The 138,170-nt window shown below is 45.3% G+C and overlaps 4 protein-coding genes across 4 annotated transcripts; 3 read left to right on the forward strand and 1 right to left on the reverse strand.

Moving 5' to 3' along the window:
• The first annotated feature begins 55,085 nt into the window (after positions 1 to 55,085).
• On the forward strand, positions 55,086 to 73,664 carry LOC140370515 (RNA polymerase II elongation factor ELL-like). The gene is made up of 12 exons (XM_072457684.1): positions 55,086 to 55,353; positions 58,647 to 58,691; positions 58,790 to 58,911; positions 60,505 to 60,665; positions 65,109 to 65,401; positions 66,964 to 67,088; positions 67,835 to 68,282; positions 68,353 to 68,425; positions 69,010 to 69,073; positions 71,188 to 71,359; positions 71,450 to 71,494; positions 71,930 to 73,664. The coding sequence occupies exons 1-12, from the start codon at positions 55,225 to 55,227 to the stop codon at positions 72,056 to 72,058; spliced, it is 1,806 nt and encodes a 601-aa protein (XP_072313785.1). The 5' UTR covers positions 55,086 to 55,224; the 3' UTR covers positions 72,059 to 73,664.
• Positions 73,665 to 74,171: 507 nt separating this feature from the next.
• On the forward strand, positions 74,172 to 83,908 carry d2hgdh (D-2-hydroxyglutarate dehydrogenase). Its single transcript, XM_072457147.1, has 10 exons — positions 74,172 to 74,309; positions 75,277 to 75,614; positions 76,003 to 76,060; positions 76,458 to 76,597; positions 77,524 to 77,717; positions 78,899 to 79,067; positions 80,105 to 80,248; positions 80,319 to 80,461; positions 80,768 to 80,933; positions 82,685 to 83,908. Exons 2-10 carry the CDS (start codon positions 75,296 to 75,298, stop codon positions 82,966 to 82,968), a joined length of 1,617 nt encoding a protein of 538 aa, XP_072313248.1. The 5' UTR covers positions 74,172 to 74,309; positions 75,277 to 75,295; the 3' UTR covers positions 82,969 to 83,908.
• Positions 83,909 to 84,049: 141 nt separating this feature from the next.
• On the reverse strand, positions 84,050 to 93,249 carry acvr1l (activin A receptor, type 1 like). The gene is made up of 10 exons (XM_072457148.1): positions 93,128 to 93,249; positions 91,562 to 91,641; positions 90,181 to 90,429; positions 89,071 to 89,282; positions 88,475 to 88,574; positions 88,244 to 88,390; positions 87,225 to 87,500; positions 86,289 to 86,486; positions 85,747 to 85,877; positions 84,050 to 84,865 (listed from the first exon to the last, which is right to left on the reverse strand). The coding sequence occupies exons 2-10, from the start codon at positions 91,629 to 91,631 to the stop codon at positions 84,734 to 84,736; spliced, it is 1,515 nt and encodes a 504-aa protein (XP_072313249.1). The 5' UTR covers positions 91,632 to 91,641; positions 93,128 to 93,249; the 3' UTR covers positions 84,050 to 84,733.
• Positions 93,250 to 94,273: 1,024 nt separating this feature from the next.
• On the forward strand, positions 94,274 to 113,249 carry otomp (otolith matrix protein). Its single transcript, XM_072457695.1, has 9 exons — positions 94,274 to 94,450; positions 99,602 to 99,738; positions 101,995 to 102,097; positions 103,587 to 103,772; positions 104,901 to 105,075; positions 107,197 to 107,264; positions 111,197 to 111,381; positions 111,967 to 112,138; positions 112,900 to 113,249. The coding sequence occupies exons 1-9, from the start codon at positions 94,366 to 94,368 to the stop codon at positions 112,908 to 112,910; spliced, it is 1,122 nt and encodes a 373-aa protein (XP_072313796.1). The 5' UTR covers positions 94,274 to 94,365; the 3' UTR covers positions 112,911 to 113,249.
• The last annotated feature ends 24,921 nt before the right edge of the window (positions 113,250 to 138,170 follow it).

The raw sequence follows: 138,170 nt of genomic DNA on the forward strand, positions 1-138,170 counted from the left end.
TTCTCAACTGTTGTGATATTAAGGGCATTGTGAACATAGCATTTCCATTATGTTTTTATGTTTATCTTAAAACATAGTCAGACCCTTTTTTAGTCAGTTGCGTGGCATTTTTGAGCACAACTTTTTAAAGTGCTAGAGGGGAAGGTGAAAACAAACTTTCTGTGCACTCAAGCCTCGAATGCAGAACAATACAGGATTACTGAAATGTGCATGAATCAATCCAAATACAGCTCTGAGCGAGTCAAGGAGGAGGAAACTCTGTTAGAACGTGCTTAAAGTGTCATTAAAGTTGATTTGACATAATGTGCCCTTTGGTGATTCAGTTGTACTCTAATGCCAGCTCTTGTCCTGCTGTCCTCTCCTCACGTGTCCCCCCCAAACCTGCAGGAGCCCATCACCCTTGGCTTCAGTGAGGCCCTCACAGGCCCTTTACTGGAGGAGGGGTGGAGCATGGGCCGGGGAGGAGTAAGGAGGGGTAAGGAGGGGTAAGGAGGGGTAAGGAGGGGTAAGGAGGGGTAAGGAGGGGTGAGGAGGGGTAAGGAGGGGTAAGGAGGGGTAAGGAGGGGTAAGGAGGGGTAAGGAGGGGTAAGGAGGGGTAAGGAGGGGTGAGGAGGGGTGAGGAGGGGTGAGGAGGGGTAAGGAGGGGTAAGGAGGGGTAAGGAGGGGTAAGGAGGGGTAAGGAGGAGTAAGGAGGGGTAAGGAGGGGTAAGGAGGGGTAAGGAGGGGTAAGGAGGAGTAAGGAGGAGTAAGGAGGGGTAAGGAGGGGTAAGGAGGAGTAAGGAGGAGTAAGGAGGGGTAAGGAGGGGTAAGGAGGAGTAAGGAGGGGTAAGGAGGGGTAAGGAGGGGTAAGGAGGAGTAAGGAGGAGTAAGGAGGGGTAAGGAGGAGTAAGGAGGGGTAAGGAGGGGTAAGGAGGGGTAAGGAGGAGTAAGGAGGGGTAAGGAGGAGTAAGGAGGGGTAAGGAGGGGTAAGGAGGAGTAAGGAGGGGTAAGGAGGGGTAAGGAGGGGTAAGGAGGGGTAAGGAGGGGTAAGGAGGGGTAAGGAGGGGTAAGGAGGGGTAAGGAGGAGTAAGGAGGGGTAAGGAGGGGTAAGGAGGGGTAAGGAGGAGTAAGGAGGAGTAAGGAGGGGTAAGGAGGGGTAAGGAGGAGTAAGGAGGGGTAAGGAGGGGTAAGGAGGGGTAAGGAGGAGTAAGGAGGAGTAAGGAGGGGTAAGGAGGGGTAAGGAGGGGTAAGCAGTGACTGGGATAGGCCTGGATCATGTTCCTCCGTGCTGGGGAAGTCATCTCTCTGCGTTCTGTCCCTCTTCTGAGTTTGGAGGAGTCGGGTCAGGTTGGGAAAAGCAGACCACAGTTTAGGAATCCCTCTGTGCCTGGGGATGTGAGCTCTTCTGCCACCTGCTGGGAGAAAAGAAGATGGAGGGGGAAATATGAATACCCTAATGTGGTGATACAAAAGTAATTAGAGCTGTAACATCAAAATATAACATGGAAATGAAGAAATGCTGAAAATGTTCATGTGCGATTCAAAAGTCTGATCGCTATCTGATTTTTTGAGTTATAAGGTTATAAAAATGACATGTAAACAGCAAAATGATCCGATTTCTTTCTGATCACGGTCCCTCAGATCAGATTTTGCACTGTGCATGTCGTTTAAACAATCTTAAAGGTCCATAAATCAGATCATAATCAGATTTAGGTGCACATGGGAATGTAGCCATTAAGATCTGATCTGATTTCAGTGTAAAATATGCAAAACTAATGTGGCAAAGACAAAAATGAAGGAAAGTTAAAAGACTGAAGATTGAGATATTTTAAAAATGATCGTACTTTGTCTTCTAAATACAAGTTACTCTAAAAATCCACTGTTTGACTGATTTACTAGATTATCTGATAGTTACAAGAGAAATCATTAAAACAATAGGCTATAATCAAACGTTATGAATAAACAACAGCTCCAAATAATGACTCTGATGAGATGAAAAGTATTGGGCAAAATAAATTTTAATTTAAATTGACCTCCTTTTTATTAAGGTTCTGACTTTGAGACCTTAATACCAAAAGTATAGTCACATTTACAGTGGTATATAGTATTTCATACCCTTTTACGCTTAGGCTGGTTGAGTAATCATTGCAACGGCCTTTTTATTTTCTCTTGAGTACATTTAATGTGTCAGTCCTCTGTCTAACACTGCACATGTACATCACCAGAACTAGAATAATAATCCAATAATTAGATCTGATATTGGATGTGAGAAATCTGATCTTCAATGGCTTTTTGGAGTAACTGTTGTATTTCAGAATAACTTCATTTTACATAATTTTGTGAAAAATCATAGAGAAATCAGATTACTCGCACCGATTACAAGATTACAAGACATTTCAATCATCTCATAACTCCAGAAATCAGATCACATTTGGGTGTACATCCAAAAATACCGTGTTCTGAATATTAGCAGGAAACCGCAAAGGCTTTTAGTACGTTTCGAGTGAAGAGGGAACTATTTGTCCCAATTCATGACCATCAGTTCTTGTATTTCACCCAAAGATGGAGCACAGGCTGTTCCACATTCTTCTCAGTCTGAATACCTCCGGCCAGTGAATCTTCTCGTATTTGGACACAGCAGAGCGCAGGCTTCTGAGACCACCTACCAGACAAAAATAAACAGAAATTCTAATGGGTACAAGCTCATTTCTTTAGAATATGTCCCGTCTCTTTGGTTGTGGACGGAACAAACAAGACACATATAGAAATAAACGAACTAAAGTCAACATAAAGTCAAACAAGGCCAGGAAAGAAGACTTAAAAACAGAAAGTGACTCAATCTGGTGCAGAGTTTTGCAAAAGAAAACGAGGTCGGACAGATATTGAGAGGCGAGGTCGAGGAGAGATTTAAAAAACAAATCAAATCGATGTGAAAAGAAACCCGGAGCCAGTGCAAAGATTTTAAATTCGGGTCAAGCTGCAGCAGCATTTTGGACAAGGGATCAGACAAAGAACTCTCTTTTAAGGCTGACTTGCAAGATTTGTTTTAAAAATGTAAGATAAAGCTGGTTTTATTTGATCATATCTTGCTTCACTCCTCAACGCCTGGTGTCTGTGACCTTTTTTTTACCTTATGATGATGTTCTTTATGTTAATGCAACTGAAAAATGCCCTCAATCAAACAGGTCGTGGTCTGTTTACCCATCACAGTGTTTGTCGGACAGATTTGGGGAAGCGAGCGTTCGGGTTAAGCTGCTCCCACAGCTCGGAACATGTTTGAAACTGTACTGAAACTTTCTGAGCTGGTTTCTTGGAAGGGTTTTTGCGCTATTTTATAAAAGAGGAGCAATATCCTATGTTTGTCTGTGCTTTTAAAGGTAGTCCTGTTTTAATTACTCACTTTAATTTCAGTGCAAATGTGAGCTGCCAAAGTCTAAATATTACTATGCTATTTTATCCATATAATTGATGATTTAAAGGGAAAAAATGCCACAATAATTAAAAATTTTTATGAAATGCTTAAATTTCATCCAATGGGTTTTGAATTGTTCCATTCTAACATTTTAAATCACATTTACGAGTCGATCACATATAACATTTCCAGCAGCCACTTAAACACAAATCATCACGTCCAGTGGTTCTCAAACTTTTTACAACGACAATAAGATTTGGCCTTCTGAGTCCCACCAGATCTAAACCAGGTCTATAACAGGACTATTTGGACTATTTGAGGGCTAAATTGGGGCTAAACCAGGTTCTTATTAGGAGAACACCATTGCCACAGCAGTTTGAACTAAGAATTGACCCAAAGAAGAGCAAAAATGTAGAAATAAATGTACTAAAAACACAAGAACTGAAGAGGTGTCCACGTACCACCTAAAGGACCATGTACCACAGCTTGAGAAACACTGATCTAGTCTATGTATTTTGTCTTGACTAAAGCTAATTCCGATCTTGATTGATCTTGACTTTTAACGTGTTTAATACCAAAATAAAAATGAATGTCTTTTTTTGTCATCTAAATGCCTGAGTGTGACCGTGAGTGTGGGTGGCTGTGCTTACATATACAGAGTACTCAAGATATACTTATACTCTACTGCTGTGTTTCCCAACCAGGAGTACGATGTGTTTCAGGTTTTAAAAGAAGGTAAAATATTGTATAATTTGAATAAAACGTGTTATTTTCATGTAAATTTGGCATCTGGATGATTTTGGATATGAACATAATGATGGTAATAATGTGTTGTAGTGTGTTCTCTTCGTTACAGTGATGAAGCTGTGACATCAAACATCCACCGCACAAAGACTGCACTGAACTGAAGACACTTGAATTCAGGTTTTCTCGTCTTCATCGAGAAGCCACAAAACACACGTTTGAAGACAGTGAAGTAAACATTTTAAAGGGAGATGAGATGCTTTTTGTAAAGAAATAAACCTCTTCTTTGAATATGAATGATACAAACGCCCCTCAGTCTACAACAGCCTCATGAAACCTTGGACTGAATCAAACCAGTCGAATGTTAATAAGGTACAAAGAGAATGAAACTGTCAGACTTGTAAACAAGGACAGGGCGGGGTTCAGTTATCATAACTCCTCCCTTTAGGCGGGACTAATCTAAATTTAGGAGAGGATAAATGCTGCAGATTGAAAATGACTTTCGGATGGAAGTTCAGATGAAACGTCCTTTGTTGACCTTTGAAAGCTTTTCTACCATGGATGGACCACGCCTGGACAAATGAGGGACGACGTCCACTTCATTAAACAATTGTACTTCCAATAAAACTTATATTACTCTGTTACCGTATAGTGTATTAACACTGTATATTTCAGTTGGATGCCACTTAGGTTGTTTTATTCTTTAGTCATTGTTTGGTACTCTAAGTAGATTAGTCGTTGTAATCCCTCATTCATCCAGAGTGTTCCACAAAGCTTCAGTTGTATCATCTGGACTCTGACGTTTCACCTCTTTATCCAAGAGTCATTCTCAATCTGAGGATCGAGTCTGGAACTCGAATATTTATCCTTCTCTGAATAAGCCCCGCCCCAAGTGTATTTCATGAAATGATCAGAATGAGTCGGGCTAAAGGAGGACCACATTATGATGTCACACTAGAACAATAACACACTTACTTTGTTTGGCAACAGGCGGTCGATGACCTTGAGCACTTTGGTCGCTGTGTCATCCTCACCAGACTCTTACGTGTCATCCTCACCAGACCCTTACACGTCATCCTCACCAGACCCTTACATGTCATCCTCACCAGACTCTTACATGTCATCCTCACCAGACTCTTACATGTCATCCTCACCAGACTCTTACATGTCATCCTCACCAGACTCTTACACGTCATCCTCACCAGACCCTTACATGTCATCCTCACCAGACTCTTACATGTCATCCTCACCAGACTCTTACACGTCATCCTCACCGTGGTGTAGACTCTTACATGTCATCCTCACCAGACTCTTACACGTCATCCTCACCAGACCCTTACATGTCATCCTCACCAGACCCTTACATGTCATCCTCACCAGACTCTTACATGTCATCCTCACCAGACTCTTACATGTCATCCTCACCAGATTCTTACATGTCATCCTCACCGTGGTGTAGACTCTTAGATGTCATCCTCACCAGACTCTTACATGTCATCCTCACCAGATTCTTATGTCATCCTCACCAGACTCTTACATGTCATCCTCACCAGACTCTTACATGTCATCCTCACCAGATTCTTACATGTCATCCTCACCGTGGTGTAGACTCTTAGATGTCATCCTCACCAGACTCTTACATGTCATCCTCACCAGATTCTTATGTCATCCTCACCAGACTCTTACATGTCATCCTCACCAGACTCTTACATGTCATCCTCACCAGATTCTTACATGTCATCCTCACCGTGGTGTAGACTCTTAGATGTCATCCTCACCAGACTCTTACATGTCATCCTCACCAGATTCTTATGTCATCCTCACCAGACTCTTACATGTCATCCTCACCAGACTCTTACATGTCATCATCACCAGATTCTTATGTCATCCTCACCAGACTCTTACATGTCATCCTCACCAGACTCTTACATGTCATCCTCACCGTGGTGTAGACTCTTACATGTCATCCTCACCAGACTCTTACATGTCATCCTCACCAGACCCTTACATGTCATCCTCACCAGACTCTTACATGTCATCCTCACCAGACCCTTACATGTCATCCTCACCAGACATCCTCACCAGACTCTTACATGTCATTTACCTGCGTTGCACCAATGAAATTTCCCCATGTGGGACATAAGAAGGAATATCTTATCTTATCCTCACCAGACTCTTACATGTCATCCTCACCAGACCCTTACATGTCATCCTCACCAGACTCTTACATGTCATCCTCACCAGACTCTTACATGTCATCCTCACCAGACCCTTACACGTCATCCTCACCAGACCCTTACATGTCATCCTCACCAGACCCTTACATGTCATCCTCACCAGACTCTTACATGTCATCCTCACCAGACTCTTACATGTCATCCTCACCAGACTCTTACATGTCATCCTCACCAGACTCTTACACGTCATCCTCACCAGACCCTTACATGTCATCCTCACCAGACTCTTACATGTCATCCTCACCAGACTCTTACACGTCATCCTCACCAGACCCTTACACGTCATCCTCACCAGACCCTTATATGTCATCCTCACCAGACTCTTACATGTCATCCTCACCAGACTCTTACACGTCATCCTCACCAGACTCTTACATTTCATCCTCACCAGACCCTTACATGTCATCCTCACCAGACTCTTACATGTCATCCTCACCAGACATCCTCACCAGACTCTTATATGTCATCCTCACCAGACCCTTACACATCATCCTCACCAGACCCTTACATGTCATCTTCACCAGACTCTTACATGTCATCCTCACCAGACTCTTACATGTCATCCTCACCACACTCTTACACGTCATCCTCACCAGACCCTTACATGTCATCCTCACCAGACTCTTACATGTCATCCTCACCAGACTCTTACATGTCATCCTCACCAGACTGTTACACGTCATCCTCACCAGACCCTTACATGTCATCCTTACCAGACTCTTACATGTCATCCTCACCAGACTCTTACACGTCATCCTCACCAGACCCTTACATGTCATCCTCACCAGACCCTTACATGTCATACTCACCAGACTCTTACATGTCATCCTCACCAGACTCTTACACGTCATCCTCACCAGACTCTTACATTTCATCCTCACCAGACCCTTACATGTCATCCTCACCAGACTCTTACATGTCATCCTCACCAGACATCCTCACCAGACTCTTATATGTCATCCTCACCAGACCCTTACACATCATCCTCACCAGACCCTTACATGTCATCTTCACCAGACTCTTACATGTCATCCTCACCAGACTCTTACATGTCATCCTCACCACACTCTTACACGTCATCCTCACCAGACCCTTACATGTCATCCTCACCAGACTCTTACATGTCATCCTCACCAGACTCTTACATGTCATCCTCACCAGACTGTTACACGTCATCCTCACCAGACCCTTACATGTCATCCTTACCAGACTCTTACATGTCATCCTCACCAGACTCTTACACGTCATCCTCACCAGACCCTTACATGTCATCCTCACCAGACCCTTACATGTCATACTCACCAGACTCTTACATGTCATCCTCACCAGACTCTTACACGTCATCCTCACCAGACTCTTACACGTCATCCTCACCAGACTCTTACACGCCTCCCTTTAGGCGGGACTAATCTAAATTTAGGAGAGGATAAATGCTGCAGATTGAAAATGACTTTCGGATGGAAGTTCAGATGAAACGTCCTTTGTTGACCTTTGAAAGCTTTTCTACCATGGATGGACCACGCCTGGACAAATGAGGGACGACGTCCACTTCATTAAACAATTGTACTTCCAATAAAACTTATATTACTCTGTTACCGTATAGTGTATTAACACTGTATATTTCAGTTGGATGCCACTTAGGTTGTTTTATTCTTTAGTCATTGTTTGGTACTCTAAGTAGATTAGTCGTTGTAATCCCTCATTCATCCAGAGTGTTCCACAAAGCTTCAGTTGTATCATCTGGACTCTGACGTTTCACCTCTTTATCCAAGAGTCATTCTCAATCTGAGGATCGAGTCTGGAACTCGAATATTTATCCTTCTCTGAATAAGCCCCGCCCCAAGTGTATTTCATGAAATGATCAGAATGAGTCGGGCTAAAGGAGGACCACATTATGATGTCACACTAGAACAATAACACACTTACTTTGTTTGGCAACAGGCGGTCGATGACCTTGAGCACTTTGGTCGCTGTGTCATCCTCACCAGACTCTTACGTGTCATCCTCACCAGACCCTTACACGTCATCCTCACCAGACCCTTACATGTCATCCTCACCAGACTCTTACATGTCATCCTCACCAGACTCTTACATGTCATCCTCACCAGACTCTTACATGTCATCCTCACCAGACTCTTACACGTCATCCTCACCAGACCCTTACATGTCATCCTCACCAGACTCTTACATGTCATCCTCACCAGACTCTTACACGTCATCCTCACCGTGGTGTAGACTCTTACATGTCATCCTCACCAGACTCTTACACGTCATCCTCACCAGACCCTTACATGTCATCCTCACCAGACCCTTACATGTCATCCTCACCAGACTCTTACATGTCATCCTCACCAGACTCTTACATGTCATCCTCACCAGATTCTTACATGTCATCCTCACCGTGGTGTAGACTCTTAGATGTCATCCTCACCAGACTCTTACATGTCATCCTCACCAGATTCTTATGTCATCCTCACCAGACTCTTACATGTCATCCTCACCAGACTCTTACATGTCATCCTCACCAGATTCTTACATGTCATCCTCACCGTGGTGTAGACTCTTAGATGTCATCCTCACCAGACTCTTACATGTCATCCTCACCAGATTCTTATGTCATCCTCACCAGACTCTTACATGTCATCCTCACCAGACTCTTACATGTCATCCTCACCAGATTCTTACATGTCATCCTCACCGTGGTGTAGACTCTTAGATGTCATCCTCACCAGACTCTTACATGTCATCCTCACCAGATTCTTATGTCATCCTCACCAGACTCTTACATGTCATCCTCACCAGACTCTTACATGTCATCATCACCAGATTCTTATGTCATCCTCACCAGACTCTTACATGTCATCCTCACCAGACTCTTACATGTCATCCTCACCGTGGTGTAGACTCTTACATGTCATCCTCACCAGACTCTTACATGTCATCCTCACCAGACCCTTACATGTCATCCTCACCAGACTCTTACATGTCATCCTCACCAGACCCTTACATGTCATCCTCACCAGACATCCTCACCAGACTCTTACATGTCATTTACCTGCGTTGCACCAATGAAATTTCCCCATGTGGGACATAAGAAGGAATATCTTATCTTATCCTCACCAGACTCTTACATGTCATCCTCACCAGACCCTTACATGTCATCCTCACCAGACTCTTACATGTCATCCTCACCAGACTCTTACATGTCATCCTCACCAGACCCTTACACGTCATCCTCACCAGACCCTTACATGTCATCCTCACCAGACCCTTACATGTCATCCTCACCAGACTCTTACATGTCATCCTCACCAGACTCTTACATGTCATCCTCACCAGACTCTTACATGTCATCCTCACCAGACTCTTACACGTCATCCTCACCAGACCCTTACATGTCATCCTCACCAGACTCTTACATGTCATCCTCACCAGACTCTTACACGTCATCCTCACCAGACCCTTACACGTCATCCTCACCAGACCCTTATATGTCATCCTCACCAGACTCTTACATGTCATCCTCACCAGACTCTTACACGTCATCCTCACCAGACTCTTACATTTCATCCTCACCAGACCCTTACATGTCATCCTCACCAGACTCTTACATGTCATCCTCACCAGACATCCTCACCAGACTCTTATATGTCATCCTCACCAGACCCTTACACATCATCCTCACCAGACCCTTACATGTCATCTTCACCAGACTCTTACATGTCATCCTCACCAGACTCTTACATGTCATCCTCACCACACTCTTACACGTCATCCTCACCAGACCCTTACATGTCATCCTCACCAGACTCTTACATGTCATCCTCACCAGACTCTTACATGTCATCCTCACCAGACTGTTACACGTCATCCTCACCAGACCCTTACATGTCATCCTTACCAGACTCTTACATGTCATCCTCACCAGACTCTTACACGTCATCCTCACCAGACCCTTACATGTCATCCTCACCAGACCCTTACATGTCATACTCACCAGACTCTTACATGTCATCCTCACCAGACTCTTACACGTCATCCTCACCAGACTCTTACACGTCATCCTCACCAGACTCTTACACGCCTCCCTTTAGGCGGGACTAATCTAAATTTAGGAGAGGATAAATGCTGCAGATTGAAAATGACTTTCGGATGGAAGTTCAGATGAAACGTCCTTTGTTGACCTTTGAAAGCTTTTCTACCATGGATGGACCACGCCTGGACAAATGAGGGACGACGTCCACTTCATTAAACAATTGTACTTCCAATAAAACTTATATTACTCTGTTACCGTATAGTGTATTAACACTGTATATTTCAGTTGGATGCCACTTAGGTTGTTTTATTCTTTAGTCATTGTTTGGTACTCTAAGTAGATTAGTCGTTGTAATCCCTCATTCATCCAGAGTGTTCCACAAAGCTTCAGTTGTATCATCTGGACTCTGACGTTTCACCTCTTTATCCAAGAGTCATTCTCAATCTGAGGATCGAGTCTGGAACTCGAATATTTATCCTTCTCTGAATAAGCCCCGCCCCAAGTGTATTTCATGAAATGATCAGAATGAGTCGGGCTAAAGGAGGACCACATTATGATGTCACACTAGAACAATAACACACTTACTTTGTTTGGCAACAGGCGGTCGATGACCTTGAGCACTTTGGTCGCTGTGTCATCCTCACCAGACTCTTACGTGTCATCCTCACCAGACCCTTACACGTCATCCTCACCAGACCCTTACATGTCATCCTCACCAGACTCTTACATGTCATCCTCACCAGACTCTTACATGTCATCCTCACCAGACTCTTACATGTCATCCTCACCAGACTCTTACACGTCATCCTCACCAGACCCTTACATGTCATCCTCACCAGACTCTTACATGTCATCCTCACCAGACTCTTACACGTCATCCTCACCGTGGTGTAGACTCTTACATGTCATCCTCACCAGACTCTTACACGTCATCCTCACCAGACCCTTACATGTCATCCTCACCAGACCCTTACATGTCATCCTCACCAGACTCTTACATGTCATCCTCACCAGACTCTTACATGTCATCCTCACCAGATTCTTACATGTCATCCTCACCGTGGTGTAGACTCTTAGATGTCATCCTCACCAGACTCTTACATGTCATCCTCACCAGATTCTTATGTCATCCTCACCAGACTCTTACATGTCATCCTCACCAGACTCTTACATGTCATCCTCACCAGATTCTTACATGTCATCCTCACCGTGGTGTAGACTCTTAGATGTCATCCTCACCAGACTCTTACATGTCATCCTCACCAGATTCTTATGTCATCCTCACCAGACTCTTACATGTCATCCTCACCAGACTCTTACATGTCATCCTCACCAGATTCTTACATGTCATCCTCACCGTGGTGTAGACTCTTAGATGTCATCCTCACCAGACTCTTACATGTCATCCTCACCAGATTCTTATGTCATCCTCACCAGACTCTTACATGTCATCCTCACCAGACTCTTACATGTCATCATCACCAGATTCTTATGTCATCCTCACCAGACTCTTACATGTCATCCTCACCAGACTCTTACATGTCATCCTCACCGTGGTGTAGACTCTTACATGTCATCCTCACCAGACTCTTACATGTCATCCTCACCAGACCCTTACATGTCATCCTCACCAGACTCTTACATGTCATCCTCACCAGACCCTTACATGTCATCCTCACCAGACATCCTCACCAGACTCTTACATGTCATTTACCTGCGTTGCACCAATGAAATTTCCCCATGTGGGACATAAGAAGGAATATCTTATCTTATCCTCACCAGACTCTTACATGTCATCCTCACCAGACCCTTACATGTCATCCTCACCAGACTCTTACATGTCATCCTCACCAGACTCTTACATGTCATCCTCACCAGACCCTTACACGTCATCCTCACCAGACCCTTACATGTCATCCTCACCAGACCCTTACATGTCATCCTCACCAGACTCTTACATGTCATCCTCACCAGACTCTTACATGTCATCCTCACCAGACTCTTACATGTCATCCTCACCAGACTCTTACACGTCATCCTCACCAGACCCTTACATGTCATCCTCACCAGACTCTTACATGTCATCCTCACCAGACTCTTACACGTCATCCTCACCAGACCCTTACACGTCATCCTCACCAGACCCTTATATGTCATCCTCACCAGACTCTTACATGTCATCCTCACCAGACTCTTACACGTCATCCTCACCAGACTCTTACATTTCATCCTCACCAGACCCTTACATGTCATCCTCACCAGACTCTTACATGTCATCCTCACCAGACATCCTCACCAGACTCTTATATGTCATCCTCACCAGACCCTTACACATCATCCTCACCAGACCCTTACATGTCATCTTCACCAGACTCTTACATGTCATCCTCACCAGACTCTTACATGTCATCCTCACCACACTCTTACACGTCATCCTCACCAGACCCTTACATGTCATCCTCACCAGACTCTTACATGTCATCCTCACCAGACTCTTACATGTCATCCTCACCAGACTGTTACACGTCATCCTCACCAGACCCTTACATGTCATCCTTACCAGACTCTTACATGTCATCCTCACCAGACTCTTACACGTCATCCTCACCAGACCCTTACATGTCATCCTCACCAGACCCTTACATGTCATACTCACCAGACTCTTACATGTCATCCTCACCAGACTCTTACACGTCATCCTCACCAGACTCTTACACGTCATCCTCACCAGACTCTTACACGTCATCCTCACCAGACCCTTACATGTCATCCTCACCAGACCCTTACATGTCATCCTCACCAGACTCTTACATGTCATCCTCACCAGACCCTTATATGTCATCCTCACCAGACTCTTACATGTCATCCTCACCAGACTCTTACATGTCATCCTCACCAGATTCTTACATGTCATCCTCACCGTGGTGTAGACTCTTAGATGTCATCCTCACCAGACTCTTACATGTCATCCTCACCAGATTCTTATGTCATCCTCACCAGACTCTTACATGTCATCCTCACCAGACTCTTACATGTCATCCTCACCAGATTCTTATGTCATCCTCACCAGACTCTTACATGTCATCCTCACCAGACTCTTACTTGCAGCAGTCCTCTCAGGTCAGCCCCTCCCTCCACCATCAGGCCGACCGGGCGCAGTTTACCCGAGGTCGCTGCACTAACCTGGGGGTGGTGGTCTGACAGGTGGTGGTCTGACAGGTGGTGGTCTGACAGGTGGTGGTCTGACAGGTGGCAGTCTGACAGGTGGCGGTTTGACAGGTGGCGGTTTGACAGGTGCCCCATGGCTCTGGAGAAACTTGCTGGTTTCGGTGTCTAACTCGTGTCTCAAATGGTCAGTGCGTACTGCGTGTTTATGCTAATGTGTTTGGACTTGTAAATGTCACAAACTGCAGGCTGCGTTCTACAGAGAGTGCAGCGTGATGGAAGTACAGGTCATACAGGCTCCTCTAAAGGCTCCTCTACAGGCTCCTCTAAAGGCTCCTCTACAGGCTCCTCTACAGGCTCCTCTACAGGCTCCTCTAAAGGCTCCTCTACAGGCTCCTCTACAGGCTCCTCTACAGGCTCCTCTACAGGCTCCTCTAAAGGCTCCTCTACAGGCTCCTCTACAGGCTCCTCTACAGGCTCCTCTACAGGCTCCTCTAAAGGCTCCTCTATAGGCTCCTCTACAGGCTCCTCTAAAGGCTCCTCTACAGGCTCCTCTACAGGCTCCTCTACAGGCTCCTCTACAGGCTCCTCTAAAGGCTCCTCTACAGGCTCCTCTACAGGCTCCTCTAAAGGCTCCTCTACAGACTCCTCTACAGGCTCCACTACAGGCTCCTCTAAAGGCTCCTCTACAGGCTCCTCTACAGGCTCCTCTACAGGCTCCTCTACAGGCTCCTACAGGCTCCTCTAAAGGCTCCTCTACAGGCTCCTCTAAAGGCTCCTCTACAGGCTCCTCTAAAGGCTCCTCTACAGGCTCCTCTACAGGCTCCTACAGGCTCCTCTAAAGGCTCCTCTACAGGCTCCTCTAAAGGCTCCTCTACAGGCTCCTCTACAGGCTCCTCTAAAGGCTCCTCTACAGGCTCCTCTACAGGCTCCTACAAGCTCCTCTACAGGCTCCTCTAAAGGCTCCTCTACAGGCTCCTCTACAGGCTCCTACAGGCTCCTCTAAAGGCTCCTCTACAGGCTCCTCTACAGGCTCCTACAAGCTCCTCTACAGGCTCCTCTACAGGCTCCTCTACAGGCTCCTCTACAGGCTCCTCTAAAGGCTCCTCTAAAGGCTCCTCTACAGGCTCCTCTACAGGCTCCTCTAAAGGCTCCTCTACAGGCTCCTCTACAGGCTCCTACAAGCTCCTCTACAGGCTCCTCTAAAGGCTCCTCTAAAGGCTCCTCTACAGGCTCCTCTAAAGGCTCCTCTACAGGCTCCTCTAAAGGCTCCTCTACAGGCTCCTCTAAAGGCTCCTCTACAGGCTCCTCTAAAGGCTCCTCTAAAGGCTCCCCTACAGGCTCCTCTACAGGCTCCTCTAAAGGCTCCTCTACAGGCTCCTCTAAAGGCTCCTCTAAAGGCTCCTCTACAGGCTCCTCTACAGGCTCCTCTACAGGCTCCTACAGGCTCCTCTACAGGCTCCTCTACAGGCTCCTCTAAATGCTCCTCTAAAGGCTCCTCTAAAGGTTCCTCTACAGGCTCCTCTACAGGCTCCTCTAAAGGCTCCTCTAAAGGCTCCTCTACAGGCTCCTCTACAGGCTCCTCTAAAGGCTCCTCTACAGGCTCCTCTAAAGGCTCCTCTACAGGCTCCTCTAAAGGCTCCTCTAAAGGCTCCTCTACAGGCTCCTCTACAGGCTCCTACAGGCTCCCCTACAGGCTCCTCTACAGGCTCCTCTAAAGGCTCCTCTACAGGCTCCTCTAAAGGCTCCTCTAAAGGCTCCTCTACAGGCTCCTCTACAGGCTCCTCTACAGGCTCCTCTACAGGCTCTTACAGGCTCCTCTACAGGCTCCTCTACAGGCTCCTCTAAAGGCTCCTCTAAAGGCTCCTCTAAAGGTTCCTCTACAGGCTCCTCTACAGGCTCCTCTAAAGGCTCCTCTAAAGGCTCCTCTAAAGGCTCCTCTACAGGCTCCTCTACAGGCTCCTCTAAAGGCTCCTCTACAGGCTCCTCTACAGGCTCCTCTACAGGCTCCTCTAAAGGCTCCTCTAAAGGCTCCTCTACAGGCTCCTCTACAGGCTCCTCTAAAGGCTCCTCTACAGGCTCCTCTACAGGTTCCTCTACAGGCTCCTCTAAAGGCTCCTCTAAAGGCTCCTCTACAGGCTCCTCTACAGGCTCCTCTAAAGGCTCCTCTAAAGGCTCCTCTAAAGGCTCCTCTACAGGCTCCTCTAAAGGCTCCTCTACAGGCTCCTCTACAGGCTCCTCTAAAGGCTCCTCTAAAGGCTCCTCTATAGGCTCCTCTAAAGGCTCCTCTACAGGCTCCTCTAAAGGCTCCTCTACAGGCTCCTACAGGCTCCTCTAAAGGCTCCTCTACAGGCTCCTCTACAGGCTCCTCTACAGGCTCCTCTAAAGGCTCCTCTACAGGCTCCTACAGGCTCCTCTACAGGCTCCTCTAAAGGCTCCTCTACAGGCTCCTCTACAGGCTCCTCTAAAGGCTCCTCTACAGGCTCCTCTACAGGCTCCTCTACAGGCTCCTCTAAAGGCTCCTCTACAGGCTCCTCTACAGGCTCCTCTAAAGGCTCCTCTACAGGCTGCTCTACAGGCTCCTCTACAGGCTCCTCTACAGGCTCCTCTGAAGGCTCCTCTACAGGCTCCTCTACAGGCTCCTCTAAAGGCTCCTCTAAAGGCTCCTCTACAAGCTCCTCTACAGGCTTCTACAGGCTCCTCTACAGGCTCCTCTAAAGGCTCCTCTACAGGCTCCTCTACAGGCTCCTCTAAAGGCTCCTCTACAGGCTCCTCTACAGGCTCCTCTACAGGCTCCTCTAAAGGCTCCTCTACAGGCTCCTACAGGCTCCTCTACAGGCTCCTCTACAGGCTCCTCTACAGGCTCCTCTACAGGCTCCTACAGACTCCTCTAAAGGCTCCTCTACAGGCTCCTCTACAGGCTCCTCTAAAGGCTCCTCTACAGGCTCCTCTAAAGGCTCCTCTAAAGGCTCCTCTACAGGCTCCTACAGGCTCCTCTACAGGCTCCTCTACAGGCTCCTCTAAAGGTTCCTCTAAAGGCTCCTCTACAGGCTCCTCTAAAGGCTCCTCTAAAGGCTCCTCTAAAGGCTCCTCTACAGGCTCCTCTACAGGCTCCTACAGGTTCCTCTACAGGCTCCTCTACAGGCTCCTCTAAAGGCTCCTCTAAAGGCTCCTCTACAGGCTCCTCGAAAGGCTCCTCGAAAGGCTCCTCTAAAGGCTCCTCTAAAGGCTCCTCTGAAGGCTCCTCTACAGGCTCCTCTACAGGCTCCTACAGGCTCCTCTACAGGCTCCTCTAAAGGCTCCTCTAAAGGCTCCTCTACAGGCTCCTCTAAAGGCTCCTCTACAGGCTCCTCTACAGGCTCCTCTAAAGGCTCCTCTAAAGGCTCCTCTACAGGCTCCTCTAAAGGCTCCTCTACAGGCTCCTACAGGCTCCTCTAAAGGCTCCTCTACAGGCTCCTCTACAGGCTCCTCTACAGGCTCCTCTAAAGGCTCCTCTAAAGGCTCCTCTAAAGGCTCCTCTACAGGCTCCTCTACAGGCTCCTACAGGCTCCTCTACAGGCTCCTCTAAAGGCTCCTCTACAGGCTCCTCTACAGGCTCCTCTAAAGGCTCCTCTACAGGCTCCTCTACAGGCTCCTCTACAGGCTCCTCTAAAGGCTCCTCTACAGGCTCCTCTACAGGCTCCTCTAAAGGCTCCTCTACAGGCTGCTCTACAGGCTCCTCTACAGGCTCCTCTACAGGCTCCTCTGAAGGCTCCTCTACAGGCTCCTCTACAGGCTCCTCTAAAGGCTCCTCTAAAGGCTCCTCTAAAGGTTCCTCTACAGGCTCCTCTACAGGCTCCTCTAAAGGCTCCTCTAAAGGCTCCTCTAAAGGCTCCTCTACAGGCTCCTCTACAGGCTCCTCTAAAGGCTCCTCTACAGGCTCCTCTAAAGGCTCCTCTAAAGGCTCCTCTAAAGGCTCCTCTACAGGCTACTCTACAGGCTCCTCTAAAGGCTCCTCTACAGGCTCCTCTAAAGGTTCCTCTACAGGCTCCTCTAAAGGCTCCTCTAAAGGCTCCTCTACAGGCTCCTCTACAGGCTCCTCTAAAGGCTCCACTAAAGGCTCCTCTACAGGCTCCTCTAAAGGCTCCTCTACAGGCTCCTCTACAGGCTCCTCTAAAGGCTCCTCTAAAGGCTCCTCTAAAGGCTCCTCTATAGGCTCCTCTAAAGGCTCCTCTACAGGCTCCTCTAAAGGCTCCTCTACAGGCTCCTACAGGCTCCTCTAAAGGCTCCTCTACAGGCTCCTCTACAGGCTCCTCTACAGGCTCCTCTAAAGGCTCCTCTAAAGGCTCCTCTAAAGGCTCCTCTACAGGCTCCTCTACAGGCTCCTACAGGCTCCTCTACAGGCTCCTCTAAAGGCTCCTCTACAGGCTCCTCTACAGGCTCCTCTAAAGGCTCCTCTACAGGCTCCTCTACAGGCTCCTCTAAAGGCTCCTCTACAGGCTCCTCTAAAGGCTCCTCTACAGGCTCCTACAGGCTCCTCTACAGGCTCCTCTACAGACTCCTCTACAGGCTCCTACAGACTCCTCTAAAGGCTCCTCTACAGGCTCCTCTACAGGCTCCTCTAAAGGCTCCTCTACAGGCTCCTCTAAAGGCTCCTCTAAAGGCTCCTCTACAGGCTCCTACAGGCTCCTCTACAGGCTCCTCTACAGGCTCCTCTAAAGGTTCCTCTAAAGGCTCCTCTACAGGCTCCTCTACAGGCTCCTCTAAAGGCTCCTCTAAAGGCTCCTCTAAAGGCTCCTCTACAGGCTCCTCTACAGGCTCCTACAGGTTCCTCTACAGGCTCCTCTACAGGCTCCTCTAAAGGCTCCTCTAAAGGCTCCTCTACAGGCTCCTCGAAAGGCTCCTCGAAAGGCTCCTCTAAAGGCTCCTCTAAAGGCTCCTCTGAAGGCTCCTCTACAGGCTCCTCTACAGGCTCCTACAGGCTCCTCTACAGGCTCCTCTAAAGGCTCCTCTAAAGGCTCCTCTACAGGCTCCTCTAAAGGCTCCTCTACAGGCTCCTCTACAGGCTCCTCTAAAGGCTCCTCTAAAGGCTCCTCTACAGGCTCCTCGAAAGGCTCCTCTACAGGCTCCTCTAAAGGCTCCTCTACAGGCTCCTCTACAGGCTCCTACAGGCTCCTCTACAGGCTCCTCTAAAGGCTCCTCTAAAGGTTCCTCTAAAGGCTCCTCTACAGGCTCCTCTAAAGGCTCCTCTACAGGCTCCTCTACAGGCTCCTACAGGCTCCTCTACAGGCTCCTCTAAAGGCTCCTCTACAGGCTCCTCTAAAGGCTCCTCTACAGGCTCCTCTACAGGCTCCTACAGGCTCCTCTAAAGGCTCCTCTACAGGCTCCTCTACAGGCTCCTCTACAGGCTCCTATAAAGGCTCCTCTAAAGGCTCCTCTACAGGCTCCTCTACAGGCTCCTACAGGCTCCTCTAAAGGCTCCTACAGGCTCCTCTACAGGCTCCTCTACAGGCTCAACTACAGGCTCCTACAGGCTCCTCTACAGGCTCCTCTACAGGCTCCTCTACAGGCTCCTACAGGCTCCTCTACAGGCTCCTCTAAAGGCTCCTACAGGCTCCTCTACAGGCTCCTCTACAGGCTCCTCTACAGGCTCCTACAGGCTCCTCTAAAGGCTCCTCTACAGGCTCCTCTACAGGCTCCTCTACAGGCTCCTCTAAAGGCTCCTCTACAGGCTCCTCTACAGGCTCCTACAGGCTCCTCTACAGGCTCCTCTACAGGCTCCTCTACAGGCTCCTACAGGCTCCTCTAAAGGCTCCTCTACAGGCTCCTCTACAGGCTCCTCTACAGGCTCCTCTACAGGCTCCTCTACAGGCTCCTCTACAGGCTCCTCTAAAGGCTCCTCTACAGGCTCCTACAGGCTCCTCTAAAGGCTCCTCTACAGGCTCCTCTACAGGCTCCTCTACAGGCTCCTCTACAGGCTCCTCTACAGGCTCCTACAGGCTCCTCTAAAGGCTACTCTACAGGCTCCTCTACAGGCTCCTCTAAAGGCTCCTCTACAGGCTCCTCTAAAGGCTCCTCTAAAGGCTCCTCTACATGCTCCTCTAAAGGCTCCTCTACAGGCTCCTCTAAAGGCTCCTCTAAAGGCTCCTACAGGCTTCTCTACAGGCTCCTCTACAGGCTCCTCTAAAGGCTCCTCTACAGGCTCCTCTACAGGCTCCTCTAAAGGCTCCTCTAAAGGCTCCTCTACAGGCTCCTCTAAAGGCTCCTCTAAAGGCTCCTCTAAAGGCTCCTCTACAGGCTCCTCTACAGGCTCCTCTAAAGGCTCCTCTACAGGCTCCTCTACAGGCTCCTCTAAAGGCTCCTCTACAGGCTCCTCTAAAGGCTCCTCTACAGGCTCCTCTACAGGCTCCTCTACAGGCTCCTCTAAAGGCTCCTCTACAGGCTCCTACAGGCTCCTCTACAGGCTCCTCTACAGGCTCCTCTAAAGGCTCCTCTACAGGCTCCTCTACAGGCTCCTCTAAAGGCTCCTCTAAAGGCTCCTCTAAAGGCTCCTCTACAGGCTCCTCTACAGGCTCCTCTACAGGCTCCTCTAAAGGCTCTTCTACAGGCTCCTCTACAGGCTCCTCTACAGGCTCCTCTGCAGGCTCCTCTACAGGTTCCTCTACAGGCTCCTACAGGCTCCTCTACAGGCTCCTCTACAGGCTCCTCTACAGGCTCCTCTAAAGGCTCCTCTACAGGCTCCTCTACAGGCTCCTCTACAGGCTCCTCTACAGGCTCCTCTAAAGGCTCCTCTAAAGGCTCCTCTAAAGGCTCCTCTACAGGCTCCTCTACAGGCTCCTCTAAAGGCTCCTCTAAAGGCTCCTCTACAGGCTCCTCTACAGGCTCCTCTACAGGCTCCTCTAAAGGCTCCTCTACAGGCTCCTCTAAAGGCTCCTCTACAGGCTCCTCTACAGGCTCCTCTACAGGCTCCTCTAAAGGCTCCTCTACAGGCTCCTACAGGCTCCTCTACAGGCTCCTCTAAAGGCTCCTCTACAGGCTCCTACAGGCTCTTACAGGCTCCTCTACAGGCTCCTCTACAGGCTCCTCTAAAGGCTCCTCTAAAGGCTCCTCTACAGGCTCCTCTACAGGCTCCTACAGGTTCCTCTACAGGCTCCTCTACAGGCTCCTCTAAAGGCTCCTCTAAAGGCTCCTCTACAGGCTCCTCTACAGGCTCCTCTAAAGGCTCCTCTAAAGGCTCCTCTACAGGCTCCTCGAAAGGCTCCTCGAAAGGCTCCTCTAAAGGCTCCTCTACAGGCTCCTCTACAGGCTCCTCTAAAGGTTCCTCTAAAGGCTCCTCTACAGGCTCCTCTACAGGCTCCTCTAAAGGCTCCTCTAAAGGCTCCTCTAAAGGCTCCTCTACAGGCTCCTCTAAAGGCTCCTCTAAAGGCTCCTCTACAGGCTCCTCTACAGGCTCCTCTAAAGGCTCCTCTAAAGGCTCCTCGAAAGGCTCCTCGAAAGGCTCCTCGAAAGGCTCCTCTAAAGGCTCCTCTACAGGCTCCTCTACAGGCTCCTATAAAGGCTCCTCTAAAGGCTCCTCTACAGGCTCCTCTACAGGCTCCTACAGGCTCCTCTAAAGGCTCCTACAGGCTCCTCTACAGGCTCCTCTACAGGCTCAACTACAGGCTCCTACAGGCTCCTCTACAGGCTCCTCTACAGGCTCCTCTACAGGCTCCTACAGGCTCCTCTACAGGCTCCTCTAAAGGCTCCTACAGGCTCCTCTACAGGCTCCTCTACAGGCTCCTCTACAGGCTCCTACAGGCTCCTCTAAAGGCTCCTCTACAGGCTCCTCTACAGGCTCCTCTACAGGCTCCTCTAAAGGCTCCTCTACAGGCTCCTCTACAGGCTCCTACAGGCTCCTCTACAGGCTCCTCTACAGGCTCCTCTACAGGCTCCTACAGGCTCCTCTAAAGGCTCCTCTACAGGCTCCTCTACAGGCTCCTCTACAGGCTCCTCTAAAGGCTCCTCTACAGGCTCCTACAGGCTCCTCTACAGGCTCCTCTACAGGCTCCTCTACAGGCTCCTACAGGCTCCTCTAAAGGCTACTCTACAGGCTCCTCTACAGGCTCCTCTAAAGGCTCCTCTACAGGCTCCTCTAAAGGCTCCTCTAAAGGCTCCTCTACATGCTCCTCTAAAGGCTCCTCTACAGGGTCCTCTAAAGGCTCCTCTAAAGGCTCCTACAGGCTTCTCTACAGGCTCCTCTACAGGCTCCTCTAAAGGCTCCTCTACAAGCTCCTCTACAGGCTCCTCTAAAGGCTCCTCTAAAGGCTCCTCTACAGGCTCCTCTAAAGGCTCCTCTAAAGGCTCCTCTAAAGGCTCCTCTACAGGCTCCTCTACAGGCTCCTCTAAAGGCTCCTCTACAGGCTCCTCTACAGGCTCCTCTAAAGGCTCCTCTACAGGCTCCTCTAAAGGCTCCTCTACAGGCTCCTCTACAGGCTCCTCTACAGGCTCCTCTAAAGGCTCCTCTACAGGCTCCTACAGGCTCCTCTACAGGCTCCTCTACAGGCTCCTCTAAAGGCTCCTCTACAGGCTCCTCTACAGGCTCCTCTAAAGGCTCCTCTAAAGGCTCCTCTAAAGGCTCCTCTACAGGCTCCTCTACAGGCTCCTACAGGTTCCTCTACAGGCTCCTCTACAGGCTCCTCTAAAGGCTCCTCTAAAGGCTCCTCTACAGGCTCCTCTACAGGCTCCTCTACAGGCTCCTCTCCAGGCTCCTCTAAAGGCTCCTCTACAGGCTCCTCTACAGGCTCCTCTACAGGCTCCTCTAAAGGCTCCTCTAAAGGCTCCTCTACAGGCTCCTCTACAGGCTCCTCTACAGGCTCCTCTAAAGGCTCTTCTACAGGCTCCTCTACAGGCTCCTCTACAGGCTCCTCTGCAGGCTCCTCTACAGGTTCCTCTACAGGCTCCTACAGGCTCCTCTACAGGCTCCTCTACAGGCTCCTCTACAGGCTCCTCTAAAGGCTCCTCTACAGGCTCCTCTACAGGCTCCTCTACAGGCTCCTCTACAGGCTCCTCTAAAGGCTCCTCTACATGCTCCTCTACATGCTCCTCTACAGGCTCCTCTAAAGGCTCCTCTAAAGGCTCCTCTAAAGGCTCCTCTACAGGCTCCTCTACAGGCTCCTCTAAAGGCTCCTCTAAGGCTCCTCTACAGGCTCCTCTACAGGCTCCTCTACAGGCTCCTCGAAAGGCTCCTCTAAAGGCTCCTCTACAGGCTCCTCTAAAGGCTCCTCTACAGGCTCCTCTACAGGCTCCTCTACAGGCTCCTCTAAAGGCTCCTCTACAGGCTCCTACAGGCTCCTCTACAAGCTCCTCTACAGGCTCCTCTAAAGGTTCCTCTAAAGGCTCCTCTACAGGCTCCTCTACAGGCTCCTCTAAAGGCTCCTCTAAAGGCTCCTCTACAGGCTCCTCTACAGGCTCCTACAGGTTCCTCTACAGGCTCCTCTACAGGCTCCTCTAAAGGCTCCTCTAAAGGCTCCTCTACAGGTTCCTCTACAGGCTCCTCTACAGGCTCCTCTAAAGGCTCATCTAAAGGCTCCTCTACAGGCTCCTCTACAGGCTCCTCGAAAGGCTCCTCTAAAGGCTCCTCTACAGGCTCCTCTAAAGGCTCCTCTACAGGCTCCTCTACAGGCTCCTCTAAAGGCTCCTCTACAGGCTCCTCTAAATGCTCCTCTACAGGCTCCTCTAAAGGCTCCTCTACAGGCTCCTCTACAGGCTCCTACAGGCTCCTCTAAAGGCTCCTCTACAGGCTCCTCTAAAGGCTCCTCTACAGGCTCCTCTACAGGCTCCTATAAAGGCTCCTCTACAGGCTCCTCTACAGGCTCCTACAAGCTCCTCTACAGGCTCCTCTAAATGCTCCTCTACAGGCTCCTCTAAAGGCTCCTCTAAAGGCTCCTCTACAGGCTCCTCTAAAGGCTCCTCTACAGGCTCCTCTAAAGGCTCCTCTACAGGCTCCTCTAAAGGCTCCTCTACAGGCTCCTCTACAGGCTCCTACAGGCTCCCCTACAGGCTCCTCTACAGGCTCCTCTAAAGGCTCCTCTACAGGCTCCTACAGGCTCCTCTACAGGCTCCTCTAAAGGCTCCTCTACAGGCTCCTCTAAAGGCTCCTCTACAGGCTCCTCTACAGGCTCCTCTAAAGGCTCCTCTAAAGGCTCCTCTAAAGGTTCCTCTACAGGCTCCCCTACAGGCTCCTCTACAGGCTCCTCTAAAGGCTCCTCTACAGGCTCCTCTAAAGGCTCCTCTAAAGGCTCCTCTAAAGGCTCCTCTAAAGGTTCCTCTACAGGCTCCTCTACAGGCTCATCTAAAGGCTCCTCTAAAGGCTCCTCTAAAGGCTCCTCTACAGGCTCCTCTACAGGCTCCTCTAAAGGCTCCTCTACAGGCTCCTCTAAAGGCTCCTCTACAGGCTCCTCTAAAGGCTCCTCTAAAGGCTCCTCTACAGGCTCCTCTACAGGCTCCTACAGGCTCCCCTACAGGCTCCTCTACAGGCTCCTCTAAAGGCTCCTCTACAGGCTCCTCTAAAGGCTCCTCTAAAGGCTCCTCTACAGGCTCCTCTACAGGCTCCTCTACAGGCTCCTCTACAGGCTCTTACAGGCTCCTCTACAGGCTCCTCTACAGGCTCCTCTAAAGGCTCCTCTAAAGGTTCCTCTACAGGCTCCTCTACAGGCTCCTCTAAAGGCTCCTCTAAAGGCTCCTCTAAAGGCTCCTCTACAGGCTCCTCTACAGGCTCCTCTAAAGGCTCCTCTACAGGCTCCTCTACAGGCTCCTCTAAAGGCTCCTCTAAAGGCTCCTCTAAAGGCTCCTCTACAGGCTCCTCTAAAGGTTCCTCTACAGGCTCCTCTAAAGGCTCCTCTAAAGGCTCCTCTACAGGCTCCTCTACAGGCTCCTCTAAAGGCTCCTCTAAAGGCTCCTCTAAAGGCTCCTCTGCAGGCTCCTCTAAAGGCTCCTCTACAGGCTCCTCTAAAGGCTCCTCTAAAGGCTCCTCTAAAGGCTCCTCTACAGGCTCCTCTACAGGCTCCTACAGGCTCCTCTACAGGCTCCTCTAAAGGCTCCTCTAAAGGCTCCTCTACAGGCTCCTCTAAAGGCTCCTCTACAGGCTCCTCTACAGGCTCCTCTAAAGGCTCCTCTAAAGGCTCCTCTACAGGCTCCTCGAAAGGCTCCTCTACAGGCTCCTCTAAAGGCTCCTCTACAGGCTCCTCTACAGGCTCCTCTACAGGCTCCTCTAAAGGCTCCTCTAAAGGCTCCTCTAAAGGCTCCTCTACAGGCTCCTCTACAGGCTCCTCTAAAGGCTCCTCTACAGGCTCCTCTACAGGCTCCTCTAAAGGCTCCTCTAAAGGCTCCTCTAAAGGCTCCTCTACAGGCTCCTCTAAAGGTTCCTCTACAGGCTCCTCTAAAGGCTCCTCTAAAGGCTCCTCTACAGGCTCCTCTACAGGCTCCTCTACAGGCTCCTCTACAGGCTCTTACAGGCTCCTCTACAGGCTCCTCTACAGGCTCCTCTAAAGGCTCCTCTAAAGGTTCCTCTACAGGCTCCTCTACAGGCTCCTCTAAAGGCTCCTCTAAAGGCTCCTCTAAAGGCTCCTCTACAGGCTCCTCTACAGGCTCCTCTAAAGGCTCCTCTACAGGCTCCTCTACAGGCTCCTCTAAAGGCTCCTCTAAAGGCTCCTCTAAAGGCTCCTCTACAGGCTCCTCTAAAGGTTCCTCTACAGGCTCCTCTAAAGGCTCCTCTAAAGGCTCCTCTACAGGCTCCTCTACAGGCTCCTCTAAAGGCTCCTCTAAAGGCTCCTCTAAAGGCTCCTCTGCAGGCTCCTCTAAAGGCTCCTCTACAGGCTCCTCTAAAGGCTCCTCTAAAGGCTCCTCTAAAGGCTCCTCTACAGGCTCCTCTACAGGCTCCTACAGGCTCCTCTACAGGCTCCTCTAAAGGCTCCTCTAAAGGCTCCTCTACAGGCTCCTCTAAAGGCTCCTCTACAGGCTCCTCTACAGGCTCCTCTAAAGGCTCCTCTAAAGGCTCCTCTACAGGCTCCTCGAAAGGCTCCTCTACAGGCTCCTCTAAAGGCTCCTCTACAGGCTCCTCTACAGGCTCCTCTACAGGCTCCTCTAAAGGCTCCTCTAAAGGCTCCTCTAAAGGCTCCTCTACAGGCTCCTCTACAGGCTCCTCTAAAGGCTCCTCTACAGGCTCCTCTACAGGCTCCTCTAAAGGCTCCTCTAAAGGCTCCTCTAAAGGCTCCTCTACAGGCTCCTCTAAAGGTTCCTCTACAGGCTCCTCTAAAGGCTCCTCTAAAGGCTCCTCTACAGGCTCCTCTACAGGCTCCTCTAAAGGCTCCTCTAAAGGCTCCTCTAAAGGCTCCTCTGCAGGCTCCTCTAAAGGCTCCTCTACAGGCTCCTCTACAGGCTCCTCTAAAGGCTCCTCTAAAGGCTCCTCTAAAGGCTCCTCTATAGGCTCCTCTAAAGGCTCCTCTACAGGCTCCTCTAAAGGCTCCTCTACAGGCTCCTACAGGCTCCTCTAAAGGCTCCTCTACAGGCTCCTCTACAGGCTCCTCTACAGGCTCCTCTAAAGGCTCCTCTAAAGGCTCCTCTAAAGGCTCCTCTACAGGCTCCTCTAAAGGCTCCTCTACAGGCTCCTCTACAGGCTCCTCTACAGGCTCCTCTACAGGCTCCTACAGGCTCCTCTACAGGCTCCTCTAAAGGCTCCTCTACAGGCTCCTCTACAGGCTCCTCTAAAGGCTCCTCTACAGGCTCCTCTACAGGCTCCTCTACAGGCTCCTCTAAAGGCTCCTCTACAGGCTCCTCTACAGGCTCCTCTAAAGGCTCCTCTACAGGCTCCTCTACAGGCTCCTCTACAGGCTCCTCTACAGGCTCCTCTAAAGGCTCCTCTACAGGCTCCTCTACAGGCTCCTCTAAAGGCTCCTCTAAAGGCTCCTCTACAAGCTCCTCTACAGGCTTCTACAGGCTCCTCTACAGGCTCCTCTAAAGGCTCCTCTACAGGCTCCTCTACAGGCTCCTCTAAAGGCTCCTCTACAAGCTCCTCTACAGGCTCCTCTACAGGCTCCTCTAAAGGCTCCTCTACAGGCTCCTACAGGCTCCTCTACAGGCTCCTCTACAGGCTCCTCTACAGGCTCCTCTACAGGCTCCTACAGACTCCTCTAAAGGCTCCTCTACAGGCTCCTCTACAGGCTCCTCTAAAGGCTCCTCTACAGGCTCCTCTAAAGGCTCCTCTAAAGGCTCCTCTACAGGCTCCTACAGGCTCCTCTACAGGCTCCTCTACAGGCTCCTCTAAAGGTTCCTCTAAAGGCTCCTCTACAGGCTCCTCTACAGGCTCCTCTAAAGGCTCCTCTAAAGGCTCCTCTAAAGGCTCCTCTACAGGCTCCTCTACAGGCTCCTACAGGTTCCTCTACAGGCTCCTCTACAGGCTCCTCTAAAGGCTCCTCTAAAGGCTCCTCTACAGGCTCCTCTACAGGCTCCTCGAAAGGCTCCTCTAAAGGCTCCTCTAAAGGCTCCTCTAAAGGCTCCTCTACAGGCTCCTCTACAGGCTCCTACAGGCTCCTCTACAGGCTCCTCTAAAGGCTCCTCTAAAGGCTCCTCTACAGGCTCCTCTAAAGGCTCCTCTACAGGCTCCTCTACAGGCTCCTCTAAAGGCTCCTCTAAAGGCTCCTCTACAGGCTCCTCGAAAGGCTCCTCTACAGGCTCCTCTAAAGGCTCCTCTACAGGCTCCTCTACAGGCTCCTCTAAAGGCTCCTCTACAGGCTCCTCTAAAGGCTCCTCTACAGGCTCCTCTACAGGCTCCTCTACAGGCTCCTCTAAAGGCTCCTCTACAGGCTCCTACAGGCTCCTCTACAGGCTCCTCTACAGGCTCCTCTAAAGGCTCCTCTACAGGCTCCTCTACAGGCTCCTCTAAAGGCTCCTCTAAAGGCTCCTCTAAAGGCTCCTCTACAGGCTCCTCTACAGGCTCCTCTACAGGCTCCTCTAAAGGCTCTTCTACAGGCTCCTCTACAGGCTCCTCTACAGGCTCCTCTGCAGGCTCCTCTACAGGTTCCTCTACAGGCTCCTACAGGCTCCTCTACAGGCTCCTCTACAGGCTCCTCTACAGGCTCCTCTAAAGGCTCCTCTACAGGCTCCTCTACAGGCTCCTCTACAGGCTCCTCTACAGGCTCCTCTAAAGGCTCCTCTAAAGGCTCCTCTAAAGGCTCCTCTACAGGCTCCTCTACAGGCTCCTCTAAAGGCTCCTCTAAAGGCTCCTCTACAGGCTCCTCTACAGGCTCCTCTACAGGCTCCTCTAAAGGCTCCTCTACAGGCTCCTCTAAAGGCTCCTCTACAGGCTCCTCTACAGGCTCCTACAGGCTCCTCTAAAGGCTACTCTACAGGCTCCTCTACAGGCTCCTCTAAAGGCTCCTCTACAGGCTCCTCTAAAGGCTCCTCTAAAGGCTCCTCTACATGCTCCTCTAAAGGCTCCTCTACAGGGTCCTCTAAAGGCTCCTCTAAAGGCTCCTACAGGCTTCTCTACAGGCTCCTCTACAGGCTCCTCTAAAGGCTCCTCTACAAGCTCCTCTACAGGCTCCTCTAAAGGCTCCTCTAAAGGCTCCTCTACAGGCTCCTCTAAAGGCTCCTCTAAAGGCTCCTCTAAAGGCTCCTCTACAGGCTCCTCTACAGGCTCCTCTAAAGGCTCCTCTACAGGCTCCTCTACAGGCTCCTCTAAAGGCTCCTCTACAGGCTCCTCTAAAGGCTCCTCTACAGGCTCCTCTACAGGCTCCTCTACAGGCTCCTCTAAAGGCTCCTCTACAGGCTCCTACAGGCTCCTCTACAGGCTCCTCTACAGGCTCCTCTAAAGGCTCCTCTACAGGCTCCTCTACAGGCTCCTCTAAAGGCTCCTCTAAAGGCTCCTCTAAAGGCTCCTCTACAGGCTCCTCTACAGGCTCCTACAGGTTCCTCTACAGGCTCCTCTACAGGCTCCTCTAAAGGCTCCTCTAAAGGCTCCTCTACAGGCTCCTCTACAGGCTCCTCTACAGGCTCCTCTCCAGGCTCCTCTAAAGGCTCCTCTACAGGCTCCTCTACAGGCTCCTCTACAGGCTCCTCTAAAGGCTCCTCTAAAGGCTCCTCTACAGGCTCCTCTACAGGCTCCTCTACAGGCTCCTCTAAAGGCTCTTCTACAGGCTCCTCTACAGGCTCCTCTACAGGCTCCTCTGCAGGCTCCTCTACAGGTTCCTCTACAGGCTCCTACAGGCTCCTCTACAGGCTCCTCTACAGGCTCCTCTACAGGCTCCTCTAAAGGCTCCTCTACAGGCTCCTCTACAGGCTCCTCTACAGGCTCCTCTACAGGCTCCTCTAAAGGCTCCTCTACATGCTCCTCTACATGCTCCTCTACAGGCTCCTCTAAAGGCTCCTCTAAAGGCTCCTCTAAAGGCTCCTCTACAGGCTCCTCTACAGGCTCCTCTAAAGGCTCCTCTAAAGGCTCCTCTACAGGCTCCTCTACAGGCTCCTCTACAGGCTCCTCGAAAGGCTCCTCTAAAGGCTCCTCTACAGGCTCCTCTAAAGGCTCCTCTACAGGCTCCTCTACAGGCTCCTCTACAGGCTCCTCTAAAGGCTCCTCTACAGGCTCCTACAGGCTCCTCTACAAGCTCCTCTACAGGCTCCTCTAAAGGTTCCTCTAAAGGCTCCTCTACAGGCTCCTCTACAGGCTCCTCTAAAGGCTCCTCTACAGGCTCCTCTACAGGCTCCTACAGGTTCCTCTACAGGCTCCTCTACAGGCTCCTCTAAAGGCTCCTCTAAAGGCTCCTCTACAGGCTCCTCTACAGGCTCCTCTAAAGGCTCCTCTAAAGGCTCCTCTACAGGCTCCTCGAAAGGCTCCTCGAAAGGCTCCTCTAAAGGCTCCTCTACAGGCTCCTCTAAAGGCTCCTCTACAGGCTCCTCTACAGGCTCCTCTACAGGCTCCTCTAAAGGCTCCTCTACAGGCTCCTACAGGCTCCTCTACAGGCTCCTCTACAGGCTCCTCTACAGGCTCCTCTAAAGGTTCCTCTAAAGGCTCCTCTACAGGCTCCTCTACAGGCTCCTCTAAAGGCTCCTCTAAAGGCTCCTCTAAAGGCTCCTCTACAGGCTCCTCTACAGGCTCCTACAGGTTCCTCTACAGGCTCCTCTACAGGCTCCTCTAAAGGCTCATCTAAAGGCTCCTCTACAGGCTCCTCTACAGGCTCCTCGAAAGGCTCCTCTAAAGGCTCCTCTACAGGCTCCTCTAAAGGCTCCTCTACAGGCTCCTACAGGCTCCTCTAAAGGCTCCTCTACAGGCTCCTCTAAATGCTCCTCTACAGGCTCCTCTAAAGGCTCCTCTACAGGCTCCTCTACAGGCTCCTCTACAGGCTCCTCTAAAAGCTCCTCTACAGGCTCCTCTACAGGCTCCTCTACAGGCTCCTCTAAAGGCTCCTCTGCAGGCTCCTCTACAGGCTCCTCTACAGGCTCCTACAGGCTCCTCTACAGGCTCATCTACAGGCTCCTCTAAAGGCTCCTCTAAAGGCTCCTCTACAGGCTCCTCTACAGGCTCCTCTAAAGGCTCCTCTACAGGCTCCTCTACAGGCTCCTCTACAGGCTCCTCTAAAAGCTCCTCTACAGGCTCCTCTACAGGCTCCTCTACAGGCTCCTCTAAAGGCTCCTCTACAGGCTCCTCTACAGGCTCCTCTAAAGGCTCCTCTACAGGCTCCTCTACAGGCTCCTCTACAGGCTCCTCTAAAGGCTCCTCTACAGGCTCCTCTACAGGCTCCTCTACAGGCTCCTCTACAGGCTCCTCTAAAGGCTCCTCTACAGGCTCCTCTACAGGCTCCTCTACAGGCTCCTCTACAGGCTCCTACAGGTTCCTCTACAGGCTCCTCTACAGGCTCCTCTAAAGGCTCCTCTAAAGGCTCCTCTACAGGCTCCTCTACAGGCTCCTCGAAAGGCTCCTCTAAAGGCTCCTCTACAGGCTCCTCTAAAGGCTCCTCTACAGGCTCCTCTACAGGCTCCTCTACAGGCTCCTCTAAAGGCTCCTCTACAGGCTTCTACAGGCTCCTCTACAGGCTCCTCTAAAGGTTCCTCTAAAGGCTCCTCTACAGGCTCCTCTACAGGCTCCTCTAAAGGCTCCTATAAAGGCTCCTCTAAAGGCTCCTCTACAGGCTCCTCTACAGGCTCCTACAGGTTCCTCTACAGGCTCCTCTACAGGCTCCTCTAAAGGCTCCTCTAAAGGCTCCTCTACAGGCTCCTCTACAGGCTCCTCTACAGGCTCCTCTAAAGGCTCCTCTACAGGCTCCTCTAAAGGCTCCTCTACAGGCTCCTCTACAGGCTCCTACAGGCTCCTCTACAGGCTCCTCTAAAGGCTCCTCTAAAGGCTCCTCTAAAGGCTCCTCTACAGGCTCCTCTAAAGGCTCCTCTACAGGCTCCTCTACAGGCTCCTCTAAAGGCTCCTCTACAGGCTCCTCTAAAGGCTCCTCTACAGGCTCCTCTACAGGCTCCTACAGGCTCCTCTACAGGCTCCTCTAAAGGCTCCTCTAAAGGCTCCTCTACAGGCTCCTCTACAGGCTCCTCTACAGGCTCCTCTGCAGGCTCCTCTAAAGGTTCCTCTACAGGCTCCTCTACAGGCTCCTCTACAGGCTCCTCTACAGGCTCCTCTACAGGCTCCTCTAAAGGCTCCTCTACAGGCCCCTCTACAGGCTCCTCTACAGGCTCCTACAGGCTCCTCTACAGGCTCCTCTAAAGGCTCCTCTACAGGCTCCTCTACAGGCTCCTCTACAGGCTCCTCTACAGGCTCCTCTACATGCTCCTCTACAGGCTCCTCTAAAGGCTCCTCTACAGGCTCCTCTAAAGGCTCCTCTAAAGGCTCCTCTACAGGCTCCTCTAAAGGCTCCTCTACAGGCTCCTCTAAAGGCTCCTCTAAAGGCTCCTACAGGCTCCTCTACAGGCTCCTCTACAGGCTCCTCTAAAGGCTCCTCTACAGGCTCCTCTACAGGCTCCTCTAAAGGCTCCTCTAAAGGCTCCTCTACAGGCTGCTCTACAGGCTCCTCTACAGGCTCCTCTACAGGCTCCTCTACAGGCTCCTCTAAAGGCTCCTCTACAGGCTCCTCTAAAGGCTCCTCTACAGGCTCCTCTACAGGCTCCTCTACAGGCTCCTCTACAGGCTCCTCTAAAGGCTCCTCTACAGGCTCCTACAGGCTCCTCTACAGGCTCCTCTACAGGCTCCTCTAAAGGTTCCTCTAAAGGCTCCTCTACAGGCTCCTCTACAGGCTCCTCTAAAGGCTCCTCTAAAGGCTCCTCTAAAGGCTCCTCTACAGGCTCCTCTACAGGCTCCTACAGGTTCCTCTACAGGCTCCTCTACAGGCTCCTCTAAAGGCTCCTCTAAAGGCTCCTCTACAGGCTCCTCTACAGGCTCCTCGAAAGGCTCCTCTAAAGGCTCCTCTACAGGCTCCTCTAAAGGCTCCTCTACAGGCTCCTCTACAGGCTCCTCTACAGGCTCCTCTAAAGGCTCCTCTACAGGCTCCTCTACAGGCTCCTACAGGCTCCTCTAAAGGCTCCTCTAAAGGCTCCTACAGGCTCCTCTACAGGCTCCTCTACAGGCTCCTCTAAAGGCTCCTCTACAGGCTCCTCTACAGGCTCCTCTAAAGGCTCCTCTAAAGGCTCCTCTACAGGCTGCTCTACAGGCTCCTCTACAGGCTCCTCTACAGGCTCCTCTACAGGCTCCTCTAAAGGCTCCTCTACAGGCTCCTCTAAAGGCTCCTCTACAGGCTCCTCTACAGGCTCCTCTACAGGCTCCTCTACAGGCTCCTCTAAAGGCTCCTCTACAGGCTCCTACAGGCTCCTCTACAGGCTCCTCTACAGGCTCCTCTAAAGGTTCCTCTAAAGGCTCCTCTACAGGCTCCTCTACAGGCTCCTCTAAAGGCTCCTCTAAAGGCTCCTCTAAAGGCTCCTCTACAGGCTCCTCTACAGGCTCCTACAGGTTCCTCTACAGGCTCCTCTACAGGCTCCTCTAAAGGCTCCTCTAAAGGCTCCTCTACAGGCTCCTCTACAGGCTCCTCGAAAGGCTCCTCTAAAGGCTCCTCTACAGGCTCCTCTAAAGGCTCCTCTACAGGCTCCTCTACAGGCTCCTCTACAGGCTCCTCTAAAGGCTCCTCTACAGGCTCCTCTACAGGCTCCTACAGGCTCCTCTACAGGCTCCTCTACAGGCTCCTCTACAGGCTCCTCTGCAGGCTCCTCTACAGGTTCCTCTACAGGCTCCTACAGGCTCCTCTACAGGCTCCTCTACAGGCTCCTCTACAGGCTCCTCTACAGGCTCCTCTACAGGCTCCTCTACAGGCTCCTACAGGCTCCTCTACAGGCTCCTCTAAAGGCTCCTCTACAGGCTCCTCTACAGGCTCCTCTACAGGCTCCTCTAAAGGCTCCTCTACAGGCTCCTCTACAGGCTCCTCTACAGGCTCCTCTAAAGGCTCCTCTGCAGGCTCCTCTACAGGCTCCTCTACAGGCTCCTACAGGCTCCTCTACAGGCTCCTCTACAGGCTCCTCTACAGGCTCCTCTAAAGGCTCCTCTAAAGGCTCCTCTACAGGCTCCTCTACAGGCTCCTCTAAAGGCTCCTCTACAGGCTCCTCTACAGGCTCCTCTACAGGCTCCTCTAAAAGCTCCTCTACAGGCTCCTCTACAGGCTCCTCTACAGGCTCCTCTAAAGGCTCCTCTACAGGCTCCTCTACAGGCTCCTCTACAGGCTCCTCTAAAGGCTCCTCTACAGGCTCCTCTACAGGCTCCTCTAAAGGCTCCTCTAAAGGCTCCTCTACAGGCTCCTCTACAGGCTCCTCGAAAGGCTCCTCTAAAGGCTCCTCTACAGGCTCCTCTAAAGGCTCCTCTACAGGCTCCTCTACAGGCTCCTCTACAGGCTCCTCTAAAGGCTCCTCTACAGGCTTCTACAGGCTCCTCTACAGGCTCCTCTAAAGGTTCCTCTAAAGGCTCCTCTACAGGCTCCTCTACAGGCTCCTCTAAAGGCTCCTATAAAGGCTCCTCTAAAGGCTCCTCTACAGGCTCCTCTACAGGCTCCTACAGGTTCCTCTACAGGCTCCTCTACAGGCTCCTCTAAAGGCTCCTCTAAAGGCTCCTCTACAGGCTCCTCTACAGGCTCCTCTACAGGCTCCTCTAAAGGCTCCTCTACAGGCTCCTCTAAAGGCTCCTCTACAGGCTCCTCTACAGGCTCCTACAGGCTCCTCTACAGGCTCCTCTAAAGGCTCCTCTAAAGGCTCCTCTAAAGGCTCCTCTACAGGCTCCTCTAAAGGCTCCTCTACAGGCTCCTCTACAGGCTCCTCTAAAGGCTCCTCTACAGGCTCCTCTAAAGGCTCCTCTACAGGCTCCTCTACAGGCTCCTACAGGCTCCTCTACAGGCTCCTCTAAAGGCTCCTCTAAAGGCTCCTCTACAGGCTCCTCTACAGGCTCCTCTACAGGCTCCTCTGCAGGCTCCTCTAAAGGTTCCTCTACAGGCTCCTCTACAGGCTCCTCTACAGGCTCCTCTACAGGCTCCTCTACAGGCTCCTCTAAAGGCTCCTCTACAGGCCCCTCTACAGGCTCCTCTACAGGCTCCTACAGGCTCCTCTACAGGCTCCTCTAAAGGCTCCTCTACAGGCTCCTCTACAGGCTCCTCTACAGGCTCCTCTACAGGCTCCTCTACATGCTCCTCTACAGGCTCCTCTAAAGGCTCCTCTACAGGCTCCTCTAAAGGCTCCTCTAAAGGCTCCTCTACAGGCTCCTCTAAAGGCTCCTCTACAGGCTCCTCTAAAGGCTCCTCTAAAGGCTCCTACAGGCTCCTCTACAGGCTCCTCTACAGGCTCCTCTAAAGGCTCCTCTACAGGCTCCTCTACAGGCTCCTCTAAAGGCTCCTCTAAAGGCTCCTCTACAGGCTGCTCTACAGGCTCCTCTACAGGCTCCTCTACAGGCTCCTCTACAGGCTCCTCTAAAGGCTCCTCTACAGGCTCCTCTAAAGGCTCCTCTACAGGCTCCTCTACAGGCTCCTCTACAGGCTCCTCTACAGGCTCCTCTAAAGGCTCCTCTACAGGCTCCTACAGGCTCCTCTACAGGCTCCTCTACAGGCTCCTCTAAAGGTTCCTCTAAAGGCTCCTCTACAGGCTCCTCTACAGGCTCCTCTAAAGGCTCCTCTAAAGGCTCCTCTAAAGGCTCCTCTACAGGCTCCTCTACAGGCTCCTACAGGTTCCTCTACAGGCTCCTCTACAGGCTCCTCTAAAGGCTCCTCTAAAGGCTCCTCTACAGGCTCCTCTACAGGCTCCTCGAAAGGCTCCTCTAAAGGCTCCTCTACAGGCTCCTCTAAAGGCTCCTCTACAGGCTCCTCTACAGGCTCCTCTACAGGCTCCTCTAAAGGCTCCTCTACAGGCTCCTCTACAGGCTCCTACAGGCTCCTCTACAGGCTCCTCTACAGGCTCCTCTACAGGCTCCTCTGCAGGCTCCTCTACAGGTTCCTCTACAGGCTCCTCTACAGGCTCCTCTACAGGCTCCTCTACAGGCTCCTCTACAGGCTCCTCTACAGGCTCCTCTACAGGCTCCTACAGGCTCCTCTACAGGCTCCTCTAAAGGCTCCTCTACAGGCTCCTCTACAGGCTCCTCTACAGGCTCCTCTAAAGGCTCCTCTACAGGCTCCTCTACAGGCTCCTCTACAGGCTCCTCTAAAGGCTCCTCTGCAGGCTCCTCTACAGGCTCCTCTACAGGCTCCTACAGGCTCCTCTACAGGCTCCTCTACAGGCTCCTCTACAGGCTCCTCTAAAGGCTCCTCTAAAGGCTCCTCTACAGGCTCCTCTACAGGCTCCTCTAAAGGCTCCTCTACAGGCTCCTCTACAGGCTCCTCTACAGGCTCCTCTAAAAGCTCCTCTACAGGCTCCTCTACAGGCTCCTCTACAGGCTCCTCTAAAGGCTCCTCTACAGGCTCCTCTACAGGCTCCTCTACAGGCTCCTCTAAAGGCTCCTCTACAGGCTCCTCTACAGGCTCCTCTACAGGCTCCTCTAAAGGCTCCTCTACAGGCTCCTCTAAAGGCTCCTCTACAGGCTCCTCTACAGGCTCCTCTACAGGCTCCTCTAAAGGCTCCTCTACAGGCTCCTCTACAGGCTCCTACAGGCTCCTCTACAGGCTCCTCTACAGGCTCCTCTACAGGCTCCTCTGCAGGCTCCTCTACAGGTTCCTCTACAGGCTCCTACAGGCTCCTCTACAGGCTCCTCTACAGGCTCCTCTACAGGCTCCTCTACAGGCTCCTACAGACTCCTCTAAAGGCTCCTCTACAGGCTCCTCTACAGGCTCCTCTACAGGCTCCTCTACAGGCTCCTCTAAAGGCTCCTCTACAGGCTCCTCTACAGGCTCCTCTACAGGCTCCTCTACAGGCTCCTACAGGCTCCTCTACAGGCTCCTCTACAGGCTCCTCTACAGGCTCCTCTAAAGGCTCCTCTAAAGGCTCCTCTACAGGCTCCTCTACAGGCTCCTCTAAAGGCTCCTCTACAGGCTCCTCTACAGGCTCCTCTACAGGCTCCTCTAAAAGCTCCTCTACAGGCTCCTCTACAGGCTCCTCTACAGGCTCCTCTAAAGGCTCCTCTACAGGCTCCTCTACAGGCTCCTCTACAGGCTCCTCTACAGGCTCCTCTACAGGCTCCTCTACAGGCTCCTCTACAGGCTCCTCTACAGGCTCCTCTACAGGCTCCTACAGGCTCCTCTACAGGCTCCTCTACAGGCTCCTCTACAGGCTCCTCTAAAGGCTCCTCTAAAGGCTCCTCTACAGGCTCCTCTACAGGCTCCTCTAAAGGCTCCTCTACAGGCTCCTCTACAGGCTCCTCTACAGGCTCCTCTAAAAGCTCCTCTACAGGCTCCTCTACAGGCTCCTCTACAGGCTCCTCTAAAGGCTCCTCTACAGGCTCCTCTACAGGCTCCTACAGGCTCCTCTACAGGCTCCTCTACAGGCTCCTCTACAGGCTCCTCTAAAGGCTCCTCTACAGGCTCCTCTACAGGCTCCTCTACAGGCTCCTCTAAAGGCTCCTCTACAGGCTCCTCTAAAGGCTCCTCTACAGGCTCCTCTACAGGCTCCTCTACAGGCTCCTCTAAAGGCTCCTCTACATGCTCCTCTACATGCTCCTCTACAGGCTCCTGTAAAGGCTCCTCTAAAGGCTCCTCTACAGGCTCCTCTACAGGCTCCTCTACAGGCTCCTCTGCAGGCTCCTCTAAAGGTTCCTCTACAGGCTCCTACAGGCTCCTCTACAGGCTCCTCTACAGGCTCCTCTACAGGCTCCTCTACAGGCTCCTCTAAAGGCTCCTCTACAGGCCCCTCTACAGGCTCCTCTACAGGCTCCTACAGGCTCCTCTACAGGCTCCTCTAAAGGCTCCTCTACAGGCTCCTCTACAGGCTCCTCTACAGGCTCCTCTACAGGCTCCTCTACATGCTCCTCTACAGGCTCCTCTAAAGGCTCCTCTACAGGCTCCTCTAAAGGCTCCTCTAAAGGCTCCTCTACAGGCTCCTCTAAAGGCTCCTCTACAGGCTCCTCTAAAGGCTCCTCTAAAGGCTCCTACAGGCTCCTCTACAGGCTCCTCTACAGGCTCCTCTAAAGGCTCCTCTACAGGCTCCTCTACAGGCTCCTCTAAAGGCTCCTCTAAAGGCTCCTCTACAGGCTGCTCTACAGGCTCCTCTACAGGCTCCTCTACAGGCTCCTCTACAGGCTCCTCTAAAGGCTCCTCTACAGGCTCCTCTAAAGGCTCCTCTACAGGCTCCTCTACAGGCTCCTCTACAGGCTCCTCTACAGGCTCCTCTAAAGGCTCCTCTACAGGCTCCTACAGGCTCCTCTACAGGCTCCTCTACAGGCTCCTCTAAAGGTTCCTCTAAAGGCTCCTCTACAGGCTCCTCTACAGGCTCCTCTAAAGGCTCCTCTAAAGGCTCCTCTAAAGGCTCCTCTACAGGCTCCTCTACAGGCTCCTACAGGTTCCTCTAGAGGCTCCTCTACAGGCTCCTCTAAAGGCTCCTCTAAAGGCTCCTCTACAGGCTCCTCTACAGGCTCCTCGAAAGGCTCCTCTAAAGGCTCCTCTACAGGCTCCTCTACAGGCTCCTCTACAGGCTCCTCTACAGGCTCCTACAGGCTCCTCTACAGGCTCCTCTAAAGGCTCCTCTAAAGGCTCCTCTACAGGCTCCTCTAAAGGCTCCTCTACAGGCTCCTCTACAGGCTCCTCTACAGGCTCCTCTAAAGGCTCCTCTACAGGCTCCTCTACAGGCTCCTACAGGCTCCTCTACAGGCTCCTCTACAGGCTCCTCTACAGGCTCCTCTGCAGGCTCCTCTACAGGCTCCTCTACAGGCTCCTCTAAAGGCTCCTCTACAGGCTCCTCTAAAGGCTCCTCTACAGGCTCCTCTACAGGCTCCTCTACAGGCTCCTCTACAGGCTCCTCTAAAGGCTCCTCTACAGGCTCCTCTACAGGCTCCTCTAAAGGCTCCTCTACAGGCTCCTCTACAGGCTCCTCTACAGGCTCCTCTACAGGCTCCTCTACAGGCTCCTCTAAAGGCTCCTCTGCAGGCTCCTCTACAGGCTCCTCTACAGGCTCCTACAGGCTCCTCTACAGGCTCCTCTACAGGCTCCTCTACAGGCTCCTCTAAAGGCTCCTCTAAAGGCTCCTCTACAGGCTCCTCTACAGGCTCCTCTAAAGGCTCCTCTACAGGCTCCTCTACAGGCTCCTCTACAGGCTCCTCTAAAAGCTCCTCTACAGGCTCCTCTACAGGCTCCTCTACAGGCTCCTCTAAAGGCTCCTCTACAGGCTCCTCTACAGGCTCCTCTACAGGCTCCTCTAAAGGCTCCTCTACAGGCTCCTCTACAGGCTCCTCTACAGGCTCCTCTAAAGGCTCCTCTACAGGCTCCTCTAAAGGCTCCTCTACAGGCTCCTCTACAGGCTCCTCTACAGGCTCCTCTAAAGGCTCCTCTACATGCTCCTCTACATGCTCCTCTACAGGCTCCTCTAAAGGCTCCTCTAAAGGCTCCTCTACAGGCTCCTCTAAAGGCTCCTCTAAAGGCTCCTCTACAGGCTCCTCTACAGGCTCCTCTAAAGGCTCCTCTAAAGGCTCCTCTACAGGCTCCTCTACAGGCTCCTCTACAGACTCCTCTAAAGGCTCCTCTACAGGCTCCTCTACAGGCTCCTCTAAAGGCTCCTCTACAGGCTCCTCTACAGGCTCCTACAGGCTCCTCTACAGGCTCCTCTACAGGCTCCTCTACAGGCTCCTCTAAAGGCTCCTCTACAGGCTCCTCTACAGGCTCCTCTAAAGGCTCCTCTACAGGCCCCTCTACAGGCTCCTCTACAGGCTCCTCTAAAGGCTCCTCTGCAGGCTCCTCTACAGGCTCCTCTACAGGCTCCTACAGGCTCCTCTACAGGCTCCTCTACAGGCTCCTCTACAGGCTCCTCTAAAGGCTCCTCTACAGGCTCCTCTACAGGCTCCTCTACAGGCTCCTCTACAGGCTCCTACAGGCTCCTACAGGCTCCTCTACAGGCTCCTCTACAGGCTCCTCTAAAGGCTCCTCTACAGGCTCCTCAACAGGCTCCTCTACAGGCTCCTCTACAGGCTCCTCTAAAGGCTCCTCTTACAGGCTCCTCTACAGGCTCCTCTACAGGCTCCTCTAAAGGCTCCTCTACAGGCTCCTCTACAGGCTCCTCTACAGGCTCCTCTACAGGCTCATCTACAGGCTCCTCTACAGGCTCCTCTACAGGCTCCTCTAAAGGCTCCTCTACAGGCTCCTCTACAGGCTCTTCTACAGGCTCCTCTAAAGGCTCCTCTACAGGCTCCTCTAAAGGCTCCTCTACAGGCTCCTCTAAAGGCTCCTCTACAGGCTCCTCTAAAGACTCCTCTACAGGCTCCTCTACAGGCTCCTCTAAAGGCTCCTCTACAGGCTCCTCTACAGGCTCCTCTACAGGCTCCTCTACAGGCTCCTCTAAAGGCTCCTCTACAGGCTCCTCTAAAGGCTCCTCTACAGGCTCCTCTAAAGACTCCTCTACAGGCTCCTCTACAGGCTCCTCTAAAGGCTCCTCTACAGGCTCCTCTACAGGCTCCTCTACAGGCTCCTCTACAGGCTCCTCTAAAGGCTCCTCTACAGGCTCCTCTACAGGCTCCTCTACAGGCTCCTCTAAAGGCTCCTCTACAGGCTCCTCTAAAGGCTCCTCTACAGGCTCCTCTACAGGCTCCTCTACAGGCTCCTCTAAAGGCTCCTCTACATGCTCCTCTACATGCTCCTCTACAGGCTCCTCTAAAGGCTCCTCTAAAGGCTCCTCTACAGGCTCCTCTAAAGGCTCCTCTAAAGGCTCCTCTACAGGCTCCTCTACAGGCTCCTCTAAAGGCTCCTCTAAAGGCTCCTCTACAGGCTCCTCTACAGGCTCCTCTACAGACTCCTCTAAAGGCTCCTCTACAGGCTCCTCTACAGGCTCCTCTAAAGGCTCCTCTACAGGCTCCTCTACAGGCTCCTACAGGCTCCTCTACAGGCTCCTCTACAGGCTCCTCTACAGGCTCCTCTAAAGGCTCCTCTACAGGCTCCTCTACAGGCTCCTCTAAAGGCTCCTCTACAGGCTCCTCTACAGGCTCCTCTACAGGCTCCTCTAAAGGCTCCTCTGCAGGCTCCTCTACAGGCTCCTCTACAGGCTCCTACAGGCTCCTCTACAGGCTCCTCTAAAGGCTCCTCTACAGGCTCCTCTACAGGCTCCTACAGGCTCCTCTACAGGCTCCTCTACAGGCTCCTACAGGCTCCTCTACAGGCTCCTCTAAAGGCTCCTCTAAAGGCTCCTCTACAGGCTCCTCTACAGGCTCCTCTAAAGGCTCCTCTACAGGCTCCTCTACAGGCTCCTCTACAGGCTCCTCTAAAAGCTCCTCTACAGGCTCCTCTACAGGCTCCTCTACAGGCTCCTCTAAAGGCTCCTCTACAGGCTCCTCTACAGGCTCCTCTAAAGGCTCCTCTACAGGCTCCTCTACAGGCTCCTCTACAGGCTCCTCTAAAGGCTCCTCTACAGGCTCCTCTACAGGCTCCTCTACAGGCTCCTCTACAGGCTCCTCTAAAGGCTCCTCTACAGGCTCCTCTACAGGCTCCTCTACAGGCTCCTCTAAAGGCTCCTCTACAGGCTCCTCTACAGGCTCCTCTACAGGCTCCTCTACAGGCTCCTACAGGCTCCTACAGGCTCCTCTACAGGCTCCTCTACAGGCTCCTCTAAAGGCTCCTCTACAGGCTCCTCAACAGGCTCCTCTACAGGCTCCTCTACAGGCTCCTCTAAAGGCTCCTCTTACAGGCTCCTCTACAGGCTCCTCTACAGGCTCCTCTAAAGGCTCCTCTACAGGCTCCTCTACAGGCTCCTCTACAGGCTCCTCTACAGGCTCATCTACAGGCTCCTCTACAGGCTCCTCTACAGGCTCCTCTAAAGGCTCCTCTACAGGCTCCTCTACAGGCTCTTCTACAGGCTCCTCTAAAGGCTCCTCTACAGGCTCCTCTAAAGGCTCCTCTACAGGCTCCTCTAAAGGCTCCTCTACAGGCTCCTCTACAGGCTCCTCTACAGGCTCCTCTAAAGGCTCCTCTACAGGCTCCTCTACAGGCTCCTCTACAGGCTCCTCTAAAGGCTCCTCTAAAGACTCCTCTACAGGCTCCTCTACAGGCTCCTCTAAAGGCTCCTCTACAGGCTCCTCTACAGGCTCCTCTACAGGCTCCTCTACAGGCTCCTCTAAAGGCTCCTCTACAGGCTCCTCTAAAGGCTCCTCTACAGGCTCCTCTAAAGACTCCTCTACAGGCTCCTCTACAGGCTCCTCTAAAGGCTCCTCTACAGGCTCCTCTACAGGCTCCTCTACAGGCTCCTCTACAGGCTCCTCTAAAGGCTCCTCTACAGGCTCCTCTCTGCACTCAAATATAGCACGTACAAACCTCAGACTCTCCTGAACAAAAACTCACACACTTTCTCTGAATCAATGTGCGTTAATTTAATGCAATGGTGAAATGCAACAATAAAAAAGTCATCAGTGGTCACATTTACAAGTCGTTTTTGATCATTTTGTTTATTATTATGTTCTGGAGTAAATTAGGATGTGAGGTCCAACTTAAAGATATCAAACAATTGAAAAAGCTGGTTTTGATCATAGTTTTAATAAGTGCCCAGAAGCATCTTTTGATCATCTTTGAGTTTTGATATTATTTTAAGAGCTCTGCACATTGACAGCAACATATTGATTTAGTCTTAGTTAAAAAAAAAAAAACGTTATGATGTTATTACATTATGATTAACATGATGTTGTTGATGATATAATTTGGTGTTTAGGTTCTGGACATGATTATCCAATCAGAGAGCAGAATGAGGCTTACATGAGTCTCTCATGTGAGGATCCACTTTCAGTGGGCGGTTCATGACCTCACCTGGTTCCTCCAGCTCTGGTTTCTCCTTCATGTAACAACATGTTTCCTCTGGAGCCAGGACTTTTCTGAAAAAGAGATTTCAAATCTCAGTTGAACTTTAATAAATAGTGTGCAAATAAATGTCAAAATCCAGTGTATTTAAAATGTGTCCTCTCTCTGATCTGAATGACCACTACCTAAAACCAAGCACTTGCACCAGTCTTGAATCAGTGCAAGTTCAGCCTCTGCAGGTTTAAGGCTCTGGACACAGGTTTAAGGCTCTGGACACAGGGTTAAGGCTCTGGACACAAGGTTAAGGCTCTGGACATGCAGGGTTAAGGATTTGGACACATGGTTAAGGCTCTGGACACATATTTAAGGCTCTGGACACAGGGTTAAGGCTTTGGACACAAGGTTAAGGCTCTGGACACAAGTTTAAGGCTCTGGACACAGGGTTAAGGCTTTGGACACAAGGTTAAGGCTCTGGACACAAGTTTAAGGCTCTGGACACAGGTTTAAGGCTCTGGACACAGGGTTAAGGCTCTGGACACGCAGGGTTAAGGCTCTGGACACAGGTTTAAGGCTCTGGACTCAGGGTTATGGCTCTGGACACAGGTTTAAGGCTCTGGACACAGGTTAAGGCTCTGGACACAGGGTTAAGGCTCTGGACACAAGGTTAAGGCTCTGGACACGCAGGGTTAAGGCTCTAGACATGCAGGGTTAAGGCTCTGGACACAGGTTTAAGGCTCTGGACTCAGGGTTATGGCTCTGGACACAGGTTTAAGGCTCTGGACACAGGTTAAGGCTCTGGACACAGGGTTAAGGCTCTGGACACAAGGTTAAGGCTCTGGACATGCAGGGTTAAGGCTCTGGACATGCAGGGTTAAGGCTCTGGACACAGGTTTAAGGCTCTGGACTCAGGGTTATGGCTCTGGACACAGGTTTAAGGATCTGAACACAGGTTTAAGGCTCTGGACACAGGGTTAAGGCTCTGGACACGCAGGGTTAAGGCTCTGGACACAGGTTAAGGCTCTGGACAAAGGGTTAAGGCTCTGGACACAGGTTTAAGGCTCTGGACTCAGGGTTATGGCTCTGGACACAGGGTTAAGGCTCTGGACACTGGTTTAAGGCTCTGGACACAGGTTTAAGGCTCTGGACACAGGTTTAAGGCTCTGGACACAGGTTAAGGCTCTGGACACAGGGTTAAGGCTCTGGACACAAGGTTAAGGCTCTGGACACGCAGGGTTAAGGCTCTGGACATGCAGGGTTAAGGCTCTGGACACAGGTTTAAGGCTCTGGACACATGGTTAAGGCTCTGGACACAGGGTTAAGGCTCTGGACACAGGTTAAGGCTCTGGACACAGGGTTAAGGCTCTGGACACAGGTTTAAGGCTCTGGACTCAGGGTTATGGCTCTGGACACAGGGTTAAGGCTCTGGACACTGGTTTAAGGCTCTGGACACAGGTTTAAGGCTCTGGACACAGGGTTAAGGCTCTGGACACGCAGGGTTAAGGCTCTGGACACCGGTTAAGGCTCTGGACACAGGGTTAAGGCTCTGGACACAAGGTTAAGGCTCTGGACACGCAGGGTTAAGGCTCTGGACATGCAGGGTTAAGGCTCTGGACACAGGTTCAAGGCTCTGGACACAGGTTTAAGGCTCAGGACACAGGGTTAAGGCTCTGGACACAGGTTTAAGGCTCTGGACACAGGTTTAAGGCTCTGGACACAGGTTAAGGCTCTGGAAACAGGATTAGACTCTGGACACAGGGGTAAGGCTCTTGACACAGGGTTAAGGCTCTGGGCACAGGTTTAAGGCTCTGGACACATGGTTAAGGCTCTGGACACATGGTTAAGGCTCTGGACACAGGGTTAAGGCTCTGGACACAGGGTTAAGGCTCTGGACACAGGGTTAAGGATCTGGACACAGGTTTAAGGCTCTGGACACAGGGTTAAGGCTCTGGACACATGGTTAAGGCTCTGGACACAGGTTTAAGGCTCTGGACACAGGGTTAAGGCTCTGGACACAGGTTTATGGCTCTGGACACAGGATTAGGCTCTTGACACAGGGTTAAGGCTCTGGACACAGGGTTAAGGCTCTGGACACAGGTTTAAGGCTCTGGACACAGGGTTAAGGCTTTGGACACATGGTTAAGGCTCTGGACACATGGTTAAGAATCTGAACACAGGGTTAAGGCTCTGGACACAGGTTTAAGGCTCTGAACACAGGTTTAAGGCTCTGGACACAGGTTTAAGTCTCTGGACACAGGGTTAAGGCTCTGGACACAGGTTTAAGGCTCTGGACACAGGGTTAAGGCTCTGAACACAGGGTTAAGGCTCTGGACACAGGTTAAGGCTCTGGACACAGGGTTAAGGCTCTGGACACGCAGGGTTAAGGCTCTGGACACAGGTTTAAGGCTCTGGACTCAGGGTTATGGCTCTGGACACAGGTTTAAGGCTCTGGACACAGGTTAAGGCTCTGGACACAGGGTTAAGGCTCTGGACACAAGGTTAAGGCTCTGGACACGCAGGGTTAAGGCTCTGGACATGCAGGGTTAAGGCTCTGGACACAGGTTTAAGGCTCTGGACTCAGGGTTATGGCTCTGGACACAGGTTTAAGGATCTGGACACAGGTTTAAGGCTCTGGACACAGGGTTAAGGCTCTGGACACAAGGTTAAGGCTCTGGACACGCAGGGTTAAGGCTCTGGACATGCAGGGTTAAGGCTCTGGACACAGGTTTAAGGCTCTGGACTCAGGGTTATGGCTCTGGACACAGGTTTAAGGATCTGGACACAGGTTTAAGGCTCTGGACACAGGGTTAAGGCTCTGGACACGCAGGGTTAAGGCTCTGGACACAGGTTAAGGCTCTGGACACAGGGTTAAGGCTCTGGACACAGGTTTAAGGCTCTGGACTCAGGGTTAGGGCTCTGGTCACAGGGTTAAGGCTCTGGACACTGGTTTAAGGCTCTGGACACAGGTTTAAGGCTCTGGACACAGGTTTAAGGCTCTGGACACAGGTTAAGGCTCTGGACAAAGGGTTAAGGCTCTGGACACAAGGTTAAGGCTCTGGACACGCAGGGTTAAGGCTCTGGACATGCAGGGTTAAGGCTCTGGACACAGGTTTAAGGCTCTGGACACAGGGTTAAGGCTCTGGACACAAGGTTAAGGCTCTGGACACGCAGGGTTAAGGCTCTGGACATGCAGGGTTAAGGCTCTGGACACAGGTTTAAGGCTCTGGACACATGGTTAAGGCTCTGGACACAGGTTAAGGCTCTGGACACAGGGTTAAGGCTCTGGACTCAGGGTTATGGCTCTGGACACAGGGTTAAGGCTCTGGACACTGGTTTAAGGCTCTGGACACAGGTTTAAGGCTCTGGACACAGGGTTAAGGCTCTGGACACGCAGGGTTAAGGCTCTGGACACAAGGTTAAGGCTCTGGACACAGGGTTAAGGCTCTGGACACAAGGTTAAGGCTCTGGACACGCAGGGTTAACGCTCTGGACATGCAGGGTTAAGGCTCTGGACACAGGTTTAAGGCTCTGGACACAAGTTTAAGGCTCTGGACACAGGGTTAAGGCTCTGGACACAGGTTTAAGGCTCTGGACACAGGTTTAAGGCTCTGGACACAGGTTAAGGCTCTGGAAACAGGATTAGGCTCTGGACACAGGGGTAAGGCTCTTGACACAGGGTTAAGGCTCTGGGCACAGGTTTAAGGCTCTGGACACATGGTTAAGGCTCTGGACACATGGTTAAGGCTCTGGACACAGGGTTAAGGCTCTGGACACAGGGTTAAGGCTCTGGACACAGGTTTAAGGCTCTGGACACAGGGTTAAGGCTCTGGACACATGGTTAAGGCTCTGAACACAGGTTTAAGGCTCTGGACACAGGGTTAAGGCTCTGGACACAGGTGTATGGCTCTGGACACAGGATTAGGCTCTGGACACAGGGTTAAGGCTCTGGACACAGGGTTAAGGCTCTGGACACAGGTTTAAGGCTCTGGACACAGGGTTAAGGCTCTGGACACATGGTTAAGGCTCTGAACACAGAGTTAAGGCTCTGGACACAGGTTTAAGGCTCTGAACACAGGTTTAAGGCTCTGGACACAGGTTTAAGGCTCTGGACACAGGTTTAAGGCTCTGGACACAGGGTAAAGGCTCTGGACACAGGTTTAAGGCTCTGGACACAGGGTTAAGGCTCTGATCACAGGGTTAAGGCTCTGGACACAGGTTAAGGCTCTGGACACAGGGTTAAGGCTCTGGACACGCAGGGTTAAGGCTCTGGACACAGGTTTAAGGCTCTGGACACAAGGTTAAGGCTCTGGACACGCAGGGTTAAGGCTCTGGACATGCAGGGTTAAGGCTCTGGACACAGGTTTAAGGCTCTGGACTCAGGGTTATGGCTCTGGACACAGGTTTAAGGATCTGGACACAGGTTTAAGGCTCTGGACACAGGGTTAAGGCTCTGGACACAAGGTTAAGGCTCTGGACACGCAGGGTTAAGGCTCTGGACATGCAGGGTTAAGGCTCTGGACACAGGTTTAAGGCTCTGGACTCAGGGTTATGGCTCTGGACACAGGTTTAAGGATCTGGACACAGGTTTAAGGCTCTGGACACAGGGTTAAGGCTCTGGACACGCAGGGTTAAGGCTCTGGACACAGGTTAAGGCTCTGGACACAGGGTTAAGGCTCTGGACACAGGTTTAAGGCTCTGGACTCAGGGTTAGGGCTCTGGTCACAGGGTTAAGGCTCTGGACACTGGTTTAAGGCTCTGGACACAGGTTTAAGGCTCTGGACACAGGTTTAAGGCTCTGGACACAGGTTAAGGCTCTGGACACAGGGTTAAGGCTCTGGACACAAGGTTAAGGCTCTGGACACGCAGGGTTAAGGCTCTGGACATGCAGGGTTAAGGCTCTGGACACAGGTTTAAGGCTCTGGACACAGGGTTAAGGCTCTGGACACAAGGTTAAGGCTCTGGACACGCAGGGTTAAGGCTCTGGACATGCAGGGTTAAGGCTCTGGACACAGGTTTAAGGCTCTGAACACATGGTTAAGGCTCTGGACACAGGTTAAGGCTCTGGACACAGGGTTAAGGCTCTGGACTCAGGGTTATGGCTCTGGACACAGGGTTAAGGCTCTGGACACTGGTTTAAGGCTCTGGACACAGGTTTAAGGCTCTGGACACAGGGTTAAGGCTCTGGACACGCAGGGTTAAGGCTCTGGACACAAGGTTAAGGCTCTGGACACAGGGTTAAGGCTCTGGACACAAGGTTAAGGCTCTGGACACGCAGGGTTAACGCTCTGGACATGCAGGGTTAAGGCTCTGGACACAGGTTTAAGGCTCTGGACACAAGTTTAAGGCTCTGGACACAGGGTTAAGGCTCTGGACACAGGTTTAAGGCTCTGGACACAGGTTTAAGGCTCTGGACACAGGTTAAGGCTCTGGAAACAGGATTAGGCTCTGGACACAGGGGTAAGGCTCTTGACACAGGGTTAAGGCTCTGGGCACAGGTTTAAGGCTCTGGACACATGGTTAAGGCTCTGGACACATGGTTAAGGCTCTGGACACAGGGTTAAGGCTCTGGACACAGGGTTAAGGCTCTGGACACAGGTTTAAGGCTCTGGACACAGGGTTAAGGCTCTGGACACATGGTTAAGGCTCTGAACACAGGTTTAAGGCTCTGGACACAGGGTTAAGGCTCTGGACACAGGTGTATGGCTCTGGACACAGGATTAGGCTCTGGACACAGGGTTAAGGCTCTGGACACAGGGTTAAGGCTCTGGACACAGGTTTAAGGCTCTGGACACAGGGTTAAGGCTCTGGACACATGGTTAAGGCTCTGAACACAGAGTTAAGGCTCTGGACACAGGTTTAAGGCTCTGAACACAGGTTTAAGGCTCTGGACACAGGTTTAAGGCTCTGGACACAGGTTTAAGGCTCTGGACACAGGGTAAAGGCTCTGGACACAGGTTTAAGGCTCTGGACACAGGGTTAAGGCTCTGATCACAGGGTTAAGGCTCTGGACACAGGTTAAGGCTCTGGACACAGGGTTAAGGCTCTGGACACGCAGGGTTAAGGCTCTGGACACAGGTTTAAGGCTCTGGACTCAGGTTTATGGCTCTGGACACAGGTTTAAGGCTCTGGACACAGATTAAGGCTCCGGACACAGGGTTAAGGCTCTGGACACAAGGTTAAGGCTCTGGACACGCAGGGTTAAGGCTCTGGACATGCAGGGTTAAGGCTCTGGACACAGGTTTAAGGCTCTGGACTCAGGGTTATGGCTCTGGACACAGGTTTATGGATCTGGACACAGGTTTAAGGCTCTGGACACAGGGTTAAGGCTCTGGACACAAGGTTAAGGCTCTGGACACAGGGTTAAGGCTCTGGACACAAGGTTAAGGCTCTGGACACGCAGGGTTAAGGCTCATGACATGCAGGGTTAAGGCTCTGGACACAGGTTTAAGGCTCTGGACACAGGGTTAAGGCTCTGGACACAAGGTTAAGGCTCTGGACACGCAGGGTTAAGGCTCTGGACATGCAGGGTTAAGGCTCTGGACACAGGTTTAAGGCTCTGGACACATGGTTAAGGCTCTGGACACAGGTTAAGGCTCTGGACACAGGGTTAAGGCTCTGGACTCAGGGTTATGGCTCTGAACACAGGGTTAAGGCTCTGGACACTGGTTTAAGGTTCTGGACACAGGTTTAAGGCTCTGGACACAGGGTTAAGGCTCTGGACACGCAGGGTTAAGGCTCTGGACACAAGGTTAAGGCTCTGGACACAGGGTTAAGGCTCTGGACACATGGTTAAGGCTCTGGACACGCAGGGTTAACGCTCTGGACATGCAGGGTTAAGGCTCTGGACACAGGTTTAAGGCTCTGGACACAGGTTTAAGGCTCTGGACACAGGTTTAAGGCTCTGGACACAGGTTTAAGGCTCTGGACACAGGTTTAAGGCTCTGGACACAGGTTAAGGCTCTGGAAACAGGATTAGGCTCTGGACACAGGGGTAAGGCTCTTGACACAGGGTTAAGGCTCTGGGCACAGGTTTAAGGCTCTGGACACATGGTTAAGGCTCTGGACACATGGTTAAGGCTCTGGACACAGGGTTAAGGCTCTGGACACAGGGTTAAGGCTCTGGACACAGGTTTAAGGCTCTGGACACAGGGTTAAGGCTCTGGACACATGGTTAAGGCTCTGAACACAGGTTTAAGGCTCTGGACACAGGGTTAAGGCTCTGGACACATGGTTAAGGCTCTGGACACAGGGTTAAGGCTCTGGACACAGGGTTAAGGCTCTGGACACAGGTTTAAGGCTCTGGACACAGGGTTAAGGCTCTGGACACATGGTTAAGGCTCTGAAAACAGGTTTAAGGCTCTGGACACAGGGTTAAGGCTCTGGACACAGGTGTATGGCTCTGGACACAGGATTAGGCTCTGGACACAGGGTTAAGGCTCTGGACACAGGGTTAAGGCTCTGGACACAGGTTTAAGGCTCTGGACACAGGGTTAAGGCTCTGATCACAGGGTTAAGGCTCTGGACACAGGTTAAGGCTCTGGACACAGGGTTAAGGCTCTGGACACGCAGGGTTAAGGCTCTGGACACAGGTTTAAGGCTCTGGACTCAGGTTTATGGCTCTGGACACAGGTTTAAGGCTCTGGACACAGATTAAGGCTCCGGACACAGGGTTAAGGCTCTGGACACAAGGTTAAGGCTCTGGACACGCAGGGTTAAGGCTCTGGACATGCAGGGTTAAGGCTCTGGACACAGGTTTAAGGCTCTGGACTCAGGGTTATGGCTCTGGACACAGGTTTATGGATCTGGACACAGGTTTAAGGCTCTGGACACAGGGTTAAGGCTCTGGACACAAGGTTAAGGCTCTGGACACAGGGTTAAGGCTCTGGACACAAGGTTAAGGCTCTGGACACGCAGGGTTAAGGCTCTGGACATGCAGGGTTAAGGCTCTGGACACAGGTTTAAGGCTCTGGACACAGGGTTAAGGCTCTGGACACAAGGTTAAGGCTCTGGACACGCAGGGTTAAGGCTCTGGACATGCAGGGTTAAGGCTCTGGACACAGGTTTAAGGCTCTGGACACATGGTTAAGGCTCTGGACACAGGTTAAGGCTCTGGACACAGGGTTAAGGCTCTGGACTCAGGGTTATGGCTCTGAACACAGGGTTAAGGCTCTGGACACTGGTTTAAGGTTCTGGACACAGGTTTAAGGCTCTGGACACAGGGTTAAGGCTCTGGACACGCAGGGTTAAGGCTCTGGACACAAGGTTAAGGCTCTGGACACAGGGTTAAGGCTCTGGACACAAGGTTAAGGCTCTGGACACGCAGGGTTAACGCTCTGGACATGCAGGGTTAAGGCTCTGGACACAGGTTTAAGGCTCTGGACACAAGTTTAAGGCTCTGGACACAGGGTTAAGGCTCTGGACACAGGTTTAAGGCTCTGGACACAGGTTTAAGGCTCTGGACACAGGTTAAGGCTCTGGAAACAGGATTAGGCTCTGGACACAGGGGTAAGGCTCTTGACACAGGGTTAAGGCTCTGGGCACAGGTTTAAGGCTCTGGACACATGGTTAAGGCTCTGGACACATGGTTAAGGCTCTGGACACAGGGTTAAGGCTCTGGACACAGGGTTAAGGCTCTGGACACAGGTTTAAGGCTCTGGACACAGGGTTAAGGCTCTGGACACATGGTTAAGGCTCTGAACACAGGTTTAAGGCTCTGGACACAGGGTTAAGGCTCTGGACACAGGTGTATGGCTCTGGACACAGGATTAGGCTCTGGACACAGGGTTAAGGCTCTGGACACAGGTTTAAGGCTCTGGACACAGGGTTAAGGCTCTGGACACATGGTTAAGGCTCTGAACACAGAGTTAAGGCTCTGGACACAGGTTTAAGGCTCTGAACACAGGTTTAAGGCTCTGGACACAGGTTTAAGGCTCTGGACACAGGTTTAAGGCTCTGGACACAGGGTAAAGGCTCTGGACACAGGTTTAAGGCTCTGGACACAGGGTTAAGGCTCTGATCACAGGGTTAAGGCTCTGGACACAGGTTAAGGCTCTGGACACAGGGTTAAGGCTCTGGACACGCAGGGTTAAGGCTCTGGACACAGGTTTAAGGCTCTGGACTCAGGTTTATGGCTCTGGACACAGGTTTAAGGCTCTGGACACAGATTAAGGCTCCGGACACAGGGTTAAGGCTCTGGACACAAGGTTAAGGCTCTGGACACGCAGGGTTAAGGCTCTGGACATGCAGGGTTAAGGCTCTGGACACAGGTTTAAGGCTCTGGACTCAGGGTTATGGCTCTGGACACAGGTTTATGGATCTGGACACAGGTTTAAGGCTCTGGACACAGGGTTAAGGCTCTGGACACAAGGTTAAGGCTCTGGACACGCAGGGTTAAGGCTCTGGACATGCAGGGTTAAGGCTCTGGACACAGGTTTAAGGCTCTGGACTCAGGGTTATGGCTCTGGACACAGGTTTAAGGATCTGGACACAGGTTTAAGGCTCTGGACACAGGGTTAAGGCTCTGGACACGCAGGGTTAAGGCTCTGGACACAGGTTAAGGCTCTGGACACAGGGTTAAGGCTCTGGACACGCAGGGTTAACGCTCTGGACATGCAGGGTTAAGGCTCTGGTCACAGGGTTAAGGCTCTGGACACTGGTTTAAGGCTCTGGACACAGGTTTAAGGCTCTGGACACAGGTTAAGGCTTTGGACACAGGGTTAAGGCTCTGGACACAAGGTTAAGGCTCTGGACACGCAGGGTTAAGGCTCTGGACATGCAGGGTTAAGGCTCTGGACACAGGTTTAAGGCTCTGGACACATGGTTAAGGCTCTGGACACAGGGTTAAGGCTCTGGACACAGGTTAAGGCTCTGGACACAGGGTTAAGGCTCTGGACACAGGGTTAAGGCTCTGGACTCAGGGTTATGGCTCTGGACACAGGGTTAAGGCTCTGGACACTGGTTTAAGGCTCTGGACACAGGTTTAAGGCTCTGGACACAGGGTTAAGGCTCTGGACACGCAGGGTTAAGGCTCTGGACACCGGTTAAGGCTCTGGACACAGGGTTAAGGCTCTGGACAAAAGGTTAAGGCTCTGGACACGCAGGGTTAAGGCTCTGGACATGCAGGGTTAAGGCTCTGGACACAGGTTTAAGGCTCTGGACACAAGTTTAAGGCTCTGGACACAGGGTTAAGGCTCTGGACACACGTTAAGGCTCTGGACACAGGTTTAGGCTCTGGACACAGGTTTAAGGCTCTGGACACATGGTTAAGGCTCTGGACACAGGGTTAAGGCTCTGGACACAGGTTTAAGGCTCTGGACACAGGGTTAAGGCTCTGGACACAGGTTTAAGGCTCTGGACACAGGGTTAAGGCTCTGGGCACAGGGTTAAGGCTCTGGACACAGGTTTAAGGCTCTGGACACAGGGTTAAGGCTCTGAACACAGGGTTAAGGCTCTGGACACAGGTTAAGGCTCTGGACACAGGTTTAAGGCTCTGGACACATGGTTAAGGCTCTGAACACAGGGTTAAGGCTCTGGACACAGGTTAAGGCTCTGGACACAGGTTTAAGGCTCTGGACACATGGTTAAGGCTCTGGACACAGGTTTAGGCTCTGGACACAGGTTTAGGCTCTGGACACAGGTTTAAGGCTCTGGACACAGGTTTAAGGCTCTGGACACAGGTTTAAGGCTCTGGACACATGGTCAAGGCTCTGGACACAGGTTTAAGGCTCTGGACACAGGTTTAAGGCTCTGCTCAAACAGATTTTAATACAACCAATATTAGATTGTATTATTTTCATTTGCTAAAAAAGACCATTTGAATTCCTTCCTGAATGTCGAAGGACTAGTTTGTTCGTGTCTCAAAGTTTGCGGAACATAATAGAAATATAATCTCTTTGTAGAGCCCATTATGTGTCCAAGGCTGTTGTGACGTAATGCGGCTGCGTGAGAGCGACGCACCAGGGACACTGGAGAAACACAAATACAGAGGAAAAAGTCAGAGAAGCGCTCTTCAGATGTAGAGATTCCCTTCATTATTCACAAGACAAAACACAGGCATTGAAAGTGGAAGTACTTACGTAAACCATGCGTAAGGGTTTATTTACGTGGTTCGGCCAATCAGATCCGCGCTGGCTCCTGCCGTCATGACGTCATGTGGTTTTCTTCTTGTTGCCAAATCCACACGAGAATTGGACGATCTGAGGAACAGGTGGAGATAACGTGCATCTTAAGAGTGGACAATAAACGCTATTTAAAATGAAAAGACATAATAACAAATCATGTTCTCATAAAATATAATGCATGATTTATTAACGTTAATTTTAAAAGTCAGGAATATGTTGTGTGTGTTTCTGGCGAGACACTGCAGGGAATAGGAACCCAGAAAAAAGACTAATGGGGAGCAAATAAATGAATAAATACACAAACGAATACATAAATACACAAATACATGAATAAATAATTTTTTTTAAATATTTTTGGGATAAATGTGTTAAATTATTGGGAAAAAATCCAAAGCACAAGATTGTAAACATTTATTTTGAAAAACGATCTTAAAAATGGCATTGTCCCATCTGAATTTATGCTTGCAAGTTTATAAAATGAAACAATAAAACATCATCATGTGCAGATTGGACAATGTTATAATTTCCAGGTGACAGTTTATGGTGAAAGAAAAAAAGATATATTTGGTTTTAACATAATAATAATGTAGTAGAAAACTTTAGTTGTAGTCATCTGGACTCAGTTAGAAAAAATAGACGTTTCGACTCTCATCCAAGAGTCATTGTCAATAAAAGAATTTAGATCGAGAACTCCGATATTTATACTATTCTGTGGTAAGTCTAAGGCTCCTCCCAATGGGCTGGACTTACCACAGAATAGTATAAATATCGGAGTTCTCGACCTAAATTCTTTTATTGACAATGACTCTTGGATGAGAGTCGAAACGTCTATTTTTTCTAACTGAGTCCAGATGACTACAACTGAAGCTTTTTCTACTATGGAACACGCCTGGACGAATGAGGGATTACACCGACATAATAATAATGTCTTACAATATTTGTGGAAGAGATGCTGATAAAGTGTGAAAATGGTGCGGGCGTGGGTGATTGGTTATTCACCGTGTAATGCCCTTGAACGCAGTGGTCAAGCGGAGGTTTGACCACTGTGATGTCCATTTCACAGAATAAGATATGTTTGTAATGCATACCAACACGTCTTATATGACTGAGTGTGCACACAACCTGAAAACATATGCTCACTCTAATCGTTTTATACCATTTGTATTATGGAAGTAACCATAGCAGTAGCACAATCAAATCCTAATTTAGTGATTTAGTGAGGCCAAATTAACTGTCTGACCAGCCTAATTGACACCTGATCATATCCGTTACTTCATGGCATGATACAGAGAAGTTAAAGGACAAATATTCTGCATTTTTTGTATTGTTACTTATACCGTCATATTCATGTGCAATTACTGTCATACTCACAAGCAATTAAGGCCATATTCATGTGCATATAACTGATGTAAATAAGAGTGTTTACTTACCATTAGTATTAGTATTATTTAGTCTTATGCTAGCTATTTTTACTTTACTTTATTTTATTATTATTTACTTTATTTTATTATCATTTTTTTATTTTTTTATTTATCTTTTTATTTTATTTCATTTATTCTTTTTCCTCCATTCCCTATTAAGATATGAGAGGAGTTTTGTTAATAAGAGTTTTTTGTTGTTGTTTAAGAGTTCTTCTATTAAGAGTGTTTTTTAAACTTCCTATAAGTTATCTGTTCTTTCCTCTGTATCTACTGCGTTGTAACACCAAAATTTCCTCATGTGTGGACAATAAAGGATTATCTTATCTTATCGTATTTACCTTCAAGCATGCTCTTGAGTAACTTTAGTTAGTTGGTATCTCATATTTTATATATAAAAAAAAAAAAGTATTAAATTGTTTACAAAAAAAATATTTCATCTCAGTCTGGTGTTTTTGATAGTATAAATACCTAAAATACACAAAACAATTCGACAAAATAAAAAAATCACAACCATTTCGCGTAAAATCCTGCACCGCGCGGCCCGTTCGCGTAGTTCCCCCGTCGCACCTGGCGCCCCCGCTCATGCCTCTGCTCCAGGATTACGCGCGGCGGAGCGAGCACCTCCTCCTCCTCGCCGTCCCTCCTCTGTCCCTTTACCCTGATGTTTGGACGCTTGTCGCGGGTCTCTCCGGTCTCTCCGCCGCTGAACCGCGCTGGTACCGGGACGATCTGACGCGGGGATGTCGGTGCTCGAGGAGAGCCGGAGTTACGGACTGTCCTGCGCCAAATCCGACGCCAATGTGTCGGTTTTCCACGTCAAACTCACTGACAGCGCGGCAAGAGCGGTTGAGGGTTTCCAGCGCGGTCAGGTGAGCGATTCTCCCCCAGAAACTCTGCTGCTCCCGGGCCTTTTCTGATTAGTGTTCGCGCGGGGCTAAAACTGGACTTAAAACGCGACTTGTTGATGCGTTTTTGGCGTTTTTTTGGGGGGCACGGAGCTGGCGCGTGAGACGAAGCTGCAGCCCGGAGGCAACGGCAGCCGACACCAGCAGTTTCACGCTGCGGTTTCAGGACACACCAAGTTAAACGAGACTTAAAATGGATAATAACTACTTTATGGCATTTATGAGATGAAATTACTCTGCGTTACTCTATTTAGGGGGTTTGAAACTAGCAATGATAAACGTTAAAATGTTATAAAGCCAAACAAGCAACTGTTGCCACCTTAATCACCAAAATTGAGCAATATTTAAGAATTAAACATGATTTGTCTTATTTTCCCTTCACATTTCTTGACAAGGACACAAATAGTTGTGGTACTTCAGGTGTTACTGAAGTAAAAGTACTGATACAGGAGCAAACAAAACAACAACCCAAAAGTACAAGTATCATTCAAAAAATACAAAACAAAACAAGCTAAATTATTGAACACAGATTTTAAGAATTATTAAAGTAAAATGTAATGTTATTGATGAAGAGTTTTCGGTCCAGTTAAAAAAAATGTAGTGGAGTACTGTAGTAGAAAAAGCTTCAGTTGTAGTCATCTGGACTCAGTTTGAAAAAATACTGGACGCGTGGAGTACTGTATAAAGTACAGATACCTGCTTTAAAATGTAGTAAAGTAAAAAGTATTTTCTACTGTCAACTGTCTGCTAAAGTTACAGTACGTTTACAGTACGTTTATTTCTGCCCCTTTATGGTAATCATGAATGCTAACAATAAATGCTGATCATAAATGCCAACCATAAATGTTAAACTTTGTATTTTTAATCAAAACTCTCATTAAATGTGTGTTTGCAGTTGCAGTTGTACTATAAAATAAGTAACATATAAAATCATAAATACATTCGTTAAAATATGAAAACAAGAATAATGATAAAATGAAATAAGTAACATTAGAAACAAAAAATAAATCTATCAACCAATTCCTGTCTGCGATTTACAGTCAAAAAGAGAAACAGCTGTGGCTCCGGTCTGCAGCTTCATAATGTCGAATCTGCGCGCCTGCTCTTTCTTCCGTCGCTTTAAAATGGTCATAAACGTTGCATAATCTGTAACAAACGCGGAAACGTCTCTTCTGCCTGGATGATTTGAACAAAAACTCCCCGGGACGAAGTGTCTGAAGTGTGAGGCATGAAATGTGTGTCGCGAGAGACAGATCGTGGTGGTTTTCTCGGTGTAACGGACGAATCCAGAGGGAAAATGTGACAAAAGTTGTTTCATTCAGTCGTATCTATGAATCGGCAAGTGTCATATCAACACCGAGCTCTGCGTTTCCTGTGTTATTATCATGAATATGTTTAAACACACGGGAAAGTCCAAGAGGGAATCTCCACCTCTGATTCTGATGAAATGGAAAGAAACTGGCAACGCAGTCGGGTTGCGACGATTAATCGGAATAATCAGGATTAGTCGACTATTGAAGTAGTTGTGATCGTTGTCTGGACAACAGGGGCTCGACTAAAACTCATTACTGACTAAAACTCATTTTATAACAAAGACAGTGGCTTTTTAGAGCTAAACATTTCAAAACAGAATAAGCAGAATATGATTTTTTTTTTTTTAAATCAATGACATATTTAATTTGTAAATATTCTCTAGAAGAGTTCAGTCATATTGTAACCTTTATTTGGTTAAGAGTATGATGACTGACGCCTGATTGATAAAGAATATTTATGAAGTGTGTGATTGATAAAACTCACAAATTGTTTATTCCTTTGGATATTTTAATTTATTAATGCCACGACCTTTGTTATAAAAATGTATTTTTGTGCGTGTTTATAGAGTTTGTATAGTCCATATAACGAATATGAGTATCAAAATATGACTATTCAGAGTTGCAATACTTTTATAACAAAGACAGACAATCAAAACGTCAAAACAGAATAAATTGTGATATATTGATTTTATCAATGACACTTTAATCATGAATATTCTCTACGTAGAAGTCTTCATTCACCATATTTCAAACTTTATTAAAAAAAAAAAAGAATGTACAATACAAATCATTGTTTGACTTGTCAGTAGTGAAACTAATGGCTGACTAGTACTAACACTGTTGTTGTTGGTTGTAGCATCACAGGCAGAGCTGGTCAAAAAAAGAATTAAGAGATTAGAAAAGGAAAACAAACTGGGTAAAATATTCCTAACACTTTCAGAACTTAATGGGACAAGATATTTCCCAATTGGCTGTAAACAGTAAATGGTCGTGTCTAAAGCGTTTAACCCTGTAGTTTGTCTGAGACTCTTGTATTAGTTTAGGACGAGGGCCTCACGGTGTTGGAAAAGATCTGGTTGTTGATTACTGCAATATCAATATTATTACCATATTTTTCCATACTTTGTTGCATTCACACTTGCCCAGTCGTATGTTAGGTTTCCATACTTTGCTGGTTCATTACAAAGACACTTTTCATTTCCTGACCTTAACCAGTTACTTGCACAAGCTTAACCTAAATTAAATTTAAACCCTGCAATTTAACTAATACTTATACATTTACCTTGTTGGGACCTGCTCTTTGGTCTCTGCCTATCACATCACAATTAGGGTTGTTTTTACACTTTCAGGTCCTTTACGTGGACTTGGTTTGGTCCTGTTCTAGTCCTTGTTTAGTTCCGATCTAGTTCAAGTTTAGTTCTGGTTTAGTCCCAATTTTGATGTGGTGAAAGTGCAAGTGTGGACTACTAGGACAGAGCTAAATCTGTACTAAACCAGGACTAAACCAGTACTAAACCATGTTCAGACCAGGGCTAGACCAGGACTAAACTAGGACTAGACCAGGACTAGACCAGGACTAGACCAGGACTAGACCAGGACTAGACCAGGACTAGACCAGGACTAGACCAGGACTAGACCAGGACTAAACCAGGACTAAACCAGGACTAAACCAGGACTAGACCAGGACTAAACCAGGACTAGACCAGGACTAAACCAGGACTAAACCAGGACTAAACTAGGACACAAAAGTGTGAACACAACCTAAATAGAGGCTAAACTAGGCCAATCTTAACAAATCAAGACTACATAACTTGGACTGAAGTCTCAAACATAAAACTATATATTCAAAAGCGTGTTATACTTGGAAACTGTTGTGTGAGTTGTGTGCATACATTGACACGGTAACCTCTGACCTCTGAGAATAATGAGGGTTTTGTCTTTCAGGGCTGGGCCTCCGCTCCCACCATCTGCTTTGGCGACAATAAAGGGGTAACTTTCTCCCCCTCCCTCCCATCCCCTGTCAATTTGTAATCTTAAATCTGAAATGTTCTTGCCTACAATAAGCTCTAAAATCTGTCTATTTACAGAAAATCACCATCCCCTGTGCGGACAACCAGGCCAAAGTCAGGGTTTTTACCTTCAGTCTCAACAATGTGTCCAGCCACAACCCAAACGGACGCTTCGAATGTGTCCAGCAGACCAACGTGAGGTGAGACGGATGTACATCTTTTATCTTAAATCACAGACAGACAGACAAACCAAATTATACAACATTATCTATTTTTGTTTGTGATTAAAACGATGGAAAATGACCTCAAAAGAGACAGAAACGTCAAGTGAAATCTTCCAAACAAGTAAATAAAGTGGTAATTTCTGGTTATTTTCATGGTCCTTTCAAGTTGTGCATGATACTTCAATCGAGACATTTACAGGTACTTTTGAGCACATTTGGGATGGATTATGTTTTTGAGGACAGTTCATATACTCTTAACTGGGTCAATGTGGATTATGCAAGGTCTTCTGGAAAAAGGCTGAATTAAAGTGTTTCGTGTTAAACTACAGTGTAAATGGACCAGATGTAACTTAAGAGATCAAATCCATTCTTCTGTAATTGTGAGACCAAATGATTTTGTTGTAGAGAACCAAAAAAAAGCAAAAAAAATAGAACTGATATTTTATCTCAGTATTTTTAGGGATTAGAACTCAATGGTAATTTTAAGACAATATTTTAACAATGCATCAAAAATAAAAATGTGCTCAAACTTGGCTTTAATGTATTTCTTAGTTCAGGTTCAAGTATTGAAAAAATGAACAGACTGTACAATAAAAAAGTACAAGACAAATTACTTTTTTCAGTTCATACAGCTGTTTTCTGTTCATTTTATTGTATTTTTTGCTACCATTATTATAGTTGTATTTTATGTGTTTTAATGTTCAAAACAACAATTGCAATATTATGAAATGTTCAGTATTCAATCTCCTGCTATAAAACCTCTTTTCTAGCACATTGCATGGGTCTGTAAACAAACTGTCTTCTGAGGACATGATGAGTGTCTTCTGAGGACATGATGAGTGTCTTCTGAGGACATGATGAGGGTCTTCTGAGGACATGATGAGGGTCTTCTGAGGACATGATGAGGGTCTTCTGAGGACATGATGAGGGTCTTCTGAGGACATGATGAGTGTCTTCTGAAGACATGATGAGTGTCTTCTGAGGACATGATGAGTGTCTTCTGAGGACATGATGAGTGTCTTCTGAGGACATGATGAGGGTCTTCTGAGGACATGATGAGGGTCTTCTGAGGACATGATGAGGGTCTTCTGAGGACATGATGAGGGTCTTCTGAAGACATGATGAGGGTCTTCTGAGGACATGATGAGGGTCTTCTGAGGACATGATGAGGGTCTTCTGAGGACATGATGAGTGTCTTCTGAGGACATGATGAGTGTCTTCTGAGGACATGATGAGGGTCTTCTGAGGACATGATGAGTGTCTTCTGAGGACATGATGAGGGTCTTCTGAGGACATGATGAGTGTCTTCTGAGGACATGATGAGTGTCTTCTGAGGACATGATGAGTGTCTTCTGAGGACATGATGAGTGTCTTCTGAGGACATGATGAGGGTCTTCTGAGTACATGATGAGGGTCTTCTGAGGGACATGATGAGGGTCTTCTGAGGACATGATGAGTGCCTTCTGAGGACATGATGAGGGTCCATGATGAGTGTCTTCTGAGGACATGATGAGGGTCTTTTGAGGACATGATGAGGGTCTTCTGAGGACATGTGTTTGTTCTCCTCAGAACTGCGGAGGAGCTGTGCTGTCTGGGCGTGATTCAGAAGAAGATGACGGTGAACGCCACAGACGACTCGTATGACAAAGCCATCCAGAGCATGGCCCAGGTCGAGGAGGAGACCAGGAGCAAGGGGGCCATCGTCATCAAGCACGGGGGACGCTTCCAGGGTACACGCCAAACTAAACCTGTGCTGGAATCACTGTAAACATTCAGGGGATATGCGGCTTTTTCAGGTTTTTAGTATTAAACTGTAACAGAAGTAGATCATAATTTTCCATTTTGTTCATTAGAAACTGCGATATTGATATAAAATGGCTTAGTCATAGAAACCGGTCCATTGACTTCCTGTTCAAAACTGCAGAACTGGTAAGCCCTGCCTCTTCGTGACATTTCTCTGTAACAAGCAGCAGGTTGTCATTTATGTTTTTATTTATGAAGAACATATCACTGAACTCGTTCTGAATATTTGTGCACTCAAATTGCATTCTCTACCAACACTATTAGCTATTAGATGACTCTGTTGCTAAATGCGCACTAAATGGTTAAAGAGGCTGTACTATTTGTTTGCAGAATTAGCTTTACTCCAGACTAATGCATAAATATTGTAAAAGCAGCTCTATTGTCTGGCGTACACGTGGCGTACACTTGACTGTACACGCTGCACGGCCGGTCAGTTCCACACGGAGGTCCAGTCTAGTGCGAGTGAACACGCAAGCTACAGTCAGCGCCAGTACAGCTGCTTCATGAGTTTACATGGGCCAGAGCGAGGGACCGCGCCACTGCAGGCGGAGCTCAAAGCAGCCGCTCAGCACGAGCCGAAAGCCACGGAAGGGAGAGAAAGAGAGAGGAAGGAGAAGAGGAGGAGAAGAGGAGGAGAAGAGGAGGAGAAGAGGAGGAGAAGAGGAGGAGAAGAGGAGAAGAGGAGGAGAAGAGGAGGTGAAGAGGAGGTGAGGAGAAGGTGAGGAGAAGGTGAGGAGAAGGTGAGGAGAAGGTGAGGAGAAGAAGAGGAGAAGAAGAGGAGAAGAAGAGGAGAAGAAGAGGAGAAGAAGAGGAGAAGAAGAGGAGAAGAAGAGGAGAAGAAGAGGAGAAGAAGAGGAGAAGAAGAGGAGGAGAAGAGGAGGAGAAGAGGAGGAGAAGAGGAGGAGAAGAGGAGGAGAAGAGGAGACAGGTAGTGCCAGAATGTAATATTAGCTGTAAACGCTGTTTTATTCTTCTCAAAGCTGTTTGTTGAGATGAGCCTTTCTCAAAGTCTTAAGCCCCGCCCCTGATCGTTACCATGGAGCTCAATTCTCTAATAAAATTATACAATACGTAATAGAGCTACAATGAGGGGCCAATAAGCTTACATTTATATCATTTAATCCATTTGTGGCCATTATATTTCATTTTTAAAATTATCTGCTCTATTAAATGATAGGCAGGTTAACTGTAAAAAAAATAAAAATGCTAGTTTAAGCATAAAAAATACAATATACTTTTTGATGATTATCGTGATTAATCGTAAAATTGCGATATTTCTCCTCACGATAATTGTGACTCTAGAATTTGATCCGGTGACATCACTATGCATGGTGTAACTTTTCTGGTGGAGGTCCTGCCACCTGCTTTTCTCCATGGAGATTGGGGACAAGCAGGATCAAGTTACAGGTCAGGTCTGTGGAGATGTAACCCTGCGCACATTTAGAATGAATGAACCTTTTTTTAAATAAATAAATGTTGGCTAAGTAGATACTGTGAAATATTCTTTAACTCGACACAATCCTCAAACAGTTCCTGAATATGATTGACTGGACATGATATCGTGACATCTGGATCCACATTCGGTTGTTGTCAGATGGACAGATTCTGACACGCCTGCATCAAAAACACGATCATCTTCGTGTTTACACTGCTCGGAATAAGACTAGCCTGAAGACAAGTTTGTCTTGGCTGCAAAATATACAGTATTTTCAGCTATTTTGCTTTGGTTGCCATAGCGATTTGTAAACGCAGAAACGTTGGTGTCTTGCTGGTGCTACTTTCCTTTGATGTGCATTTAGTTATTTCACTATTAGTAATGCGTCCTCTGAATTATCACGTCATGAATGTGTTTGAAGGTTCTATATCTTGCAAGACTCACGTAAATATGTAGCAATATTTATTTATATCAATATTTTGAGTATTGTGTCATGGAAAGCCTCAGCTAAAATATAATAAAATGTTACAATACGCCAGCAGAGGGCGCTAGGACTGCATCTTCTGTCTCATTGAAAAGTAGTTGTTATGAAGCTAAGTACAGGTAGCTATCGTAATCATACTTCATCAGACTATTTGTGCTCTGACATGATTAGAACGAGTGTGGCGAAAGTGTATGGACCTTAAAAACACGGAGGAGCTTAATGGATATCTATCAGAAGATGACTTATACCAGTGAGAGGCGAGTGTTTAAAATGGTTAAAGAGGGAGTCAGGCTAAATGTGCAGGATTATGTCATGTTCATTATGTCACGATCGATACCCAGACACTGATACTTTTTACCATGTTCCGTGTTCGTGTATGTGTAAGTGTATCGGTATCGTTAATAGCAGCTTTATCATCCCAGCCGTAAAAACTAGTATGGAAACTACATACTGATTTGTACTAGTGTCAGTACTGAGAAATACAAAAAATACAATACAAACATTTTACCTTTTATACTTTTTAGAACTAACTACTTTGTAATATTACATAAACTGCTTATATATTGTTTTAAAAATGACATTATTTTGAGCAAGGAGCATTTTCCGTAGTATACATGCGTTCGCGGTGACGTCATACAGCCGGGACTTCCCCATAGCGGCCATTTTAAAAGGGGCACGCGATATATAAAAACCAGCACGACTGCATCCTTTTCTACGGCATAATGAGCTACAAATACTGTGATTCTTTAGACGATAACGGCAAACTAAGGTACACGACAAAGCTCTCATTTCTGGGTCAGTCAACAGAGCAATGTCCTAACAGAACAATGACCTTACAGAACAATGACCTTACAGAACAATGACCTTACAGAGCAATGACCTTACAGAACAATGACCTTACAGAACAATGACCTTACAGAACAATGACCTTACAGAACAATGACCTTACAGAACAATGACCTTACAGAACAATGACCTTACAGAGCAATGACCTTACAGAACAATGACCTTACAGAACAATGACCTTACAGAACAATGACCTTACAGAACGCAGGTTTTTGGCATTTTGGCCTCATATTTCCTGGATTTCGTATGTAGTAGACGTGCTGTTGTGCCCCTTTCAAAATGGCGGACTCGGTTGCCACTGCACAAGTTCCCGGATGTGCGAACGCATGTATAGAACACCATATGTAGGACAATTATGCCGCTAATGCTAACGCGAGCTAACAGGAAATGATGTAAGCAGTTTACTCTTGGATCGCTGCCAAACCACTTCCCTAAACAGATGCGAGGCTTATGTACGTCCACCAGATCCGCACCGAAACCCAGGCAGAGGCTTTGTGTGCGCGCTAAGAGATCGTGTGAGGTTAAGAAGCGGCTGAAATCACAACAGCCGCTTCAGCGCTTGTGGTTCAGAGTGACACAGCAGCTTTTGTGTGGAAGACGGCTGTAACCCAAATGTGGCTGCAAAGAAACACGCATAAACAAGTCTATTTTTGTTCTCAGCGGAAAACCTCTCACAATAAGAAGTCTTTAGAATAAAACGTTTCTCCAATCCAATGTTTTGTGAGGATTGTTCAATGAGCTACTAAAAGATGAGTGAGGCAGATGCATGTGGTTTTATCCATTAATTAATACTGTGTACAAAATAGCAGAAGCATTTCTTTAGTCTACTTTTAAGTCTTCTTCTCTTATTCTTTTGTAAGTTGTCATTAGAGTGAGTAATCTATTCTCCTGCGTTCAAGATTCCATCACTCTAAAAAATCCCCGATACACGGCTTCTGCGCTTCACTTACTTTGTTTTTTCCCCCTGTCTTTTTCAGTATTTTGATGATCGTGATTGTTATCTGGATGATACATACTCGAAAACACACAAAGCGTTTTTATAACAAAGACAGCAGCGTTATCAAATCAAAATGTCGAAAAAGAAAAGGCGGTTTTCAGATTTTCATTAATAATACATTTTATTTGTTATTATTCTCTATTTAGAAGACTTCAGTCACCATATTTTAACCTTTATTTGCTTGATAATATATTTAAAAAGTCAACTTCTAAAATAATTGTTACATATTTGTTTACGGTGACATGTTGACAAGGAGTTTTCAACCAAGAATTCCTCGAACATGTTTATTTTAAGTCGTTTTGGATCAATATTGCGATGTCAAATGTCCATAGCTCTATAGCAGTCAAAAGCCCAATATGTCTTATATACCACAGCTTTTTATTGTGTTTTTCTTATTGTGATTTATGGGAAATATGTGTCATAGTTAAACAGTTAAATTAGTACATTTGCTACCCAACAAAAAAGTCAAATAAAACTGTCAAACAAGTGAACATTATGCACATCTCTCAGCAAAATCTTGAATATACCTAAATGATTAGTGCATAAAGTGTGTAATTTAAATGTTTACTTGTCCTTCTGAACACTAAGCCATCTTTTCTCTCCCTTAGGTCGGAAGGTGACGGTTCGCTCCCCGGCCACTACCAATTCCAACCAAAGCAAGCCCAAACCGCCGGGCCACTCCCTCCTCAGCAGCGTGAAGAAAGGGCTCAGCAGGTCAAAGGTGAAGAAGATAGGTCAGCAACACGACAGCGGCAGTGAAGTCCAGCGCAGGCCCCTGAGGGAGAGAGTCACCCACCTGCTGGCCCTCAAAGCCTACAGGAAACCAGAGCTGCTGCTCCGGCTGCAGCGGGACGGGCTCAGGGCGGAGGACAAGGATGAGCTGGAGACCACACTGCACCAGGTAAGACCGTGTACATGTGCTGGTCTCATGATGGGTCAAAGGGTCTTCTTATCTTACTGTGGAACTTAAAACGCAATTATATTTCAGATTTGACTAAACATTTTGCCTATTTTTGCTCAGTTTGACTATTTTTGAAAAGTTTATAATGTTACTTCCTGTTTGGACATGGGCAGCATATTCAACGACTGTTACCTAGCAACCATACTGTAAATAAGGGCCAAAATCCATGTAAATTACACAACAGTTATGATATGACGAACAATAATACTATATAACACCTTTTATTTTGGTGAGTGATCGTCAAAGTGTAGTGTTGTTGTTGTTGTTGTTTTATGGCGGTTGGCATCCGAGTGTTGCATTACCGCCAGACTTTATTCCTTAGACTGTGTCGTAGTCCTAACAGTCTCTGTGTTTTCAATGGCACGTCGCACATTGATGACATCACAGAGGGATTCTGTCTTAGGACTCAGCTCTACTTCCTGTCATTTTAAACCCTTTTAAAATGTGTTATCATTATTTCTACACAAACTACAACTTAACAGAAGTAAGATATTATGATAAATATTTAAGATAAGATAAGATAAGATATTCCTTTATTGTCCCACATGGGGAAATTTCATTGATGCAACGCAGGTAGATACAGAGGTAGATACAGAAGAAAAGAACAGATCACTTATAGGAAGTTTGAAAAACACTCTCAGTAGAAGATCTCCTATAAACAAAAACTCCCATACATATACATATACATATACATATACATATACATATACATATACATATACATATACATATACATATACATATACATATACATATACATATACATATACATATACATATACATACGTACGTACCATTACCACAGGGGCTATCTTACAAATCTGTCATAATTAGAAAAACGGAGTTGTTTAGACTTTAACCTGGCTGGAGCAGGATATGAGTTCAGGGCATGTTGCCATGGAGATCTGTCCTGATACAAAGTGATCCAGCTTCAAAGTACAGCTGAGAAGAAGAATAAAGTCTAAAGAATAAAGCCTAAAGAATAAAGCCTAAAGAATAAAGCCTAAAGAATAAAGCCTAAAGAATAAAGCCTAAGATGCACGGTGAAGTACAAAGTCTGGCGGTAATGTGCCAACCGCCATAAAACAACAACAACAACAACAACAATGTAACACTTTGATACATTACATTTTAATCGCCATAAAACACCAAAGAAGAAGAACCCCGAAGTCTAAACAAAAATGGGCACAAAGTAAGTCTTCTATGAAAGTACAGAATTACTGTTGGGCAATATATTATAAAATTGTTGCCATATTATTAGCTTATGCAAAGTTCTTAAAGCAAGAAAGGAAATCAAATGTGTTCAATGTCATGATCTTTTAGCCCTGATATAGATTTTGATTCTGGTATATCATATATATCACTGTTTGACTCGTAACGTTTGACATGAATTGAACTAAACACTATAGTATTGGAGAAATATTGTAATCCAAATATTGTCGTCAAACGTCAGATCGTTTCACTGTTACTTATGTCTGTGTGTGCATGTTCTCCCTGTGCAGGTGGGTCAGCTGAGCAGCAAAGACAACGCTTTTGTACTGAAGGACGGTCTGTTCAAAGAGCTGCAGAAGGACTGGCCTGGCTACACCGCAGGAGACCAACAGCTCCTCAAGCGCATACTCGTCAGGTCAGAGCGCTTCTTACACCATCCAGAAGAGTGTGACAGGAAGGGCATCCAGTGTAAAACGCTGAGCCGCTGTGCACCCTCAGATAAGAAGTGAAAATGTGAAAGATCAGCCCTAAAATCCACATAATCCTTGTTGTCATCGGCTTGCATTGTGCTTTTAATGTGGCAAATGTACAAACACTGCATCTGATTCGGACAAATCTGAGAACAGAAATAGTATTCTGACATATTGCATTATGGAAACCACAGTTGTAATAATATGATAAGATAAGATAAGATATTCCTTTATTGTCCCACATGGGGAAATTTCATTGATGCAACGCAGGTAGATCCAGAGGTAGATACAGAAGAACAGATCACTTATAGGAAGTCTGAAAAACACTTTCAGTAGAAGATCTCTTATAGACCATGAACGTTAGTTTGGGGAACTAACTTATAAAATCTTTCCACTTAATAAACTTTAGCCATGCTCTGAGTGCATCGGACCATTTAAGGGGTCTGAAGTGAACCCTCCTCCACAGACTAAACACCACATGGCAAAATATATAACAACTTCTTGCTCAAAAAAAGTCATCTAAAAACAGTAGTACTTTACTTTGTAATCAGTTACTGCCCAACTCTGGTCAGTGGTTATCTTCTGCTAATGTTTTATTATTATTTATCACATATGTCATGGCTAAAGTGTCATTGTTCTATTCATCCAGCTCTAATTAAAGCTAAACCTCCTGTTTCTTTGTTTTCCACAGGAGACTGTTCAAGCCTCAGCAGAACCTCCTCTCTGTCCCTGAAGCCCAGGTCAGCCCATTAAGAGACACACCCAACTCGTCTCCAGCCCACCGCCCCAAACACTCTCTGCTCGAAGACTACACGGACCCTCTGCTGAACAAACGCCCCAGGATCTCCCACCTGTCCACCAAAACGGACACGACCAGGCTCAGGCAAGCCGAGCAAGCTCAAACCAGAGCGGACCCAACCAAACTAACGGAGAACAAGAACCATGTAGAGCCTAGAAAACTGTTTGAGTCTTTATCAGAGATTGACACGAGACTAGAGCCCGGAAAAGGCCCGGAGGAGAGGACGGAAGCACCAGAAAATCACCTGAACAGCGACGAACCCCCCTCGCCTCTCGTAGTCCCTGATTTGACCAGACCCAAAGTGGCCCGAAGGAAAAGCAGACACAAACACAGAGAAAAGGTAAGAGTGGGTTTGATGTGGCCCAGTGGACTCTGTAAAGTGTAAAGTTCTGACTGTTCCTGTGGTTCAGGAGAAGGACACGCGCAGAGAGAGGAAAAGCAAAGTGGAAGACGACCCCAACCAGATTTCTCAAGATTACACAGGTGAGTTACAAGTTTACTCTGCAGACTGTGGAGAAGAGTGAAAACAAAGGCATTCTGAACTTCGGAAAGGAGGAATATGATGTGATTTCAGTAGAGAATCTTTCTTTAAGATCATGAAATGTAACAAATCAAGGTGGTTTTGTTAAATGAAAGCCACACAGACTCATGTGAATACTACCAGAGCCAGGTTTTTGGACATTTATGATTGTATTTCACATTATCTGTTGGTTTTAAACACTAACACTTTTTGATTAAGGCAACATTTTAGGTTTTATTGGACAAATACTTACAATCATTTTTCATTTTATCTGCTGATGTTTTACATACGTACAAATTATTATTACCTATTGTGAAGCTAAAATACAATTCTGAGGCTGGAAAGTCATATTTTCTCCATTTGATTTGTGATCCTACAAATTCTTACCATTTAGACTCAATGTCAGTTTTATTGTTGAAAATGGTGGTTGTGATTCACTTCCTCCAGTCGCCTTCATTCTGGAATTTGAAACCTTCTAATGATGTGGTATTTTAAGAGGTTTATATTGTTGAATATTGCTGAAATTGTTGATTTGATTTCTCTTCAGATTCTTGTGAAAAGCTGTTAGACTCAAACATACTGCAAGCGTATGACACAATGGACTATTTATCGTAAGTCAAATAATTTATAATACGGTATTTGTGTGATATTAGCATGTTTGTTACAAGCGTGCAGAACGTCCACAGAGATGCATTAGTCAAGACAATATAAAAAGAAAGTAGACAAAAGAGTCATGGAACTACGATAGATACACTACTGGTAAATACATTTATCATATTCTAGTGTCATAAAAGTATTTAGCATCTCAGTATTGGGCTACTGAAAATGTATTTATGACAATATAATCCAGCTACAGTTAGATTTAGTTGATTGACCACCTGACTGTGTACGGCATTTCACAGATTAAAACTAGACTAAAACAAGTTAGATTATTTGTACAAGTAACACCCCTTAAATATAAGTCTTATTTAGGCCACAGTTATTTTATTACTTGGTTTACGGATCCGCCGCACTTAGATTATTGATTTCTACAATATAAATAAAATAAATTATTTTATTAATTTTTTTATAAAGTACCGCCGACAATGCAAAATAGCATTAAATGAAATATAAAAAGCGGTATTAAGTCAAAAGATAAGAGCGCGTGAAGCAATTTTTCGTCAAAATCCTGCGTGAGTCTGGGACGAAGCGCCTCCGACCCTGCGTGCGGCCAGGAGAGCATGAGAAGACGCGCGCGCCCGTTTCCTTGTCTGCTAGGCGCAGCGCAAACTCCTTTTATATCGCAAATACACATTTTAAACCCTTTTACCACATTTTATCCAGCATGTTTTGCCGTGACTAAGACTGCACACTTAGAAGCGTCAATTCTACCAATGCAAAACACGCTAAATCTACTGTAACACGCTCCTGCACGCCGCGTCTCCTCCCCCCCTCCTCCCGTGGTGCGTTTTGGGTAAACATGGAAGAAAAAATATTTTGAAATTGAAATTGAAATTATATTTATATTTCGCCCGCCTGTTCAATATATTTCATTTGAAAATCCGTAAACCAAGTAATAAAATAACTGCGGCCTTATCCATTTATGTTGTTAGCATGCTAATGTTAGCATGCTAAGTTCTGCTCTGGGCTCTGAAAGTTAATTAATTAGCTAGTTAGTTTATTGATTTGAGACAGGGACAGTGCACAATATACATTAAACGTATCAGGAGAGATCCATTGTACCAGGATGTAGCTCAAGCAAGTAGTGAAAGACACTCATAAACCCATCGCAGTAAATAATTAGGATGCTCAAAATGCATTAGGAAAGAGAGAAATACATTTGTACCACTGCACACTGTTTAAAACCAACTAGTTCTGTTTTTCATGTTTTAAGGAGTTAAAAATCAGGTACAGCACCTTTAAAAAAAAATAAAGGAAAACTGATGTTGAAGAAGAGAAACAATGCATTCCTTATGTCATTGTGCTTATGTCATTGTGCTTATGTCATTGTGCTTATGTCATTGTGCTTATGTCATTGTGCTTATGTCATTGTGCTTATGTCATTGTGCTTATGTCATTGTGTGCTTATGTCATTGTGTGCTTATGTCATTGTGCTTATGTCATTGTGTGCTTATGTCATTGTGCTTATGTCATTGTGCTTATGTCATTGTGCTTATGTTATTGTGCTTATGTCATTGTCCTTATGTCATTGTCCTTATGTCATTGTGCTTATGTCATTGTGCTTTTGTCATTGTCCTTATGTCATTGTCCTTATGTCATTGTGCTTATGTCATTGTGCTTTTGTCATTGTGCTTATGTCATTGTGCTTATGTCATTGTGCTTATGTCATTGTCCTTATGTCATTGTCCTTATGTCATTGTGCTTATGTCATTGTGCTTTTGTCATTGTCCTTATGTCATTGTCCTTATGTCATTGTGCTTATGTCATTGTGCTTTTGTCATTGTCCTTATGTCATTGTCCTTATGTCATTGTGCTTATGTCATTGTGCTTATGTCATTGTGCTTTTGTCATTGTGCTTATGTCATTGTGCTTATGTCATTGTCCTTATGTCATTGTCCTTATGTCATTGTCCTTATGTCATTGTCCTTATGTCATTGTCCTTATGTCATTGTGCTTATGTCATTGTCCTTATGTCATTGTCCTTATGTCATTGTCCTTATGTCATTGTGCTCATGTTATTGTGCTCATGTTATTGTGCTCATGTCTTTGTGCTGTTCTCTTTCAGGAAGTACACTAGCATCTTGTCGTCGCAGCAGAGGCAGAGCTACAAGCTGGACTTTAACAGAGAATACAGCGAGTACAGAGACCTGCACGCTCGCATCGACTGCGTCACCAGACAGTTCATGGAGCTGGACTCTCAGCTCAAACAGCTCCAGCACGACTCGCAGAAATACAAGGTGAGGAGTAAAGAGTAGCGCATTCTATTCACGCGTAATAGTGTATTTTGTGTGGAAGTATTGATACATACATTGTTGTTATATTTGCAGACTGTTCATAATCAAATTGTCCAAGAGTATCGCAAGATCAAAAAGGTAATATTTTGTCATTTGCCTCTTTTAATAGTGCCAAAATTGTTAAATACGTGTAAATTCAATGTTTTTGCTGAAGTACCGTAGCTTTTTTATGTGATACTTTTACTTTATTGCCTCTTGTAGCTGTACTTTTACTCAAGTAACATAATTGAGTACTTCTTCTATCACTGAAAAAAAGATATAATTCAGTTTTAGCAGAAAGAACATATGTTCAAGGCCACAACCTTGAACATATGACAATTTTTTTTGGGATATTCAACAGTGAAACGTTGACCATATCAAACTTTAGACTAGAAAATGGACACAACCTATAAAATAAAATAAATAAATAAATACAATAAATAAAATAAATACAATAAATACAATAAATTAAAAATAAATAAAAATAAATTAAAAATAAATTAAAAAACTGACTCTCTCTTTCTTTCTTTCTAGTCTAACCCGAACTACAGCCAGGACAAAATCCGCTGCGAGTACCTGCACAGTAAACTGGCTCACATCAAGAAGCTCATATCGGCGTACGACCGGCAGCAGATGAGCGGAAACAGCCTGAGGCCCATTTGAAAAGGAAAAAACTACTGAAGAACTGGTTTAATATGTTACTACATGACTGAGGACCACTTTGCCAGTTACTGTTCAACTCGGCGTTCACCTGGCCTGGACTGGAGTGCACCTCGCGGTTTTTAAAGTGGTTTTCAAAATGGCAGCTACTAGTACTGAAGAGAAGAGTTTGCGAAAGGTCACACATATGAAAGTGACTGTAGTTTTGAACTGAGCTGGACGGAAGGTCAGAAATTGCCTTTAAAGGACACACATTATGCAAATTTGAGCTTTGAACTATAACAACATTGTTCCCTCATCAAAAACATGGCTGGAGTTGTATTTAGCTTCATTTATGCGTGTTTCATTGATGCTGTTCACGAGGTCATCTTCTCTGCTCCTTCTCTGAGCCTCAGAAAACAGCCGGCTTCAAATTTCCTAGTTTTGCTGATGCAGAGTTCTCCTGAGCTGTTTTTAGTGCTCAGTTTCTCAAACTGTGGTACATGTACAGTATCATTGACGATATGCAAGGTCCTTCAAGTGGTACGCGAGACTCTGCAGTTAAAATATTTGCAGACAGCCAATTTAATTCACATTTTGGTCCTTAGTTCCTGTGTTTGAACTATAGTAATTGTGCGGCCCTGTTTTAGACCTAGACCTACTTTAGACCTGCAATAGTCTTGTTTATGACCTGGCTTGAGAACCGATGTTTTAGTCCATAAATCATAACTAGACTCGTCGCATTCATTATAACTACATAGCACTACTTTTGTTTATTTCCCCATTGTAATTCCCCCTGCTGCCACTTGATGGAGTTCTGACCCAAATCCTGATGAGGGAACGCCACACAAATCTATTTTTCATTAAATATTTATTTCTAACGTTCTAAAAGCATGAGATGCCAAAGCAAAGATACAAGATTATGTTTGAAGGCCAATAACAATACAAGTACTTAATGTGTCCTTTTTAAATAGCTAAATACAGACATTTTAACCTGTTTAAAGTTTATCTCTCTGTAATGATTGGGCCTATCCCTGTGATAGAAAAACTGCCACAAAATCAAACGTCTTCTCTTGTCAGTAGACTTTTAAGTTGTAACTTTGTGGATCTAAATGGTACGGTTCAATATTTGTACATTTTCACTTTATTTCTTTTAAAAAAACATAAATCTTCCATTGTTATTTAGGTCCACGCCCTCAATCTGACATCAACTTGTAGAACGTGATAAACACTCTGATGAAGCTTGGATGTTAAATCATGGATTTACGTGCCATGATTTCAAATGTGATGTTTTTTTGCTTATGTTCAGTTACTGTCAGTGTTGCAATGTTAAAGCTGGAAGCATGTGATACTCCGCTTTCCCAAGATAATTACATTTTCAGTTCTGTGAATTCTTCAGTATACGATATGTCAGTGTTCATTTTGTCCAAGCTTTTATTTACGGATTTAAATGTTTTGCTAGTGCCTGGAATTGAAATTGAAAGTATTCGAGTCAGGAGTTGAGTTGCCATCTTTTGTAAGTGTTAAAGAGCCAGCAGTAAAAGAGAAACTCTGACCGTTACTGTTGGGATGAAGTGATTAATGTTGCATGCACCCGTGTACTACAAAATAAAACTTGTATTATCTTTTATAGTGTCTTGGTTTCAAATGTATGCGTTATTTGTTCAACTGCACATCATTATGACCAAAGAATTGAATATACAGATTAATCTTTAAACTTGATTTGTTTGTTTTATTATTTTTACAAATCATAAAGCAAATTATCAGACAACAAAAATCATTCAAGTGTTTTTTTTAAATCAAATAACTCGATAAAATACATAACTTACAATCTAGGGCTAATATAATGAGATAGTAATGCTTTAAATGTATTATGAAAATATCATTTCCTACTTTATTTTTATAGCACATTTTATAATAGTGTTGAACAAACTACAAACAAAAACAATCAAATAAATAAAAAAACACATTTATAGTTAAATAATTATTAGGTTTGACCGGCACATTTTGCAGCATATTTTGTCATTCCGCCATTGGCTGCAGAGTGATAGCCAAAGACTCACATGATTGGTCGTTGAATCCAAAGAGACGCTGTGATTGGACACTGCCCGTCTCTTGTCCCGCCTCCATCAAATCTCTTCCTGTACAGAGGTTAACGCTAGCTGCAGGTTGTAAACAGTGGCGTAACTTTGACTTTTAACTTACTCAAGCTTGAACAAATCCATGCGAAATAACCACTAAGGCAGCTATGTCCATTTTAAAGTAAAGCACCGTGGTATGTATAAAGATCTTTTGTATTTTGTTTTGTACAAAGCAATAATGTGCTCAATTGGAGCAGAAATCAGTGTTTCCACAATTGAATGGCATTATATTTATGATAAATGTCCATAATAAAGTTGTCCTTTTACCCATGTAAAGTAAAGTAAAGTACTACTGTTTTTAGATGACTTTTTTTGAGCAAGAAGTTGTTATATATTTTGCCATGTGGTGTTTAGTCTGTGGAGGAGGGTTCACTTCAGACCCCTTAAATGGTCCGATGCACTCAGAGCATGGCTAAAGTTTATTACATGTACCAAGTATTGGAAGGTGCATTATGTAACTTAAAAATAATCTATCTCGCATTTATTTCACTATTCACTTTCACAGATCTGACCTGTAGCTTGGCCTGATGGTGTCACCTGCTTGTCTAAGTTTAATGCCATACTGTGGAACATTCCAGACAAAGCAGTAACATTCCCATGACAAGCAGGTGGCCGAAATTTCCATCAGAAAAATTGCACTGCAGCTTTTTTCTATATAAACCTAATCACAGTATATTAATGTATTCATTAATTTACAGCTTACAAAATGATCAATTTCCTTATCAGACCATGGTTATCTTTTGCGATTCTTCAAAGTTTGCTGACACTTTGCATTACAGTAATTACTGTTAGATTTTTGAAAGAAAAGATTGTTTATTATTGACTTAGAACAGGAGTGTCCAAACCTTTTACACTGAGCTTATTGATGCAGATTGGTGAATGTATACAACACAGCTTTAACAGAGAAACTTGAACCTTTAATAAGGTAACGTTTGGTCTGTGTCACAATGTAATGTTTTGTTATTGAAGTTCTAGTGGTAGAATTACTGCCTATGATCCTTTGAGCCAGTTCAGCAGGAGAAAAATCGGGCCATATTTGGACGCCCCTGACTTAGAATGTATCTGTGAAATATTAATCAAAAACTATTCTTCTTCTTTCAGCCCTGTCTCTAAACCAGGGATGGCCAGGATTTTCCAGAGAGCATTTGGACTCAAGTCAATTCTAGGATATGCCAAAGTGTCCTCCACAAGCAGGCTAGCACCCTCAGACTCTCCTTGTATCCTAGCAACAAATCATTTTCACCTCTCAAGAAAAAGCACTCGACATTTAACCACAGAAAATGCAGAAAAGTCCAAATCTTTACCTCCAGAGAGATTCCCTTTCTCCAGGGTGACAGAAGAAGATCTGGATTATTTCCGGAGCATTCTTCCAGGCAGAACCATCACGGATCCGGACCTGCTGGAGTCTAATAATGTGGACTGGCTTAAGTCAGTCAGAGGTAAAGGAACGCTCTAGTCCTTTTTTAAGCCCAATGTTCACTTAAAGCAGAACTAAGTAACTTTTTAAACTTCCTTTATCATGACAAGTCAGTATTACCACATACAAAAACATTTCACATGGCCAAATACAAAAAAAGAGCCAGCATTTCTCAGGAGAGTTGTCTTCAGGTCGATGTCGGCAACTGTTGCAAGGCTGGTTTTCTGCCCACAAACAGCAGGGGGCGATAGCGGACACTTCAAACGCCCTGAAAACACATATTTAACCATCACAAGGACTTACAAAGCTGGTTATTACGGTCAAAGTGTTACTTGGTTCTGCTTTTAAGTGGAGTGGTACTTGATGTGAAATGTTTGATAACTTCTGGATTGGTTTCACTATTTCTGTAGGTTCCAGTGAGGTGCTCCTGCGGCCTCAAACTACAGCGGAGGTTTCTCAAATACTTAGGTTAGTGGACATCGAAGATAATCCATAACTTGTCTGTTATTCTGGTGTTGAAATATATGACGTATGATGCATTGTGTGACCCAAAACAGCGTTATGGTGGAAAGTTAAACAAATGACTTACTTATTTACTGATTCCCTTTGGCCTCTGGTGGGCACAGGTCACCTTAGGCTCCTCCTCTGTCCTCTGTCCTTTTTTATGCTGTCTATTTTACTTGTACTTTTTGTCTTACCAGAACAAATCACTACCAGCTCAAATTATTTATGAAAAATACCGGTTTTACATCAAAGAAACTCACACTCTTCTTCCTGTTTTATGGTTCCAGAAGGATAATTATTAACACAGTAGAGGTTATAAAAAGGTGAAAGTGTTTTTTTTGTTCATTATTTTGTCCTGCAGGTACTGTAATGGCCGTAACCTGGCTGTGAACCCTCAGGGGGGAAACACTGGCCTGGTGGGAGGCAGTGTACCGGTGTATGACGAGATCATCCTGTCCACTGCGCTCATGAACAACGTGCTGAGCTTCGACCACGTCTCTGGTGAGGTCAGGTCAGGTCATTGGATCACCTTTGTCTCCCAGTGTTCTCTTTTTAGTACAGTCAAAGTATTAACAGATATAATGTAATTAAAATGCAATTTAAAGTGCACAATTATGAATTCAGATGTTTAAATAATGGAATATCCTCTGCGGTGTCTCCATGGGGTTTTCTTATGTACTAAACCTGCTAATCTTGTAGTTTAGACCTCTATGACAAGATGCATGTGATTATTCTATTAATTTAGTAGCAAATAGGCTCTAAACTGAAACTTGATTAGAAAATATACATATATGCACAGAAAAACAAGGTGATATGGGCTTTTTATTATGTCATGTTTAATAGTAAAGATATTATTGATATTAAAACTTCTACAGCCTTTACACTATAACAGTTCCAGCTTGTTTCACACTACTTAATTCATAGTTCTAAGTTCCCTTGTTAGTACTGTAACATCTGTGTTATTAGGGTCCATTATGGGGTTGATGACACTATGCTCAAATTTGAATTTCTGTCTTTATATTTCCATGTGGTCTTGTGCTAGTTCTGATAGCACAACCGTATAGGAATGGTCACTTTTGTCTTGTTTTTGTGTGTTTTTCAGTATCAGTACTCCAATTACTATCTATCAATTAGTATCTGATTTATAATACTTTGACAACCTTTAGTATTTAAATAATCATTATCTGGACGTTTTATTACACAGACAGCAACACAATATTTTAGACAGTTTATTTGAAGCCTTCAATCACCATATTTCAACCTTTTATTTGGTTAAAAATGAATTACAAAAATCTCACTGTACAATACAAATAGAATAATAATAATAATTGCAGAATAGTCGACTAAATAAAATAATTGTCAGTTGCAGCTGTGTGTTTAAACTATGACAAATAAATCAAAATATAAAAAGGACAATATATTTGTAGGTATTGTGACGTGCCAGGCGGGCTGCGTGCTGGAGAGCCTGTCCCTGTACCTGGAGGACAGGGACTACATCATGCCTCTGGACCTGGGGGCAAAGGGCAGCTGCCATATCGGAGGGAATGTGGCCACTAACGCTGGGGGCCTCCGGCTGCTACGCTACGGCTCTTTGAGGGGCACGGTGCTGGGGCTGGAAGCGGTGAGAAGGCTAGAATTTACCCTAGAAATCCATCAGGGTTCCAAAATTCTACATGTCCTGGCTAAACGATGCATGTATTTAAATCTAATGGATGCATCTTTCTGCCTGGGAATGTCATAATTAAAGGCGCTGTACCTGATTTTGACTAAAAACATGAAAAACTGAGCGAGTCCGAATTTAAACCGTCTTAGCACAGTCCAGTTATTCACTGTCGCAATAGGTTTACACGCGATTTTTATATTTTTCAGAGGCCAGTGCTGAGTTTCGCTGTCTCTGTAGTAATGCTAACAACAACTAGCATGCTAACAGCACACTAGAATTACTTCCTGGGTCTCAATGTAGTTACTTAAGTAAAAGTACAGATGCAGGAGCACAAAAATCTACTGAAGTATAAATATTGATGTACCCAATTCAAAATGTCCAAGATTTTGAGAACTGTTTTTCTCAAATGTAGTGATTTTGGTCATCAATTGTGCCGAATTCGGATCACCCCTCAAAACAAAAGTAGTTTTTACTTTTCAGTCCAGATGAAAAAGGTAGTGGAGTAGAAAATATAGATACCTGCTCTTGCATATAGTAAAGTAAAAGCAACAACTGTCAAATGCAGTTAAATAAAGCACCGATACCTACAATTTGTACCTACAATTTGACTTTTATTGGCTACTTTCCACCAGTTTTTATAATTAGATGCAGACGGCACCCAGCGGCCTTATTTTGATCCAAAGATTTGCTTTTACAATATAGCTGTACTGAGGAAAACAAACAGCATTACATGAACACAGCCACTTAAATGTCAAAAAACATAACGGGTAATCTACGTAGGGATGAATAACTATTATGACCAGCTTTTTAAAGTGCTAAACTATTAAACTATAGTAATATTGACTCTTGTAACTTTTATGTCTAAAAAATCGGTTAAAATAAAAGCATGGTTGTTTTTTCATCGTAGTTGTATTTATTGCACTGAAAAACAAAAGAAAAACAGGTGTTCTTCCTGTGAGTGGGCAAACCTCTCTTTTGATGTCACCAATCATAAAATCATGCGTTATTTTGCTGATTTATCGAAATATTTCCCAGTTCCTGAAGTTATTTTAAATACGTGCTGCTTGGGAGAGAAACCGGCTGCTACAAATACCAATTCTGAATCTCTTATGTCGGTGATTATTGGTGTTTTTCCGCAGGTTTTGGCCGATGGGAGGGTTCTGGACTGCCTGTCCACCTTGAGAAAAGACAACACTGGATATGACCTCAAACAGCTGTTCATAGGCTCAGAAGGAACACTGGGAGTCATCACGGCCGTGTCTGTGCTGTGTCCACGGAAACCCAAGTCTGTCAATGTGGTCTTTCTAGGTAAGCAACAGTTATTATGTGCATACAACAGATTACACTTTCCTTTCTTCATAGTCGGGCTGAAGACACGCCCTGTGCTGCGATTAGTCCACTAACATCTCTCCACACTATTAAGTATCTCCAAGAGTATTCAAAGAAATACTTGTAAACTGCATATTTGTTAGTACACAAGCCCGGTAAATCTCACTACGCACTCTCTTTAAAGTGCTCATGACATTTTATGAAAACACAGTTAAGATCATTAAAACTTGTCTCCCAGTTTAGCATTTTCTCAGGTTTTTAAAGTTACTTCCTGATTGAATTTTGCACCAGACCAAAACTCCTCTAATGTGCACAGAAGATTATTTGAGAAATAAAACGACATGAAAACAGCTTTATTTTGATGCTCTAATGTGGAGTCTGGAAAATGTGTTTCTTTCCTCTAAAGTCTCTCAAACTGACACTTGATTTATTGATTTAACAGCTGTAAATAAGAGTTATTATTATTAAGATGATACATTTTTATTATTGTACTTCTGTGCCTAATCTGTGTTGCAACACTGGAATTTCCCCATCGTGGGACAATTAAAGCTTATCTTATCTTAACGTAACAGTATCATTTATATTTATATTTGGTATTATCCCACCAGAAAATCATTCAAACATTTTAACTGCTCCTTTCTGCTGTTTCGCATGTAGATCTTTATAATCCCAGGAAAATGTGTTTTTTTACCTAAATAAAAGTTGAAATATAGAGACTGAGGGCTTCTAGATCAAGAATATTTATGAATCAAGTCCATTATTGCTGAAAATCTGAATTCTTCATTCTTTTTTGTGATGTTTTATTGAATAATGCCACTGTCTTTCTTTTAAAATTGGCTTAATTTATATCTTTTAAAGTCTGTTCAGTCCAGATAAGGGTTACGTTTATCAAAATACTACAGAGATTATTGTTATAGTCAAAAAACATTAACCATTTCCATTATAATTTGTGATCAATTCAAACAGGACAAAGAATGAGGAGTTAAATTTGAGCTTGTTTTTGTTGTGTTTTTCAGGCTGTGAGACGTTTGAACAACTTCTGAAGACGTTCCAGCTTTGCAGAGGCATGCTGGGAGAAATCCTGTCTGCGTTTGAGTTTCTGGATAGTGAATGTATGAGATTACTCAACACACACCTCAAACTCTCTAATCCTATATCAGGTACTGCCAAACGCTCGTGGAAATGCAATATAAAGTCGACACATTCTACAAACTTTTTTTTTTCCCGCAGATTGCCCATTTTACATCGTCATAGAAACGGCAGGATCTGATCAGAATCATGACAGCGAGAAGCTCCATCATTTTCTGGAAGAAGCGATGAACACGTCACTTGTTACTGACGGGACCGTGGCAACAGAGGAGTCCAAAATAAAGGTACAACAATATGAAAAAGCACATCATTTATTTCCAGAAGAAGTCTTTAAAGGCAAATGTCTGTTATGATAAATATATATATATATATATATCATTTTGTAACGGTGGATGATCAATATCAAGTGTGGACATTAAAGTGCCATAGATTATCATTCTACTGTCCTTTAAATGGCTTTACAATGTATTTGTAAATCGGTAAACCATTTAAAATAGGTTTTAGCCACTAAATAGATTAAAATAAAACCGATGTTTCCGTGCTGCCCGTGGCGGAGTGGTTAAGGCAGCAGCACATATGCTGGTTTCCAGGCCTTGTGGTCGATGCGTGAGCGCGTGACGGAGGCTCTGACTCATGACGGCTTCACCTACAAGTACGACATCTCGCTCCCTGTGGAGCAGATCTACCAGCTGGTCCTGGACATGAGGCAGCACCTGGGGCCAGGGGCCCGCAGTGTGGTGGGCTACGGCCACGTAGGTGAGTGAGTCAGACAAACAAACATGTGTGTGTCAGTGTGTTGTGCTGTCATAGCAACAGGATGTGTCTAAGTATGTTCCACAACATGTCATTAAACTTGAATATATAGCTATTCTTTCACTGTGGTTTATTTCTCAAAAACACTTTAAACCTGCTTTATTACTGATCGGGGTCGCCTCTCCATAGATCTGACCTGCATCTTGGCCTGGTGGCATCACGTTTGTCGTGCATTCTCTCATGACAATAGATGTTTAATGCCATACTGTGCAACATTCTAACACACGACACGGCGTCGTCACGGAGACAAGAAGGTGGTGGTTCCATGTGATCATGAAAACCTCGTTCTTTAGGATTATAAGTGTGTTTGTGAGGATAAAGCTGTGATGTTTCATACTGTGTTCTTGTACTTCACAGTGTGGATATGTGGCTGTTACTATACTACAATATACTACAATAGTATTCTTACCCCCTTTTTGTCACAGCACAACTACAAACTTAAATAAATAGTTCAGTTTTTTTGTGACAGAGCAACACAAAGTGACACACATTTGTGAAGTGGAAGGAAACGTTTACATAATTTCCATTTTCTTTGACTAGAAACAAACATTTCCTGTTTTTTATTTTAAATCTGTGAATTATGTACCATTTTCCTTCCACTTCATTGTGTGCTGCTTTGTGTTTCACACAAAATGCCAATACACTGTGTGTCTGAGGTGACTAAATGTGGAAAGGATATATAGAATATATGACTGAACAAAAATGTAAAGGCAACACTTGTTTTCACTCCCATTTTTCCTGAGCTGAATTCAAAGAACACTTTCTATAAACACAAAAGACCCATAATCCTCAAATATTGTTCACAAGAGTGTTTTTGGTCGATGTAGAATGACATCACTGCTAAATGTTCCTGTTCTTCTGTTTCTTGCTTCTTGAGCTGTTGCTGGTCTGAATTGAAACTACACAAAAGCTCTTGGGCTTTTCTAGCCTGAAGACTTAAAGATGTTGTATTAAAAGCACAGATTATAGAGTCATTCTCTTTTCTACTGATTATCTAAACTAATGATGGAACAATAGACTTTCTGGATTGTGCTGCTGTGGGTTTGTAATAATAGTGTTGTTCACCTTCAGTCTGTTTTAGAGAAGTGTCAGCAGTGACAGCAGCTATGGCAACCATAGTATTCATAGTCCTCATCTCCAATCATTTAGTTTTTTTTCTGTTAATTTGCCAATAAATGAGGCAGAGCAGCTTTCAATCAGTAGAAAGAACACATGAGGAATTGTACTTTTAGATAAATGACTAAAATATAAAATGAACTTTTACTTTGAACTTGAAAATGGACAAACTTACAAACAATTGACAGAGGGACTTCATTTTTAAACTACTCTAATTTTGCTCCCATTTTATCTGCTTTTAAACCAATTTACCTCAACAAACGTGAAGTATTGCAAACATTTCTATTTAGAAGTGCGCAATATATTGAAATTCAGATAAAATTGTGAATATTGTTTTGAAAATATGTCAAATTTGAACATTGAGTGCATCGTTCATAGTCAAAAACGCTACAAAAAGAGCTTTTTACAAATCAAACTGAAAAAAGTCATGTTGTAAACTTCCAAGTCATGATATTTCTGCACTTTTTGTGATTCCTTTTACACACATTTCACATTTGTCTGATAATTAAACCTCCACAAAGACACACGCTCGATCACATTTCCGTTGCATTGACATATCGTCCGCGTTCCTTTTTTAGGCGACGGCAACCTCCACCTGAACGTCACGTCTCCGGCCAAGAGCCCCGCCCTCCTGGCCTCCATCGAGCCCTTCGTGTTCGAGTGGGCGGCGGCTCGGAGGGGCAGCATCAGCGCCGAGCACGGCCTGGGCCTGAAGAAGAGGAACTACATCGGCTACAGCAAACCTCCCCAGGCTGTGGCTCTGATGGGGGACATCAAACACATGCTGGACCCTAAAGGCATCCTCAACCCCTACAAGACCCTGCCAGACCACCTGTCGTCAGGGCCACCAAGAGCCAGCTAGTAAGAAGACAAATCAATGCAGTATAAATGTATTTCGGCGCGTGTAAAGGTTTGATTTCTCCTCATTTATACGACGATTAAGAACTATTGGGACAATGTGATCACCGTGACGTGATTTTACTTTTACATGTGCCCAAGTGAGGGTTTGAACTGGATACTCGTCAGTCGGCGGGTGCTGCAACGTCTAATTAGAATGATCTTGACGAATCAAGACGTATTCTGCTAAATCAACTTAAATTACTTTTTAAAGTGTTTGCTCAAAGCTGTATTTTGATTGATTTTCCTGCTTTGTCCTGCAACTGAGGCTCGAGTGTTCAGAAAATGGCTGTTTTCACTTACCACCTATCCCGCCCACATCTGAGTGACACAGGTAGAGTTCGAAAATGTCACGTGACCACTTTTCAACAGGAAGTCACTGGATCTTTTTCAATTACTGAGCTGTTTTAGAGCAATATTGTAGTTTATAAAGAACAATGTTTAAAAGCTCTCATTTAATAAGTATTTTTATTTATAAAGCACATTTAAAAACACCCAAAGTGCTGTACAAAGGCAATATAAATACAATAAAACATACAGGACATGAATAAAAACAAGGTAAAATTACATTAGCATGTTCTGCTCATCTTGTGTTACGGGCCTGTGGAAACAAAAAGGTTTTTTTTTAACAATATTGTGTTTAACCTCGAAACAAAGCTATAACCCACATATTCTCAGTCAAATCGACCATTCTGGATCAGTTTGTTCTCCAAACCCTCAAATTAATAAAACAAAAAAGCCCAAACTTTACATGTTAACAGCCTTTTACAGGAATTCTGCCTGGACTTGTTACAGATTTAGAAGTCCCTTAATCTCATTTTTATTAAATTGTCTTCTGCTTTGAATAAGGAATTGTCAAATCCAGTGTGCAGAGCTTGTGATCACTCCGACGACCGAGGCCAAAAGTGTCGATTATTTTTATTCAACATTGAGACTTAAATAAATGTTTAAAGCAATAAAGGTCTGAGTTCTGATGAGTCGATGAGAAACTGCATTTGCATAAACGCTTAAGTCAAAGACAAATCATACGCCACAGCAGCTGTTCCTAAGAGTGCAGTACGTATTTATTACATATAAAAAAAAAAAAGGCAGCAACATTTTCTCAAACACAACCACACATTCAGGCAACTTTCTCACTTTAGCAACACGACGTAGTGTTTCAGAATGTGATGAACGGGAGTCCGGCTTGCTACATAATAAATACCAGCGTCTTCCCGTCCTTTGCACAGATACATTTACGACACATGCAGAATCCTCTGGGCCAGTGCTTCCTCTGACTGTTCCACCTCGTCCGTTTGAACCTGCTGTAGTGTCTCTCCTCTGGACACACTCGCAACGTTAAACCCCTCGTATCCTCCGCAGTGTAGAGCCAGAGTACTTCTTGTACAGTTACCACCAAAACTATTGGCCTTTCCATTAGCAACGTTTCACACCATGGCGTTTCTTGGCATGTACACGTCGATTGTCTTTTGCCGTTACAAGCTTTGGGAAATCTGCGCCGTTATTTGTGTCTAAGGCAAGTCGGAAACACTTCAAGTTCAAGGAGGATGTAGTAGTAGCTGTAGCAGTAGCAGTAGCAGTAGTGGATCCGGCGTTTTAAGACGAGGGGCGGTGGCGGTGATGGTGGAAGTTACCGGTAAAAGCAGGGCAAGAAAGCGGAGGTTGAATTAGTTTGTGGTCCTCCTCCTGCTGTAGGTCCGTGTTAAAGAAGAACCACGTGAGAGCCGTTTTCAGGACTCTTTGCCCTTCTCCAAAGAGCTGTAGATCTTGTCCAGCGTTTTCTTGATGCGCAGCGCGGTGAGGCGGGCGGAGGGGTTCTGGTACCAGCACTCCTTCATCAGCTTCACTAAGGCCGAAAGAGTCTGGAGAGGACACAATGTTATTCACACCGTGTATTTGTAAAGAGTCATTTGAAAGTGGATCATTAGCACTAATAGTGATATATACATATACATCACTTTAAAGCTTAGATTCTCTAGAATAAAACCATTTGATTTAATTTACTGCCAAATGAATGTCACAATATACAGCGCAGCTCTGTCGGCTCTGACTGAGGCGGCGCTGGATTTAAATACTCTGAACTCAGCTACTAACTCGAGAATAAAAGTAAACTTCAGATCGCACCAGTGACAACATAGGACTTATTTTTAAGTGTCAGAAGAGGAGATTCTGGTCTGTCGGCGCACGGAGCTAAAGCAACAAATGCCAGATGCAGTTACAGCTCAAAACACCACAAAACAAAGCTTTACACACTAGACTCTCATTTTAATGCTACTGTAACTGTTACAGTCTGACAAATTAGTCCTTTATATATATTCTTTATATACAAACAGAACAGTTTGGACTGGTGAAGTGACAAACTTATGTGAAACTAAGAATAAAATGTGTTATTTTAAGCAGAATCGCGTAATTTGTTTATTACTGTACTACGAACTATAACATTTATTTAAAAAATATATATTTTGTGTGTTTTTAAATAGTTTACAAATGTACAACAAAATTAACCGATTACTCGATTGTTGTGCAAACAAACTTTCAGCCTGTATAGTCATAAAATACTAAATCGAATTGTCATAAGAGACGAGACCCCTTGGCTCGCTAAATATTTTCCCAAACTGAACCCCGGTGACCCCTGGGCTGTATCCCATAAACAGCTGCTTTTACAGTTCACTAAAGCCAGGTACAAGTCTTTTAACATCACAGTAAATATAAACTTAAGCAGAAGAGTAAAACAAATACTGACGGAGTCGGAGAACCAGCGGTTGGGGATGAACGGCCTCTGCTGCTCCACACACACCACCTTCCTCATGTCCTCGAAGCTCGGGTCGTTCGGCACCTGGTCGTAGAACGGAGGCTTGTACTCTTCTACAATACCTAACAAGAGACAGGACCATATTAAACATATATCATCACAGCAAACTGGACCAAACAATAAAGGAATATCTTATCTTATCTTATCAAACAGGGAAACTTCAGGGTGAAACTTAGAGCTGCGTTTGCCAGTGTGAATGAGGCTAAATATTATACAAACTATGGCATTATGAAAAGCTCAAAAACATAAATGTTGCATACTATGTGTCTTTTAGAACATATAGAACCGGTGTGTGCTTAAAATAAAATATTGTGTAGTTTCATGAGGGCAGCTGGATGGTGTCTGTAACCCTGACGTGTAAGAAGGATTATAAACCCTCCTCGATGCGATCCCCTCCAAACTAACGCTGGACCTGGACCTGGTCCCGGTTCCGGCCCAGGTCCAGGTCCAGGCCCGGGCTCTGTGGGACTGACCGTTGCTGTAGGTGCGCCTGGCGATCTCCCACAGCACCAGCCCGAAGGCCCAGATGTCCACCCTCTTGTAGGCGTCGAAGCAGTCCGTCTGGATGCTCTCGTCCAGCACCTCCGGGGCCATGTAGCGCTTGGTTCCCACCTTGGGGTTGTTGCCTACGTCCAGCAGGTTGTCGGCCTGGGAGTGGGTCACTGCCAGACCTGAGGTGAACATGCACGACACTCTTAAATGTCCATGAAGGAAACATATCCATGACACATTCACATTCTTTACGTTATGAGCGTCATTGTGGGGACAGCTCATGTTTTACAACTTAAAATAATGTATATAATGAAAACCACGCAGGCATTGATATGGTGTCAAGAGCTCTCCCTCTACTGGCAGCAGAGGGAATTACTATTCTAATGTAAGCAGGTAGTTGTATGAACGTGATATGAAACAGGACAAATGAACGAGTTATAAACTTAAACAGCACAGTAGAGCTCTGGAGCGCTACATATGAAGTCACAAATCTGAGAAATTATGAACAGAGTGTTTTGTGAGTCTCTGAGAAGACGGGCTCATAAACAGGATTAATGAAACGAGAGTGAATGAAGCTAAATGCTACTCAAGGTATGTTTTTTAAAAGACCAAAAGAGTCAATTTCACATGTGTCCTTTAAAATACTTGAATGTGAGACGGTTACACTGTAAGATGGAGGCAGGATAGGAATGCTGTTTATAACTATACCATAAAATCAACATGGCTGCTTGTTGAAACACAGCTATTTTCCATTTCTATTCTATTTTTAATCTGTTCTTTTTGTAGCGTTTAATTCTAATTGAAAATGTTTTTAAATAAAATGTTGTTTTTCATATATGCAAAACAACATTCACATTGTTATATTAGGATAGAATAATCCAAACACGAGCCTAAATGAGAATGAGAGCGGTCCTGACCCAGGTCGGCGATGCAGCAGCGCAGGTCTTTCGTCACCAGTATATTCTTGCTCTTCAGATCTCGGTGGGCGATGGCAGGTTTGCCCTCCGTGCCAAAGATCTCCGTGTGCAGGTGCACCAAGCCGCTGGCCACGGACGCCGCCATGGCCAGCCCCTCGGACGTCTCCACGGCAACGCGCTGCAAGTAGTCGTAGAGCGAGCCGTTCTCATGGTAATGCGTGATGAGCCACAGCTGGGTGCTGGAGTTTCGAGAGGTCATGTCCGATGCCATGAAGCCTGGAGACGAAGGATAAGAACATGAACCATGCAGTGAAGAGGAGGAAGGGGGAGGAAGAAGAAAAAGGAGGAAGGAAGAAGGAGGAGGAGGAGGAAGGCTGCAGACACAGGAAATACAGCTCTCTCTGGAAACTGGCATGCAGTATGAGTTTACTGATTAAACTGTCATCACAGTGTGGTGCCTTTGTTTTTTCAATTATGTATATAATACCATAATAATGATTTAAACAGCACTTTTTGGACACACAAAGATGCATCACGTTGCAGTACTCATGCACTCTACACCGGGTGATGGTAAGCTACTATTGTAGCCACGGCTGCCCTGGGGCAGACAGAAGCGAAGCTGCCAATCTATGCCATCAGCCCACACTTCAGATTCACACTAGGCCCTGTGGGTGGACACTAGGCCACAGCTGCTTCACTGACACCTTGTTCTCCCGGTGGAGCGAGTCAGCCACAAGCTCATGAATGATCATGTGAGATCGAGCTTTAGTGATTCCATGCACTTCACTTGGAGCCGAGATCTTTTAAGCATTAGCATAGAAATGAAGCGGGAGTCCACCTAATGCGAGCTGGGGTCACCGTGTATTTGGAGCAGGTTATCTGCAGATTGCCTGATACAAGCTAATAATGTGTTCAGAGGAATAGCACCCGAGTGATGAAGTTCTCTTGCGCACCTTTGCACACTTCCCATAAATACACACTTGTGTGACGTGTGGGTGCTGGGACAGGGCCGTACTCACCCAGGATGTTGTCGTGCCTAAGCAGGACTGTGTTGTAGATCTCAGTCTCTCTGAACCAGGACTTTTCATCGCGAGATGAGAAGATTTTCACAGCCACGTTCTCGCCCTGCCACTGGCCTCTCCACACCTCTCCGTACCTCCCTTTGCCTGGACAGTATGGTAAGAGTGTAAGACAATGGGTGCCATTTGGAGGTCACAATTTAGATTTTTTATTTTGTGTATTTGACTGACCTACACACTCCACCAGACTGATCTGCCTGGCCACAGTTCTCTGGACGAGGAAGGGAAGACCAGAGCCGCTTCCTGAAGTGCACGAGTGGTCCAACAGATCCTGCACACACACAAACACACACACATCACACACACACCATCAGGTTTAACGCCTCGGACTGGTACAAGCTACAGCTACTGCCAAATCACATACAATTATTCAGCAAAAACATTCAATAATGTCCACAAAATTAGGGCCGACTACCATTTCTTCAGCTTTTCTGTTTACCGGCCACGTCACACGCCTTCTGTGGCACATGTGGGACTACGATGACACATGAGTGCTATTTGTGCCGCTCGCGCAGGCGCAGTGACTCGCGCAGGCGCAGTGACTCGCGCAGGCGCAGTGACTCATGCTGATGTGAACGCTGTGTCTTTATTGCCTCGTTCAAGTGGCTATTTAAAACCAAATGAACAAAAGTTGGCACCAAACAAACTTTATTTTTTTCTGTACTTCCGGGGCCTTTTCTGCCTTTGCCAAGTGGAGGGTTCGGTGCCCTGTCCTACCCAAGTTATCTCATCACGCTGCTTAACTCTCGTAAAGTGGGCGTACATACGGCCAGAGTGCTGTCCCCCACGTTGGAGGAGATGAGTCCGTCGATGGTGCCCTGCTCGGTGTCGAACTCCTGTAACCTCTGCAGCCGGCCGTGGTGGAGCCTCCTGCAGGCCAGTACGGACACTACGGACAGCAGCACCAGAACCACCACAGGGGCCAGGATGAACAGGGCCAGGGTCTCCACACGATAGGGCACGGGCTCCCCCTCTGGAGCTGCACATAACCAGAGGACACAGGCTAGAGGCAAGCGCTTCAATGAATAAGGTAAATGAGCAAATTGCAATTATATATATATAAATATCTATATTCTTAGTCACTGAATATGAAGTGGTGGGTAATTGTGTCTTAAGTGGATCAGGCGTGACTTTATTGGAGTCATGGCCAAGTGGCAAGTTATGATTGAAGACGCCTTTCCCCTGTAAATTAGGGTTAGACAAAACGGTCCTTGGCTGACGTGGTAACTTCTCTGCACATCCCACACAATCCAGTGTGAGCAGTCGTGAGATTTGAATAGATCCACGAGTAACTATAACTCATTGCTGTGATTGGATAAGCACAAATTAGAGTAGGCGGGCACAAAAGGACACTTCGCCCAATCAGCTTCAGCTTCGTCTCAGCTCAGTGTCACACATTTTTGGTATAAAGTACAGCCGTGTGGTGAGACTACAGCCTGCTGCTGCGTAGGTGAAATATTTTGACTGGTAGTAATTTACTGTGTGCTTTGAACATAAATTCAGACTCAAAATCATTAATTATTTGGGTGGAGATATTGAATCGAGGGCCACGGTTGATGTGGTTTAGAGCTTATAATTATGGATTATTATTAAATGGCACGGATGTAAAGTCTGTAAAGTTTATGTTCATGAAATCATTACTAAAAGCAATTTCTACTTTGTTTTTGAAAAGACCCAATACCATTTAAAAGGTTTTTCCCCCCATTTCGCACAGCCACACCCACCCCGAGTTAGAAAACGTTTCTCAATTTAGTAATGACACAATCCCATTCCATAAAACCAAATGCGACGACAAAACCATTCCTTTTACAACACCAGAGCAATTGTAAATGCCCGAGACAATGTTGTTGTGTCGGTGCAATACAGCCAGGTCTCACCAGATGGCAGCAGGGCCATGAGTGACCCCTGGGTGGTGTTGGCGTTGCACAGGTCCTGGGCACAGCAGGAGATGGCCTTCTTGAGCGAGGGCGAGGTGGAGCACTGCAGGAGGGTCTGCTGGTCGTTCTTCAGACAGCCGTGTTCCACCAGCACCACTCCGCCGTCCACTTTGACCGAGGAGAAGCAGCGGACGCCCCGGCACTCCACGGCCTCCTGGCACTTGTCACAGGCACACACCAGCGGCCCATCTGCACAGGGACGGAGAGTCTTTATTTTATGTCACTTACAGAAAATTCTTCGAGATTGTGTAATACTTGAGGACAGAGTTAGGACATTGAGGTCTTAGGAGACATTTCTCTTTAACTTGACTGATCAACTTTTATTTTTATAAACTACCGGTACTGATATATCGGCCCAGTATCGGTATCGGCCGATATTCACGTCATTAAGAGTAATATCGATTGCAGCCAAAAGCTCCGATATCAGATGGTTACGCTCCGGTAATGAAAGAGTTAACTTTGCCCTTCACAAACAAGAAGAAAACAACCGCTTCAGCTGCTGTAAACTATAATTCAGCCTTTGTTCTGAGACAAAAGACCTACAAAATGTGACTTTAAAAGGATATTATTAAATTCACTCCAGTCCGGCAATGTTTTTTCAGACAATATTTGACAAATGTTCCTCCTAAATAATCAGTTCGGACACGTTTCCTCCAAATAACTTGTGTGGGAGGTTTAAAGACGGGACGGAGTGAGTCTGAGGAGGAGAGACTGTCTCTGCTGTTACAGGAGGAGACACTTTAGTCTAAGAAATTATATCAATAAAACAGGAAATTCATAGAATGGAAAAGTGTGAGGGCTGATTTTACTCTAATAAAAGAATAACCACACAATAGCCTGACTATATTTAAACATAGTGCTGAGACAGCCCTTTCAAACCTTTAACTTTCCCTCCAAAGAAGGTTATTATGTGTTCAAACTCAACATTTTAAAATAAATTTGATCTTCATTTTAGAGTAAAAATGTATTCGTTTACAGCAATATTTTGTTGTTTAAAAAATATTCAAAAAATAAAAAAACAAATAAATGCATCTGTTCAAAATAACCAAACAACATACAAGAAATATTGGCCTTATATCGGCCCATGTTTTCCCAATAACATCAGTATCGGCCTAAAATGTCTGGTAACTAATCATTTCAGTTGTTGACCTCGTTTACTTGGCACAGTGAAGACTTCATTATTCAAAACTCATCATATGATCAAGATCGCATCAATGACTATACTTCATGTACAGTACATTATTATTGTACACGAGTATGATTACACATCTCTGAAACATACATTTGATTTATGATTATGAGAGTATATGAGAGTAAATACCTGTGTCCTCAGCTGCTGTGAGCAGGACCTGCAGCAGGAGCAGAAGCGAGAGGACGCTGCACACTCCCATCTTCACTGCACTGACACAAACCAACACAAGAATTAATATCAACACTTTTTAAAACAATATTTACTAATTATTCAACAATGTGCACCAAAAAAACCACACAAAACAAAAAAGGAGCGAGACAATTTGCACGATTAACAGTCCGTCTGTGTGAGCCTAAAGACAATGTGGGACAAAATCCAGTTGTCCATTAAATAAATCCATCATTGAATTAATTGTTTGTTTGTTGATGCTTCTGAGGAAAGTAACTGATACTCACTGAAACATAATACGGTAAAAAACAAACAAACTACTTTGTCTTTATTTAGTATTTGTCGGGACATGTTAATGAGCATACATGATATAAATGCTGTAAACATGCCTGATTGTCCCACGTCCACTGTCAAATAAATCCAGTTGTGATTGTGATTAGACTTACAATAAATGAAGATTCTGTTCTGTATAAAGTTTATATTCAAACCTAGGGCAGCAACAAACTATTATTTTAGTAATTGATGAATGTGGCAACTATTCTTTTGAGTCATCAATTAGTCGCTATAGTGAAGACATCCTGGTGGAGTATGCAGTATATACAGACAGAAAAGTATCATCTACTAAGACATGAAGTACACATGTCATAAACACTCTTCTCAGCGCATGGCAAGTCGGTTGACACTAGTCCAAATGATTGAATCACAATTATTTTAAGAATTGATAAGACTCAAATCTTGAACTGCTAAACTGAATTCAAGAATCCCATGCATCTCAGACTTTAGAGGTCTTACAAGGTTAGCAGCTTTTAGACAGAGTAAGGCATGGTATTTGGTCATTTGCAGCGGAAATTATGTTACTTAGTGAGTTAATATATTTCTAAGATAGCATGCAGCCCTGGACTATGGAAAGTACGAGTTGTAAACAAACTAATAAGTCAAATTATTACAATCTGGACTCATAACAGGCCAGTTTATGGGCTGATCCGCACTGTTTGTGGTTTGTTGTGGTGACATATTGTATGCTACACCCAAACTAAAGCCTGTTTCCAGAGCTTTGTCTGTCTGTCTCTATATCTGTCTGTCTGTGTATCTGTCTGTCTGTGTATCTGTCTGTCTGTGTATCTGTCTGTCTGTGTATCTGTATGTCTGTGTATCTGTCTGTCTGTGTATCTGTCTGTCTGTGTGTGTGTATCTGTCTGTGTGTGTATCTGTCTGTCTGTCTGTGTGTGTGTATCTGTCTGTGTGTGTGTATCTGTCTGTGTGTGTGTCTTTCTGTCTCTGTGTGTGCGTATGTCTGTCTGTCTCTGTGTGTGTGTCTGTGTGTGCGTGTGTGTGTGTGCGTGTGTGTGTGTGCGGCGGGAGAAAGCCGTTAACGAGGCTGTTGTTCGGGCTGTTGTTGGCCGAGCAGAGGCGACTCTCCGGCGCCAGCAGCAGCAGGCTCCACCACGGCTCTGTCTGCTGTTAGCCACATGCTAAGCTAACTAACCATCCAAAGAGCGGCACAGAGCCGGAGGAGCGCAGACCTACCTGCAGCACACGGCCGCCGGTCTAGCTCATAGTGCGGCGCGGGGACAAGGGAACATCACCCGTGGAAAAAGCCTGGATCGTGTTGTTTTTGTCGGGGGGAAGCCGCCTGGCAGCGCCTTGAATCCTGAATCCTCCCGATACGATGTCCTTCTTCTTCTTCTTGTTTTCCCGCAGACCAGGCACGGCTGGTGCAGTGCGCCCTCCACTGGTCAGATGAGTAAACGCATAAACACTTAAGATGAAATACTTTCTATTTTATAGTTTAGCCCAGCTTCTCTACACAAATCATCAAAACAAAAATAGCCCTGTCTTTTGGTGAAGCTCCCTGCCCTTATATGTTTTTTAAAACGAACATAAACGATAGTGCTTGTACCCCCAAGAGTATGTGCATGTGTTTATCTTTATTATAAAGGTTTAGTCCAAGTGGCTTATAGCATCCTAAAAATATAAATTAAAATTACTTAAATTACTTATAAATCAAAATCAATACATTTGACTAAGTTTGGAACAGTTTTCAAAATCTGTGTGAAATATGTTTTAATATTACTTTTGAAGTACATTTAAACAGGTACATGTGTTTAGGATTAGTATTTTGCTCCTGCATCTGTAATTTGCTTAAGTAACAAAATGTAATTCTTCTTCCACCACTATTTAAATGTTAACAGGCCAATACCATTAACCAAAAGAGTGTGTGAATAATCATGCACTTGAATAACACAAATGTCATCATATAACATTCCAAGCATTTACATCTCCACGGCGACCACCTCCAGAAAAGTTACATTGTGCACCATTAAAACATAAAAATCTATGTACAACATATTGTTTGGTGTGCTGACAGCAGAAGTGTCCCTGGTGGCGCACAATGGCAGGTCTTGTGGGTTCTTGTTCTACTTTGGGGGCCACATCTCCGGAGGACTGGAGCAGGCGTATCCATTGCTCCCACATAGAGACACATTGTCCGGGGCTTTTTTAATTAAGGTCCCCAGTCGCCAGGCGACCTCAGCTGCTCCCGGCCTTCCCATGTCTTACCTCTGAGGGATAATTGCCAAGGAAATACTAGATGTTGAGATTGTGGTAAGGATTATCCGCTTAGGAGGAGGTGCCAGAGTCATGAATCTGACTCTTTTCCGACGTACTTTCTCTCATCTCCAAAGCTCCTGCCGTTTATAAGAGATGGAGGGGGATTTTTCTGGCTTTTTCAACTCCAGGTAAAAGGGATTGTCCCAAGTTTTGTCATGATGTACATAGATAAAACGGTGTACGTGGGTTTAATCCTGCTTCTGCAACTGCGCTCTGCAACATGTGACTCCAAAAAGACAGGTAAGCCCTTCATAAGCTGTATTTTTCATGTATTTTAGGTGTGTAATGTCAAAGTTGAGCCGTGCATTAAATCTGAATCAAGTTTTGTTATAATCTGACATTATCAATTGTAAGCGTACGTCCTTAAAGCATCCACAAAGGTTTAGGTGTTACTGAAAAGAAAAAATAAACTACATTTTGCTGTGGAAAACTGTTTTTAGTCACTCAAATAAAAAAAGGGTGATTACGTTTCACATTTGGGGTGTTTGAGTTTGGTAGAGACAAAATGTATTTTTTAGGTCAAATTCAAACTACATACGGTGTTTATAAAAATAACGCATTATTTTGTCAGCATAAAATCTCTCATAGAAATCTTTGAAATGTGTCTAAAAGTTCTATTCCTTTTGGTCCAAGAGTCAGGAAAGCATTTTTTTACCCTGAGTTCTGAACAGTTTTATGTATGTAAACAGTTAGAAAACATCCTAAAATGTGTGTAGAATGTTTTATTTTATTCAGATTTCACATTGTTTTGTCAAAAAAAAAACTAAAACTGATCTAAAAAAGTGGCTCGATTTACCCCAGTCTCCTCTAAACCTGAAAGAAACGTTCTTAAACGTTTTACACCAAGATCATGTTTCACTGTCTGAATGTCACCAGATCTAAACCTGGACTTTATCAGGCAAAACCAGGTCTAAAAGGAGACTAAACGAGGTCTAAAATATGAGACTAAACCAGGTCTAGAATGAGACTAAACCAGGTCTAAAATATGAGAATAAACCAGGTCTAAAAGGAGACTAAACGAGGTCTAAAATATGAGACTTAACCAGGTCTAGAATGAGACTAAACCAGGTCTAAAATATGAGACTAAACCAGGTCTAGAATGAGACTAAACCAGGTCTAAAATATGAGACTAAACCAGGTCTAGAATGAGACTAAACCAGGTCTAAAATATGAGACTAAACCAGGTCTAGAATGAGACTAAACCAGGTCTAAAATATGAGAATAAACCAGGTCTAGAATGAGACTAAACCAGGTCTAAAATATGAGACTAAACCAGGTCTAGAATGAGACTAAACCAGGTCTAAAATATGAGAATAAACCAGGTCTAAAAGGAGACTAAACCAGGTCTAAAATATGAGACTAAACCAGGTCTAGAATGAGACTAAACCAGGTCTAAAATATGAGACTAAACCAGGTCTAGAATGAGACTAAACCAGGTCTAAAATATGAGACTAAACCAGGTCTAGAATGAGACTAAACCAGGTCTAAAATATGAGAATAAACCAGGTCTAGAATGAGACTAAACCAGGTCTAAAATATGAGACTAAACCAGGTCTAGAATGAGACTAAACCAGGTCTAAAATATGAGACTAAACCAGGTCTAGAATGAGACTAAACCAGGTCTAAAATATGAGAATAAACCAGGTCTAAAAGGAGACTAAACCAGGTCTAAAATATGAGACTAAACCAGGTCTAGAATGAGACTAAACCAGGTCTAAAATATGAGACTAAACCAGGTCTAGAATGAGACTAAACGAGGTCTAAAATATGAGACTAAACCAGGTCTAGAATGAGACTAAACCAGGTCTAAAATATGAGAATAAACCAGGTCTAAAAGGAGACTAAACGAGGTCTAAAATATGAGACTTAACCATGTCTAGAATGAGACTAAACCAGGTCTAAAATATGAGAATAAACCAGGTCTAAAAGGAGACTAAACGAGGTCTAAAATATGAGACTTAACCAGGTCTAGAATGAGACTAAACCAGGTCTAAAATATGAGACTTAACCAGGTCTAGAATGAGACTAAACCAGGTCTAAAATATGAGACTTAACCAGGTCTAGAATGAGACTAAACCAGGTCTAAAATATGAGACTTAACCAGGTCTAGAATGAGACTAAACCAGGTCTAAAATATGAGAATAAACCAGGTCTAAAAGGAGACTAAACCAGGTCTAAAATATGAGACTAAACCAGGTCTAGAATGAGACTAAACCAGGTCTAAAATATGAGACTAAACCAGGTCTAGAATGAGACTAAACCAGGTCTAAAATATGAGACTAAACCAGGTCTAGAATGAGACTAAACCAGGTCTAAAATATGAGAATAAACCAGGTCTAGAATGAGACTAAACCAGGTCTAAAATATGAGACTAAACCAGGTCTAGAATGAGACTAAACCAGGTCTAAAATATGAGACTAAACCAGGTCTAGAATGAGACTAAACCAGGTCTAAAATATGAGAATAAACCAGGTCTAAAAGGAGACTAAACCAGGTCTAAAATATGAGACTAAACCAGGTCTAGAATGAGACTAAACCAGGTCTAAAATATGAGAATAAACCAGGTCTAGAATGAGACTAAACCAGGTCTAAAATATGAGACTAAACCAGGTCTAGAATGAGACTAAACCAGGTCTAAAATATGAGAATAAACCAGGTCTAAAAGGAGACTAAACGAGGTCTAAAATATGAGACTTAACCATGTCTAGAATGAGACTAAACCAGGTCTAAAATATGAGAATAAACCAGGTCTAAAAGGAGACTAAACGAGGTCTAAAATATGAGACTTAACCAGGTCTAGAATGAGACTAAACCAGGTCTAAAATATGAGACTAAACCAGGTCTAGAATGAGACTAAACCAGGTCTAAAATATGAGACTAAACCAGGTCTAGAATGAGACTAAACCAGGTCTAAAATATGAGACTAAACCAGGTCTAGAATGAGACTAAACCAGGTCTAAAATATGAGAATAAACCAGGTCTAGAATGAGACTAAACCAGGTCTAAAATATGAGACTAAACCAGGTCTAGAATGAGACTAAACCAGGTCTAAAATATGAGAATAAACCAGGTCTAAAAGGAGACTAAACCAGGTCTAAAATATGAGACTAAACCAGGTCTAGAATGAGACTAAACCAGGTCTAAAATATGAGAATAAACCAGGTCTAAAAGGAGACTAAACCAGGTCTAAAAGGAGACTAAACCAGGTCTAAAATATGAGACTAAACCAGGTCTAGAATGAGACTAAACCAGGTCTAAAATATGAGAATAAACCAGGTATAAAAGGAGACTAAACCAGGTCTAAAAGGAGACTAAACCAGGTCTAAAAGGAGACTAAACCAGGTATAAAAGGAGACTAAACCAGGTCTAAAAGGAGACTAAACCAGGTCTAAAATATGAGAATAAACCAAGTCTAAAAGGAGACTAAACCAGGTCTAAAATATGAGCCTAAACCAGATCTAAAATGAGCCAGGTCTAAAATATGAGAATAAACCAGGTCTAAAAGGAGACTAAACCAGGTCTAAAATATGAGCCTAAACCAGATCTAAAATGAGCCAGGTCTAAAATGAGACTAAACCAGGTCTAAAATGAGACTAAACCAGGTCTAAAATGAGACTAAACTAGGCTGGTTCTGTCAGAATGTTAGTTTGAGAAACACTAACTTTATCATTCAGAGTTTGATTTCATAAAGCTGGTCACGTACTAGAGATAAATAGTGATGCTTCTGACAAATTCAATGAGAGAAAATTAAGAATTGGACTGTTTTTGGTCAATAATCGTGAACAATCACTAAATTGTGATGTTAATAATTGTCGTAACGTTAAAACTTGATTGTGACTTCCCAGTTGTCACTAATACAGTTGTTTTTAACGTTACACACAAAGTACTATCTATGAGAATACACACATATCTTTCTTAAAATCCCGGCTAAGAACCAGCACCAGTTATAATATAGACTTGGTCAGTGGTAGAAGAAGTACAGATAAATAAGATAAGTAAAAGTACAGAGTGCAAAAAACTCAAGTAAAAATAGAACATTAAAACAAATCTTCTTTATTAAGTAACGGTACACATTTAGTATTTCAAACTATTTTTTTCCACCTAGTGAATTGTATGCACTATATTTTTGTTTGTTTGTAGTTGGGGCTTAAACTCAAAAACTTTAGTCTCAAACCATAATAAAAGTACTTTTTACTTTTCAGTGCAGTTAAAAAAGTAGTAGAGTAGAAGGCACAAAAGTGAGAAGTATCCACTGTCAAAATAACTTCAGTAAAGTACAGATACTTAAGAATTTCACTTCTGCACGGAACTTTTACTTTTGTTTTTGTTAAATCGATGACTAAGAACTAAGATTGCACGATTTAGGTAAAAGATCTAATTAAAAGACAGACAGATATTTATTTTGATTTTACAAAATGCAAATAAACTTGGACAGAACAAAAAAGCAATTAATAAAATTGATAGTACTGCGATTATGTTTAAAAGTGTACATTGTAAAAAAAACTCCATTCTATTATCTGAATTATTGTAGCCTTTGTGGTTTGATAATTGCACCAACTCATTAGTCATGTCAAGATATTTAAAAAAAATGTGTTATGATTTTTTGCGAGTAGAACCATCACAATTTTACATTTGTAGATAATATGACCAAACAATCCTTTTATTCAAGTCTAAATATATGTAGTTGTTTAGTATAAAATCAAACTTTCTGAATGAAAAAAGTATTGATATGGAGTTTTTACGATCATGTAGTGACCTGTATATAACTATTATCGATACACTGAAAATTGTTCAACATTCCAAATTGCGATATATCGTGCAGCCTATGTACCAGCAATAGCACTGGAACCACAGTTTGAGAAACACTGGTCCACGCAAAACCAGCTTTAATAATGACAAAATTGATTATTTTTTTGGGAACTTTTAACCATGTTCTCACATTGTTCCCTCGTCAAAAACACCCCTGGAGTAGCATTTAGCTTCATCAACACTAGTTTGATGAGTCCTGGTCAGAAAGTCCTCTCCCCTCCGAGCGCCAACAATACGTTTTCTCGATTTGTGACGTGGCTCTGAGAATCTGTTTTTAAGTCCATAAATCATCGCCAGATTCGTTCTGTCAAATCACGATCATTACGACTGCGTGCTTAAACAGAAAGTGTTGATTTGAAAATGTTGTGTTTCCCTCTGCAGCCAGTAGATGGAGCAAAAAATCAGTTACTCTGGCACCTCCCAAGGCTGTGGAAAAGTTATATATATATTGTTTTTTTTGTCCTAAATTATGAAATGAGTGTGTTTAAAGGCTAATAACAATACACATAATGCATCATATTTGTCCGGTACAGTTAAAGAGCTGGTATTTTCTTTGATCATGTATTTTTGTGTTTCTGTCAGTGTCTTGGTGTGTGATATCTGAGGCAGAGGAGCAGAAGTGTCTGGATCTTTCCAGTAATGCCACTGCCCGGAACATTCGAGGGACTTTAGAATGTGTGCGTGGAGAAAGTACCCAGGATTGTATTATCAAAATAAAAGTAAGTACAGACATTTACAAGGAAAAAGTATGTGCGTTTTTATGAACTTCTGGGATCAGTGACCAAAACACAAACTTTCCTGATAATGAAGAAGAGTTTGTTTGTCTTTACCTAACCCCTATCCCCGCCCACTTCTCACTTACTGTGATATTTCTTTTTATCTCACACCGAGTTGAATGGGAAAAGTCCAAGAATATCACGTTGCAATTTTTATCAATAAAAACATGTATCTGCTGCTTGTTTCGGTGAATGTTTTTTTTTTAGGGTTTACAATGAACAAAATGTAAAATAAGTACCTGTGTATGTTATAGTTTAATACTAAATGCACAGCAAAAATGTGTAATATAAATATCTGTTTAGTATGTACTACTATGAAAGTAGAGGGGGACAGCATATGGAAGATTCTAGATCAGTGGTTCTTAACCTGGGTTCAATCGAACCCCAGGGGTCAATCTCAGGGGTTCGGCGGAGGTCAAGACACACATCTTGACCTCCCATATGATTCGTGATGACACGCCCCGCTTGGCCCATCTGTGCTGCAGGGAATTACGTCCTGTAATTTCTCTCTTAATATTTTAGACTGAATCAAAGCCCACCTTTCTGGGCAAAGTCTTGGTACCAGTTTGCACCTAAAAGGGCCAAAAGGACCAGGGAAATCGCCCAGAGTCTAACCTGTATCAAAACCCCTTTTGGCATAAGACCTGTCACCGGCCTAGCCCCCAAAGGGTCAAAAGGACCAGGCCAGAGTCCCAACAGACTAGCCTGTATCAAAGCCCTCCTTTCTGGGCTTAGACTGGACAATAGCAGGGCCCCAAGACGGAAAAAAGGACCAGGAAAATTGCCCCAGAGTCTATCCTGTATCAAATCTCTCTTTTTTTGCCCAAGTCTTTGCACTGGCTTGGCCCCAAAAGGGCCAAAAGTACCTTGGAACAGGCTCCAGAGTCGAGCCTGTATCAAAGCCCTCCTTTCTGGGCTAGGTTTTGAGACTAGCCTGGATCAATGCCCTTATATCTGGGCTACGACATGGCACCAGCCTGGCCCCAAAAGGGCCAAAAGGTCAGCCTCTGGGGCCATTTCCCTTGTCCTTTTCCATAACTACTATAATATAATATCTTTGGAGCAATCCTTTTCAAGGATGCTGGACACAAAAATTAAGAAAAGGAACAGACTTTGTTGCGAGAGTGGCACTTGCCGAGTTGAATTATTTCTGAACTGGTCTGTGAAAGGAAACAGCAGAAATCACTGATTTGCAGTAAATATTCATTATTATGTTTTGTGAAAATGTTGTTTTGATGATTTTGTTCTTTGAACACAGTGATGTTGATGCAGGGTTCATTTTGTGCACCAGTAAAATATATACCTATGTTTTGAATTGTTTTTCCAATTAAGAAGTGTTCGGTGAATGCGCTTATGAAACTGGTGGAGTTCAGAACCTCCAAAAAGGTTAAGAACCACTGTTCTAGATAATATCGTGAATGTTGTTGAATGCAGATGTGCAAAATGTGAATATCAAGTATATTATTTATAAGACAAAACACAGCAAAATGAAGGTGATATTTCATTTATTTATTTGATTAAGTTTAGACATTTCAAATTTGTCTGATAATTTAACTGCCTTTTTTTGCTTGCTTTTTTCTGTTGCCACATTTTTTTGGACTGTTTTTGGATTTACATGATATAATATACATTTTGATAATGGGATACTAAAAATAAATCTCTAAATATAATTTTTTTGTCAGTATCACCCAGTCCTATATACAAGAATAATTAAAAAGTTGTGATAAAATTATGTTTTATACACAAGGTCATTGATACACAGTCTTTTTTCAAGTCTATTGAATTATCTTTGGTGATTACTGGTAATCAATTATAAAAATAATTGTAGTTATATGTTGATTATTATCTGGACTAATCACACTCTAAAACATATACAGAAATACTTAACCGAGACAGCAACATTTAAAAATCAAAATGTAAAAAATGATACAAAATTTCAGATTTTCCTTAGGATTATTTATGAATAAAGCAAATTATTATCTAGAAGCTTTCAATCACTATATTTCAACCTTTATTTGCTCGTTAATGTATAAGAAGTCTCAAATGTACAGCTAATCAAAAAAATCTATACTATACTACAAAAATAATGGTTGGTTAAATATATAAATAATACTTCCCTCTTGTGGCAATGCCGTCGTAATTCTTTAAATCAGATTAGTAACAAAAGAGTGACAAATGTGTTTGAATGTGTTTGAGCAGAATGGTACGGCAGATGCAGCGTCCATGTTTGCGGATGATATCTACGCGGCTGGACTGTGCCACGGGCTGGAGCTGACCGCTGGAGAGTCCTTCAATGGAGTCGGTGAGGGAGAAAACCATGTATTCTACAGCTCGTGTTTGAGACAGAAGGAGATGAAACTTTTGAAAGGATTATACAAAACACTCCTGGGTTTGTACCGTCAACTCTACTGTTGACCCAATCAAGACCCGTTCAATATGACCTAAAATAGTATCACAAAAGACCGATTTTTGTCAGTTGAAAGAATTTTAGAGTTACGTTTCGACTGGTTCAATTTGGACTGGATCTGTACGGTCTGAAAAAGCAGATTAAAAAATAGTAAATAATGATAACATTGTTTTATCCAGTGGTGGAGACGTTATATATGAGCAGAACAGAGCTAGTGCACTTAAGCATCAGCTGTTTCCTGTTCATGGATGCACAACGCTCCTGTGAAGACTGAATATATTAACGTTTTCCAAACCAAGTACATCACATAAAGAGAGGATTTGCAGAGAAATAAATGCAGAAAAGCTGATCATAAACGAGAAGTAGTTTCCTGTTTGCTCACGTCTCACAGTGCCACACATTTGGAATCGCTCAACATCTTTTTGTCAATTGCTAATGTCGGCTTCATGATGAAAAATAATGAGATTGTGTTTATTCAGAAAACATTTGTCATGTTTGTGTGACATCAGCTGCTCCCGGACCCAGAGCCTGCAGACAGAGGCTCATAGCAGAGAGAACCGACCTGAGGGAACGAGGCCTAAGTGATGAGATTAAAATGTTAAACCATATCGGTGGTGGCACAAAGCCTCAAAGCGAGAAGGTTGCAGGTTCTGTGCGGTGTTCCTCCCTATGTCTGGGTGGGTTTCCTTCTCCTCCAGCTACAGTCGTCCTGACCAAGCCCAGCGCAAAGATCTGGAGTGACCACTGCTGGACATGACCCAGTGGCATTGAAGCGTGGGTCAAATGCAGAGGGCAAAACTTACTTAACTTAAAAACAAAAGAAGGTAGAGATCTTTCCACTGGACATGTCGACCCTCTACAGACTCTTTACCCTGCGCTGTTACTAGAATGTTCACAATTCTGGAATGGAGGCGACTGGAGGTAAAACCATAACACATTTTCTATTATTAAAGAGAGCAGATCTAAATGCAAATGAACTACAGATAAGAAGGGGATTGAAAAATACAGTTTTCCAGCCTCATATTTGTATTCAAGCTTCACAACAAGTACAAACAGTGGTAAAGTATGTAATATATCTGTCGTTAAAATAAAAACTATTGTTGGGTCACAACGACTTCGAAAACGAAATCTGAAGATCTTGATTTTGCCTTTATCAAAAATGCATGTGTATGATATAATTCACTTTTATATTAACAAATGAGAAAGAATACAACAGTGGACATCTTAAACCAGGCTCTGACATCGCTCACATGTATCGTGGTTTCCATTTGACAAATCCCTCTAGTTTCCTCCGTTCCATGATTTAAAAACCTTTAATCGTTCTATATAGTAGTTTTACGAACATAATACAAACCCAAAACCCTTTTCTCTCCCCTCTCTGCAGACGGCATCAGTTACTACGTGGTGGCCTTGGCGCGTCGCTCCTCCGCAGACCTGTCCCTCCTGGAGATGCATGAACGCAGCTCGTGTCACCCCGGGATACGCACCACAGTGGGCTGGACCGTGCCCATCGGCTACTTGGTCAACACCTCTCAGATCAGCGTGGACGAGCAGTGCAACTTCCCCCGAGGTGAGAGGCTGAGGGGGCTGACGGTCCTGCTGCTGCGGTGTAGACACTGAACGGTTTGAGAAGATATCGTTTGAGGGGCAAAAAGGAATATCTGGTGAAGGTGGGAGATGTATCAGGAAAGAACATGGATGATATGGCAGCAGTGTGCAACATTAGAATATCCAGTTTATCGCCTCCAGTTAAAAATGTGACATAGAAATGAGTGTAATCTCCCAAACAAGGGTATTAAGTGGTTTTAAAGTCATGGTGCGTTCACGTTTACCTCAACCAAGACATTTACAGGCACATTTTAACACACTCCTGATGCATTATGAACATTGTTATTGAGAAAATATATCAAGAGATAATTTTTTGTATATCGCCCATGCATCTCTAAGTTTAGATGTGCATTTTGTTTCAGTTTACCTAATGTCTTTCATGGCATTTCATCTGGCAATTAAGTTATCTAGAAATAAGAAGCAAAACATGTGGAAACTAGTCAAATAATCAAAAGGCACCGGCAAAAAGCGCAGATTCTGCTGCTCAGAGTCTGTGACCACGCCATCGTTAGCGCTGTCCGAATGTCCAGCAGGTGAAAAACTAGTGCATTTAAGATTTCCCACAAAATATAGCCCACAATGCATTGCTAGAATCGGGACAAACAACAGCGAACAAAGCTCTGTTGAGGACAAAACCGTTACGCTGCAAAGTTGCTAGCATTAGCCGCTTCCCTTAGCCTGAGCTCAAAGTTGAATAATCCGGCCTGTTTGTTGTTTAATGTGAGATCCATGACTTGTCTGGTGATTATTAAATCCATAAATATGTGCGTGTCAGACAGATTTCACCAACATTTATTACAGAAATACGTTTTTTCACTCAGACGCTAGAGTCTACAGCCCCGGTGACCCTTACCAACCGCCGAACCCAACAGATCACGTGTCCACGGTCATGGTGTCCACAAACGGGTCAACTATTTACGTCGAACTCTGTAAAATGAGCCAATTCTTTAACGTCAAAAAACTCCATCTTCCTGTTTTGAACCTGGGCCGTGGCCAAACGCTCCGAAACCATGTCACCGTTCCACGTTTCCTCTATCAATGCTTTCTTTGAGTGGACTTTCTTCACACTTTGTCTTCTGTCCTGGACCAGCCGTGGGGAACTTCTTTGGTTACAGCTGCGTCCCGGGCGTGAAGGATCCTCTGCACGACCCCAAAGGCAACAACCCCAAGAACCTGTGTGAGGCCTGCATCGGGGACGAGAACGACCGCAATATCTGCGTCAACAACCACCGCGAGAGGCACTACGGAGAGGCGGGGGCCCTCAGGTACTCAGGGGCAGGGAATAAACGTGACAAGAAGGTGATTTCTTCATATTGGTTGCACAACATTCATTTCTTTGACTGGAAGCTCATTCTTTATGTCAAGATTCAAAATATCCCAATTTTTCAAATTATCAGATTTCTTGTCACATGGAGCTTCAAATTTCCATTCAGTTTATCATTTGATGTGGTTGGAGTCTGCTTCTTCTTTCCTACTGAAAAGAGTTGGGTTTTTCCTTGTATAACAGTACCAAGAACTCCTTTTTGTCCCAGTTTAGTCAGAGGAACCCGTCCACAGTCCACACAGAGACTGGCTGAATAATATTAGAACATTTACATATATAATTAAGTTAGGAGAACAAAAGGAATCTTCTTCTTTTGAGCTCTGTAAACCTGCACGTACAAACCTCCATGCACAAAAAGCTCAAACAAACAATATTATTAACAAAACAACACAATTATAACATTCATTATTCAACTATTTAGAATTAAGTCACTACTTACTAATTTAAGAATTGTTTGGAGCTTGAGTCCTTGTTATTTACCTTGTGGATCAATAAAGATGATCTACTTCAGAAAACAAATAAAACATCTTTCCATGTGCTTATATTCCTGTATGTACTTACGGTATATAGTAAATATAGTACATAGTAAATAGTGTATGGAAAAACGACTTGATTCGATCAGAATGTTGACCTGCTTCAGTGAAATGTTTCCAGATGATCCTCTGGAGTCATATTTTCCAATTTTAATTAAAGTGATTACCATAAAAGTTGGACTATTGAGCGCACCTGGATATAACATGCAACAAAATGTACAAAGATATAAATGATACATAATATATAACATATACCTGTCTATAAGCCGCTGTATCCACGTTGTAACATGAGACATGTCTTTTGACCCGCGGGTGGCTGTGGCGGGACAGGACAGCCTCATTTCATTGTGGGTCGAGTTCTAAAGCAGACGCTGTATCACATCCACATGTGGCTGTGTTTTAGCTCATTTCTCACTGAATATGATCAATCAAACATTAGACATAATAAGACTACTTCATCATTTTGGGGGAACAATTTTTGTGTTTGGGGCTCGGTTGTTATCATGTGGGCATGAAAAATGTGATTGACTAAATCTTTGATTGTGTTCAAATATATGTAGAAATTGTATTGATAAAGTATGGTCTGATATGGGGATCTTTCATTGCTAAGAAAGAGATTCCATTTAAAATATTTAACTGGAAGCTTGTCATTTTGTCTGTAAAAAATATCTGTATATTTAGTCATACTTTTAGTTTTAATTCCTTCCTATCAAGGTTTTGATTTGTTTTTGTTCATTAAAATATAACATTGACTATTCTGCAGTGACATATACGCTAAAATGTAAAAAAAGATTATTAAAATGATATGTAAAGGGCAAAACATTTCCTTCTGATAATGGCCCTCCGAATACAGATCATATTTTACAGTTTGCGTGTCATTTAAATAATCTTAAAGCTCCAGAAATCAGGTAATAATCAGTGTGTTTTCCCAACTTTTTCCCAACACACCTTCTTCTAAAATATGACCAAATCACACCTTTTAGGACAGAAAGTGATATAAAATGTAACTAACACTGTGTCTGGTTCTGTCAACTTGCTCACGGTGATTGTTTAGCTCTCTTTTTGGATCAGAAATGTTCAACTGAAACGGCAAAATATTCAATTGAAAGTGTGACTCTGTAAACTAAACCTGGCATTAGCTCTAAACTCTGCACAAACACACCGTTCCAATCAGGAAACGGAGACTTTATCGTGTACTGAATTCCCAGAGCTCCATTGTCAGCACAGATCCTTGCACTTCACTGTCACTGCGTTTATTAAACCTGTTAAACACCCAAAGACAGTCTGTTTCAGCCTGTTTCAGCCGCTCCTCTGATGCCAGCTCACGTGCGCAGCCTCATCACGTTGCACAGCATTGCAGTACAAGCCCTCGGCACAGTAATAATTGTATTTGAGAAGGGAATACAGCGGCACACCAGTTGGTTTAATAAATTGTGTAACTAGAACCATGGGCTCGGGGGAAGATCATGTCCATATAATAACAGTCATATTCATTAATGCCTCTAAGTGTTTTTTCTCTTATTGTCCAGGTGCGTGGCAGAGAACCTTGGCGACGTGGCCTTTGTTAAGCACACAACGGTGTTTGACAATATGGATGGTGAGTTTGGTTTTTAGAATTGCACTGAAGAGAACTGCTGCAAGGTCCGCCTCAGGCCACTGGAGGTCAGTGTGGATCAATGTATGGAGAGTATTATTAGACTTAACAAAGCATGAAAAAGATGAACTCTGGATCATCATGATTGATATACGGAAATGGGAAAAAAGTCACACATGGACTTAACTTGAAAATTGACACATTTGACAGAAATTGGACGAAATGGGACTTTAATTCAAACTCCTATTTTCGATTAAAAAATAAATAAATCTGAACCGTCAAGAATTTACTAGTTTTCAATGTGGTTTGATTAAGTTAGATTTTACTTGAATTTTAGATATAATTGTACTAATATGTAAAAAAAAGATAAAGATCGGCCCTTAAAATAGCACCTACACACACCAAACTTTACAATGTTGAATTTAACAAGATCTTAAAGGCGTAATGGACGATTTTTCGTCGATTTGAGAACGCAGGCGGAAGTGCGCACACGTGCATTTGTTTATTAACGCGACGGATCGCATCTCTCGTCTCCCGTAGATTTCCGTCTTCTTCTGAGTCAGCTCGAACTGTCTTCTCCGTCTTCATTTTGTCCCGTACACTGAGGGAACTATATTATGATAGATCAATACGCTCAGACATGTGGAAACGTGCTGCTCATGGGGACGATCCGCACATGGCTGCAGGTGAGAGGTAGGTGCGTTTTTTTTTATGATCGATATGTGGCAGAACTAATCGGCAGTCCACGCCACGAGGAAATAAGACTCAGATTTGGGCCAAAAAAAATCGTCTAATTCCAAGCATGATTTATTAAAGTACAAAAATGAGGCAGTTTATTCAAGTCTAACACTGAGGCCAAATGTGTATTTTTATGGCAATTTTCAGTCAGCTCTAGTTTACTCCAAAAATAAATAGATAAGTGTCATGGAATTAGACATACACCAATGCTATTCCTTAACACATTGAGAACACAATTCAACTTAGAATATGAAACGACACAGAAAGATCAGACATTTGTGTGGCATGCATGGGAGAAAACGCGGGGACTGTGTCAGCCAGGCCGTTGTAAGGAGCCTGGCTGACCCTCCTGCGTCTCACCCCCGCGTCTCACCTCGTTTTTTCTCATGCTGGTTGGTTTTATTAGATATTCTGGAATAGGCGGGTCACATTTCTCATTGGTCAGCCTCACATCAAGGCACTTGGTATTTTTCCGTAGAGATCAAGCCTTGGGTAAACATTACCCAGACTCCTCTGGGTTATCACCCCCCCTAGGGTAAACATCCTTTGGCCCATCTTTACGACACCTTCACAAACAAATGCTGTCACACACCCGTTCTTCTCTTAGACTAATGATGCAGATAAAATATCACTATTATGCAGATAAAATACATCACAGAAATATACTCATATATTCACATTTTATCACAATATGTATGTAATGTATCTAATGTGTCAACAAAATGAAGCCTCCCTTCCAGACTTTTGAACATTCTGGCGAGAGAGCATTTTGAAGGGTCTATAATTGCTAAAACATACACTCAAATCAACACAAAAGGATCTCCCTGTAAGACACACATTTGCATATTCATCGTTCAACAGCAGAACTTAACATTAAAAGCGGCGCGGCGCTGGTGACACCCACGAGGAGAACCAAAATGGCCCGCTTCCTCAGTCACTTCCTGCATATGGCACCGCTTTGAGCCACATCCCCAATTAATGGCGATCATTACCGACGTCACGCTACACGGACTCCGCTTGTTTAGCTGAGAAGGGAAAGTTACAGACGCTGCAAACCAAGCGTGATTTCTCATATGGTCAATAATGTCCAGCAATTAGCAGAGGTCAAGACGACGCCAGCTTGTGACCAGTAGCGAGCGTCATTCTCACCGCGGCGTTCTCAGTCGTATTTGCCTTAGCCGTGTTCTAATAGCAGGATGTATTCATTACGAGCGCGCCAATGTCAGCCCAATGACGGAATCAGTCTTACATGAGCCATTTACTAAGTGCACTTTAATAGAAGGATGTGAGCTTTTCCAGGAAGTGATGAATGACCTGCTGTTTGCCCACTGCTGCAGCCATTTTCACTTTTATTAAGGGAAAGAGAAGTTAAAAAAGATCCAGATACATTTTTGTGTCGTAAACCTTGTTCTTTATCAAAAAACATACTGTATTTTATTTTATAAGTTGCACCTTTTTTCATAGTTTTGCCCGGGGAGTGACTTATACTTATATTTATACGTATTATACTTATACTCCGGAGCGACTTATATATGATATTATTTGTTATTTTCAACCACATTTCATACTCCAGTGCGACTTATATATGTTTTTTTCTTCTCTATTATGCATTTTTTGGCTGGTGCAACTTATAGTCTGGAAATTACGGTACCTAGAGTCGTCTTTTATTCATGTATGTTAGAGTATTGTGTCTGTGTGATCCCTCATTGCTCCAGGAGTGGTGGAAAAGGTAGTCATCTGGACAATAGTATCTGATTTTCATCTCAATTTCAAAAATAATTGATCAATACTAAAGCTAATATTAAAACTAGATACTCATTAGAGCTAAATCGATATTAAAAAGCTTTCTCAGAGCTAGTAAAAAAACACCTGGTAACACACAGAAAATGTCTTAAAAAAGAGCTTTACATCAGTATTGAGCCACTTAATGTTTCAAGCAATTTTGAAATGTAATTATAAGATAAGATAAGATAAGATATTCCTTTATTGTCCCACATGGGGAAATTTCATTGGTGCAACGCAGGTAGATACAGAGGTAGATACAGAAGAACAGATCACTTATAGGAAGTCTGAAAAACACTTTCACTAGAAGATCTCCTATAAATAAATAAAAACTCCCATAGACAAATAAATACATAAATAAATAAATAAATACCATTGCATGTGATCCCGACAGTAACTGCACATAATATGTGTCACGACAGCACATAGATTGCACATGAATTTCATAGTAATTGCACATGAATTTCACAGTAATTGCACATATGACAGAATTGCACATCAGTATAAGGTTAGGTCAGTATTGCGCCGGGATAACGTGACGATCTCCGGGTAAGACGACTGTTCTCCGCAGTTTCATGAGTTCCTCCTTTGTGGAAACGCGGTACGGCACCGGCCAGGGGGGCGGGGCCGGAGCCGGGGGGCGGGGCCGGAGCCGGGGGGCGGGGCCAAGACACATCGCAACGACACGACGAAAACACTCAATCCAGCCGAATAAAGTCAAAACAAGTTAATTTAAAGCGATTCCAGTGCGTGTCCCGATCGTTCATGAAGTTCCTCTTTCATATAAACGTGTATATAAACGTGTACCGACGACACGCCGTACTTTAGCGCGGCCGGAGGGCGCGCGGGGGCTGGTGGGCTCGCTCGGAGCTAGCTCACGTCACAACAACACAACGAACGCAACGAAAAACGCTCAAATCCAGCCGAAAAAAGTCAAAAACAGTTGAATTAAAAAACTATTCCAGCGCGTGTCCCTATCGTACAGTAAAATAGAAAAAATATACTAACTATATTTACAAAATATAGGAGATAAAGCACAATAAGTGTGAGAAAGAAGAGAGAGCGTTTACACCGGACTGCCAGCTGTACCAGCGCCTTATGACGTATCATGACACTAATTGTAGATGGATTGGTCATTTTGCAGAACAATGTTAGTAATGTATTGTATTGTATTTTATCTTACACAAAAAATCTAATATATCAGCTGTTGTACTAGCAATATTGAAACTAGTGTTGAGGAGGTTTTGTGCGATCCCAAACCGCGTCAGAAGAAACCATTAAGCTCACAACACATACTTAAATGATTTGAATGGATTACTTTACTACTACTACTTCCACTACATGTTGTCTTTGAGTGACAAACATCTTCTCCTTTGCACAGAAGCGGATGATTTACTTGCACCTGTTGTGTCCAGGTAAGAACCAGGAGTCGTGGGCCCTGGACATGGAGGTGGAGGACCTGAAGCTGCTCTGCTCCGATGGCACTGAGGCCGGCACAGACGACTTCGAGGAGTGCCACCTGGCCGCCGTGCCCACCAACGCCGTGGTGGTCCGGCCTGACGACAGGTGCAGGGTCTGGAAGTTCCTCGAGCGACTGGAGGTTTGTGTTGGTTTGAAAAGAAAATGTTTCATCTTAATTCTTGGATTTTGAATGAACGGGACAAATGACTGTTTCCATGGAAAGTTTGAATTGTTTGGTCCACACAGCTTGTCAACTTAAAGGAGACATATCAATGCTTGAGTTTTTAACCTTGTTGTTTTCTCATCAATATTTTACTCTTATTCTGATCCTGTATTGTCCTGTAACTGAGCCTTGAGTTCTCAGTAAATTCCTGTTTTCACCTACCCCCTATCCCCGCCCACATCCCTGTGCTTAGTGTGATTATTTGAAAAAAAATTCAGTTAGCCTAATAGAAATGTTAATATTATTATGACACTATAGAGTGATAAAGGTATTTATTTACTAGTAGTGACCCAGCAATTTATGGGGTTTGTTCACTTTTAGTACTGTTTTTGCCATTGCGTCTCCATAGACTCTTTGCGCTCGTATACTCCCCTCTTTATTGCCAGGTAACTGTCCGAAGCCTTTACAATGTCTTATTCTAGTCCATGAAGCATCTTGATAGCATTCATAAAATGGTGTACCAGAAGCACTCATCCGTCCCACGTTTCCTGTCTGCTGCAGAACGTGTTCGGGAACTCCACATCCGCCTGCCACATGTACAGCTCAGCAGCGTACGGAGAACCGGACCTGATGTTCAGTGACTCCACCCGCCATCTGCAGAGGATCATCACCAGCTTCACCTCCTGGCTGGGCCCCACCTACACCGCCGTGCTGCAGGCCTTCGAGTGTGAGGGTACGAGTCCCGACAATAACAGGACATCCAAAGCCAAATCAACTTTTTGCTCTTTTTAAAAAGCATTATTAAAGCACACGTTTATTTCTATCAGTCAGTTTTGACCTTTCCCTCATCAGGATTGGTGTAAGCATTCCATCTACTGGCAGCAGAGGGAATTGCCATGAGGATAATAAACAAAAGCTAGCTTTCTTCGACACGCTAATTCAAGCACACAATTGTAATGATTGTAATCTGACAACAGAAATCCTCAGAATGAGTCGGACGATAATTTATGATGTTCGACGCTTTTCTGCGATGGCTCACTCCTGGACGAATAAGGAATTATACAAACTTCAACCAATGATGTCACAAATATTAAACACTTGTAACTGAGTTTTTTGTGAGGCTCAGAGAAGGAGCAAAAATGACAATGAATGAATCAATGGAACAAGCGTTAAGGAAGCTAAATATAACTCCATGTATTTATTTTTTCACTCAAGAAAGTTTGTTTTGTCCTTCATTTGAGGCTCGATTGCTCAAAACACCTTCACTTCCCTCTGTTGCCTATAGAGGGTGTTGTTCAGTCACCCAATCCAAGCATTTCCTGGGCAGCTGAAACCACAGGTGCAGGAATGTTTTATATGCTAATTATTTTAAGTTGCAAATGTTAAATAACAATACAAAGATCCACAATTACAAAAAAAAGCTATAAATTGCCATGAAAACTTAGCACGTGACAGTGACATCGGCGTCTCATCGCCGTGCTCTTTCTCCAACAGGCTTCTGCTGATGGAACAGAAGGGCTTTTCCCAGTGCATCGGTCCGTCTCTGTCCTCCCACCCAGTGGTCCGGCCCCACCATCTGCGCTGGGCTGCGTCTGCCCTCTCCTCCACTGTCCGCTTTTAGACTCAAAGCTTCGCCTGTAACTGCCCATGTCCTTGCGTGAACCAGTCATTCTCACTCTAGTCCCTGGAAGGATTTTCAAACTTTGGCTTGTGTAGCTAAATATGACAAAATAACAGTCTGTTTTATTTTATTTGTTGCTGGTTTCAGAATCTACAACGTACTGATGCTCTTCGCACAGATTGGAGCCAGTTTTTTGGTATTGATTAGTAACATTAATGCATCATTGTTATCTAATTTAGGGACCTTTAGGGACAAGGTCTATTAAATCACTATTACCCAAACATAACACAAAAGGCAGTCTAATTGAATTTGCCCTGATTCCACTTCTACAGGGCTATAACATGTGAGCTATGTCTGCACCCAGACTAACTGTTGTTTATTGGTTTGGTTCAGCATGAGCACATTTTGGAGATGTTGGCCAAACAATGAACTGGCAATAAACCATATTATTGTTCTACGAGAGTAGAGATTATTTTAAAATGGCATCTGACATTGGTCAGTGTGGTTCAGTTAAAGGCGCATTCCCAGTAGCTTGATTATTCACTGCGATTAGTTTAAAAGCACTTTTCACAACCCTCAGAAACCAGAGAGGAGTTTTGCTTGCAGTCAGGGCAATCAAGGCAATCAGTGATTGACCAATAAAATCAATTAATTACCGTGTGTCACAACTGTATTTAAATTGTTCCAAAATGGCCTCTACAGGCCGCTGTGCAGTACTGCGGGAAGCTTGGTTCTTCTTCTCCCACAGCTCCGCTCTCTAACATGAGCTTTAGAACCAGAGCGGACAGCAGCTTCTTTTAGAGCTCTGCACATGCTCTGAGGACCACAGCCTCAAACACATGGATCTAAAGTCAAACCACTCTGAATAAACCTGTGAGGGAATCAAGGATGTTTGCAGGTTCTGCCCTAACTGAGCATGTGCAGAGGAGAAGCGACGCAACAGCAGCAACAAGTTTCAACAAACGGACTTAAATCTATCTTTTAGAGACAAGTCTGTGTTTGTAGCCAAGGCTCTGTTCATGTTTCTAATGATTAGACATTAGTTAGAAATACAGGCAGTATTTTAATAACATAGAACGTTTGTGTAATGAATTGATCCACGAAGTGAAACTATTCAATCCATCCAGCAATTTGAATATGTATGATCGTCAAGCTCAGGAGGTGTTTGCCCTTCACGTGGGGGTTTGGGGTTCAAGACTGACTTTTGCATGCACTCGTTATCCACAAAATATTGATGAACACCCCGAGTCTGCTTCCTGGTTCACGGACAATTAAACGTTTCATAATTAGATGCAGACAGCAAACACTGGTCTCATTTTGTCCTGTACCAGCGCTATCTGTACTAAACTTTGCTCAACTACATGGACAAAAATAGGGCACAGCTACTTTGAAGAATTTAAAAGAGAAATAGCTTGGAACAACATATAAGTTAATTTCATTTCTCTAATTTTAACTTCAAATAATTCCAGGATTTTCCAATAATACATCCTCTAATCCACTTTCACGTTATGACTGCTCACCACTGATCCAATGGTTTGTTGTTTCCCTGTGTCATAAGCATATCTGCCTAAACACCAGGTTTTGTACCACACACAAAAATCAGGCAAACCACAATAGTTTTCATATCAATTAGAAATGTTACTGTTCAAATGTTTTGTTCTAAAAAGACATTTCCAGACAAAACACATTGGTTTGGACATATCCTCAATTATTATGCGTTCATGCTGGAAAACTCAATATGGCGCTGCCTCGGCCCCCGCGGCTCTCTCATTCAGCAGGAGCCAAAAATACAATTCAAAGAGGGGTTTGTCTGTGAGACTGTTCTTTGGAGTTTGGCATCACTAACAGACAGTGGCAGGGCGAGAGACAAAATGGCTTGTTAGCTTGTTTTTATGTCATGGCAGCGCATTTAGCTACCACACTAGCTTTGAAAAACACGGATCCAAATATAATGCACTTAAAAACATCCATTTGTCTGCGCGCTCCACAAACGACACAGATTGTTGTTTTCCTTTTTTCCGCCTCATTAAAATGAAGCAGATAAAATGTTTGTATCAGTTACTATTCCAAACACATCACTCCTGAAGTGTCTCTCAAGCCTGGTCGGTAAATAATACCGCCTATTTTTATTTTGTTCGATAGAATTTTAAACAGTGCCTTTTGAGTCCTCAGATTTTGATAGAAGCAGACCTAATAATAGTTAGTCCAAATATATTCACATAGAGTAAAACTGACTTTTTATTAATTTTCTTGTTAAAATTACACATTTGTTTGAAATTCAATGTTGTTGATTTTTGTTTGGTTTTAGAGGTGTAGCTGCTGTTTAAAAGAAAGTAACAAATCAAACGTTAGCCACATTAGCTTTGCATTAGCTTTGTACAGACTCCATTTCCTCTCCCACAGGGCCTGTCTCTGGCACTGAACAACTGGGTGCTATTAGGGTTAGGAGTTGTATTTGCTGTATGCTAGTTCGTGTGTATGCGTGTGTGTGTGTGTGTGTGTGTGTGTGTGTGTATTTGCGTTTGCGTGTGTGCATGCTAGCTTTCCCTCAGCCGTTATTGCCCTTCTTAGCAGTCTGGCACATGAGCCGTAGCTGAGCCGTAGCTTAGCCGTAGCTAGCGTACAGCAGGTGGATGTCTCGCGGGTGGATGTGTCTCGCGGGTGGATGTGTCTCGCGGGTGGATGTCTCGTCGCGTTACGTCTTGGTTTCCCATGGCTTGAATAACTTTGCATTTTCTGGATCGCTGCGTTCTGGTGTGTGGAATGGGCGGATCAGTGTTTTCTTACAGGCGGCATAAAGAAGAGGTCCCGGGTCAGTTCCAATCCTCTCCAGTGACCCTGCTTCTAGTGACTTTAACCACTGCTACATTGTAAATTCATCTCAAAATTATATTAAAGAGTATTACTAAGTTTGATGTAGTATTTTTATTGATTTCTCTGACAGTTAACATAGGCCTACAGTTTATGCTGTTGTGGCGTAAAGTTAAAATATCACATTCTCATCACATTCCTTGTCTATTGCACTGTAAATTTGTCGACATTTAAGTTGGATGCCCTTCCTGCGACCACAAGCACACATTAAGTCACTAAAAATAAGCTTAAGTGAAGGTGCTTGTCTTGATGAAGTTGTTATTGCTTTGCCTTGAATGTTCCACACTATGGCATTAAACCGATCTCTCTATGAAAAAAGCAAGTAACGCCATTTATAAAACGTTTTTTTTATCTTTTTAAGGACATATCTCCTTCTACCATATCTCTAACAGCCCTGCCCCTGACGCACATTGTTCAGATCGTTTGTCTTTTTCTATAATAAACTTAAAGATGACATATAAAAATCAACTTTAATGAGCTTTTAACCCTGGTACAACAGTGTTTCCTCATCATTAGTTTACTCAAAATTATCATTGATCCCGTCATGTTTAAGTTTAATCCTGTATTGTCCTGTAACTGAGGCTTGAGTGCTCAGGGAATTCCTGTTTTCACCTACCACCTATCCCCACCCACCTCCCTGTACTTAGTTGCGATTCTTTGAAAATAAAGTGACACATGTAGAGTTATGAAATGTTACGACAATCTCCTGCTTACGGTGAAATGTTACAATAAAGAGGCTTTAAATCGGTTTCGATTACTAAACCAGTTTAGATTAATAATGCATTTTACAATGAGCAAAATATAAAACGATGCTCTACTTATGTTATAGTTCAATTCTGGGACAGTTCAATTATTCCAGAAGCCCGTCTGGACGCCACCACACAACGTTATCCTTCCTCTGGTTGTATTAGGTAACACATGGCTGCTTTACACAGACTAAAAGGCCGTTTTTGGACCGTCCAGGGAATCGGTGCTTTGTTGACTTGTTGGTTACATGAACATTGGACATTTTACACAAATCATTCTACTTTATACCATGTTTTAGCGGCGATACTTTCCCCCCATTCTCCCTTTAAACCAAACCTAAACCTACTGGACAGGAAGTGCCATTACAACAGAAGTGCTGATCCGTGGGAAAAAGAGGGAAAAGTGGGCGGGGCAGAATAAGGTCAACATAAAGTACCTGGGGAAAAAATTATGTTAAGTAATTACATTTTTGAACATACATACTCACAAATGTAAACAGACCATATTTCTATGGAGCGGCCCTGCTCTCAGTAATAATAATGCTTTATTTTGTAAATTGTGAACAATGAAATACCTAAATTGAATACTGTGGAACATTTCAGGCTAAGCAAAAACATTTTTGTGGAGACAAGCAGGTGGCATCTTTAGTACTATCTTGTGCACTAGAAGCAATTTTTAATGCAATTTACTTTCTTTAACACACACTTTTCAGTAATTTATTTAAGTCTCTCTTAGACTGGGGTGAGTAGGGCTAAGCTTGGTGCTATATCTGCTAATAAAGTGCAGTTGTGCTCCTCCTGTGCAGTGTGCTGGCTGTGCACTATCGGTACGTCTGTGAAGCCAGTGCACCTCATTAGTGAAGGCTAATGGAGGCTTATCCCGCGTAATGTCATTCACACTCGCATATTTGTGTTTCCCCCAGTCTTCCGAGTCTTAATACAGCAGCCAATTATACCAACAATGACAAATCCCTGCTTTCATTATATGATACTGTTCAATCGGACTTCTAATTATTCCTAAACTGTGCAGTGAAATGGAACAATTGTGATTCCGAGAGACGTCAGAACGAAATGAGAGTAAATCACATTCCATTTAATTTAAAGAGAGAAATAAGCCTGATGCATCAAACTGACATTTCTTTAAAGTGCAGTAAGTAACTTGTCTTACCATCTGCTTTTTCCCAAGGAGATATTTAGTATTTAGTATTCCACAATATGGCATTTAACTTTCAACTTGCCTCTCCATAGATGTAATTTTACCTTATGCAAGTGAAATGTTCTCATGTTTTTTTTTTTTTTTAGTTCTGACTGTGTTTGGTGGGTTCGTCCCTCTGGTAAATATTTATCAGTTTTACATCTGACAAGTGGCAATTTGTGAAGAAAATAGTTGCGCTGAGTTCTAAAGCAGAATCCCCTGTGATGTCATCAATATGCGACATTCCATCCAAAACGCAGTTCAATTCAAACACAACTGACACATTTTTCTGACAATACTACACATATGTCACATCTGCTGCTCGTGTCCAATTTAGAAGTACAATTACAAACGTAAAATCTTAAATATAACCAATGTTCATACACCTTAGTAAAATGTATAGTCTAATGGATACGTTTAATGCTATACTGAACATTCCAGACAAAGCAATATCTCCATGGAGACAAGCAGGCAGATTCACCACCAGAAAATGTACTTAGTGCACCTTTAACAAAATAAGTTTAAACAGCTTCTTAACATTTTCAATGAAACATAACATCAACATTCTAATTAACAAGAGAGAGTTTCCCAGAGTAATTGCCATGATTATACGTTCAGTTACCATGCTTTTCCCTTCCACTACTACAGGCTGCATTAACTTAATTAGCTTATTGTTTGGTCCTATATTGAGCTAATTTTAGTCCTAATGTGGAATTGGTTTGGTTCTGTTCTATTTCTGTTTAGTCCTGATTTAGTCCAGGTTTAGTTTTGTGTTTATTGTGCAGTAAAGTAAGACTAGGGTTCAAAAACGTCACATCTAAGTCAATTTAACTCACATTACACACCTCTCTCTAGCTCCGTAAAATCCTATAAGATAATGTAAACTATTCTCGTACAATAAAATGTGTATGTTTTTCCATCCGTGTTTCCCCCTCACTCCGTCCGTTGCAGCGTGTCGGTTCACAGTGCAAAGCATTCTGGGTGGAATCTGAGAGGTAAGTGAGAAGTGTTTAGCGGTGGAGTCGGACAAAGAGGTGTTCAGTGGGATCCGGAGCTCGGTCAGACCAGCTCACCGGTAAAGGTCAGTCTGGGTGCAGTCTCACAGGTGGTCCGCTCCAGGAACAGGGGCCTCTGCTGGAACAGGGGCCTCTGCAGGAACAGGGGCCTCTGCAAACCTGGGCTAGTCTGACTACAAGGGACAAGGAACTGGGCTGTGGATTTAGTGATGGGACTGAAAAAAACATACTTATAATGCAGGGAGCGAGTGGCGAGGAGAGACGAGAGGAGGCAGGGAGCGAGGAGGGAGGAGAGAGGAGAGGAGGCAGGGAGCGAGGAGGGAGGAGAGAGGAGAGGAGGCAGGGAGCGAGGAGGGAGGAGAGAGGAGAGGAGGCAGGGAGCGAGGAGGGAGGAGAGAGGAGAGGAGGCAGGGAGCGAGGAGGGAGGAGAGAGGAGAGGAGGCAGGGAGCGAGGAGGGAGGAGAGGAGACAGGGAGCGAGGAGCGAGGAGAGAGGAGAGGAGGCATGGAGCGAGGAGAGGAGATGGGAAGCGAGGAGGGAGGAGAGGAGACGTGAAGCGAGGAGGGAGGAGAAGAGGCAGGGAGCGAGGAGGGAGGAGAAGAGGCGGGGAGAGAGGAGAGGAGGCAGGGAGCGAGGAGGGAGGAGAGGAGGCAGGGAGCGAGGAGGGAGGAGAGGAGGCAGGGAGCGAGGAGCGGGGAGAGAGGAGAGGAGGCATGGAGCGAGGAGAGGAGATGGGAAGCGAGGAGGGAGGAGAGGAGACGGGAAGCGAGGAGGGAGGAGAAGAGGCAGGGAGCGAGGAGGGAGGAGAAGAGGCGGGGAGAGAGGAGAGAGGAGAGGAGGCAGGGAGCGAGGAGGGAGGAGAGGAGGCAGGGAGCGAGGAGGGAGGAGAGGAGGCAGGGAGCGAGGAGCGAGGAGAGAGGAGAGGAGGCATGGAGCGAGGAGAGGAGATGGGAAGCGAGTTGGGAGGAGAGGAGACGGGAAGCGAGGAGGGAGGAGAAGAGGCAGGGAGCGAGGAGGGAGGAGAAGAGGCGGGGAGAGAGGAGAGAGGAGAGGAGGCAGGGAGCGAGGAGGGAGGAGAGGAGGCAGGGAGCGAGGAGAGGAGGAGGGAGGAGAGGAGACGGGAAGCGAGGAGGGAGGAGAAGAGGCAGGGAGCGAGGAGGGAGGAGAGGAGGCGGGGAGAGAGGAGAGAGGAGAGGAGGCAGGGAGCGAGGAGGGAGGAGAGGAGGCAGGGAGCGAGGAGGGAGGAGAGGAGGCAGGGAGCGAGGAGCGAGGAGAGAGGAGAGGAGGCATGGAGCGAGGAGAGGAGATGGGAAGCGAGGAGGGAGAAGAGGAGACGGGAAGCGAGGAGGGAGGAGAAGAGGCAGGGAGAGAGGAGAGGAGGCAGGGAGCGAGGAGGGAGGAGAGGAGGCAGGGAGAGAGGAGATGGGAAGCGAGGAGGGAGGAGAGGAGACGGGAAGCGAGGAGGGAGGAGAAGAGGCAGGGAGCGAGGAGGGAGGAGAGGAGGCGGGGAGAGAGGAGAGAGGAGAGGAGGCAGGGAGCGAGGAAGGAGGAGAAGAGGCAGGGAGCGAGGAGGGAGGAGAGGAGACAGGGAGCGAGGAGCGAGGAGAGAGGAGAGGAGGCATGGAGCGAGGAGAGAGGAGAAGAGGCAGGGAGCGAGGAGGGAGGAGAAGAGGCGGGGAGAGAGGAGAGGAGGCAGGGAGCGAGGAGGGAGGAGAAGAGGCGGGGAGAGAGGAGAGAGGAGAGGAGGCAGGGAGCGAGGAGGGAGGAGAGGAGGCAGGGAGCGAGGAGGGAGGAGAGGAGGCAGGGAGCGAGGAGCGAGGAGAGAGGAGAGGAGGCATGGAGCGAGGAGAGGAGATGGGAAGCGAGTTGGGAGGAGAGGAGACGGGAAGCGAGGAGGGAGGAGAAGAGGCAGGGAGCGAGGAGGGAGGAGAAGAGGCGGGGAGAGAGGAGAGAGGAGAGGAGGCAGGGAGCGAGGAGGGAGGAGAGGAGGCAGGGAGCGAGGAGAGGAGGAGGGAGGAGAGGAGACGGGAAGCGAGGAGGGAGGAGAAGAGGCAGGGAGCGAGGAGGGAGGAGAGGAGGCGGGGAGAGAGGAGAGAGGAGAGGAGGCAGGGAGCGAGGAGGGAGGAGAGGAGGCAGGGAGCGAGGAGGGAGGAGAGGAGGCAGGGAGCGAGGAGCGAGGAGAGAGGAGAGGAGGCATGGAGCGAGGAGAGGAGATGGGAAGCGAGGAGGGAGGAGAGGAGACGGGAAGCGAGGAGGGAGGAGAAGAGGCAGGGAGAGAGGAGAGGAGGCAGGGAGCGAGGAGGGAGGAGAGGAGGCAGGGAGCGAGGAGATGGGAAGCGAGGAGGGAGGAGAGGAGACGGGAAGCGAGGAGGGAGGAGAAGAGGCAGGGAGCGAGGAGGGAGGAGAGGAGGCGGGGAGAGAGGAGAGAGGAGAGGAGGCAGGGAGCGAGGAAGGAGGAGAAGAGGCAGGGAGAAGGAGGGAGAAGAGGAGACAGGAAGCGAGGAGGAGAGGAGGCAGGGAGCGAGGAGGGAGGAGAGGAGGCAGGGAGCGAGGAGGGAGGAGAGGACACAGGAAGCGAGGAGGAGAGGAGGCAGGGAGTGAGGAGGGAGGAGGCAGGGAGCGAGGAGGGAGGAGGCAAGGAGGGAGGAGAAGAAAAAAACACACTTATTATGAGATGTGATCAAGAGTAAGCTGCACATTTCTGAACTTAAGTTTTTTTAAACTCTTTATTGTTTTTGAAACACACAGGAACAAAAATTACATAACACAAAATGACATATTTACAGATTTAGGGGAGAAAAATAAAAAAAAAAAAAATTATATATATATATATACATATATGGATGCACAAATTTATATTCACTTCATAAAGTAAAAATAAGTTTGATAATATTTTCGAACACTTCAAATGTGAATGATAAAGTTTAGCAATGGTGGAAGGTAAAAGTATTGTACTTCAGTCAATTGTACTTTAGGCATCTATACTTTCTACTTTCTACCCAAACAGAGCTGTGGGAAAGAGAGTGATACATCAACAACTGCTGCAAAGACTTTAAAATGAATAGTTCTGTTTTCATGTTTCAAAACAGTAAAAATCAGGTACAGTGCCTTTAAGTTTAAATGAAAATTCCAGTCATTTAATTGTGGATATTGAAATTGCTGGTCATATTTTATAATAAGTAATGTGGTGATTACAACGATAATAACTAATTGTAGAAACCGATAGTGAAAAGTGACAACACAGACCTGCAGAGTTAACTCATATTGTTACCCGCCGTACTCAGGTTAACCTGGTGGTTTCTTGTGCTTTTTCTACTTAAGCTCGTGACTTTAATTAGATAAGATAAGATAAGATAATCCTTTATTGTCCCACATGGGGAAATTTCATTGGTGCAACGCAGGAAGATACAGAGGTAGATACAGAAGAACAGATCACTTATAGGAAGTCTGAAAAAACACTTTCAGTAGAAGATAAAAAACTCCCATAGACAAATAAATAAATACATAAATACCATTGCATGTGATCCCGACAGTAATTGCACATGAATATGTGTCACGACAGCACATAGATTGCACATGAATTTCACAGTAATTGCACATGAATTGCACATGAATTCCAACAGCAATTGCACATATGACAGAATTGCACATCAGTATTAGGTTAGGTCAGTATTGCGAGTGCTCAGTACTAACAGTTTTTGTTATAAAGTCTGACAGCAGCAGGAAGGAAAGACCTACGGAACCTTTCCTTCACACAGCGAGGGTGGATCAGTCTCTCACGGAAGCTGCTCTCCAGAGCGGACAGAGTGTCCTGCAGGGGGCGACACTCATGGTCCAGCATAGATGTGAATCTAGCCAGGACCCTCCTGTCCCCCACCTCCTGCACCGAGTCCAGAGCACAGCCCAGGACGGAGCTGGACTTCTTGATGACTCTGTCCAGCCTCCTCCTCTCCCTCTCTGTGATGCTGCTGCTCCAGCAGGCCACACCGTACAGGAGGGCTGATGCCACCACAGAGTCGTAGAAGGTCTTCAGGAGTGGCCCTGTCACTCCAAAAGATCTGAGTCTCCTCAGGAGGTAGAGCCGACTCTGGCTCTTCCTGTACAGTGCGTCTGTGTTATGAGTCCAGTCCAGTTTGTGGTTCAGATGAACACCCAGGTACTTGTATGAGTCCACTCTCTCAATGTCCCGTCCCTGGATGTTCACTGGTGAGGGGGCAGTGGAGTGGCGTCTGCGGAAATCCACCACCATCTCCTTGGTCTTTCCCGCGTTGATGAGGAGGTGGTTCCGCTGACACCAGTCCACAAAGTCCTGCGCCAGTCCTCTGTACTCCGCGTCATCGTCGTCCGTGATGAGTCCGATGATGGCAGAGTCGTCAGAGAACTTCTGCAGGACACAGCTGTCCGTGTCGTGTCTGAAGTCTGCAGTGTAAAGGGTGAAGAGAAAGGGCGCGAGGACAGTGCCCTGGGGCGCCCCCACACTGCAGGTCCGAGTGTCAGACACACAGTTCCGGGCTCTCACAAACTGGGGTCGGTCTGTGAGGTAGTCCAGGATCCACTCTGCCAGGTCATACTCCATACCAGCCGTCTCCAGCTTGTCCCTCAGGAGCAGCGGCTGGATGGTGTTGAAGGCGCTGGAAAGATCGAAGAACAGAATCCTCACAGAGCTGCCAGGCTTTTCCAGGTGAGAGAGAGAGCGGTGCAGCAGGGAGATGACGGCGTCCTCCACTCCGATGCCAGACCGATATGCAAACTGCAGCGGGTCCATGGCTGAGCTCACAGTGGAGCGGAGGTGGTCCAGGACCAGCCGCTCCAGTGTCTTCATCAGGTGGGACGTGAGAGCCACTGGCCTGAAGCTGTTGAGGTCTTTGGGGCGCGGTGTCTTAGGCACAGGTACCAGACAGGAGGTCTTCCAGACCTGTGGTACCACCCTCAGCTTCAGGCTCATGTTGAAGACATGCTCCATAACTCCACACAGTTCATCTGTGCAGGACTTAAGGAGCCTGGGGCTGATGCCATCAGGTCCTGCTGGTCCTCTTCAGCTCACTCCTCACCTGTGCTGCTGTGACAGTCAGTGGTTGGCAGGGGGACCGTGTGCTGGGGGGATGGGTGAGTCCAGGCGAAGTGGGGAGCTGATGGTCCGGGGCAGATAAGCGAAGAGGAACAGATGCAGGGCATTGTCCAGCTGTGGAAGAGGGAGCATGCAGCTGTGCAGGGGGAGGGGCGGGTGACCGATCAAACCTCAAGAAGTGAGCATTTAAATCATTCACCCACTGTAGATCCCCCTCTGTCTGGGCAGGGGGGATTTTGAAGCCTGAATGTTCTTTTACTGCAGCTGCTCCTCCATCCTCCTCTTGTAGCCGGCCTCAGCCTGCCTGATCTTCCTCCTCAGCTCCTTCTGCACAGTCCTCAGCTCCTCCTTGTTCCCTGACCTGAAGGCTCTCTTCTTCTCCTTCAGCAGAGCCTCCAGTTCACGTTTAATCCATGGCTTGTTGTTTGGAAAACACCGCACCGTCCGGGAGGGAACAATGTTCTCAAAACAGAAGTTGATGTAGTCCGTGATGCACTCTGTGATGGTGTTGATGTCCTCCCCATGTGGGTCATAAAGCTCAGTCCAGACAGTGGTGCTGAAGCAGTCCCTCAGAGCCTCCTCGCTCTCAGCAGACCACATCCTCACCTCACGGGACACCACAGGCTGCCTGCGCACGATGGGTTCATACACAGGCCTCAGATGTACAAGGTTGTGGTCCGAGCTGCCCAGGGGAGGGAGGGGGGAAGAGGAATAAGCCTCCTTGGTGTTGGCAAAAAAACAAGTCCAATGTTCTATTCTCTCTGGTGGGGCAGGTAACATACTGGATGTATGTTGGTAGAACAGAAGAGGGAGAAAGCGTGGTTAAAGTCACCAGAGATGAGGAAGAGAGCCTGTGGATGCTGTGTTTGCAGCCTACAAGTGCAGGAGAGCAGTGCTTCACAAGCATCTTCAGCATTGGCAGACGGGGCCACATAGACTGCGATCAAAATCACATGTGAGAACTCCCGGGGCAGATAATATGGCCTCATGCCAATAGCCAATAGTTCAATATCCTTGTTACATAGCTGCTCCTTCACTGTGCAGTGTTCAGGTTTGGACCAGCTCGTGTTCACATACACCGCCAGACCGCCTCCTCTTTTCTTCAAGCATTCTCTCGTTCTGTCCGCCCGCAGCAGATGAAAATTGTCCAAACCTACAATAGAGTCTGGCATTTCTGCTGTTAACCAGGTCTCTGTGAAAATCAAGACGCTGCTGTCCCTATAAATCCTCTGGGACCGCATGAGGCTCGCTATTTCCGTCATTTTATTTTGAAGGGACCTCACGTTACCCATGACTACGGCGGGAACCGACTTCCTGTTTGTCCCTCTCTTCTCTCGGAGTTTACGTCCAGCCCGTCTGCCTCGTTGCGTTTTCCTTAGGATGTCCGCCGGGATAATGTGACGATCTCCGGGTAAGACGACTGTTCTCCGCAGTTTCATGAGTTCCTCCTTTGTGTAAACGCGGTACGGCGCCGGCCGGGGGGCGGGGCCGGAGCCGGGGGGCGGGGCCGGAGCCAGGGGGCGGGGCCGGAGCCGGGGGACTCAGAGCCAAGACACATCGCAACGACACGACGAAAACACTCAATCCAGCCGAATAAAGTCAAAACAAGTTAATTTAAAGCGATTCCAGTGCGTGTCCCGATCGTTCGTGAAGTTCCTCTTTCATATAAACGTGTATATAAACGTGTACCGACGACACGCCGTACTTTAGCGCGGCCGGAGGGCGCGGGGGGGGGGCTGGTGGGCTCGCTCGGAGCTAGCTCACGTCACAACAACACAACGAACGCAACGAAAAACGCTCAAATCCAGCCGAAAAAAGTCAAAAACAGTTGAATTAAAAAACTATTCCAGCGCGTGTCCCTATCGTACAGTAAAATAGAAAAAAATATACTAACTATATTTACAAAATATAGGAGATAAAGCACAATAAGTGTGAGAAAGAAGAGAGAGCGTTTACACCGGGCTGCCAGCTGTACCAGCGCCTTATGACCCATAATCTTGTAATCAATTCTGACAGAAACTTTCACACCCGCCCTGGCTAAGTGCTAAATTGTTTGTGTCTGGTGTGGCTAACGACGAGCGCCAGAGACAATTGGGCAGAGGTTGTAGTGCTAGCGTTAGCATGTGACAGTGATGGAGGCCGGAGAGGGAGGAGACTGACAGGTGATCCATCAAGGGCCCTTCTGTCATTATTCAATTACCAGCCATGCTTAGCTCCGCCGATAACCCCAGCACACGTGCGCTCCGGCTGGGCTGGGCAGCCTGGGAGGTGGGTGCTTGGGTGGCTGGGGGCATGGCTGGGTTGGGTTGGTGGGTGCATGGCTGGGTGGGTTGGGTTGTTGGGTGCATGGCTGGGTGGGTTGGGTTGTTGGGTGCATGGCTGGTGGGTGGCTGGGTGGGTTGGTGTGTGGGTGCATGGCTGGGTGGGTTGTTGGGTGCATGGCTGGGTGGGTTGGCGGGTGCATGGCTGGGTGGGTTGTTGGGTGCATGGCTGGGTGGGTTGTTGGGTGCTTGGCTGGGTGGGTTGTTGGGTGCATGGCTGGGTGGGTTGGCGGGTGCATGGCTGGTGGGTGGCTGGGTGGGTTGGTGGGTGCATGGCTGGGTGGGTTGTTGGGTGCATGGCTGGGTGGGTTGTTGGGTGCATGGCTGGGTGGGTTGGCGGGTGCATGGCTGGGTGGGTTGTTGGGTGCATGGCTGGGTGGGTTGTTGGGTGCTTGGCTGGGTGGGTTGTTGGGTGCATGGCTGGGTGGGTTGGCGGGTGCATGGCTGGTGGGTGGCTGGGTGGGTTGGTGGGTGCATGGCTGGGTGGGTTGTTGGGTGCATGGCTGGGTGGGTTGGTGGGTGCATGGCTGGGTGGGTTGTTGGGTGCATGGCTGGGTGGGTTGGCGGGTGCATGGCTGGGTGGGTTGTTGGGTGCATGGCTGGGTGGGTTGGCGGGTGCATGGCTGGGTGGGTTGTTGGGTGCATAGCTGGGTGGGTTGTCGGGTGCATGGCTGGGTTGGTTGGTGGGTGCATGGCTGGGTGGGTTGTTGGGTGCATGGCTGGGTGGGTTGTTGGGTGCATGGCTGGGTGGGTTGGCGGGTGCATGGCTGGGTGGGTTGGCGGGTGCATGGCTGGTGGGTGGCTGAAGAGTGGGTCCAGCTCCAGTCTCCTCGTGTCCGTCTGTGAGAGTCGGTTCTCTCCTTCACTGGAACTCCTCCAGGTTTCTACGCTTTTTTCCCAAAGAGGTTTTTTTTGTAGTTTTTCCTGGCCGAGAAGGAGAGTCTAAGGACAGAGGACCCTGGGACATCGTCCCTCGCCACCACAGACATTGTCTGACTCCATCGCCACCACAGACATTGTTGATTCATTTCTCCCTGTGGCCCTCAGAGGCAACTGTTGTTGTGATTTTGGGCCTTACAAAAATAAATTGATTTGATTTGATTTGATTTGATGGCTGGGTGGGTTGTTGGGTGCATGGCTGGGTGGGTTGTTGGTTGCATGGCTGGGTGGGTTGTTGGGTGCATGGCTGGGTGGGTTGTTGGGTGGGTGGCAGAGGGTCTACATAAGCTTTTAGTGCACCTTTAATCCGGCTGCTTGTTGTTCCCATGCACCTGTCAGAGTGTGATGTGGGCGACAGGCACTATGGCCCAGAAAGTTACAGTATGTATAGATGCGTTTTATGTCATACTGTTAAATATTATAGCTAAAGGAACAACGTTTCCATGGAAACAAGCAGGATATTCCTCCTCTGGGACACGTACAAGTCAGATTTGTGGAGATGCCGGCCCGCTCACAGTAAAGACATCAGTGTGTTTTTCAGTGCAATAAAAGCATCTGAAATTAAATTACATGCTTTTATTTAGATATATTTTTGGTTCGAAAGTGGCTTACTTGGGCTTTAATGAGCCAAGAAAAACTATTTGTAAGTGGACATGTCCTTAGAGTTTGTGTGACAAGAAAAAAATCTTGTGGACTAAAACGTTTGGTATTATTACCATTAACTGAACTGAAATAGTGGGCAGAGAGTTTGAAAATGGTTTGAACAGGTCAAATGTCCATGGGCAGTCCACACGTATCGCTCACCTATTGCATTCCCAGCATCTTAATCCTTTTTTAATACTTTTATTTAAACAGGATGTTCCATCGCAACTCAGAATCTCTTTTGGTCATGGCAGCAGCAACACATTCAACACAGTGCAGAAAATCACTAAATATTAATATAATATAATATTATAAAAACAGAAACAATTCTCAATTACCACACTTTTTACAGTTTTCTTGAACTTCAAGTGACACTAACAGCTTCACACTTAATCTATTTTTTTTAAATCATTCCAAGACTAAGGTGCACTAATTATTCACTGTGATGAGTTAATTAAAACTCCTCACGACTCTCTGATTATGCGAACAGCTACTTCTCTGAGAATAAAACACTATAATTAGATGTAGTTAAAGTGTAATGGTCTCATTTTCACCCGATTGCATTTGTTTTACAAGGCATAAAAAACAATCAATGAATAAATGCAATATTGATTTGTTTAATGCCATACTGCGGTACATTTCAGACAAGGCCATTTCTAGCAAGGTGACAGTTCAGAGTTCATCAATATTGTTTTAAAAAGATAGAAAGGAGAGACTACAACTAAACAACAAAACGTGCGGCTGAAAGATACTCACTTGAAAATCACTTTTAACCAGTTTTTATGGGGATTTTATGGAGATTTTACTGAACAATCTAATCGACAAAGCCAAAGTAAATGGAAAATGTGTGGGATTTTGGGATTTTCTATAAAATCTCTGTTTAAATCACTGGTCACGGCCCTTTCCAGTCGTGCAGAATGGCTGTAGGACACACACACACACACACTCACACACACACACACACACACACACACTCACACACACACACACACACACACACACACACACACACACACACACACACACACACACACACACACACACACACACTCACACACACACACACACACACACACACACACACACACACACACACACACACACACACACACACACACACACACACACACACACACACACACACGGGCTCCTGGGACAGCACTGGTGGTAAATACGTCTTCTGCTCAGCTTGTGTAATGGTTCATGTCAGCTCCATAATGACGCTGCCCAGTGGAGACGGATGAGAAGACGTGTCCGGTCACTAGGGGGCGCTGCAACCAAAGGAAATTCACTTCATTCAACCTCCGCTTCCTTCAGGCTCTTCCACACTGCAAAAAAGAAAATCTACTCACGTGATACACCGGAAACACTTTTTCTTTTTTAGTATGTTGTGGTCAGTTTGCTCTCTCAATATAAGCCTTCACATGGAAATAATAAACTGTCTAATTTGCATTTAAATATGTTTGATTATTTCATTTAATCCACAGAGACACAAAGATCCGCCCTTAAATTAGCTCCAAGACACCAAAATTTACAATTTTGCACTTTTTTGTTTTTTTTTGTTGCCTCTATTTATTTAAGTTTTATTTACAACATTTGTCCAATGTTTAGCAAAGTTTAGTTTTCTCAAATACTTTATAATATATCCACAAATGTAAAGACATTGCACGAGGATAAAACTCTTACATGGTTGTGAGTAACTGACAGAAGACGTTTCAAATAGACACCTGTAGATATAAGATTGTTTCCTCTTAACAGTTAAATGGTTTGAGTTTATAATATTTATCTTGCTTTTAGTTTAGTTTAGTTTACTCAGTTTCGTGACTTGTTTCAATATATATTTTATAATTTCAGGGAAAATATCCGTATGTCAATGCTGTGAGAACGGTGGACTCTATAATTGAGAAAGTAGATTGGACAGATAAATTACAATACAACAAATCCCCCCCAAAAATGGCTCAAGTGGGTATTATATAATGCTGTTAGGACATGCTCTCATTAATAACCTACTGGAAATCTGCAGAGCTTTGGGGACAAATGGATTTTGTAAATGACTATATGAACACAGCGATACATAATGGATTTCTGACCTTTAATGTTTCTATATTATGGATTATTTGGTGTATTCTGGACTTTTTTTCTCTACACTTTAGCTTCCAGTTTCTTGTTTCTTACATTATTTGGCGTCTAGCTAAATAAAGTTTGTAGCTAATCCACGTTGAATGAGTTTTTGAGGTATATACGTTGTGCAGATGACGCCACGAGATTCAGAATTTTAGCAGTGAGTGGCAAAATTGCACTTGTCAATGTTGAGTAATGGCATTTTCGCCTGTAAAAGCTGAAAACATCTGAAATGTAAAAGAGTCTGTGCAGTCTACAACTCTCAAAATATTTCGTTTATACCTGAAAAGGAAATAAACAGAAACACTGCAGCTAAACACATTTATCACTAACACAGACTTTGGTGTCACGCAATAATTATGGCTTTTTTGGACCATAGGCTTTATTAACCAGGACAGCTCAGTGTGAAACGGGGATGAGAGAGAAGGGAGGACATACAGTAAATTGTATTGTTGAGTTGGGATTCTCCGGGCAGTCTTTTTTTTGAAGAGGTGAGTTAAAGTGTTCTTTATCTCCCCCTACTGATAGCAAACAAGCTAACTAAGCTCTGCACAGTCGGAGCAACAACAGAGAACCTAATTTCCATTTCACTTTTTCCATATGAAGTTCATTTGAGCAAATTGATAGCTCAATAGACAGAAAATAGGCAAAAGAACCCGAAAGAAACACATTTGTCGGTTGTGCAGACCATAGTTCTGACACAGACTGAAAGTTGAGGGCCATTTTTTGAATGAAAACGTCTGTACTTTATAGTCTGGGTTAAACGATACATGTGGTGGTTTCTACACAGCACGCTCAGTTTGGTCCATGTCTCAATCAATCAATTCAATCACGCGTTTCCACAAGGACAAGGACATTAAGCAACGGAGGCACCTATATTTTGGAGTTTTAACAACTACAAACCCTTCTTTTTCGGTCTATTATCCACCAGCGTGTAGCGTCAATATTTCTGATTGATTTACATGATCCACAAACTCTCTCAGACACAGAGAGAAAATGCAATCCAAACAATCCACAAACAAAAGACCTCACGCTTTTATTCAAACACTCACACATTTGCTCTCCACTTTCACCTCAGCTCATCCTGCCGGTGCAGCGTGTGTTCCGTGTGTTCCGTGTGTTCCGTGTGCTCACTAAATTCACCAGACCATTTAACGGCGTGCTCCCCGCTCTGCGTTAGCGCCTACACGGCCTGCTTTACAGCTCATCCGACAGCACTCACTGTACCGTACACGCGACAGGGCCCAGCTCCAGACAGCAGCCCTCATCGTCCTGCCTCAGCGCTGGATAAATCTCAAAATGTCTTCCTAGTTATACCTTGGCCCCGCTGCGTGCTAACTTCACTACCGCCGCTAATTGGCAATTACCTGAACTTGAGCGTTTAACTGTCACACTTAGCCCTAATAGGGTTTCCGAGGTTTGACATGTCTATTTTACTAGCGCCGTTTAAAGGAGTCATATACTCTAGACTGGGTAAGGAGAGGAGACAGCGGGGCCCATAGCGGCTAATGAGCACCCAAAGGCGACGGTCCCACTTAAGGTCAGACTCAAGGACGTCTGGGCGTCATTTGTTTGACACACGGGATTAGCAGAGTGTACGTAATGACATGAGGTGGACAGATATGCTCAGGTTACATGTCGTCTGAGGGTGTGGTTTTGTTGTGTACCTGAGCAAGACACTTCAAGTCACAATGCAGGCAATTTGGAAATCTTTGGAGTGGTTAATAATGGGTCAAGGAAGTAACAAAAAGTGTGTTAAAATGACCAACTCGACCACAAGATTTAACTGAACACGTTTTGCCCTGCTATTTTTTTGCACTATTAAGAAACAAAAAGTGTCAATTAATGGAAAATTGTTTGAAAACCCTGCACCCTTACTGCGAGATTGTTCGCCTCTCCACAGATCTGACTCTGGCCTTATGATGTTTCTTGGTCTTAAACATTTGTGTCCTCTGTTGCTCTTAAAGGGGGGCACAGTACCTGACATGTTCCGCACAATGGCTTTAATGGCTGGAAGTTCATAAAAAATGCAAGCTTTTCCCATTATGTTCAAAAATAAGCTTCTTTGTAGACTTACCCTGGACTTAATGTTGGTAAAAAGCCAAAAAATTAGGCAATATATTTACAGAAGGTAGATGGATTTATTTGTCCTATAATAATGTCTAAGATTATAGAGGGAAATGGTCACTTTTGAAAATATATTCAAATGAAAGACTGTTTAAAGTTGTCACGTTTAAGCTACTTCCCGATTACTCAGCAAAATGATACATATATCTACAGGAAGAGATGGTACAACGGTGTGTGGGACTCAATTTGTATAATATATTATGGGGTAAATTTATTCAATACAAAATTCTGTCCATAAAATGGGAAGTAAAAGAAAGTCATATGGGATTGTCCTTTGGTCTCTCATGGAGGAAAGTACCCAAGTTACTCAGACTGTCCAACAGGGGACAAGGGGCATCCTCAGATTAAATCGTTTTTTTGAGTGTTACGTACTGGATTTTTGATGTGTGCATGACTCATTCTGGCAAGAAGAGGACGATGGAGAATTGTAAAAGTATCTTTAGAGCTGGCATTGATTATTGTTATGTTTAGCTTAAGATCATTTAAAGTTTAGCTATCAAACATTTCATTCTTTGGTGATACAAGTTACTGTGCGCTAGAGGAGAAGTGGAGGACGTCGCGGCGGTGCGCTTCTGTGGCTAATGCGAGTCTTGTTATCAGCGTTTAAGCTGAATCTGCCTCTAAAAGTGCTTTCCATTAGCAGGATAAAGCTTGTTATTACCTCTTTATTGCGCGGAATAAAATGATGGATGTCTCCCAATCAGGCCGGCATTAATACAATCAGTTCACACACGGCTGATAATAACTCACCAATGTTGTGATTTAGTCCCAACGCCATAACAGCTGGAGATGCGGTTAAGGGCCATTAGTTACAGGGCAGTGGAGCGAGGGGGGAGGAGAGGAGGCAGGGAGCGAGGAGGGAGGAAAGGAGGCAGGGAGCGAGGAGGGAGGAGAGGAGGCAGGGAGCGAGGAGGGAGGAAAGGAGGAAGGACTTACTTGAGCTCATTTCCTCGTGCAGCTGGTGCAGCTCTTTCTCACACAAATAAAGTCCAGCACAAACGTCTTACACTGTTGTCTTACACTGTTGTCTTACACTGTTGTCTTACACTGTTGTCTTACACTGATGTCTTACACTGTTGTCTTACACTGTTGTCTTACACTGATGTCTTACACTGTTGTCTTACACTGTTGTCTTACACTGTTGTCTTACACTGTTGTCTTACACTGTTGTCTTACACTGTTGTCTTACACTGATGTCTTACACTGTTGTCTTACACTGTTGTCTTACACTGTTGTCTTACACTGTTGTCTTACACTGTTGTCTTACACTGTTGTCTTACACTGTTGTCTTACACTGTTGTCTTACACTGTTGTCTTACACTGATGTCTTACACTGTTGTCTTACACTGATGTCTTACACTGTTGTCTTACACTGTTGTCTTACACTGTTGTCTTACACTGTTGTCTTACACTGATGTCTTACACTGTTGTCTTACACTGATGTCTTACACTGTTGTCTTACACTGTTGTCTTACACTGTTGTCTTACACTGTTGTCTTACACTGTTGTCTTACACTGATGTCTTACACTGTTGTCTTACACTGATGTCTTACACTGTTGTCTTACACTGTTGTCTTACACTGATGTCTTACACTGTTGTCTTACACTGTTGTCTTACACTGATGTCTTACACTGTTGTCTTACACTGTTGTCTTACACTGTTGTCTTACACTGATGTCTTACACTGTTGTCTTACACTGATGTCTTACACTGTTGTCTTACACTGTTGTCTTACACTGTTGTCTTACACTGTTGTCTTACACTGTTGTCTTACACTGTTGTCTTACACTGTTGTCTTACACTGTTGTCTTACACTGATGTCTTACACTGATGTCTTACACTGTTGTCTTACACTGATGTCTTACACTGTTGTCTTACACTGTTGTCTTACACTGTTGTCTTACACTGTTGTCTTACACTGATGTCTTACACTGTTGTCTTACACTGATGTCTTACACTGATGTCTTACACTGTTGTCTTACACTGATGTCTTACACTGTTGTCTTACACTGTTGTCTTACACTGATGTCTTACACTGTCAGGACGCTGGAAACAGCTCAGTTTGAACACAAAGTGAAACATATTTACTTTTGGATTTACATTTTTTTTTTTAAATCCAAAAGTCAGATGTCAGAAAAGTTGATCTTTTCATCCATGAGTTTGTGAGATTCAGAACTGCAGAGGGCCCTGCGACGAGTTGGCCACTGTCCAGGGTGTACCCCGCCTAAGGCCCGAAGTCACTGGGATAGGCTCCAGTCACCCGCGACCCCGAAAGGGAACAGGCGGTAGAAAATGGATGGATGGAGAACTGCAGAGTTTTCACACTCGACTGTCACAGAATGTTTCAGTAAATTGAATGAATACAATAAAATAAAGACAGAGTTAAGAATTAAACTGGACTAAAACCAACCAAGTCTGAACCAGGACTAACCCGGAATCAAAACAGGTTAAAAACTGAAGAACTAAACCAAGACCAAACCAGGTCTAAACTAGTGATAACCCAGATTTAATCCAGTGAAGAAGATTATGATGATGGTGATTTAAAAAACCAAACATTTTTCTTTATTTTTAAATGTATTTTAATAGTTAATAGTTAATAGTTAATAGTTAATAGCCCCGGGCCTCATGCTGAACAGCCCTGTCCTATTGTTATACCATCTCTCTCCTCTTTTCTTCTGCTTCTGCTTAATGCTGTTTTTTCTTCTTCTTTTTGCCCTTTTTTGTCTGCATCTATTCTCCTCTTTATTATAATTTACTTTGATTTATTTTTATTGTAATTTGAAAAACATTGTCATTAATCTGCTCCCACTTGTGATATGGAGGATTTAATGTGCCAAAAGTAATTGAATAAATGCACAGTAAAATAGACAAGGCAAGTTTATTTGTAGAGCACATTTCACACAAAAGGCAAGTGCTTCACACAACAACAAAAAAAAATCATTAAAATCACAAAGAAATGACAAAAACAGAAATACAATAAAATTAACTGAATAAAAAATAAAAAAAACACCTAGACAAATCCAAATGTATCTGACCACATTGGCAGCATTCCAGACACCCATATTTATTTGACATTGCAGCATGGCAGGCGTCTCCTGGACGGACACATCACTTTTAGATTGATTTGTTCCCATATCAGCGCTTTCTGCAAACTGCACACGTCTAATAAGAAAGTGAGACGGACCAACCCTCGTTCTGGCCTCACCTGTGCCTCCAAAGCGACCGCGCCCGTTCAGCTCTGCCCCCGCTCCATCTCTGCGCCCGCTCCAGCTCTGCGCCCGCTCCAGCTCTGCGCCCGCTCCATCTCTGCGCCCCTTTGCGCCCGCTCCAGCTCTGCGCCCGCTCCAGCTCTGCGCCCACTCCAGCTCTGCGTCCGCTCCATCTCTGCGCCCCTTTGCGCCCGCTCCAGGTCTGCGCCCGCTCCAGCTCTGCGCCCGCTCCATCTCTGTGCCCCTTTGCGCCCGCTCCAGCTCTGCGCCCGCTCCAGCTCTGCGCCCGCTCCAGCTCTGCGCCCGCTCCAGCTCTGCGCCCGCTCCAGCTCTGTGCCCCTTTGCGCCCGCTCCAGCTCTGCGCCCGCTCCAGCTCTGCGCCCGCTCCAGCTCTGCGCCCGCTCCAGCTCTGTGCCCCTTTGTGCCCGCTCCAGCTCTGTGCCCCTTTGCGCCCGCTCCAGCTCTGCGCCCGCTCCAGCTCTGTGCCCCTTTGCGCCCGCTCCAGCTCTGCGTCCGCTCCAGCTCTGCGCCCGCTCCAGCTCTGTGCCCCTTTGCGCCCGCTCCAGCTCTGCGTCCGCTCCAGCTCTGCGCCCGCTCCAGCTCTGTGCCCCTTTGCGCCCGCTCCAGCTCTGCGCCCGCTCCCCGCTCCAGCGCCCTCTCAGCTCTGCGCCCTCTCAGCTCTGCCCCTGCTCCAGCTCTGTGCCCGCTCCAGCTCTGCGCCCGCTCAGCTCTGCATGAGGGAAGTAGGGCGCACGCTCCCACACGCGCAGCATGAATACAGAAGCATCTTTACACCACAGCGGACTCACCACCGCTGTAAGTGTGTAAGACGAGCCGCGCTTATGAATATTCCACCGCTCACCGCGTTAAAAGCCTCGGTGCAGCAGCTGTCCGACACCGTCTCGTGTGCACGGAGGACACGGGACGGGCGGGGGGACAGATGTGAAGGGCCCCGGCTCAGGATGAAGGGCCCCGGGAGACCAGAGCACAGAAGGAGCACATAAACCTCTCATACACGTGACGCAAACAACACGAATGCCACTTCAGTATGTTTATAGTGCTGTTTCAAAATGTATGTGGTTTATAGTGGTTTATACGTTCTCAAGGGTTTAAATGAAATATAATGTACTTGTACTTGCTGTTAGTAGTACACAGTAGAACAGTGTAAAGGCTATTTTATGTGACCTCACTCAAAAAAATTAGAAATTTTTAATTAAATGTTTAAATCAAGATGATATTTTTTTAAGTAAAGTACCGTACGTTTTTGTCACATTAACTATTTTTACACTTAGAAAGTCTGATTTCATAAAACTGGGTTAGGATTAGTAACATTTCAGACCATGAGAATGAAAGAAACTCAAATATTTCACTGTTAATAGGTTTTGACCTCAATAATGGCGAATAACCGTTAAATCGTGATGTTTTTTCCTCATAATAATCATAAAACTAAACTTTTAGATCGTGACATCCTACTTTGTGAGTTTGTGAAGGCGCTGACTGGTGAAATGAAGACTTGAGAGTGACTCGACTACACTTTTGATTAATTTTTGCTACACCATAATACCAAAGTAAATATCGAGTTTGTACATTTATTTTACCGACAACTGCAATAAAAAAACAAAACCAACAAAAAACACATTTCCACCATGATACCTACTGTACCTATTAATACTCCCCACTCTCCCTCATTAAACACAACCCTGCATCCTCATTAGGACACATTCTCCTGTCTTCAGTGACCTCTCACCTCTGTAGGTCGTGTCCACAGCCCCGCCCTCCTCTGACCATGACCCGGGCCACTCACCTGTTCCCCTCAAAACACCCCTCTACCCTAATGAGCTGGCTCCGCCCTCCACCCTCCTGGTGTGGGCTAAAGTCTCTCCTCTCATGCCCTCACATCTCCTTGCTTCCTTGTCTCCTCTGAGACCTCTGTAGGCAGCTGGCTGTGCTCTGTTAAGCCACACTCTCCTGGTTTAAATACAGGCGTGTCCTTGGGAGAGCTCATCCTCATCCTCATCCGCACGAGCAGGAGAAGGACATTAGCTTCACAAGGCTGAGCATCCTTGAACCACGGCAACCTTCTGAGCGTGGCCTTCTGAGCGTGGCCTTCTGAGCGCTACCTATGCAATAACTGACAGAGGACAACATACTTCAGACTGGAAATGTACTGACTTTCTTAGACAGTTTAGTAGAAGTTCATCACTAACAGATTATTACAAGTGGGTGTAATCCTTCAATGGTCCAGGAGTGTTCCATTGTAGAAGAACATTCAGTTGTAGTCATCACAATGCTGTCCACACACGTCAAAATGTAAATAATCATAAATTCAATAGAACGTTCATATCAATACCAGTGGATTCATGGCTAATCCAATCGTGTCACTCCTGGAAGGGTCTGTGCCACTATACAATCTGGAGATTACGTCCCGCCTCCGTATTATGCCTATTATACCCAAAGAGCGCCAACAAAAAATGTATTGACTCCGCCACCGTAAAACTGAAGAAAATATACTTGCAAAGCTAATGGTATTTCAGCGAAGGCGTAAATCTCGGGAGGTCCTCTCTGGCGGTGCAGGAGGTTAGCAGGCCCCTATAAATAAGCAGGCCAGCGCATTAAGTTTAAAGAGGCAGCATTTGTCACACAGTGCGAATAATGTGCGCTAAATCACAGCAATTACTTTCTAATTAGTCTGTCGAGACAAAGGAGTAACGAGGCTGAACTGTCAATTTACGCCGAAAGCTTTTGTGGTGGTGATGACAGGCAAACCTACATCATGTGTGCATTGTCAGATAAGGGAGTGTAAAGAGGATGTATGAGGGCGCAGTGTTCAGCTGATGACACAAGTTAAAGGTCCGCCACCTCCAGGCTCCGGGGGGATGTTGGCATAAA

The sequence above is a fragment of the Eucyclogobius newberryi genome, unplaced genomic scaffold (assembly GCF_026437365.1).
Source record: "Eucyclogobius newberryi isolate DKJ021-1_F unplaced genomic scaffold, fEucNew1.0.hap1 SCAF_21, whole genome shotgun sequence".
In the NCBI taxonomy this organism is placed as follows: domain Eukaryota; kingdom Metazoa; phylum Chordata; class Actinopteri; order Gobiiformes; family Gobiidae; genus Eucyclogobius; species Eucyclogobius newberryi.

Coding starts and splice junctions, on each gene's coding strand:
- LOC140370515 (XM_072457684.1), top strand. CDS start 55,225: ATGTCGGTGCTCGAGGAGAGCCGGAGTTACGGACTGTCCTGCGCCAAA. Junction 58,912..60,504: donor GTCCAGCAGACCAACGTGAG/GTGAGACGGATG, acceptor TGTTCTCCTCAG/AACTGCGGAGGAGCTGTGCT. Junction 67,089..67,834: donor CTCAAGCGCATACTCGTCAG/GTCAGAGCGCTT, acceptor TGTTTTCCACAG/GAGACTGTTCAAGCCTCAGC.
- d2hgdh (XM_072457147.1), top strand. CDS start 75,296: ATGGCCAGGATTTTCCAGAGAGCATTTGGACTCAAGTCAATTCTAGGA. Junction 77,718..78,898: donor CGGTGCTGGGGCTGGAAGCG/GTGAGAAGGCTA, acceptor GTTTTTCCGCAG/GTTTTGGCCGATGGGAGGGT. Junction 80,249..80,318: donor ACTCTCTAATCCTATATCAG/GTACTGCCAAAC, acceptor TTTTTCCCGCAG/ATTGCCCATTTTACATCGTC.
- acvr1l (XM_072457148.1), bottom strand. CDS start 91,631: ATGGGAGTGTGCAGCGTCCTCTCGCTTCTGCTCCTGCTGCAGGTCCTG. Junction 89,283..90,180: donor CATGGCCCTGCTGCCATCTG/GTGAGACCTGGC, acceptor GGTTATGTGCAG/CTCCAGAGGGGGAGCCCGTG. Junction 86,487..87,224: donor CTGCTGCATCGCCGACCTGG/GTCAGGACCGCT, acceptor TGTTCACCTCAG/GTCTGGCAGTGACCCACTCC.
- otomp (XM_072457695.1), top strand. CDS start 94,366: ATGATGTACATAGATAAAACGGTGTACGTGGGTTTAATCCTGCTTCTG. Junction 103,773..104,900: donor GCAGTGCAACTTCCCCCGAG/GTGAGAGGCTGA, acceptor GTCCTGGACCAG/CCGTGGGGAACTTCTTTGGT. Junction 105,076..107,196: donor GGAGAGGCGGGGGCCCTCAG/GTACTCAGGGGC, acceptor CTTATTGTCCAG/GTGCGTGGCAGAGAACCTTG.